The 107897-nt window shown below is 38.3% G+C and overlaps 1 protein-coding gene and 1 pseudogene across 3 annotated transcripts; one reads left to right on the top strand and one right to left on the bottom strand.

Annotated features, from left to right (window-relative positions):
- Positions 1–17181: 17181 nt before the first annotated feature.
- LOC114034944 lies at positions 17182–17279 on the top strand (annotated as a pseudogene).
- A 13099-nt stretch (positions 17280–30378) lies between these two features.
- On the bottom strand, positions 30379–85215 carry IL20RA (interleukin 20 receptor subunit alpha). 3 transcript variants are annotated; one of them, XM_027850714.1, is made up of 7 exons: positions 84810–85215; positions 47818–47953; positions 40881–41059; positions 37617–37792; positions 35898–36042; positions 32172–32311; positions 30379–31337 (listed from the first exon to the last, which is right to left on the bottom strand). In XM_027850714.1, the coding sequence occupies exons 1-7, from the start codon at positions 84919–84921 to the stop codon at positions 30507–30509; spliced, it is 1719 nt and encodes a 572-aa protein (XP_027706515.1). In that variant the 5' UTR covers positions 84922–85215; the 3' UTR covers positions 30379–30506. The 3 variants fall into 3 exon arrangements, with proteins under 3 accessions (XP_027706515.1, XP_027706517.1, XP_027706516.1); XM_027850716.1 differs by having other exon boundaries at positions 32172–32227; XM_027850715.1 differs by lacking the exon at positions 84810–85215 and adding an exon at positions 79722–79779.
- Positions 85216–107897: the final 22682 nt, after the last annotated feature.

The following is a 107897-nucleotide window of genomic DNA, read 5'->3' as shown; positions in this document are numbered from 1 at the left end:
GATAGATAGATAGATAGATAGATAGATAGATAGATAGATAGATAGATGGATGGATAGATAGGAATCCACTCCTACCCCAGACCTGTCTGAACAAACACAATGAACAGGAATTCACTAATGCTCTCAACGTGGTTGGATAAATTTTTGCCCAAGATTTCCTACACTAGTTGATTTCTGAATAAGGAAGTAGAAAGAGGGGAAAACTTTGGTCCTGATTTCAATAATTAGTTATTAAATATAAAAGGGAAATAATCATTCTTTTCAGTGACTTGCCCAGGGTCATGTAGTTAGTAAGTGTCAAGAGGGAGATTTGAACCTAGGCTTTCCTTGCCCTCTATACACTGAGCCACACTGCCTGTCATAGATAATATATAGAATGAGTGGGGTATATGGAATGTTCAGGGAAAACTAGCACTTCTGGTGTGAGGGTTTGCTGAGTCCTTTTCAGGGCTGCTCACCCACCTTTGGTGTCCACCTGTCACCCAACTTTCACCTGTGGTTCTAAGAAGCTGCAGCATGTGCAATAGCCCAGTGAAACCATCTCAGTAAGTGGGATAAACCAAATTGAGGGTTACCAACAGGCCTTAAACCCATTGGTGAGTTAGGGGTATGTTTACCCTGAGCATGTGAAGACTTCCCCTGGCAAAATCGGCAGTTGAGAACAATTTGTTCCAATGGCCATGAAAGAGGCTGAAGCAGACACTGTGGAGTGCTTAGAGCTTGGTCAGACATCTAAGACTCCAAGGTCATCCATCTACTGCATCCTAGACCATTGCCAGTCATCTTGACTTTTTTCTTGCCATTGGACTTTGATGACTTTTGAAGAGAGAGTGTGCAACTCTGCCTCACAAATCTAATTTGTGTGAGAATCAAGACATCACCCCATGATGTCATTGGTCCTCTTTGAAGACAAAGTATGAACAACAACATAGAATGAATACAAAATAATTTCAGTAAAAGTTGATGGGAGTCAGGGAGTAGAGTATTTACAACTGAGAAATGAGAAAAGGCTTCCTGGAGGTAAGATTTGAGCTATCATATGAAGGAAAGTTGGGATTTTATGAGATGGACATGAAGTGGTAGAACATTCCAGGCATTGGGGGCAGTATAAAAGCTTGTGGGTTTTTTTTTTTTGTTTGTTTGTTTTTTATTTTATGGGCAGGAATAGCAAGGGGGCCAATTTGGTTGGAACACAGAGTATATAAGAGAATTAATGAGGGATCAGTCTGGAAAGACAAGTTAGAGTCAACTTATGAAAGGCTTCAAATGCCAGAGAGGGGAGCTTGTATTTTTCTCTAGAGGTAATAAGGAATGGGCAGTGGTCATCTCCATTCCAATGAAGGAATTCCATAGGGACCTAGAAAGGAAACTTCTTGCAGATCCTGGTGAAGGGGCTTTCTCTAGATTAGGCCTTTGGATGAAGGCAGAGGATATTTGTGATCCTAAGTCCAAATACTTCTTCTCAAAATAGGAAGATCATTCCACAGGGGGAAGGAGGGTGATGTTCATGGTTTGAAAACCTGGTGTCTGTACTTAAACTGAGCAGACATAACTAGAATCCTGCTTTGAGTGAAGGGAAAAAGTATGAAAGGTACATTATAGCCTTGAGTGACCCCTATATATCTCTGAAAAGGAAGGGGCTTTTCTGAATACATATTAGTTATATTTTGTAGGCTCAGAGAGATTGATATAGATTCAGAAAAATGGGCTTATGTTTTATATTTGCTTCTCAGGTGGAAAAGCTTTTACTATTCATTGGGAAATCTGTGTATGGTGTTGAGCAAGGAATCTAGAGGAAGATCCAGGCGTTATTCTCCTGGTGTTTTTTTCTCTGCCTGCTTGTTTCATCCTCCCTCTTCTTCTCATTTTCTCTCTGTCTCTCTGTCTTTGTCCCCATCTCACCGTCTCCCTGTGTTTCTGGCATTGTGTGTCTGCCCCTCTCTGTCTCATTCACACAGATACACAGATGCAGAGTCAGAAGCTATGTGCTTTCAGATCTTTTTTATTTCTTTTTTTTCTATTTTTATATCTTTTAAAAAATGTTTTCTTTTCTTCTCTTGTTCTATTTTTTTCTTTTTCTTTTACTAAGCAACTGCTGGAAGACAGAGTACTTTACCCAAAGGCACACACATTTAAAGAGTAGGAGTGTGAGAGGTTAATTGCCCTTGGGCAAATTGCTAGTTCTTCCTCCAGCTATTGCTAAATGCAAAAGAACTAATAACTCACATAGCAGCTTCTGACTCCCTATGTGTTAATAAATACTGACAGTTTCAACAAAGATAAGTAAGTTTTCAGAAAACTTTAGGAAATTCTAGCAGGACTAAAGTGGAAAGGAATTAAACTCACTTCCCTATGCCTGGTCAGCACTTGGTCAGGACCTATACTTTTGTGGGTATAAGGAGCTTCCTTTACATAAGGAGATGCCCTTCACTAAGGTAGACCAATATTTGCTCCCCAACTTATGTGTTTAGAAAGTTGCATGGGACACAGAGAAGTTGAGTAATTTCCCCAGGGTCATCCATCCAGTATCAGGGGTGGTGAAAATGAGGCAGGACTTGAATTCAAGTCCTTGACTGAGGTTATTTCTCTACCCACAACACCAGGACACCAACTGCCGCTCAGTGTCATTGTTCAATTGTCTGGTCATGTCTGACTCTTTGTGACCCCATGTGGGGTTTACTGGAGTGGTTTGCCATTTCCTTCTTCAGTAGATTGAGGCAAACTGAGGTAACAGGTCCAGTAGATTAGGGCAAACTGAGGTAACAGGTTAAGTGACTTGCTCATAGATTATGTAGATAGTAAGTCATGAATTTCGGTGGAGATCAATGCCTCCTGCTTGAGTAAGGGGCAGAGTGGACTTGATGAGAGCAAGAAGAGAGAGATCCAGGGTTCTTCCACCTTCCATCTTCAAGAGAGAAGATATGTGATACCAACCTCTCTTCAGGTCACTGAAGGGAGAGAAAGATCTGAGAAGAAACTGACAAGAAAGGAGCTGTAAGTCTTTATTATGTCCAAATCCAGCTTGCTACATCAGAGACTTCAAGAAAGTTCTGTAGGATGAGATCTGAGACTCTCTCTCTCGGTTGAGCTGAGTTATCTCACTCCCAATGAGAGAACTCCTTCAATCTATATTATCAGATATAATTCTCACTTGTATATTTTCTCTCATTTTGTTTTGTTCTAGACTTAGATAAATGTGTTTCTTTGCTAAAAAATAAAATGAATGCTTATTGTTGATGGTGATAATTAGCAGGGCTGGGTTCACACTTGGTGGAATTTCCTGGATGATCTACATAAGCATTTGGAGGGGGAGTGGGTTAGGTTTCATAGCCCAGATACATCTCCTTTCTTAGGCCTGAGTATAAGAGCCCCTATGTGGTCATGTGTTAGTTAGGGGCAGGCCCTAGGGGTTGACAAAGGCCTTATGGGGAACTTGATTTACACATACACCGTAACTTAAAGGGGAACCTCTACCCTATGGGAAAGCCAGATGATTCACCTTTTTCCCCCTGCTTGCTATGCAGCTCAGGTACTAGGTCACACGATTGAAGACTTTTTTTGATAGTGCTGGACTTGGAATTAGGAACACTTGAGTTTTCATTCTTCCTCAGAGACTTACAAGCTGTGTGACCCTGGTCAAATCCCTTTAATTCTCTCATCCACAGGTTCCTTGTCTATAAAATGGGGATAATAATAGTGTACATCTCCCAGGATTATTGTGAGGATCAAGTGAAATATATGTAAAGTGTTATGTAAATGTTAGCTATTATTATTATATTGACCATGGTATGGCCTACCCATTTAAAAACTTTCTAAGAGAAAGAGGGCCACATCTTGGAATTCACTTTAGCCAAATTAGATAAATATGTAGATAATGCATTTATTAATGCATTTATTAAGATAATTCATTTATTTATTAAAAGAGGACATCTTTTGCCTCATTTTTTACCTAGACTTAATCATTGAATGGATGTTGCCTCAGTCAAACTGAGACCTGGGAAAGACTTTAACTTAAAAAGACCAAGGTCTACCTCCCACTGTATCCATGGTCATCTCCAGTCATCCTGATCTACATCTGGCCACTGGACCCAGATGGCTCTGGAGGAGAAAGTGAGAAGAAAGTGAGGCTGGTGACTTTGCAGAGCCCTCCCTTAAATCCAGTTCACCTTGTTAATCACGACATCATCTTCCTGCTGTTAAGGTCCTCTTCAAGAACAAAGGACAAACAACAACAATAAGCACTGGGAATACAAATAAAAGCAAAAAAGGAAGACAGTCCCCTCAAAGTGCTTCCATTCTAGTTGAGGAAGAAAAAATAAAAAAGGGAGCTGAAAAGTGGGGGAGGGCTGAGCAAAGCTACCAGCTGTGGCAAGGTGGGAGGTAGTCTGAGAAATTAGCTGGTCCTAGTTTGAAGAGAGCATGATGGATGGTATGTGTGCTTCTTCTGGAGGTTCAGACAGGAACTCATCAAATTGGAGAAAGAGTCTATAGGAGAAGAAACAAAGGTATCTTAGAGACAGCTGAAACCAAGCATTGGGAGCCAATTGTTAAATTTTCAGTGTGAACATTTACACCTGAGAAATAGCAATGCTATAAATCAGAGTTGGATTTATTATTTTGTTGATTGTCTACCAGTGGTGTCAAACAGATCCCTTCAGGCTGAATATTTACTTAGAAAACCACAAATTAACATTATCTATGTTGTATTACATTTTTCCTTATTTTGTTAAACATTTCTCAATTATATTTTAATCTGGTTTGGGCACACTTGAGAGTTTTGTAGGCAGCATTCAGGAGGGATACAAATTTGACACCTCTGGTCTAGACTTAAGAAAGTGATAATGAAAAATAATGTAGGTTAAAATGTGAAAAATGTGTCCTGCAAACATTTTTTTTTTGAGATCCAGTTGTTAAATATTTACTAGCATACCCCTGAATGGAATTGTTGCCAGCATGAGAAGAAAGCCACTGGGGCAGAGGTAGAGAAGTAATTTGGTGCATCAAAGACTGATCTGGGTTTGAAGAAAGTGGTTATAATTATAAAAGTAGGGGACGCTAGACTATGGACATCCTCTCGTCCTAAACATGAGAAGTAGGAGGTTCTCTGAGGATTCTCATTAACTAGCTTAGCTTTGTTATAAGAGAGAATTAGGCTGCTCATGGGCCTATGGACCCTTGACCTCTCTATCACTCTGTGATTCCAATCCTGGGAGGCCATATTCACTGGATTCCTGTTGTTTTTTCAGTTGTTAGGAAGGGTGGATTTATAGCAGTGATGGGGAAAAGAATGAGAGGTGGAACAATATGCATGGAGATCTTAGCATGACCTAATGACCAAGAATCATCAGAGGCCCTGGGCTGCTCACTGTATGTCTCATTTGTTCTGTTTGTTAAGCCTCATTTTTTATTTGTGTTAGCAAAAAGTAAAAAAGGATTGTTGGCAAAGGTTAACATCAAAGCAGGCTTTGAGGAATGTTTCACAAGAGTTTAATAAAAGATTGTGTTGTAGTCAAACAGGGAGAGGAGCTCAGCCCCGGATGGTTGCGCAACAAAGCACACCAGAACCCAATCATGGACAGAGGAAAAAGACATTCAGAAGAATGGGTGAAGTGATGTCTCCACATAGGGTAGAATTTGAAAATAATGGCCTGAAACCAAGGTATCGGCAGACTCAGGCCCAGTGGCATTTGACTGGGAATTCTTTATGGCCAGTCAAGTACTTAGGTATTGCCAGGTTTCATCAATATCATAGTACTTCGTGACTCTGGCAGCTATGACAGAAGGAAGGGTCTGGGAGCAAAAAACATTGCACTTATCTTTGGAATTAGAATTGTAAGATTATAAATAAATAATGAATTTAGATAACTGAAGTTGTTAACTGTGAGTATATGGCCATATGTGTTCCCGCTGCTGGATTTGGAAGACCTGGGTTCAAATGTGATCTCAGACACTTACTAGTTGTGTGACCCAGGGCAAGTCACTTAACCTGTCCCAGCCTCAGTTTTGTAATCTATAAAATGGGGATAATAATAGCATCTACCTCCCAGAGTTGTTATGATGATCAAATTAGGTAAAAATAATGATAATTATCATAATAGCTAACATTTATGTGCCCATAATAGCTTATGGGCAATTGGGTGGCACAGTGGATAGAGCACCAGGCTTGGAGTCAGGAAGCCCTAAGTTCAAATCCCACCTCAGACAGTTGCTAGCTATGTGACCCTGGGCAAATCCCTTAACCTTGTCTACCTCAGTTTCCTTATCTGTAAAATGAGTTGGAGAAGGAAATGGCAAACTACTCCAGGATCTGTGCCAAGAAAACCCCAAATGGGGTCACAACGAGTCAGACGTGACTGAAACGACTGAACAACAACTTACAGTCATAACTTCCTCCTTGCGACTTTCCCCATTAGGGTTTCAATATATCACAAGTCAGCATAAGAAGTTAAACGGGAATTTTTGGAGAGTTTTGTGGAAGCTGCAGATAACATGCAAAGGCCAGCAGAAAAAGTTTAGAAACTCAGAAACGCATAAAATATATGAATGGTATTGTCATCAATCCAAATTTTACAATATGGTGCTATAAACACTCCATAAAAGAACAAGAAAAATTTCAGACTTCTTCTCTGGTACAAAAGGAGAGCCAAAACATTGTAAGGGGATTTTTCAGATCATGGGGGCGCCACACCCTTAACCCCCACAATGTGGAAGGGATAACTGAATAGCACTTACTATGTGCCAGGTACTGTACCTTGTTTGAGCCTCACAATAACTATGAGGAGGTACTATTATTATCCCCATTATACAGATGAAGAAACTGAGGCAAAGAAAGGTTGAGTAAATTGCCCAGCTGGTAAGTGTCTGAGGCTGTATTTGAACTCAGGTCTCCCTGACTTCAGGCCAGGCACTCTATTTACTGTGCCACCTAGCTGCATATGTAAAGCACTTTGCAAATCTTAAAAAAAAAAACAAAAAAAACAAACAAACCCCAAACTATATAAATGCTAGCTATCATCATTATTAGTTAATAATGATGATTCATAATCTGTACATTTTTTTTGTGCTGTTGAAGGAATAATCCTTGATTAGAATGGCTGAAGGGAAGATCAGTTGTTGCTTTAAAAAAAAAAAAAGGAAATCAAATGAAAAGATCCCTACAGAAATGATTAATGCTATCACCTTAAATTTGTGTCCCAACCTCTCTGGGACCCATTCACATTCTTGTATTCATAGAATGCTTTATTATTTCAAAGCGCATCCATATCTATTTTTGTTTGATTTTGATAACAGCTTTGAGGGTAGGTATTGCTATCTCCACTTTGACAGGTGGAGAATAAGGCACAAAGAAAAATGATTCTGTGAGGTGGCATAGAATAATAGCGAGAGCGTTGGGGGCAGGATCCAGAAGGTTTGGGTTCAAATCCTGCCTTAGACACTTAATGGTTGAGAGACCCAGGGCAAGTCACTTAGCCTCTCTGTGCCTCAGTTTCCCCATCTGCAAAATGAGGGGGTTGGACTTGATGACTTCTAAGATTCCTTCCAACCCTAAATCTATGATCCTCTGACTCTGTGTATACCCCTGGTATACTTTGACTTCCAGTCCAGTCCTCTTTCTACTACATTGTGCTGCTTTTCTTATATTCTTTATGAAAATTTTTCTGGATAATGGCTTGAAAAAAGGAAATTAGTGAATCATTTAACATCTCTGGGGCTTAGTTTCCTGAGTCCCACAAGATAATGTAACTTTATAAAATCCAAAGTGTTCCAGAAATATCCTCTATTGTCATTCCCCTTTGGCCTAAGGTCATTTCAGATTCTCAAATTCTATGGTTCTGTTCAATTAATGGAGCTTTCATAGGGTCATCTCTGAGACCCAGAGTTAGTCACCAGTGTGTCAGAATCCAGAATTATGAAGGACTCCAGTGTGAGGCAATAATCACAAAAAGAAGCTATTTCTTAATCAAGTCCCCAAAAATATGACTATGGACTGTAAGAAGTAGTCCATTAGCAAAAATTATTTTTTTAGACACTTAGGAAGATTTTTCCTTAATAGTCCCTGATTGGAGAGACTGTACTCAAGGAGAGTTGGTGAAAAGAATACTGAATTAGTAATCAGAGGACTTTAGTTTGAATCCTGACACTAGCAGTGTGACTTTGGACAAGTCACTTAACTTGCTGGGTTTCAGCCTCCTCACTTGTAAAGTGAGTACGGAGAGCGGGAGAATGAGATAATCCTTATGGCTCCTTCCAGTTCTAAGCCTATGATTCTAAGTGCTTCTGTTGACTAGACTTATCTTTCTCTTCTGTCAGTCTACACAGTTCCTCACATACACCAAGGCAGGGCATCCTGAAATGGCAAGTAATCAAATCATGGCTAATAGAATTGGGCCATATGCCTCCTACTAATCTTACTTCTCAGAAATCAGATATTAGAGACAGCTCTGGCTTCTTATCTTTAGGTAACAAGTCATCCTCGTCAAATCTGGTGTCAATGAGATTGTTTACTTGGTTCTTCGGAAAAGATAGCCAAGAATGCTGATACCAAAGTGATGACAGACAGCTTCAAGATTGAGGATAAGTGCGTCATGAAAAAACAGGTCCATGCACAGCCCTGAAATGCAAATTTTTATTTTTAATAAAGAAAAGATTAGGGCATGGCAATTACCTTGGCCACCTTCACACAATGCTTAGCATATAATAAGTGCTTAATAAATGCTTGTTGGTTAGCAGGATTTTCTCGAGAGCCTAAGAGTGTCTCTTAAGAGACAGGATAGATGGCACTCCCAATGAAGAAGATGCTTCTAGAGATGGTCCACAATTGCCCATAGACCTTCAGCATAACACCCGGATTGTAGGAATTTTAAGCTTGAAGGGACCTTTGGGTTGTCTTATTCAATTTGAGCATTTGATTTGCATAAGATCCTTTGGAACCACATGATGATTTAGTGACAGTAGAACCTGAAAGAAGTTTTACTGATGCTTTTTGTTTTAATATCAGCCATTTGAGGATATACTCAGTTCGCAAAGAAAATCTGATAAAATAAAACCAACCAATGTGTCTGACTGGTTACAATGCGCTCTTCTCTGATGGTGTCTGTAAACCATTGTCTTTCTGTTTGAGAAGAAGAAGGCTGTTGTTGGCAGAGGTACTGAAATGGTTTGCCATTTCCTTCCCCAGTTCATTTTACAGATGAGGAACTGAGGCAAAGAAGTTAAGTGACTTGCCCAAGGTCACACAGCTAGTAAATATTTGAGGATGGATTTGAACTCATAAAGATGAGTCTTTCTGGGGCAGCTAGGTGGCGCAGTGGATTGAGCACTGGCCCTGAAGTCATGAGGACCTGAGTTCAAATCCAGACTCAGACCAAACACTTGATGCTTACTAGCTGTGTGACCCTGGGCAAGTCACTTAACCCCAATTGCCTAAAAAATAATGAGTCTTTCTGATTCCAAGCCCATGCTCTATCCACTGTGCCACCTAGCTGCCCCAGAAGAAGGCTCCTTAGGGTTTAAATCAGAGAGGATCTCCAGGGTCTTCTATATATCTCAGGGGCTTGACACATAATGCAGAGGAAAGAGCACTGAGCTTCCAGTTAGGAGAGACTTGGGTTCAATTCTCCTTCCCATATGATAATGAGATGAATAACTTCATTTCTCTGAGCCTTGGTTTCTTCAGCTGAAGAATGGGCATGATATTACCCAGAATATTGACTTCACAGTATTGTAAAGATCATGTGAGCTATAAATGTAAAGCATGTCACATATCTCAAAGCTGCATATAAAATGTTTGCTATCACCATCATCATTATTATCATCTTTAAAGTGACTGAAAAGGAGGAGATTTTTCATGTTTTCATTATATTAAATATATTGGAAAGGATTTTAAAAAATCTTAGTAATCATTTAATTACATTACTTATCACTAGGAAAATCTAAGAATTAATACACATTTTCCAGTCTGGACTCTCTTAATCATGTGCTTCATTCAAACACCAAGGAATTAACATATCCAGTGTTCATATTTAAGTCTCCATTAAAAGGTTAAAGCTGAAGCATTGATTTTAGTCTATACAATTATTTTGAATTTATCAGTTCATGACTTTTCCACCCAGAATTCTACTGCTTTAGGTTCAGCAGGAGGTAAGACTGGGAGAAAACTAAGGAGAAATATCAATAAATAGAATGATACAAAAATTTTGGCTGAGGTCACCCCAAATCTATTGAAACATGTTTTCATGGCATTTTTTCTTTCTCAATATTTTATAAAACACAGTATGATATGACATATTATGTAATAAAATTCAAAACAAATACAAAAATTCATATTTTTAACAATATTACTGAATTCAAATATATATTTTTGATAAACATTCGAGTTTATCATGGTAACAAATTGTCAGTCTATGACCACTAAAACTCTCTCACAAAAAGAAATTTTAAAGTAGAGAATCTTCTTGATGCAATAGTATGCTTTAAAATCACTGATGACTAAAACACAGCCTACTAAATGTGGATCATCATCTCCTGTAATAGTTTCATTTTTTACAGATGAGAAAAGTAAGCCCCACAGAAGTGGGTAGCTCGCCCAAGTTTACACAGGTTAGTGCCAAACCTGAACTAGAACCTAGTTCTCATGAATCCAGAATCATATCCTTTTTTTTTATTTTTTAAATGAAGCAATTGGGGTTAAGTGACTTGCCCAGAGTCACACAGCTAGGAAGTATTATGTGTCTGAGGCTGGATTTGAACTCAGGTCCTCCTGACTCTAGGGCTGATGCTCTATCCACTGCACCCCTAGCTGCCTCCCGGAATCATATTCTTATGAATACATTTCCATCATGAAAAAAAGTTAGTGTGGTTATACTTCACTTGTCCAGAGAGCAGATTTCTATTGAATTCATCCATCTGGAACTCAGGGCTAAATGGGAAAGTAACTAGGGAAAACATCTTTGAACTTTTGCAGTAGTAACCTCTGAAGCTGGCTACTTTTACCCCTCAGGAGATCACAGAATCATAGATGGGGAGCTGGAAAGGGCCTGACAGATGATCTAGACCAACTCTCAGACTCATGCTTAAAACACTAATTTCATTAATTTGGCACTTTAATTTCATATACGATTCAAACAGACTTGGGTATCTGGTTTCCCAGCCCACAGCAGATTAGAAGCAACAAATTGGATAGGGGAGAGGTCTCAACCAGAGCAGGGGAAAGTGGCAGCTGAAAATGGGGTAGGAGTCAGAAGAAAAATATCCACAAAATGGGTCATTAAGTCTCAAATGGTATCACTGTTCAGAAACTGTACATAATGATGGTTCTGAATCCTTCAGGAAAAGTTAATGATATATTTTAGAATGATTAACATCAACAATAACCTAAACAACCAAAAATGTATTGAAATGTTATTGTTGAGTTGTTTCAGTAATGTCTGATTCTCCATCACCCCTTTTGAGATTTTTCTTGGCAAAGATACTGGAATGGTTTGCCGTTTCCCTCTTCAGCTCATTTTACAGAGGAGGAAACTAAGGCAAACAAAGTTAAGTGATTTGCCCAGGGTCACCCAGCTAGTAAGTGTCTGAGACCAGATTTGAACTCAGGTCCTCCTGGCTCCAGTGCTGACACTCTATCCACCGTGCCTGCTAGCTGCCCTAATGTGTTAAAAAGGGAAAGTTCACTTAGGTAGATTCCATGGGGATACCAGATAAAGAAGGCAGTATGTGGTACAGTGGAAAGAGAATTGAGTATTTACCCTGATACCACCTGTGTGACCCTAGGTGAGTCTCTTAATCTCTTGTGGAGTCAGTTTCTTCATCGGTAAAGTGAAGGAGTTGAACTGGAGGAATCTTTTCTAGAAACGTGGTCCTAAGCTCTTGACAGTTGGGAATGTGTCCTACACTCTTGTATCCTCATATAGAACAGTATCTACTTTTATTTGGTTTATAGAAACTCTCTTGGCCTTTTTTATTTGGTTGACTCACATAGGATCTAGGGAATTCATATGTACCCTTTATCTTAAGATCTATGTTTATTAAATTGCCTCTTCTTATAGGAACTGGTGGACATATGTTCCCTTTCTGTGTTGTGTCCCTGGCAGGCAGCTCAGACTGGAGCTCCAGCACAAGGCTGCTAGCTGTTTTTTTGTAGTCATCAGATACAAATCAGCTTCCTCAGGGATAGAAGATAAGAGAAAAGAAGAACTTGACTGCCTGAGAGGACAAAATAGCCCTTTATTTGGCCTGTGGCTTGCTCTGTCCTCTGCCTTTTTGACTGTATTCCTAAAACTGCCCTCAGGGAGCCTAGCACACAGGAAAGCAAAATGTCATATGTAAATCTCCCTAAGAGAAGACCATGGGGGCTCCCACTTAAAAAGGGAACATGTCTTTGTGAAAGTAATGAAAATCTCACAAACATACCAAATAGATTTAAGAGACCTGCAATTTCACTTGTATGGGCACTGTTTCTGCCTTTAGACCATAACCTCTTGACATCTCAGAGTTGCTGGGACCCCAAGAAGATCCATCACCTGCTGGCTAGCCTTCTGATGGACTTCTCCACACTTCACTAGTTTGTATCTTCAGATAATAAATAAATACACGGTCTCTTTCCAGGCCTGTAAGATCATAGAGTTAGAGTTAGAAGGGACCATCTTGGAAAAGGAAAAGTGAACCACTCCAGTATCTTTGCCAAGAGAACCCCAAGGAGGGATCATGAAGAGTTGGACAGGACCGAAAAATGACTAAACAGTCTGTTCTAAGATCCCTTTTAAAGCTGACATTCTATTTTTCTGTGGTCCCTTCCACATAGAAATTTCTGTGGATTTTATGAAAATCTCAAGGAAGAGGTTTAGAGTGCTATGTTCTTATATACACACTCCTACTTGAACATGTAAGCTTGGGAGCAAACATTGATGGTTAAGGCCAAATGTTATTTATTCGTTATTAATATTTAAGAGGGAAAGATGATACTTTCTGTAACTGCTACATTCAAACAACTCGAAACGGAAAAATGACACACTAATCCTCATCCTCCATAATACTGTGCCTTCTCCTCTCCCCCCCCAATTCCTTCTACATTCATTTTGAGGCATTGGTATTTCCCATTCCATTTACCAAGGACAGAGCCATCCCAACTAACCTACAGCATGTTTCATTCTCGTGGTCAGTGTAATAAACTTTTATTAAGTAGGCACCCACTATTTACAAAATCAGTCAACCAAAAAGCACTTACTCTGAGCCAGGCATTGCGCTAAACCTAGAGATACAGAGAAAGAGAAAAACAGACCTTATCCTCAAGGAGCATCCATTCTCCTTGGGGAGAAAACATATAAACACTAGGTATACATCAGATATGTACAGAGTAGAAGGAAAGGAGTCTGAAAAGGTAAGGGACTTACTGCTGGGGGTACCAGGAAAGACCTCCAGCAGAAGGTAAGACTTTAGCTAGATCTTGAAGGAAGCCAGGGAAACCAAAAGGTAGATGTGAGGGGTCAGAAAATTCCAGGAATGGGGGACAGCCGGTGCAAAAGTTCCAAGATGGGACAAAGGTAAAACAATTTACTTTCTCCACATGAACCTAGCTGATGAAGACAGGGCATATAAATATGACTCTAATAGGGTAAGTGCTTCTGAAAGTTCAGAGAGATTTGAGGTGAGAGAGCAGACAATAATAATAATAATAAAAGAAGCGACAAATCTCATTACTTTAGTATTATAAAGCTTACAATGTGTTTTCCATAAAAGTATCTGTGAGGCAGGCAGATTGAGAATAGAAACTTAGAATATAAGCTCCTTGAGGGCAGAGTCTCTTTAGTTTTTATTTTTTTATTTTTTATTTTTTTGGCTAGGCAGTGGGGTTAAGTGACTTGCCCAGGGTCACACAGCTAGTAAGTGTCATGTGTCTGAGGCCAGATTTGAACTCAGGTCCTCCTGACTTCAGGGCCGGTGCTCCATCCATTGCACCACCTAGCTGCCCCTTCATTAAATTTTGTTTTCATATCCTCAGAGCCTAGTATAATGCCTGGCACATAGTAGGTATTTCAATGCTTGTTGATTTAAGAGTTATAGTTGGTCAGATTGCTTACTGTCTCAGGGAGGGCAGAGGGAAGGGAAGGAAGGATAGAATTTGGAACTCAGAACTTAAAAAAACCTGAATGTTAAAAATTGTTTTAACATGTAATTGGGGGAAAAATAAAATATTTTTTTAAAAAAAGAGTTACCATTGGTGTGGATCTTGATAGGCTTCAGAGAAAAAGTGATTGCCTCTCAACTGGACTTTCCTCAAAACCTTTCTATTTTGGTACAACCTGACTTGGTCAGAGGACCTTTGAGAACCAAAGCTCACTTCCTCCTGGTGATAAGGCTTCATATAAAAGCTGATATCTAAATTAAAGGCAATAAAGGATGTGCTAAAGAAAGGAGCTCAGCCTCTCTGTCAGCAATGAGGGAAAGAAGTAATGATCTCTTCACATTGTCAAACCACACTGGAAATGGAGCCCTGAATTACTTTCAATCACCTGCTAATTATCTCCACCTGGCACACTCTGACAGTTACTTGACTCTTGTGAGCTTTCATCTGAATGTTTAATTTTTTAAAAAGGAAGACGCAAAAACAGAGCATTTGATCTATTATGAAAAAGGTGGAAGTTAATGGTTGTTCTCTGCAAAAACTGAATTGCAAAGCCCCAGGCTGCTCTGAACAAGGTATCTGGGCTGGTTAAGATTCTCCCTACCTACTTCATCTCCCCAAAGGACCTGAACTATCTCCATATCCTTAAATAAAGGATATTTTAAAAATATTTAAAATATTAAACTAAAATATTTTAAATAGGTTTAATTGACAAGTATACTTTGTGTTTAAGCATCAAAACTATTCAGAGTTTGAGTAGGGATGTTGTGAGGCTCAAATGAGATAATGAATGTAAAACATTTTGCAAACTAAAGTGCTATATCAATGCCAGTTATCTTATTATTATTACTATTATTTTATAGTCACTAGGCCTCCAGTCTAGTGATGATTATTTCCTGAGCCTTCTACTGCACACTTCTGCTGAGTGTAAGTACTGTTTATAGAGCAATACAGTGGTGTATTGGTAAATGTTTAACTATTGGACTCTCCTTCCCACAAAATGTATACATGCACACTTTTAAGTCCAATATGCATTATTAACATTTTCTCAAGTCTACACAATCAACAAAAACAAACAAAACCTTGATTTGTAATAACTGCTGGTTTCTGAGGTATAAATACTCATATTGAAAATTTAGCAATTGGATCTTACAAGCTGGTTAGGACCCTGTGTTTGGGTATCATTTTTTTTTTGCTAGGCAATGGGGTTAAGTGACTTGCCCAGGGTCACACAGCTTGTGAGTGTCAAGTGTCTGAGGCTGGATTTGAGCTCAGGTCCTCCTGACTCCAGGGCTGGTGCTCTATCGGCCATGCCACCTAGCTGCCCCTGGGTAGTTGCTTCTTGCTAGGGCAAACCTAAAGCTCCCTAAGTTGGAGTTTTTCACTTAGAAAATAACTGGGCTAGGTTGATTACAGGGATCACAGTTTTAAATTCTTTGCTAGAGCTCTTGGAGCTGAATACAGTACCCTGTGTATGGACTTATCAGAGTACAGGATAGCAGAATCATAATCTCCTGTGTTTTGTACATCACTGGGTGTACATCTGGGTTCAAATCCTACCTCTGAAATATGTTTTCTATGTGACTTTGAACTACTGACTTTTTTTTTCTTTCTGGGCATCAGTTGAGAACAATATGGACTGTAAAGTTCCATTTCAAGATTCATGAACTACAATATTCAGTCTTATTTGGGCAAGTTTTTTTTTTTTTTTGGTGGGGGTTAGAGAAAAGGCAATCAGGGTTAAGTGACTTACCCAGGGTCACACAGCTAGTAAGTGTCTGAGGCTGGATTTGAACTCAGGTCTTCCTGCCTCCAGGACTGGGGCTCTACCTACTGAACCACCTAGCTGCCCCAAATATGGGCAAGGTTTTAATCAAGGTTTAACAAGTATTGCAATACTCACTCTGCATGTTTGGTGAATGTAAAGACATGAGTCACCCTGGTCATTATTTCCCTTTGTCCTTTTGCAGTCAGGTTACAGTGGAAGCTAGCATGGGCTGGGGATGCAGAGGTGGGGCTGGCATCAAGGATGAATGAATAGCCTGATCTATTTCTGAGTTTAGGGGCTGCCACTCGTTCAAGGCTTCTTTTAAAAGAAAACAATTGATGGTGGCCCTCTAGAAAGAGATGATACAGAAATAACAGCTGAGCCTTTTTCTCTAACTATAGGAAGGTTATAGGTTAGAAAGAATAATTTGGGGGAATACATGTTTTTGGTTTTGAGTGCCACAGTTCAAGGTAAGAATTAATTGCTGTCTGCTGCCTCCATTCTTTCCCTCAGTACTTAACCACCCACCTCCTTTGAAGTAGATCTATACACATCAAAAAGATGAAAGACTTCATAAAGCACAAAAGTTTTCCTTTCTATCCTTCTAGAAGATTTCTCTAACTTTGCCAATCCACTGAAATAAAGTACAGCATTAGACAGGGCAGAAGCCAAAAATTGCTATTTGTTAGAATAGAACACTCAGACATGGGAACAGAATTCAGTATTTTATCTGTTATTGTTCAGTTGTTTTCAGTCACGTCCAACTCTTTGGGACTCAATTTGAGGTTTTCTTGGCAAAGATATAGGAGTGGTTTGCCATTTCCTTCTCCAGCTCATTTGACAGATAAGGAACTGAGGCAAACAGGATTAAGTGACTTGCCTAGGGTCACACAGCTAGTAAGTATCTGAGACCAGATTTGAAATCATGAAGATGAGTCTTCTTGACTCCACACCTGGCATTCTATCTACTGTACCATCTAGCTGCCCCTATATTATATATATATATAGGTATATATAACACCCCATCAGCTCCAGTTCACTTATAAAGGCCTAGAATGGGGAAGAGCACCCTGATAAAGAAGAGGTTAGATGAGATAGAAAGCAGTTAAGAGCAGGACAGGACAAAGGATAGGTTTGTCTCATTTGGTACAGAGAGTTTTAGTTTGTGTGTTAAAAAAAAATACATTCTAGAATTGAAAAAGAATCTTTTTTGGGAACATGGAATGTTATCTAAATACCATCAAACCCAGTCATCTACACCTCTATAGGAAATACAGAGAAGCTAATGTTTGCTTTGACAAATGCATGCACTCAAATTGGAATGACACAGAGAATAGCATGGCCCTGTACCAGGATGACACAGCCTACAGAGAAGATACAAAGACTTGCATTGATTTGACTGCCCTCAGGCAGACAGAAAACATAGGGTCTTTATAAAGTGATAGGTCTGTATAGAGGTGAAAGAGATACTAGAAATCACCGAGCCCAGCTCCCTCATTTTATGCATGAGGCAACTGAAACTTAGAGAGGTGAATTGATTTTGTACATAGTGGACAGAGCACTGAAATCCAAGTAAGGATAGGCCTGAGATCAGATCCTGCTTCAGACACTTACTACTGTATGACCTTGGGTAACTTTAACCTTTCTCTGCCTCAATTTCCTTATTTGTAAAATGGGGCCAATAATAGCACCTATCACATGGGGTTGTTACAAGGATAAAATGAGATATTATATGTAAAGTATTTTGCAAATCTTAAATGTAAGCTATCAGCATCATCATTATCATCATCATCATCATCATCATCATCACTACTGCTGCTAGTACTAGTACTGCTATTACTAGTACAAATACCACCCAAGGTCATTGTTGTTTGTCCTTTATTTTTGAAGAGGACCAATGACATCACAGGGTGATGTCTTGACTTGAGGGTGAATTGGATTTAAGTGAGGCAGAGTTGTACAAAGCCATCAGTCTCATTCTCTTCTCCAGAATCATCAAAGTCCAGTGGCAGGACAAAAGTCAGGATCACTGGTGATGGCCTGGGATGCAGTGGATGACCTTGGCATCTTCGATATCCAATCAAGCTTTAAGCACTCTACTTTCATGGCTGTTGGAACAAATTGTTGTCATTGTGAAGTCTTCATGTGGTTAGGGCGGACACCCCTCCCCCCAATTCACCAACATATTTGAGGTCTGTCTATTATTCTTAACCTGGTTTAGCCCCTCTGCTGAGACAGTTTCACTGGGGTGTGGCTATCACTTCTTGGAGCCACAGGTGAGAGTTGAGTGGCTGGTGAACACCAAAGGTGGATGAGCTTCCCTGAAAGAGGCTTAGCAAACCCTCACACCAGAGGAGTTAGTCCTCCCTGAACACCTCAACCCAAGGTCACACAGGTGGTAAAAGGAAGAGCCAGTATTCAAACCAAAGCCCTCTTATTACACATTGAGTAGCCATCTCTTTTTTTTCCCTCTTTGCCTTCTTAATAGATGGTTTTTGAAAATTGCAGGGGTGGCCAAAATACCCCATTATTGCTTGGTGATCAACCATCATCTGGTGATAATGAGCTTCTTCACACATAGATAGGCTGGTATACGGACAACTAATTCAATCTATCCTTGGCTATGCTGAAGATTTTCCAGCTTGGTTGTACTTGTCAAAACTTGTGATCCACTGGTGCTCCACTAAGGAGACACTGGAATAAGATTTAACATTTCAGCGACCTGGGGTGTCCTTTAAATTTTATTAAAGTAAGTTATAGGTATAAAAATACTTATGGATATCACTGATATAAAGGGCACTTAAAACTAAATACGGATAGAGCCAAAAAGCTAGAGCAGGAAGAAGCAGTACAGCTGAGCTCCTTTCCACAAAGCTCCTCTAAACAGACCTAGAAAATGTACTAGACCAAAGCCTGATGGGTAAATCCAGAAAAGTCACAGTGAGTAATGATTCACTGTGTCTAGATCAACGTATCTAGCCCAGGTCACCATAGGAAGATAGCCAAAGAGCTCTGCAGACGCTAGTGCCAGAGTTGGGCTAGGAACATGCTGTGTACAGAGCACTCCAAACCTTTTTGAGATTTCCTAAGAATGGGAATCTTAGGGGATATCCTAAAATATCCTCATAGATTGGGGAATGGAAAAACAAATTATGGCATATAAATGTGAAAGATACTACAGTGCCTTAAGAAATGGTGAAGGAGATGGTTTCAGGGAAACCTGGGAAGATTTGTATGAACAGATGCTGAGTTAAGTGAACAGATTTTTTTTTGTTCGGCCATTTTTCAGTCTTGTCTGACTCTTCGTGACCCCAGTTGGGGTTTTCTTGGGAAAGATACTGAAGTGGTTTGCCATTTCCTTTTTCAGCTCATTTTACAGATGAGGTAACTGAGACAAACAGTGTTAAGAGACTTGCCCAGGGACACATAGCTAGTAAGTATCTGAGGCCAGAAATGAAATCACAAAGATGAGTCTTCCTGACTGCAGGCTCAGTGCTATATCCACTGTGCTACTTCACTGCCCCTGCAGTGAACAAAATCAGAACAATTAATAAATTATCACAATATGATAAAGACAAACAACTTTAAAAGAATTAGGAACCCTGATCAGCATCAAGAACAACCCTGATTCCAGAGAACTAATGATAAAGCATGCTACCCACCTCTCAATAGAAAGGTGAAGGACTCAGAGTGCAGAATGAGACAAATATTTTTTGGATACAGCCAATGTGGAATTTTTCTGGGGGCTGGAATATACATTTTTGTAACTGGTTCTGTTTTTCTTTCATTCTCAATTGGTGGGGGAAGGGTGCAACTTGGGGAGGTGGATTTTTGCTGCTAGAAAATAATAATACTAAATATATTAATATTCAGGACAATAACTGTATGTAAGCTATTATTATTACTGATCTCTAGATAATTGAATTGGTATTTATATAATGTAAATATTGATTAGAGTTTCAAAAAGTATATCAGTATTTGTTAAATAATTTGCTGTTCATTATTAGGAAGATTATAGTTAGTTTTTATTGTTTCAGTATGAGCTGTTGAAAATTTTAAAGTCAGAAACTTCACAAGGACTTTATAACTACCCTGCACTAATAAGATAATTTCTTCCAGCAGACTAGAAACAGAAATGCTATTTCTCTGATAAATTCACTACCTAATTTCAAATAGATTAGCACCTCAGCACTGAACCACATGCCTGGAACATTTAGCATGACACCTGATTAACACCAACGCCCTTTGATTTTCTTTCATCAAACCTATTTTCAATAATCAGAATTGAGAAATAGTATACAGTTGCTGTTCAAGCTTTTCACTTCATGCACTTCTTTTCTAACTGCATTGAAGTGCCATCAACTTTTATTTGAAATTTTATTTTATTTTTTTTTTCAATGAAAATACACTTATGTCCTTTATCCTCCACTACCCCCCCCCAACAGAACAGGAAAGAAAGAAAGAAAAAATAAAAAGAAAACTCATATAACAAATACACATAGTTAAATGAAGCAAATTCTCTCATTGGCCATGTCTAAAAACATATGTCTCATTCTGCATTTTCAGTCCATCACCTCTGTGTCAGGAGGTGGGTTGTATAATTCATCTTTTTGTTGTTCAGTTGTTTCCTATACTTTGTGATCTTATTTGGGGCTTTCTTGGCAATTAGAGTGGTTTTGCTATTTCTTTCTCTAGTTCATTTTACAAATGAGGAAACTGAGGCAAAGAAGGTTAAGTGATTTGCCCAGGTCATACAGCTAGTAAGTGTCTGGGGCTGGATTTGAACTCAGGGCCTCCTGACTCCAGGGCTGGCATTCTATCCACTGTACCACCTAGCTGCCCTACTCGCCAACTACCCTGTATCTATTTTATGATAATAGCCAATAGCTTTCTAAAATTACCTTTCATCTACGCTGTATCTATATTGTATGTACTTATTTATATGTCATCTCCCTCATTAAAATGTAGTTTCTTAAAGGCAGGGACACTGTTTTTGCCTTTCCTAACATCCCCAGTGCTTAACATAGTGCCTGGTATGCAGTTAGTGCTTAATAAATGCTTGTTGCCTGACTTTGGGGAGACTTCCAGCTGTGGCCCAATGATACAATGTTCCCACATACTCTAGAATAATTATGGTGGCAATTGTTTCTGATATTTCTCACTCATTTATCTTAGACCCTTGTTTCACAGGCCTTTTGGAATCTTGCCAGGGTTTCTAGGGGCCCTTTTATTTTCCTCGCACCTTTCCCTTTGCTGTCTACATCTGGGATCTGGGTGAGAAAGAAGAGAGATGATAAATAATCAAAACAACAACGTTAAGAGTAACAGTAATAAACTTTTAACTTGAAATTTATCTGAAAAAGACTATACAAAGGGTATGGCAATCATATGCAAACACATGCAAATTCATGCACCCTAATGAAGCCTACTGTCTTAGAACACACTACAAAAGAGTATTATGAATGGCAGTCAATCCCTAAGTGATAATTATGCAATAAAAACACTAAAATGGGATTTTCAGGTTCAAGCAAGCATGTCCTTGAGTTCAGATGAATCATCAGGTGTTGACTCAACTGTGTTTAATAAAATACTTAAAGGTAAAGAAGCATCCAACCTAACTTAACTGACATTAGGGTTGCTTGGATCATTTTGATGAGAATTATGGGTAATCAGTGGGTTCAAGGATGAGATAAGCAAGTCTTCGAGAATGCCATATATTCTTTGATATATTACTGTAGAAATTTTGTTTTTCACTGACTAATAATATGTTGTCTTGGATTGAGGATCTGTATGTATTTAAATAAAAAAGAACACGACAATTCATATACCAATCTTGACTTCTCTATTGAACTCTGGATTCTCCTTTTTAACTCCTATCTGGCTGTCCCACTAAGACTCCAGATCAGTATGACTAAAAATCAAGCTCATCTTGTACCCTATCAATGGCACTATCATCCTCCCAGTCACTCAGGCTTGAAATCTTAGAGCCTTCTCTGACTGTTCTCTTTCTCTCATTCTAGACTGAATGCTGTGAAGTATTCCTTAATATTAAATATTTCCTTAATATTTCTTGGATCCTTTATTCCATATCATTTCCACTGTCACTACCCTAGTTCAGATCTTTGTTACTTCTCCCCTAGACTATCACAGGAAACTCCAAATTTGTCTTTTTGCCTCTATTTATCTCCTTCCTCCAATTTATCTCTTATACCACTTCCAGATTCATCTTCCTACTGAGCAGGTCTAATCATGTCGTTTCAGGGTTTAAAAAACTTCGATGACTCTCAATTGCCTGTGAAATAAGTCTAAGCTTCTTAGCTTAGCATTAAAAGTTCTTTGTCACCAAACTCCAACCTTATTTTCCAGTGTTACCTTACTCAAGAGATAGTGTGAAATAGTGGATGTGTAAGATGGGATGTGCAAGAATTTTAATCTACCTCCTCTTGGACTGCCCCCAGGTAATCAATAAAGAGATTAAAGTGATACAAAATATTTGCAAGTTTCTTCATTGGTATTTCATTTATACACCTGGATTTTCCCCTTTCACTAAGACATTTTAGACTTCTTTAACTGATTCCTTACTACCTATCAGTAAGAGATAAGGTATTTAAGTATTAGAAGCAAAGTTGGATACCCATCAACTGGGGAATGGTTAACGAATATAAAGATATATTATTGCACTGTAAGAAATGATGAAAGGGACTGATTCAGAGAAGCCTGGGAAAACTTATATGAATGGATTCAGATTGAAGTAAAGAGAACTTTGTTGTTGCTGTTGTTCAGTCATATCTGACTCTTCATGACCCCATTTGGGGTTTTCTCGGCAAAGATATTGGAATGGTTTGCCATTTCCTTCTCTAACTCATTTTACAGATGAGGAACTGAGGCAAACAGGGTTAGTGACTTGCCCAGGGTCACACAACTGGCTAGTAAGTATCTGAGGCTAGATTTGAACTCAGGAAGATGTATTTCTGATTCCAAGGCCAGTGCTCTATCCACTGTGCCACCTAGCTGCCCCTGAAGAGAACTAGGAGAAAAATTATACAATGACTACCGTAATGGAAAGGAAAACAGCTGTGAGGACTCGAGAACTGTAATCATTGCAATGTGCAATCATGATTCCAAAAGATGGATGAGGACATTCACATGCCAGCTTTTGACACAGAAGTGATAGACCGTAGCTACAGAATGAAGCATACATTATTAGACATAAAAAAATTAAGGAGCTTGACCTTCATAAGTATGTAGCAACCTCCCATATCTTGGAAAGAACTCAGCCTCTCAATATTTTAACACAAGCACATCTCTCATTAAAGCATGGAACCTTAATTTAACAAGTTACTTGCCTTCATAATAATCCCTTCATTAAATAATCTACTAATAGCTATTTCCTGTTTACAGACAACTCGAACATCTTGTCTTGACTCAGACACACAAAGATGTAGCTTAGAGGAATCTTGGCTCCCTTTAAAGATCAGCTCAAATGTTTCCTCTTACAAGATGCCTTTCCTGATTCCTCCAGTTATTAGTACTGCTCCATGCCTGAAATTACTTTGTATTTACTCATTTGTATTCACATTGTTTTCTACCAGTAAAAAGTAGGGTCTTTAAGGGGCAGGAACTGTGTCTTTTTTGTTAGGTTGGTTTTTTATCTCCAGGATCCATCATAATGTCTGGCATGTAGCAGACAATAAATGCTTGTTGAATTGAATTGTAAATTAGCCCTAATTTATTAAGGGGAAAATATTAAAGAGTCATCTCAGTTTGAGATAAATTTGCCTTTTGGGTGACAAGATTATTTATTGATGATTTGAAATTAGTAGAAATTAGCCTAATTCAATTTTAATAGATAAACATCCTTATTTTATAAATACTATATTAGATGTCACTTCTGAGATCTATTTGAAGATTTGTTAAATACATTTTCTTGCTGCCAAATTCTTATTAAAAACAGAAGAAACACAGTAATTCTGAGAACTACTCAATAAGCTCTTGTTAATTCATCTAAAAATATCCTAAGAATGGTTCTCATGCCATCATTTCTGGGCTCTAGGGGAGACTCGTGTAGGGAAGATAAATAAGAGATGAAAGAAGGATATGTGTCAGACACTCACATATTTCAAACCTTCAAAAAGAGTTATAACCTACTCATTTCCTCCAAATCGGCTTGGTGCCAGGTATGGGCAAAGGGCTAGGTTGTATTTATCTCAACCAATGTTCAGCCATCCTCTTAAATAGCAAAACAACAACAACAAAAAGCATGAACCATATGCCCATCTTTTGGGCCCAAGGATGAGCTCCAAGAATCTCTATTCCAGGAAATGACAGATTGAGAAATAAAAATAAATCTGCAAGGGAGAGATAGGCAAGTTAGGCTGGCCAACATTACAGAGGGACCCAGCTTCAGGGACAACACATCAGCTGACTGCCTAATCTGGGGAAAGAAAGGGAGCCTTGAATACAGTAGAGAGATAGTGGGTTGGTAGAAAGCTAGTGGCATTGAAAGCTCATCTTCAATGGAATGCCATGAATAAAATTCAACTGCCAGAATAATCAGTCAATAAAACTATCAAAGGAGAGTGGAAGCATGCCAGCCTTCAGTGGGAAAGAAAGCAAGAGTCTTTTTGAGGGTGTGTTTGAAGGCTTAAACTAACATAGCGGCATCCCTGCATGACTTCATTATGATTGAACCACTCCTTAATATCACAAAATTCTGCTGATGCAAATCAAATAAACAACAACTTCTGATCCAAGATGGCTATAGGGAGCCCTAGTCTAGTTGACTCTCTGAGCATGTCTGCTTACTGCCTGCAGCTTACTTATTTCTTTTATGGAACTAACTGCCTCCCATAACACACTTTCTTTTTAAACATCCTGTTTTTGTTGAACCACTTCAAAATGTTAGATTGGGGCTATTTCAATAGTAGGAAAAGAGATGTCAAGGCCCTACATGGAAAGGCAAGAAGGATCTTACACATTTCTTAGAAAAACTGCCATCCAATACTGACTTTGAGATTTGAGACAGTTTCATATAAGCACATATGTATCTTTTCAAAAGTCTTCATGCAGTAGCAAAGTGGTTCAAGTATCACTTTTAATATGTTGCAGGTTCATTTTGTAACTGGGAAAAAAGGCCTGGTCTATAATGGAAAATTCTCCATGTAATTAGTACCCATGTCGTTCAAGCTAGATCTGGAATTCTGCATCATCAAATTGATCTAAGTAAAGTTGGACCAAATAGCACAGGAAGATTTATTGTGCCTTTAGGCACAAGCTCTAAGCTAGCCATGGTCTTTAAGAAGCTACTGGAGAGAAAAGATTTGGGACAGAAACCCCAAATGAAATGGTGAAATTTAGCTCTTTCAAAAGCATTGTGCAAAAAGTATCTGCATCTCAAGTGATACTGTGGGTGGAAAGGGTAAGTTTGATTTATGACACAGGCGTGCCCAATCACTGCAATCAAATATTCCATTTAATGCTCTCTTCAGAATTAAACATGTGGGCCTGGTTGCCATTGACTGCGGGCTGTGCAAATACATTTTCTTTCTGCATTTATTTTAATCCCATACGACTCTGCAGATCCCTCCATCCTATTCACTGCACCAGACTGAAGCTACAAATGTCCCCTCTCTAAATAATCACAATTTTACTTTGCTTGTGACTCTGGGCTATGTTGACAATAACCTTTTGCCTATACCATTGCCTTCTAAATGTTTCCTTCTTTGTTGTCACTTTTAAAAAAAATTAATTACGAGTTTGATGGCCATTTTCAGGTACTGAAAGCATTAATGAAAAAGGCCACAGCACTGTCAAAAAATTGCCATTAGAGTAGTGTGGTAGTTTACCCTGAAGGGTTTATGAGATATGGAAATCTTTAAGAGATTTACTTTTTAAAAATTAGAAATTTACCCATTGTCCACAGTAGCCATCAAATACACATATAAAACAAGGTTCAAACAAACAAAATCCTCAGCCTTTAAAAGAGCAGAAGCAAATGAATTAGCAAAACACAAGCAGGAAATGAAAATGTTTTTCTATGTCCCTTTCCAAGCCTGCCTGAAGTTCTGCCATCTTTGGCTATGTTTTCCTTCCATCTTTCTTTCCATCTATATACATACTCCAACAATCCAATTCATACACACACATGTGAATGTGTATTTAGTTCTGATTCCCTTTGCATCACCTCATGTAGGCATATCAATATTTCCTTGACAGTTTCACATGTATTATTTTTTATAGCATCATAGTGTTTCATTGAAAAGAAGTTTGGCATAGTGACTAGAGGACCATCTATTAAGTCAGAAAGACTTGAATTCAAAGTCCTATTTCTGACATATAATGGCTCTGGCCCTGGACAAATCACTTAATTTTTTAGTATTATTTGTATTGATGGAAGAAAATTTCACACTAGGAGTTTCCTACACCTACAAAATCACATTAATATATACTAGTTTGTTCTTCTATCCTCTACCTGTTGAACATATAGTTTATTTAGAGATTTTGAACTGAAAAAAAAGTTATCTGTCATGAAAGGAGATTTAGAAAAACCTATTGTTGTGGGCTAGTTGGTGGATGGGTGTATAATACTTTCCAAAGATACTATTTCCTTTTTTAGTATTTCAGTTTCTATTTGAGCAAAAGGCCTAGAGGTTGTTTCTGGAATCCCTATACTGTGAAAACAGAGTGGATGGGGCTTCTGGGAAAGGTTACAGAAGAAGGAGCAACATAGTACATAGTCCATAGATGACTCCCTGTGCTGTTGATATCGGAGTGCCCACTAATGAATAGTACATATGTCTTTTGAGAAATTATTTGCCTGTACCATGGTGTCCATGATATATTCATATTTTATTACTATTAATATGTTCACAATGTTGAGAAAGAGATACAACTGAAACATTCTGTTTTAGTGACATTAAAAAGTCACTAAATCTGCCATGCCACCAAATGATATTGGCTTGGGACTCTAACGTACAGATAGAAGGGAAGTCAATGAGTTATAGTGGAAAATGTGCTGCAGTTGGAATTAGAGGACCTGGGGTTTGGATGCTGGCTTCCTATACTTACCAGTTGGGTCAATCAGGGCAAGTCATTTAAACTCTATGAACCTCAACTTCCTCATCTGTAAAATGGGGATAATAATACTTGTGCCACCTACTCACAGGACCGTTATAGAGAAAGAATCATAGAAACATGTCTTATTGGAGTTTTGGGGGAAACACCCTAAATTAGGCACTATCCTTTTTTTCCAATTCAATTATATTTGTCTACATGGCTTCACCTTCAGTGAGTAGACTACAGTCTCTTCCCCCTCCTCCTATCTTTTCCTATAAATTACCTTTGGCTGCTAAACATTATATACTTAATGTATATTGAATTCTCATAGGTTATGGTACAAAATGTTTGAAAGGAAGGGAATATGTTTGATGAAATTATCTAAAATAATGTGTCTTGAAATTATCTTGGTCTGTGGTCCATATGCAAAGATCATAGGGGTCTATGGATCAGTTTTTGGCACTTCAGAAGTCACCGCTACCACTATTATGAATTCTTACAGCATGTGAGGCTACTTAGGATGAAAATCAAATTAAGTGGTAGATTTTTTAAAAATTGTAAATAAATGCAACAGGTAGCTAGGTGGCAGAGTGGATAAAGTACTAGGCCTGGAGTCAGAAAGATGAGTCTTCCTGAGTTCAGATCTGGCCTCAGACACTTACTAGCTGTGTGATCCTGGGCAAGTCATTTAACCCTGTTTGCCTCAATTTTTTGTGTGTCAAATGAGCTGGTAAACCACTCCAGTATCTTTGTCAAAAAATTCCAAAATAGCGTCACAAAGAGTTAGACACGACTGAAATGACCGAACAACAACAAAAATAAATGCTAGAAACCAATGTGTCGGCTGTGTAATATTTTAAGCTGAATAACATACTGGAACAGTTCATGAGACACTGGAACGTCCTTGGGGATCATCAATGCTTCCTAGACCACGCTTTGCTGGAGAACCACTGGCTTAATATGTGTGATTGTGAAGTAATAGAAGGAAAAAAACTCATGGATGTGGGAAAAATGGAGTCAAGATAATCTAAAAGATAGGAACCTTTGCTGTACTGGAGGGAATTAAGGGCAAAGTCTACCACTTTTAAAGGGTGATGGGAACTTTTGTTAAAACAGAAAGAATGCAGTACAAAAAAAGGTCAACAATTCTACCAAGTCCCCTCATGATTAGGTTGGTTTAGGAGAATGAATTCCTTTTAGTTCTCAAGATGTCCCTAGCAACTAGTGACAGAGTCGTGCAAAATACTGTAAAGGTGTTTTGTCATCTAGCATTTAGTAACTGCCTACTATGTGTCAGGCACTGTTCTAAAGGCTGGGGCACAGTGCAAGTGCTATACACTCAACAGTGCTATTCTGGTTAAGACAGAGCTAAGGATCTTTGTCCTATATTCCTTCCTTAAGGCACCATCCCTCATATACTATACTAATCTCATATATTTTTTTAAAGTCCTTTTTTTCTCATAAAAAGAACTGATGAGGAAACTGTCACAGAGGGAAGAAGTTGGTGGCAATCTTTTTCCTGCTTCCTTGTTGTGACCTAGTGCTTTAAGACCAAATGAAGTGGTAGGATACCCTAAATAGCTCAATGTAGGGCTGTATGGAGAAATTGTATAGTAATGGGGAAAGGAGATTTGTCTACTTCCCTCTTTCAGTTAATGTCATCACCTGTCTGAGCCATTAGTCAAACATCGAGCCAGCCATCAGTGGTTCAAATGATTCTTACGCCAGCTGGAGGACACTATATGTCTCTTCCTCCATCCATCCCCCCTCCATTGATTCAGCATGAGAATTCTGAGGCAGCAGTATGAGAAAACAATGTGGGTGCTGTTATTCTAGAAATGCTAGAGTAATATTTACAGAACCTTCAAATTGCTGCAGTTTTCCTCTTTACCATGTAAGTAGATAGTAACTAAGTGGTGAGGGGCCCTGGTATCAGGGTACAGAGCTTCCAAATGCCTCATTGTAGCAATGGCCCTGGCTTGATGAGAAAAACTTCATCAAGCTCAACATGTCATTTGAGGTTGAATTTGCTCTCATCTATACTCATCTGCCATTGAGTTTCCTTCAGCCTCTCCATTTCTAGAGATCACCAATAGTTTGCCATTTATTGGAAGTCTCTTGATGTTTGAAAGTTATTGTTTTATGTCATAGGAGATTCAATTACAAAGTAGAAAAAAAAATCACTATTACATTAGCTTTGCTCGATATGTGATTTATTTGCAAAAAGCAATGTATACTTCATTTCAACAAACATGTATTAAACATTTACTATGTGCAAGTCATTTACTATGTGCAACCACCTCAGCTAGATGCTGAAAATACCAAAATAAAAACCAAGACAGATTCTTTCTTCCCCCTTCAAGGAGCTGACGTTCTCCTGGAGTGATCCGAATACAAATCAAGCACTTAATATTATAACTGTAACATCATAGCTCAACTCCCAGAGCAGTTTAGCAGCAAATATTTCTCCTAAATATAACTTCAGAAATAAATATGACATTTTAGTGTAGGATTTGGTCTTTTTTTACATACCGGAGCTGATGAACAATACCAAAAGTATAGTATTTATTAATTATCTAAAAAGGATTCTGAATTGGAAAGGAATAATAATAAAATTCAATGGACTTTCGTATACTCCAGGAATGAACTCTTTAAGAATCAAATGAGATAAGGCATGTGAAATATTTTTTTGTAAACTGTGAGGGGCTATCTAAGTAAAAGGGACAATTCTTATTAGTAAATGCCCAATTCAGTGTGATGTTTGAAAGACTTAAAAGTCAGTGTAAGACTGTTAATGAAAATTTTGCAGTCCTATTTACAAATGTTGAATGGAGGTAACCTATTTACTTGGCCAGGAGGAAAACTGGGTCGTTAATGACAGAGCAGTGAGATGAGAATGCTTCCCACAATTCATTTGTCACTGATTAATTGGTGGATCTCCTTTAGAAGCATCTCCTAGGGCTCTTTCTCTAAATTCAATTTGAAAATGAGGACAATAATACTTGTACAACAATATCTACCTCAGAGCAAGGGCTCCTATAAAAAAGGAGCCTTTTCAATGCAACAGATTGCAATTTCAATGCAATAACTATTATTGATATTATTATTAAATACTTCATTAATGATACAAAGAACTTTGGGATGACCCTTAATGAAACACACACAGCCCCATGCATCTAATAGGTACTCAAAGGGTTGGTGTCAATGGGCTTATTAGAAAACACTACCCAATAACAACTGTATGAACTTATTTGTAAGACTGCACATATACAACCTCTATCAAATTGCTTGCCTTCTCAGTGAGGGAGGTGGGAGGGGATTTGGAACTCAAAATTGTTAAAAAAAAAAAAAGGTTAAAAATTGCTTTTACATATAATTTTAATTTAAATAAAATATCAAAATTTTAAAAATATTTTGAACTTATAGAGGAAAATCTGTTTATAAAAACTGATCTTTTTCTTCAGTGATTTATTTTAGTGCAGTTGAACTCATCTGCCTGTATGTGCATATGTGCATACCTTGAAACAATATTGACGTAACAAATAAACTAAATTTCTAAAGCTAGTCTTCCATTTGGATGTGTAGTCCCCATTCCTCCATGAATTGCATGAGATAGGTTTCATTTCCAGGGGGTGATTTGTTGGGGGTTTGTGCATCGTAAAGTTTTGACAAAAGTCCCTCATTCGGATACCCATCATATTCAGAGTGTGCGCCTCCTTCTTCATCTACCACATGTCCACAGTCAGACAGAGATGATATACATAGTCTCCCTGTTTGGGGATCCCAGTCCACTAGTGTCCTTGACCCCTCTTCTTCCTCTTGTTTCTTCTTTGTCTCTGTGTCTTCCTGTGTTCCCTGATGGAGATTTCTTAGCTGTGGATTGTATGAACAATTTCTTAGCTGTGGATTGTATGAACAGAATAATGCTTCCTGGTCAAAATTTGCTAACGTAGTCTCTGATTCAAGCGTTAGTTTGCCCTGAAAGGATATTCCTTCTTGCAAGTTAATCTGATCCTGATCATCTGTACCAGTGTCACTGGGCCTCACATCAAACTCATATTCTATGATTGGTTCATTCTTTGTTCTTGAACTACAGAGTAATTCTGGTTGAACTGGAGAAAGGCAGTGTAAAGTTTCCTTGTTGTCGCAAAAAATGCCCATTGCCTTTGAAGCATAACCCAAGTGCTTCACTTCCGGGTCCTCTTGATGGCTCTTGCCCTTCATATTTTCAGCAGTGCTCAGGTCAGAAATGTCATTAACCCTTTCCATTAAACTCATATCCTTTGAGGAAGTTTTGGCATCTTCTACAATACTGAAGGTAATAAAGTTAACTACTACTTTTTCAGCAGGTGCAAAAAGTCTTTGGTCATATCCAGTTCTATAAATCAATACCTGCAAAGGGGAACAGAATTTTTAAAAAAACAACAAAAAACCTTTTTTAAAAATTTAAAATGGACATTTATTTAAAAGAAACCTTGGTTTCATCAGATCCCTTTTTTTCAAGATCAACTCTTACCCAACTCTGGCAGTGGCAATTATGACCTGAGCAAATGATACCTCAAAGTCTCACTGCCATTTAGATCAAAAGTCCCAGGCTTTCTTAGAAATAGCATGGATGAACGTTTAGCACAGAATAGCACAGAATGTTTACCTCAGCTGATTCAATGCATCTGGACCCATTATCTCACCTCTGAACAATAATTATCATGACTTATTTATGTGAATGAACACACAAACAAGATTTAATAATGGAAGAATAGCACTGCTCTCTGTCCATTCCAAACCATGACCAGAGGCACTTGGAGCTTTTCTCTAATATTAACCCATTAATCTTCCTTAAAATCCCAAGAAAGGGTGCAATCTTTTAAAGAGGAGGAATCTGGCACACAAAAAAGGGTACTAACTCACCAGTTAGCCAGTGTGACCACATGCTCATTTTTAATTAATTACACATTCCTCCCTTGTTTCATAGTGACAATGAAAATAAAACAAAATATTATGAAATTTAGTCCACCTTCAATTATCCATGTCAATGCCTCTATGGGATACTTATAAAGGAAGCCTATTAATTGGGGGCCAATCTGTCATTATTGCTATCCCTCTGTTAGGGGTGGGGCTCAAAACTGAGGTCTTCCTCTGGGGTAAGCTCCCTGCCCACCACGCCAAGCTGCCTCTTGATAAAAAGATTGCCATTATATTCGGTGTTGTTGGATGATGGGAACTTACCAAGTTGGCTGGTTGTTTCTCCTTGCCAATATGTATGTATCGGTACATGGAGCAGCCTATTATTGAAAAAATAAAGGCTGTAATAGAAATGGGCAAAATATAACAAAAGATGATTTTTACTTTTAATTCTGAAGTTTGATCTGTCAAGAAAAAGAAAAAAAAAGTTGAGTTGGGGTAGAGTAGAAAGAAAATGGAATTGGAAATCTGGATACCTGGGTTCAGCCCTGATCTGCAGAAGAAAGCACTGGATTTGGAGTTGGAGGAACTGATGGACCTGAGCCTCAAGTCTCTTCACTTTGTGAGGCTTAAGTGACAAAATGTGTATAAAAGCATTTTTAATTGTAAGATTCAAGTTATTAGAATGACTGTATGCCTTTTTACATTCAGACCATCACCTCCACTTCCCTTTCCCCCTAACTATTAAACTTGATTTCTCTTCTAGGTTTCTCCGCTCTAATAGGTGAGCTTTAGCCTTATATTTTTTTGTGGTGCAACTCCATGCCATTTCCTGTGCTGTTCCCTGGCATGCCAACTCATGTGTACTCCCATCGCCATCCCTGTCTAGGTCCCCTTTATGTCTTGTTTTCTCCCATTAGACTATAAGCTCCTTGAGGGCAGGGACTGTCTTGCTTACTTGTGTTTATATTCTAAGCACTTAGCACAGAACCTGGAATATAGAAAGCACTTAAACACTCTATCTATCTGTCTGTCTGTCTATTAATCTATCTAGAAATTTTAGAGTTAGACAAGTGGTAAGAGATCATCTAAACTAATCATACTTAATCATGAAGGATTCAAGGCTCAGGGAGGTTATTACTGTTTCCAAGAAAGTAACACAGAAGAGGATTACAAATATTCAAGGACTCAAATTAAAGGCTTCTGAAAGACATAATAGGTAGCTTACCATCCCTAATATAATGGACAAAGGGTAGAGCTATAAATAATACCTAAGGTTACATAATTACCCTGCCTGTACTAGTCAGGAATATATTAGACAGCCTCGAATTCATGTCATATAAAGATTGAATGAAGGAATTAGGCTTGTTGGTGTAGTGGACAGAGTGCCAGGCCTGGAGTCAGGAGGATCTGAGTTCAAATCTGGCCTCAGACACGTACTAGTGTGACCCTGAGCAAGTCTCTTAACCCTGTTTGCCTCAGTTTCCTAATCTGTCAAATGAGCTAGAGAAGGAAATGGCGAACCACTCCAGTATCTTTGCCAAGAAAATCCCAAATGGGGTCATGAAGAGTTGAATATGACTGAAATAACTGAACAACAATAACAACAACAATGTGACAGATGATATATCATCCTTAACTTTACAGAAAGATGCCATCAAGGTTCTGGAACAGAATATCTACTAGGATATGTTCCTTCCCTTTCCCCTGTAATACATTTTACTTTGAAATTGGGATGGGGTGGGGAATTGTGTTCACATATAGGTTCTATGACCCTGGGAATATAGCAAGAAAGGATTTAAACACTTCCCTAAATCAGTGCATTTATGAGAGATTAGAGAGGTGGTGGGATGAATTTTAACATGATCAAAGCAATTTTTCCTTTCCTTTCAAGTTTCCATTTGGGAACTTAATAATCCCCAGATTAAGGTAGAAGGACAAGGTATATGTTGCACCACTTATAACATCTATTGTTGTAGTATCTCTCATAGATGAATATAAGATTTCATACAACCTGGTAATCACAATTTAAAGTCAACTATTTCCAGGGAGAGTCAAGAAGGAAAGAAAAAAAAAACAGAAGTGCTTTTAATTTAACCTTTTACCTTCTTGGTGAAATCCAAGAACATCTTGCTTTATGTGAAAGGTGTTCCCTATCACTTATTCTACCTACCACTTCTATACTGATTGATACTCAATGCCACTTCATCCAGAAAGCCCTTTCTGATCCCCTTGTTTTATAACTTTTTTTTTTTTTTGGTGAGGCAATTGGGGTTAAGTGACTTGCCCAGGTTCACACAGCTAGTAAGTGTTATGTGCCTGAGGCCGAATTTGAACTCAGATCCTCCTGACTCCAGGGCTGGTGCTCTATCCACTACACCACCTAACTGCCCCTTGTTTTGTAACTCTTGATTCAATTCCCACATAATGTGTATTAAGTTATTTGTGTTATTGTCTATCCCCTGATTGAATAAGAAGCTCCTTGAGGTCAGGAACCAAGTCAGATCTAAGTTTTGTGTGTCTCTCAGTTACAAGTAGAGTGTTCTGAACACAAGTACTTAATATGTATTTTCCATAGTATCTTATCTATTGTTAAATCCCAAAGAATCACTTATGACAATAGTACATATTGCTTAAAAGTGTGGGGGGGGGAAAGGCATAGGTATATTGAATGCTTTTATTTATTTTATTCCCAAAATAGGAGATAGGGTAGACTATATGAAGTGGGAAAATAGTTAAGGAAATATGGTGCATATTTAAAAAAAAAATTTGCCTCAATCCATAGGGAGATAATGTGGTACAGTGCTGGATTTAGAACCAGAGGACATGAGTTCAAAGTTGGCTCTGCTGCTTTTACCTCTGTGACCTTGGAAGTCATTGAACTCTTCAGTGTCTCAGTATCTTTATCTGTAAAATGAAGGGGTTAAACTAATCGGCTGCTGAAGTCTCTTCTGGCTTTAAATCTAGGATCCTCTAATCCTATGACCTGAGTTAGAATCCTGCCTTTTGCTACCTGTGTGTCTTTGAACAAGTCACTTAATTGCTTTCTGCCTCAGTTTCTTCATTTGAAAAATGAAAGTGTTTGACTAGCTGGCCTCAGAGGGTCAGTTCAGCTCTTACTGCTAACACTGAGCTTAAGAACTAGAAGAAACAATGGAAATAAGAGGGTGAAGGGAGAAAAAAATGGGGGCATGCTAGAGAGAAGTTACCAAACACTTTAAAACACTTTAGAGAGAAACCTGAAAATGTGACCAAGAATATGAAGCTTCAGGGAAAGAAACAGAGACAGACAAATCCACACAGTTCTGAGATGGCAGGGGAAATGTTGTACTGACAGTTGGAGATAATGCCTAAGAGAGTCAGCCCAAATAAAAGGCATCATGACTGTTCCTTTGGCTTAGAGGAACAGGTCAGGGCAGTGGTTTGTCGGGTGAGAGAGATTCAGGGAATAAGTACAAAGATTCTTGGGTAATGTGGGAAATGGATCACAAGATTTTATGGTTGCTCTAGGTAACTTGCTAAGACTTTTAAGTTGTAGAGGAGGTGCTGATGATCTGAACTTGTAGGGGGGAGTTTTTTCACCAGGGAGTTCCCTATATTAGTGAAATCAGAGATCCGTTTCCTATCACAATCCGTTTTCTGCTTGAAAGCACCCTTTTGGATTAGATAGTAACTAGAGCAAAGAATAATGGTTGCTATGTTCCAGGTAATTACCACTTTTGCCTCTCAGGGGATCATGTGATCTAGATACAGAACTGGAAGATATCTTAGAAGCCATGTAGTCCAACCCCTTCATTTTACAGATGAGGAAACTGAGGCATGGGTAGATGGAGTGATTTGCCCTAAGTCCCACAGGTAATAAGTGAAAGATGAAGAACTACTCAGTGTCAGAAGTGGGTGTGATCTCATGTGTCCTGACTCCAGAGCCTGTGTTCTTTCCACTACACCCTGCTGACCCTTGCCCTTGCTTAGATAAGGCAGCTCCATAATTCAACTACCCTTTGATTTTATCAAGTTTTCTTCTTCACACACTGAGATTTTTTTACATACCTTTCAAGGTAGTGATGCACTGGTTATCTGAAGGCTTAGCCTTTCGACGTGGTCCTGGGACATAGGCTTGCACCCTGATACAATAGAGGGTATCTGACTCCAGCTGGGGAAACTCCAAGGTATGGTTTGTTACAAATTTGTACCACTAGAAGAAGAAATTGCAAATGGAATTTTTAGAGCCCAGTTTCATAGAAAGCATGCTGTAGTACCTAGAAAGCTGGACTTGGATTTAGGAAGACCTGGGCTCAAATCACTCCTCAGACATTTATTTACTAGCTCTATGACCACAGGCAAGTCACATAACTTCTTTGAATCTCTATTTTCCTCATCAGTAAAATGGGGATAATAAGACCTGTGGTAAAAACCTCACAGGCTTGAGACATTTACTAGCTATGTGACCATGGACAGGTCTCAGTTTTGTCATTTGAAAAATGGGAATAATTCCTGTCATAATTACCTCATGGGGTTGTCATGAGGATTAAATGAAATAATAACTGTAAAACACTTTACACAGTTCCTGAAACGTTTGTTGTTCAGTTGTTTTTCAGTTGTGTCCAACTGTTTGTGACTCCAGTTGGGATTTTCTTGGCAAAGATACTAGAGTGGTTTGCCATTTTCTTCTCCGGCTCATTTTACAGATGAGGAAACTGAGGCAAACAGGGTTAAGTGGCTTGCCCAGAGTCACATAGCTAAGCTAGTAAGTGTCTGAGGCCAGATTCGAACTCAGGAAGAAGAGCTGTCCTAGTTCCTGGCTAGTTCTCTATTCAGCTGGGAACACGGTAAGTGCTGTATAAATGTTAGCTATTATTATTAGCTATTATTACCGAATGACATACTGTATATAAGATGGTTTGTGAGCTTTAAAGAATTATATAAATGTTAGCTATTACTATTTTTAAAAAATGTTCTTATTCTTTTCATCTTATATTTAATTGAGATAAAATAAAAATGGTCCAGGGATAGGTCGCTATCTTATCATTGTTCTTTTGTACTGAATGTTTAGAGGACCATTATGCAGTTGGATAAAAAGACTTTTTGTAATTGAATAAATGATAATGATGATGATTCATAGGCAAATATGACTCCAGAGAAGAAAAGCAATAAAAGAATAAGAAATAATAAAATTCCTCTTAAGGAAAAAAAATTATATCACCTTTCTACCATCCTTTTCCTTTAAATATAGTTTCCATGTATCATGGACAGAAATCAGGCAGAAGTAACTACAGATGATAACGCACTGGGTGATTCTTATCAAAATCTCTCTTCTTGGTTCTTGCCAGCATTTTTCAGCCTTCAGTGTGAGGAACTAGTAGGCATTACACAAAGAAGATAGGTCCACATATTTCATAACTATGATTGCTAAACGACTCCATTAGCAAGGTCTTGCTGTGTTATTGGGGAGTTTCTCTAGAGAAGAAGGAGTCATTTTGCAAGTTAACTTTGGAGTCACTTTCACTCATCATTTACATGCCCCTCCTTTTTAAATAACTGCTGCATAAAGCATAAAATGTTTTAAAAAAGAAACAATGCACAAAATTTTTAAAAATTACATTTGGAAATGCAAAGTGCCTATCTCCACACGCTCACAAGCGCGCACACACACACACACACACACACACATACACACACATATATACAGAGCAAAGTGATAAAGTTACCTACAAGAATTGAGTTACATGGAATGCAGATATCATTGCTTCATCCTTACTCTGAATTTACCTTTTTGTTTGTTTTGGTGTTGTAGATTGATACGTTATATTTCAGAGTGGGGTAGATTTGGTGCATGGATACAGAATTGTTTTCTGCATTTCTCTTCCACTTCTCAGGGGCTGTCAGAACAACTGAAATTGATTTCTCACCAGGAGTCAGAGCAACCACTGGGGGGCCAATTTGTGCTAGATGGACAGAAAAGTAGGTTAATCTAATTGCTAAAGGTAATACTACACTGAAAGCTTGAAAAAACTACATGGTACACAATCATATCATAGAGGCAATCATGAGACCCTTTGTGCCATTTTGGTTAAATAACCTGTCATGTACAGGATACAAACTGAACCCACATACTTCATGTTCTGTGCTCTCACAAAGCTGTAGCATTGGAAGGGAAAAAATCACTATTTCATAGACCCTCAACTTCGGATTAAGTTAAAAGAGTAAGTTTGTGTGTCTTGTATTTAGATAATGCTTTTCTAAAATAACTTCAGAAACCTCAGTAAACATTTAATTGATGATAATTCAAGATCAAGAAAAATCCTCACAAAAACTCTTTATGGAACACAAGTTACCTAAGTTTTGCAGCATTCTTGTGGTCAAAAGAGTAGGAAACAAGTAAAAGCAACCTGGTTTTACAGGTGCAGAAACTGAGACAAAGAGAAATAGAGTTTACTGAAGACCTCTTGGGATATGAGTGAAGGAACTAGGACCAGGGTTTGCGACATCACAGAGAAAAGTGGGTGGGTTGAAGTGTAAATTGAGAGGTCCTTGGGGCTATTGGAGTGGAAAATTTTATATCGCTAGAAATGAGAGATTGTAAGTTTAGGGTAGGGAAGAATCTAAACACCAAACACTAAGCACCTACCTTCTAGGGTTATGAGGATCAAATGGAATGATAATTGTAAAGCTCTTAGCACAGTGCCTGACACATAGTAAGCACTATATAATTGTTAGCTATTATTTTTTTAAAGCAGATTCTGCTTCAGATTTTGAATTTGACCTGGAAGGAGAATAATTTTTACTGGTCAGTAAAAGGGGACAAATGGGAGATGGGCTGATAACTATACTGCTTATGGGAAGGATCAACAAGTTTGATGACTATGATACTTTGGTCCAGACTTGAAGATAAATATGGAGATTTTACAAGTCTTTTATTTTAACTTTTCCGCCTTCAAGTCAAAAGTCACAAAGCCTGTGCTAAATAGAAAGGAGAAACAAAGGTAAAAATCAGCATTCTTTTCAATTGGTTCATAAGGGATTTTAAATTTTAATTCTTCAGAGACTAGTTTTCCATGACTTGTAGCCAAACAGCATCACTGGAAGAGTACTGATATTAAAAAGATGGCCCTTTGTTTCAAAGAGAAGCCTTGAGTCACTAAAAGCTCTGTGTGATTTCCCAAGGGCAATTTAGTCTGTCTTCATCTCCTGTTTAATTCTGGGCCCTCTCATTGTCTATCTTTAGTGTTTTTTTCAAGATGTGTGTACTGATGGACCAGCTTCATGAATTGTTCATACGTATAGCAAAGACTGGGCAAAAGGCATTCTTCATCTCGATTTTTTTTCATGTGGGTAGTTAGCCTGAAATTTGGGAGGGTGATTCTAAACCTAATTTAAGAAGTTTTGCAATGTTCCAGCACAATGTCATTTCCAAACAGAAAGAAGTATGTCAGGGACCACAACTTTTATTGGGAATCCCTCTTCAATTTGGAAGTTTTGCTAAGAATCACCTAAGGGACATAGAGAGGTGTGTGCTGGGCACAAGAGAGTCTGCAATACGGGATCAATAAGGAATTGCATAAAAGAAGTGGCAAAAAAGTAATGGTTTTAAAGTCGAATAGAAACCTGGATCCCTGTAGGTTGTATATTGACTTAGAAAAACCACAAAGTAACATTATCTATGTTGTATTGCATTTTTATTTGTTTTCTTAAACATTTCCCAATTACATTTCAATCTGGTTTGAGCCACACTCAGAGTGTGGCAGTCTGCAGAGGGGACAATCTGATACCTCTGTCATAAAGGATATTATCAGAGAGAGGTATGCCTGACTGATAAAGAGGTGGGCTACTAATGTGGGAAGTATGAGAGATAACTGATTAATGTTTGCATGCTCTTTCTATGCAATGTCAGGAGATTTAGGGATGGGCTAAGTGTGATACAGTGAAAGATTTAGAGTCAGAGGACCTGGGTTCAAAGCCTGTCACTCCCTGTGTGACCTCAGACAAATCACTTAACCTCTCTAATCCTTACTGATTTCCTTACTTGTAAAATGAAGGGATTGGATGTGATAGACTTCAAGGTCCCTTCCAGGGCAGTTAGGTGGCACAGTGGATAGAGTATTGGGCTTGGACTCAGGGAGACTCATCTTTATAAGTTCAAATCTGGCCTCAGACACTTAGAAACTATGTGACCTTGGACAGGTCACTTAACCCTGTTTGCCTCAATTTGCTCATATGTAAAATGAGCTGGAGAAGGAAATGGCAAACTAGTCCAATATCTTTGCCAAGAAAACCCCAAATGGGGTCACGAAGAGTCAGACACGACTAAATAAGGTTTGAATTGAAGGTCCCTTCCAGCTCTTAATCTATGATCCTATGATACTGGGCCACTCTCCCTGTGGAGTGTTTATGAGAGGAAATGGACAAAAGCCATAAAGAATGAGAAAGTCTAGATGAATTGTGATCTGCATTGCTGAAGGGAGTATCCATACTGATCACATCACAGATTCATCAAAGTATCCAAGATTAGAATTTTAGGAATAGCAAGCAGGGCCTTAAAACATTTCAAGTCCAATCCCTTCATTTTACAGATGAGAATCTGAGACCTAACAAAGTTAAAAAGTGATTTGTCTAAGGCAGGGGTGGGGAACATGTGGCCTCAAGGCCACATGTGGCCTTCTAGGTCCTTGGGTGCAGCCTTTTGACTGAGTCCAAGTTTTACTAAACAAATCCTTTTATTAAGGGGATTTGTTCTGTGAAGTCTGGAGTCAGCCAAAGGCCACACTTGAGGACCTAGAGGGCCACATGTGTCCTCAAGATCTGAGGTTCCCCACCCCTGGTAAGGTCACACAGCAAGTTTGTGGGAGGGGCATAACTAGAATCCAGATCTCCTGACACCTCGAATTCAACGACCTCATTTTCTCTATAAGGTTGATTTTTTTTAAGGCATCAGTAGATCAAAGTAGAGATATAAAAAGATGGTGGCAGGTGCCCTGAGAATAATTGCTTCCTCGTTCTGTTTATAACCCCTGATTGTTTAACTATGTTACTTACTTTCTAACCAAGGATTAAATCGCTCTGTCTCTGCCCATTTGGAGCAATGTTTTCCCCAGATGGCCTTAACTCTCCCATAGTATTGTTCTTCATGGTCATAAGTATCATAGGAGAGATCGCAGGAGGTCCTATTGATATTTCTGCATTCTGATTTATTCAGCCATCTCTTTTGGCCATATCTGCATAAGGAGAGAGCAGAGCACGATGAGCCCATTGTTCATTCCAATCAAAGCAGTCGTAACCTAAACCTGACTGGAAGTTAGGACATTCTCTCCAGTAAAAAAAAAAAAAACAAAGGGGTCTGTTAGGACAGGTAACAACAGAGGAGGCACTGGAGTTTTGGGACTTCAGCCTCTAACAGGTTCACTCTTGATCCAGGCAGACAGAAAGACAGCTTCGGAGAGGTTAAATAAGTTTACTTTATTCTAGTCTAGTCTTCTCAAGAGAATTGCTGATAATAGGAGCACTAACTCCTACAGCATTTCCTAATCACTCTTCTTGCAGGGGCAGGCAAGAATGGTAGGAGCTATAACTCCTACGGTCCCCTAACGCCTCAATGGGGGCCGCTTGAGGTAAGCACACAGATTCCCCCCAAGCCTTGATGGGAGCTGATCAAGGCAGGTACATGCATTCCTCTATGCATTACCCAAATCCCAAAATGGGTTCCCCACTCACTGACCAGTGCCCACTTGCTTTATAGGGCAACAGACAAAGAAGGCATATTGCCAGCAGTAGCCTCACAAGTTTTATATTACTTCATCCCTGTATCTCACTGCGCAAGCATGGTGGAGATGTTTACAAGTCATGAGCCTGGGAAATATTACCTAACACCTGGAAACCAGAGATTGTTATGGCCATGGAGCCTTGGAACTCAACTATAAGAAAGAATAACAAAAATCTGCATTACACACACTAAAATTACAGGGTCATGTGAAAAAATGCTCTAAATCATTATTGATTAGAGAAATGCAAATTAAACCAACTCTGAGGTACCACCTCACACCTATTAGATTGGCAATATGACAAAACAGGAAAATGATAAATGTTGGAAAAGATGTGGGAAAACTGGGACACTAATGCACTGTTGGTGGAGTTGTGAACTGATGTAACTGTTCTGGAGAGCAATTTGGAACTATGCTTAAAGACAAGCAAATTGTGCATACCCTTTGATCCAGCAATACCACTATTAAGTCTATATCCCAAAGAGATCCCAAAGGGAAAAGGACCTACATGTACAACAATGTTTATAGCAGCTCTTTTTGTGGTGGCAAAGAATAGGAAATTGAGGGGATGCCCATCAACTGGGGAATGGCTGAACAAGTTGTGGTATATGAATGTAATGGAATACTATTGTGCTATAAGAAATGATGAGCAGGTAGATTTCAGAAAAACCTGGAAAGACTTACATGAATTGATGCTGAGTGAAGTGAACAGAACAAGGAGAACATTGTACACAATAACATGATCAACTATGATTGACTTAGTTCTTCTCAGCAAAACAATGATCCAAGACAATTACAAAAGACGCATGATGGAAAATGCTATCCACATCCAGAGAAAAAACTATAGAGCCTAAATGCAGATGGAAGCATACTATTTTCACTTTTTTGTGTCTTTTCTCTTTTGTTTTGTTTCTTCTTTTACAGCATAACTAATGTGGAAATGTTTCCACAATAGCACACGTATAGCCTGTATCAGATTGCTTGCTGTCTTGGGAAGGGGAGAGGGTAGGGAGAGAGAAAAATTTGGAACTCAAAATCTTATAAAAATGAACATTGAAAACTATCTTTACATGTAATTGGAAAAAATGAAATACTATTTACAAAAACAAAACAAAACCCCAAAGGTGTCTGTCATGGAGACAAAGAAGAATCCACTTTTGCTGCCAGCATTTTCTTCGTTTGCTGTCAGGTGAATGAGTCAGTGTTTTTGTCATTCCTTTTCTCTTCTGGGAATTATCATTTGGATAGTAGAAATTTCTTAGTGTTCTTGGACTACAGTATGAGTCTTATGTATTGTATGATCTAATTAGGGGGTAATGACATGTGCCAGTTTTTAGTCATCATTTTACTATGGTCACTTGGATGGTATAAGGAAAGGTAGTCTCATCCTACTCCTGAACAATTACTGTTGCTGGCTTAATGATTCTATGCCTTGAACATTTTGTATAATTTTTAAGCTTTCTTGACATAAAAAAAAAATCCAATAGAAATTCATTGCCCAAGTCCACAGAAATTATTTCGAAACTAATAATAATAAGGTTTTTACACCTATTATCTTCCTAATTATGCTGTGTGAGGTAGGATGAATAGGGACTATTATTTCCATTTAATAGATTGAGAAACCAAAGGCTGTTTAAGGGAAGGCAGAGGTGGAAATAATACTAACTTTGAGGTTTCTTCACGCAACGTCCTACCCACTAAACCAAATCATTAATGACAGGGTAAGACTTGTGAAATTAGAACTTAGTTCAGACACCTCAGCTGCAGAGTCCAATGCACCTCAGAATTCCCAGGCTCAAGACCCGTGAGCTTCAACCGTCTTGGTAGCTGGGGTGATAGGCATGTGCTGCAATGTCTGGAAATACCTACTTTGTTGAACACTCCGTGCTATGTACTAGGGATACAAAAATGAAGCCAGATACAGTTTCTGTGCTCAAGGATCAGTGCCTTTGCAAGAGCTGTTTCCCATGCAGAAAGTACACTCTCTCTTTATTTCTGCCTCTTAGAATTCGTAATTCCCTTCAAGGCTCAGCTCAAGTACTACTTTCTAGATAAGGCCTTTCCTGATCCTCCCAGCCCAAAGTGCCCTATCTCCCCAAATTACCATGGATTCATTCTGTATATATTAGGTACTATATATACTTATATATGTACATTTTGTCTCTCCCCCCTTCAATGTGAATTCTTGTGGGCAGGAACCATTTCATTTTTATCCTCATAACTCTAGTACCCTGCATAGTGCCTGGCACATAGTAAACATTTAACAAATACTTGGTGATTGATTGGTTGACTGAAGGGAGTTTATAAGCTAGTGGTAAGAGTGGAAGTGGGGAAACAAGAACATAAGTAAGCATAATAGAAAGATACAATGTGAGTGCATTATATTCAGGAAGATTTCTCTTGCCTGTCATAGTTGACTCTCCTATGCACTTAAATTTGGCAATCTGCAAATGAGCAAAGTGCATAGGAAATTGTGGCAAAGTGGAAAGAGCCCTAAGTCTGAAGTCAGGGGACCTGCCAGAGTCATTTGACACTTGTTGACCTGGGCCTCAGTTTCCTCAAACATAAAATAAAGTGATTGGAGTAGATGGTCTCTGAATTCTCTTCTAGTCCTTGTTCTAAAATCCTATGAAATTCAATTAGCCACTCTATGATAGACAGAAGAGAACTTTCTTTATAGACACTTGGTGTAACATATAGCTCCTATCTATATTAAAGTAAGACAAATCATCCCATAAATCCCTTCTGTCAAATACCTCACACTATACAGAAGGAGAATTTTCATTATCATTTTGTCCATTCTAAAAGTATAGGCAACTGAGTTTATGCAATTGAGATTTGGCTTTTATAATAAATTATAAAGGGTGGCTTGGTGGCGCAATGTATAAAGCACCAGGCCCAGAGTCAGGCAGACTCATCCTCCTGAGTTCATCTCTGATCTCAGACCCTTACTAGCTGTCTGACCGTGGTCAAGTCACTTAACCCTGTTTGCCTCAGTTTCCTCATCTGTAAAATGAGCTGGAGAAGGAAATGGCAAAGCACCCTAGTATATCTGCCAAAATAACCCCAAATGGGGGCATGAAGAGTCAGACATGACTGAAAAATGACTGAACAGAAAAAAATTATAAAGGAAATAGTAATTACACAAAAACTCTGCAAGACAAGAACAATCATCCAAAAAACATCGGCTTAAGATTTGAGAGTAGAGTTAGCATCACTATGCTGAGGGAAACTAGGCTTTTCAGCAAAAGATTTATACTTTTGGTAGCAATAGATTTCAAGTATGGATTTTGCAAGTATACAGTCACTTGTGTTAAAGTTACCAAGCCAGCCAAGACATAACAGTGAAAAATCTGATCCTATTGACCAATGGGGCTCTTAACCTTTTTTTGGCGTTGGAATCTTTTGGCAATCTAGTGAAACCAAAATGAAAACTCAAAAGAAACTATCAAACTCAACCTCTTCTCAAAATAATGCTTTTAAATGCATAAGATAAAATACATTGGATTACAAAGAAACCCAATTATATTGAAATACAGTTATCAAAATATTTTTTAAAAGTTAATAGATCACAGGTTCATGCCCTCTGCTCTAACCAAAATGACATATCTCTATTATCGCTGCATCAACCCCAATGTGTCAAACATCAATGGCAAGAAAAGGTTTTTACAGGGATTAGAATAATGACAACATCTGACAAGGTGATAGTTATGTAGTATTTAAGCCAACATGTCAATAATAATGCTACATGTGGAGAAAAACTATTAGACTGTATCTGAGCCTGGGGTAGGAGGGGGGTGAGAATAGGGAGAAAGGAGGAAGAAGATTCTGATGGGGAGGGAACCTAGTATAGTGGAAAGAACACTGGATTTGGAGTCAGAGTGGATGACTTGGAATCCTATCTCTGCTAACTATTACCCAAGTGACCATAAAGCAAGTCACTTCATCTCTTGGAGCCTCAATGTCTAAATATGTAAAATGAGGGCCTTGGACTAGATCAAGGTCCTTATCTGGGGTCCATAGCTAGATTTCAGGGCATCTATAAATCTGAAACTTAAAAAATTTTGATAACTTTTTCAATATAATTGGTTTACTTTGTAATCTTATTTATTTTATTTTATGCATTTAAAAACATTATTCTGAGAAGGGATCCATAGGCTTCTCCAGACTGCCAATGGGGTCCATGTCATAATGTCATAATAACTCCTGGAATAAAAGATTTTTTGAAGGCCCTTCCAGCTCCAAATCCTCTGATCCTATGGTTTGTTATGTGAAGTCAAAATGGTATTAATAGTAGACATAGCGGAAATTTCAAGCTATGATTGCAAATACAACACAGTATAGCATATAATGCTAAGCTCCAGCTGTATTATTGAGAAGGGTATTTCTTCAACAGTAAAAAGCTAATTATCCTCTAACTCAATTTAATTTCATCTCTGGTTATGTGAAATTACAAAGGTACTTATAAGCAACAGGTTAAATTTAATCTCGTTTCTAATCACCGCATTAGCAAGTAATTAACTTTAAATGCAACTAGCAAACTAGCAAACTAGCAACTTAGCAGATAGGATGAGAAACAGAAATTCTCATAGTTCAAATAATGCAATCCCCGCCCCATCTTTGTGAACTGGCTTTATATTTTATATAATAATTCCACCAGTTAGTAATGACTACTCCTACCCTTCCCACTCAGGTTAGAGCTCTAGACACTCATCATAGGCACTTAGGAACTGTTACTTTGTATTGTAGTTCATCAGGTATATGTTGTGTCCCACAATAGGCTGGCAGCTCCATTAGGTAAGGAGTCATGTCTTAGCTCAGTTTAACCACACAATCTCCTCTAGGGACTTATGATTAACAAATGGTGGTTCAGTTGATTTGAATGGGAACGTAGCGTCACTGCTTGCCGGAGTCTGGTGACTTTGAGATGCCTTTTTGCCCAGCTCTATTGTTGCTTGCCTTAAAATGTTTTCACATGGACCTGCAACCTGCGCAGACACATAAGTGCTCCTTTACAGTAGATAGATCTGCAAGTTTTTTTTTAGTTGTGCAATCAAAACTGTATTTGCTCACATAAATCATGTTTGATTATCTTCTCCCCATTCCCAGCCCTCCAATCATATTAACATCTAAGGGATCAGAATTAGCTCTATACCTCCACCTAAAGGAGAATTTTGTAGAGAATAGATAACAAGGAATAAATTCAATATGAATCCAAGAACTCATTTTAGATTTCTAAATCACCAGTTAAGAAATTTCTGAATCAATAAGAGAAGGTCAACTAGGTAGAGGTTCCATTTTAATCATAGGAGTACTATAAGCCTATATTTCTCTTTAATGTGCTCATTTAAAAATGATGCTTTTCTTTATATCTCACAGTCATTTTTGGATATCCCCTAACCTCAAAAGCTCCCCCTGGTAACAAAGAAAAGAATTATGTGAAACTACTAACTCAATGATCTTGTCTGACCATGAGTATAACATTTTGTACCTGTATTCCTTCACCTCTACTACCTCACGGAGGAGACGAATTTCTTCATCACTTCATTGGAGCCGAGGGTAATCAATATCATTATTCAGCAAATCAGGAAGGGCAGGTTTTGCACCAAATTTAAGATGGTATAAGAATATTTGAAATTCCATTAAGCTACTTCTGCCCATGAATAAGTTTCATGATGGCTGGATTTTTCTGTTCACTTGTGAAGGAAGAAATTTTGTCCATCCTTTTCCACTTAAGTATTTGTCCCTTGACCAGGACAAATACTGCTTCTTTAATGGAAAAAAAAAAAACCCAAAACATTTTGTCACTTTAACTTAAAAATATTTTGCTTTTATTTAGTCATTTCCAACTCTTTGTGACTCCATTTGGGGTTTTCTTGGTAAAGATACTGGAGTGGTTTGCCATTTTCTTCTTCAATTCATTTTACAGTTGAGGAACTGAGGCAAATAGGGTTAAGTGACTTGTCCAGGGTCACACAGCTAGTAAATGTCTGAGAGGGGATTTGAACTCAGGAAGATTCCTGAATCCAGGTCCTTCTGTCTACCCACTGTGCCATCTAACTGCCCTAACATAAAAATAAATCAGAATTTAACGAACCATTGAACTTCACTTAAGAGTCATCATTTCATGCTATGAGAGATTTTTCTTATTTACATCACAAGAATCCTTGTTCAAAGATGGTAAAAAGGAAAAATCAAACAAATAGAAAACTTACATTAGATACTGCACAGTATAAACAACGTCAGTTCCTCTTAGACCCTCTGGTGAATTCCATTGTAGAACATTCTTCATGTTTACAGATGAGAAAGTGACATTGATTGGTTTAGGTAAACCACTACTGACACAAGGTGCTGAAAAAGGAATAAAAAGGAAGCATTGATACAGAGAAAGAAAAATATTTGTCACTTATTAAATTGGAGGGTGTATGCTTAAAATACTAACCAACAAAGTTCTATAACAACTTAAAAAAACTAATCACCTCATTCTTACTAAAAGGATATGATGACGGATATTATAATATACATATTACAATAGACAATCAGTGATAAGTAAGCTGATTTGTTCAAATGGTTTCATCTTGCCACAATCATACTAGAGGATTTAATGAGTCAATGGAATACACTACACAGCAATTAGCTACTATTTTAGTATAATAATGGAGGATTGGGGAAGTGTCTAAATACCACATACCTAGATTATGAAAGGAAGAAGGGCCATCTTGGAATGAAAAATGAGAAACATAAGTTTTAATTCTAATATCAAGCATGATACAATCTAATGAAAGGAAGAATTTAAATTTCATTTGTGATCAAAGCACTGAGTAATAGCATCACTGTGGGAAGAACATGTCCTGTCATGACTGCCCACATTTTGACAAGAGGCTAGGAAATATCACAGTGCAGGGAGTCAAAAAATCTTTCAATGTAGCCATTGAGGGTGGTCTAGAGCAGATAAACCTATTCTGTTCATGTATGCTAATAATGGTAGTGATAGTAACTGAAATTTATATAGCACTTTTAAGTTTGGAAAACCCTTTACATACATCATCTAATTATAACTGCACTGTAGTCCTATGAGGTAGGCATTATAGGTCTTGTCATTCTTATTTTTATAGATGAAGAAACTGAGGCTTAGAGTATTTTTATGACTTCTCCATAGGGTTTGACTTTCATGCCTCATCTGGTATGGAGGTGCTCTGGGCTCTTGAAGGTGAAGTCAGAAGATCATAAGGATAATAGACTTAGAGCTGGAAGAGAGCTGAAAGGTCATCCAGTCTAACTCCCTCATTTTACAGATGAAGAAACTGAGGCTCAGAAAAGTTAACAACAACAACTAGCACTTATGTAGTGCTTTAAGATTTGGAAAACACTTCACATGTTATTTCATTTGATCCTCACTACAACTCTGTGAGGTAGTTAGTAAGCTCTGACAGGTTCTATCATGCTAGAAAAATCTCTAGCATGGCCCCCAGCAACAGAATGAGACTGTTTTTCTTGGCTAATCCTAGCTGAAATCAGAATGCTTCATTACTTCTAAATACAGAGAGACCAATAGGCTGGCCACTTGATTATTTCTTTGGCCATAGCAATCTATGAAACAAACAAAAATACAAAATGACACCCATTCCTGTGGGGTCTTTTTCCAATTCTGCAGTGATGGTGGGAGAGTGACAGAAAAGATGGTAAAGAATGTTAAGGATCACAATGTTTAGATGATCTACAAACTTTAGATAAGTTGTTGGTCTTATAAACATGAAATCCTTGGCCAATAATCAATGAGCAGATGAGGAGCAGTCATATCAATTTTGACATTCCCACTATAAACAAAACCAAAGAAGGAAGAAAATTGCAGCTAAATAGAAGGATGGTTCACATTCTTGGAGAGACAAAGATGGAATTGGTAGAACTGTTATTGCATGCCTAATGGCAATAAGAAACATGATTCCAGGGCTTATTTGTACTCTTCATGATAGGCATTTGCAAAACAACCACCACAAGAGTGATTGTAGTTTATGTATCAATACGTTGGTTGAAGAGGTAGAGAAATTATCTGAAGAACTTGATGAGATCTTCCAAACAAAATCAATATAAACTGAAGCACCATGGCATCCAGAGGGAGAGACGTGAGGTGGTGGCATGTGCTGAGATAGTCAAATCACCTCCAACCTCTTGACCACCACCTTCCCTCCGACCCCAATGAAAATACCCCAGAACTATGAACGTAAGGAGCACTGCAAATAGTGGTATCCTCCAAACCACTAGCCCTGCTTCCAGTCCAGGTCCCTGAAACCATCCAGGGAATTATCTCTTGTGGAGATGTGAACTGGTAACTGTTTCTGTAGGAGCTATATAATCTTTGACTCCTCTTTAAACTCTGCTCCTGAAAAGAGGAAAGAAGAAAAGAAAGAAAACAAGAGAAAAGAATGTTCTGGCCACCAAAGTCCTTGGTACTGTCAAATAGTTCAATATCAGAAATGGATGTGGTTTTTATCAATGGAAATAACATTAAAGAAGATGCATTACCATTTGCTTTACCACTGCATTCTAAGGACCATAGGCCTTTCCAACTAACCTGCAGCTGAAACTTCCTATATGTTTTCTCCCCTTAATAGAAGTGATCCCTTGAGATCAGGGTCTGTCTTGTTTTGCTATTTGTATCCCCAGCACTTAGCTCAATGCTTTATACATACTAAGTCCATTCTAATCAATGTTTTTGCCATCATTTCCTTCCTCCCTCCAAGTGGTTAATTGAGGGAAGTGAAACAAAAGTGAAACAATCTCTGTCTTCAAGAAGTTTACATTCTATCAAGAGAAACGTGTAGATATAAAACTAATTTAAAATATATTTAAAATAATTACAAAGTAATTTGAGTGGGGAGGCACTGGTAGTTCCAGCAGATTAAAAAAAAATGGAACTTCATGAAGAAAGTGATGCTTGAACTGGGTTTGAAGGAATTTAGGGATTCCAAGAGGCAGAGGAGAATTGGAGTTTGATGGAGGACAATAAGCTAGTGAATAGCATGTGTGATCTGAGTTCATCATTTTATAATTGTGGCATGTAAAAGGTGCATGGACTAAGGAAACAAAGGTTTAAGCTTCTATTTATTAGGCAATGCATGCCAATAGCATAACAAATCAGGATCAGACCTCCTCAGCTTAAAGAGAGAGTGAACAGGTGCAATTCCTTGAAATCAGAAAGAAGAGGTGTCCCACTCCCTCCAAGTGTGTTTTTTAATCAAGGGAACATGGAAACAATAACTGATTGAGCAAGTATGGAACCAGTTTTCAGATAAGACATGAGTAGCTTGAGATGTATAATTGTGAGAAAATTCCTAGCATCCATCTTCAGATCTGGTCATCATAACCTAGGTCCTTAGTTGAGGATCTCTAAGCAGCAGGTAGAGCTGGTCTAACTTCCAATCATGCAGGGTTCGGTTCAAGCAATGCAACAAAGTCCTCTCATGATTTCCCGTTTGGGGCTTTCTCAGCAAAGATACTAGAGTAGTTTGCCTTTTTCTTCTCCAGCTCATTTTATAGATGAGGAAGTGAGGCCAACAGTGTTAAATGACTTGCCCAGGGTCACACAGCTAGTAAGTCTCTGAGGCCAGATTTGAACTCAAGAAGATGAATCTTTCTGTCTCCAGGCCTGGTGCTCTACCCACTGTGCCACCTAACTGCCCCAGAGTTTATCTACTCAATTGCATAACATAATCTCGGCAACAGATTCTTTGTTCACTTGGTCTTTCCAGTGTGGAAACTCAATTGAGTGGTTATGAATTACTTCCAGGGGGCTCTGCAGTGTTTTGGGGCTCCATGCCACTAGGAAAAATCATCTGCAAAGAGAAACCACTGGAGGAGCTCACCATCGATAGGGAATCCCTCTTCAACTTGGATTTTTACCTCATCTTCTCCATCACAGTGGCAAAATCACTTTGGAGATCATCTCTCTCTCCCTCTCTCTTTCATGCCTCACCTGATGTTTATGATTAGAGACTCATTAAACACTGTTATTTCTGTTGTCATAGCTTTCACAAAACTGAGATTACTTTACTGTATAGTTGAGGGACACCTTGTTGAAAAAGAGGTTATATAATGGCATTTTGCTGCACCACATTGAATGTCTTTTATAATTCACCAACAATAAGCACAGTGGGCTCTTAAGTTCTCTATATTTTTAATCAGTTGTGAAATAGTAAAAATGTGGTCCATTGTTGAATATCACTTGTAAAAGCCTGCTTGTTCCCTACTAATATCCTTATTATTAGGCATTTTGGTGGTACTATGGATGAAGCACTTTGCCTGGAGTCAGGAAGACCTGAGTTCAAATTGAGCCTCAGATGCTTACTAGATGTGTGACCTTAGGCAAATTACTTAACCCTGTTTGCCTCAGTTCCTCATCTGTGAAATGAGTTGGAGAAGGAAATGGTAAATTACTCCAGTATCTTTGCCAAGAAAATCCCAATGTGGGTCATGAAGTGTTGGATGCCATGACTGAAACAGCTGAACAAAAACAACAAATGAATTTCAAAATCATATAAATATATTTGTTGCAGATATGATTTTGCAATCATTTAATTTATTCACATTTCTGTATACATGATGTGAAATGTATCTTTTCCTCTGATCTAGGTAAATGCTGAATTGAAATTTCCAGGGATTTAAAACATCCTATTTAGATAGTAGAATGTAAGCTTCTTGGGGGCAGGAACTGTTAAATTTTAACCATTTTATCCCCAGAGTTTGTTAGATTGAATTTGGTTAGCTTTAAACAAACAAACAAAAAAGGATATTTTAAGACAGAAATTGAAGAGTGTCTAACGTAAGAAGGATTGTATTTTTTGAATTTGAAAAAATTAGAGATAACAAAGCTTGTGCTTCTGAACTGTTAAACCTATTGCTCTTCCAACAGAGGAGACACGGCAGCATAGCTTTATCTGCCGTCAAAAGCAGTGGGACAATGATGAAACAAAATTGGTTGATGTTATTCTGGAGCACCAACAATGTTTGTGGTTTAATTTGGACTTTGCTTTGTGCTTCCTTAAAGGCCTTCCAGCAAAGGTAATCCAGATGCAAAGCAGCTGATTTCTACCAGCCTTTAGTGCTTCTTGATCAGCCAAGAATATTCATTACCAACTACAAAAAGTAAAAGCCATAATTTTCTTGTTATTTCTTTTTTTTGGGATACCTTCTATTTAAGTAGGATCTTAATGTATATCATAATCCTCAATAAGACTAAAAATCACATATTATGACAGTTAGGAAACCTGAAATAAGAGAAATACAGTACTATCCCTGCCCCTCATGCCCTCTTCCTCCCCAAAAATTAAACAGGAAGAAGAAAAAATTCTATCTTCTCTTCCAAGTTATCTAAAAAAATTTATAGTTCTTACTTATAATACATTAACACTAAATAACCATCTTTTTACCAGCTAGGTAACTCAGGGGATAGAGTTCTGGGCCTGCAGTCAGGAAGACTCATCTTCCTGTATTTAAATCTGGCCTCAGACATTTATTAGCTGTGTGACCCTGAGCAAGTCACTTAATCCTGTTTGCCTCAGTTTCCTCATCTCTAAAATGAGCTAGAGAAGGAAATGGCAAACCACTCCAGTATCTCTGCCAAGAAATCCCCAAATGAGATCACAGAGAGTCAGACACTATTGAAAAACAACTTAACAAATAACTATCTTTTAAACATTTTAATTTTACGTCAGATTGGAAAACTAAAAACTCAAAAAGAAACATTTAAAATTGAATAAGCATTTAAATATACTGTTAGGGTGGTAAGAATTTTTTTGGGGTGGGGGTGAAGAGATTTTAAAAGCTACATTTTTGAGTATACTCCCTTGGTTTCAGAAAGGCAAAAGACAATCAGTAGAAACAATACTTTAAAAAACTCCAGGGGGCGTGGAGCCAAGATAGTGGAGTGAAAGCAGTGACTTGCTTGAGCTCTCTCCCAAACCTCTCCAAATACCTATTAAAAAATGACTCTAAACAAATTCTAAAGTAGCAGAACCCACAAAAAGACAGAGTGAAACCAATTTCCAGCCCAAGACAACCTGGATGGTTGTTCTAAAAAGTATATCGCACCGGGCGGGGAGAGGAGCGCAGTTTGGTGTGGGCGCGCAGGCCACAGTGACCCTGGAGCAGGCCTCAGAGGACTGAATCGCAGGCAGCTGTGGCAGTTTCCAGACTTCTCAACCCATGAACGCCAAAGACAACTTAGAAGGTCAGTGGGAAAAGTCTGTGACTGCAGTGAGAGGTAGAAGCTAGGTCTCAGCTGCCCCTGGGGCAGTGGCTGCCTCCTGAGCTTCCAGCCCCCAGACTGAGGGGGAATTGAGTGGCTGATCAGAGGGGACTGCAGAGATCTCTTTGCCAGTGCTGAGGCAGGAATCTCTTGCTTTGCCCATGCTTGAATCTGGGTCACAGTTCTGAGGGGCGGTCCTGGGGCGAGGAGGAATGCTGGTGAGGTGGAGCTTGTTGTGGTGGTGGAGAGGAAACACCTTGCCCCTTATCATACCACCTTGGAAGAACTGAAAATTTTCAGGTCCCTAGAATTATATCTAAAAACAGCTGTACAAACCTCCGAAGCTTGGGACAGTACATTCTCCACGTTGGAAGCAGACTCTTACCTTAACAAAGAGTTTAAAACTCAGGTAATTGCCGGGATCATGAGTAAGCAGCGCAAAAAGAATCAGACTATATTATCTTACTTTGGTGACAAAGAAGATAACAAAGTTGAAGCTCCTATAGCCAAAGCCTCTAAGAAAAATATGAATCAGTTCCCAGGCCTTGGAAGAGCTCAAAAGGGATTTTGAGAAACAAGTAAGAGAAGAAGAGGAAAAATTGGGAAGAGAAATAAGAGAGATGCAAGAAAATCATGAAAAACAAGTCAGTAGCTTGCTAAAGGAGACCCAGAAAAATACTGAAGAAAATAACACCTTAAAAAAATAGCCTAACCCAAAGGTTAAAGAGGTCCAAAAAGCTGATGAGGAGAAGAATGCCCTAAAAAGCAAAATTAGCCAAATGGAAAAGGAAGTCCAAAAGATTACTAAAAAAATACTTCCTTAAAAATTCGAATAGAGCAATTGGAAGCTAGTGACTTTGTGAGAAATCAAGACACTGTAAAACAAATCCAAAAGAATGAAAAATTAGAAAATAATGTGAAATATCTCATTGGAAAACAACTGACCTGGAAAATAGATCCAGGAGAGAGAATTTAAAAATTATTGGACTATCTGAATTCATGATCAAAAAAGAGAGCCTAGACATCATCTTTCAAGAAATTATCAAGGAAAACTGCCCTGATATTTTAGAACCAGAGGGCAAAATAGAAATTGAAAGAATCCACCGATCTTCTCCTGAAAGAGATCCCCAAAGGAAAACCCCTAGGAATATTGTAGCCAAATTCCAGAGTTCCCAGGTCAAGGAGAAAATATTACAAGCAGCCAGAAAGAAACAGTTTGAGTATTGTGGAAACACAATCAGGATAACACAAGATTTAGCAGCTTCTACATTAAGGGACCGCAGGGCATAGAACATACTATTCCAGAGGGCAGAGGAGATAGGATTACAACCAAGAATCACCTACCCAGCAAAACTGAGTATAATCCTTCAGGGCAAAAATGGTCATTCAGTGACATAGAGGACTTTCAAGCATTCTTGATGAAAAGACCAGAGCTGAATAGAAAAATTGATTTTCAAATACAAGACTCAAGTGGAACATGAAGAGGTAAACAAGAAAGAGAAATCGTAAGAGACTCTTTAAGGTTGAACTGTTTACATTCCTTCATGGAAAGATGGTATTTGGAACTCATGAGACCTTTGTCAGTATTAGGGTAGTTGGAGGGAAAAATTATATGTATGTATGTATGTATGTATGTATGTATGTATATAGATAGATAGATAGAGAGAGAGAGAGAGAGAGAGAGAGAGAGAGAGAGAGAGATGGCACAGGTGAGTTGAAGATGAAGGGATCATATCTGGAGAATAAAATTAAGGGGTGATAGAGGATTATACTAGGAGAAGGAGAAAGGGAGAGGTAGAACAGGGTAAACCATCTCACAAAAAAAAGCAGAAAATAAAAGGCTCTGACAGTGGAGGGGAAATGGGGAAGGTGAAAGGGAATGAGTGAATCTTATTCTCATGGGATTTGACTTAAGGAGGGAATAACATACACACTCAATTGGGTATGGAAATCTGTCTTACCCTACAGGAGAATAGGAGAAGGGGACAAGAGAGCAGGGAAATGATAGAGAGAGGGCAGATTGGGAAAGGGGGTAATCAGAAGCAAACACTTCTGAGGAGTGACAGGGTCAAAAGAAAGAATAGAATAAATGGGGGGGAGGGATAGGATTAAGGGAAATAGAGTTAGTTTTTCATAGCATGTCTACTATAGAAGTGTTTTGCATAACTGCACATGTATAACCTATATTGAGTTGCTTGCCTTTTCAGTGAGGGTGGGTGGGGAGGGAGGAAAGGAGAAAATTTGGAACCCAAAGTTTTAAAAACACATGTTTTAAAAAAAAAACTCCAATATTAGTTGTACTGTATTTTTAGGGGGGTGGGGAGTGGAGTGGTGGTGGAAGGAAGCAGAGGATATATGGCAGTTTGACTACAATTAAAAAAAAAGAAACTTCTTAAAGCTTGATTTAATTTTCCCATTTTCACTTTCTGAAATGAATTGCACATTTATATGATCTTGTGGCAAGTAGTAGTTATAGCTACCCTGGAACCTCATCTCATCAATGAATCGAACTGCAAACTTGGGGGAAGCCTTCTTAAGCTGAAAGTAGGTCAGACATTAGGCCCAGATATCTTACTTCTTCAGTCAAGACTAGGGAAATTGCCCAAAATGAAATTTATAATAGAGTCAGCTGATTCTTTACTTACCTTTGATGGAAGGAAATTGAACTATCAGATGTTGATCCTCCATTGTTTTCAGCCTATAGGCATCTCAATCTCAACATGTCCAAACACAGAACTCATTATCTTTTCCCCCAAAGTCTTCTCTCTTCTCAACTTCCCTATTGCTCCCTAGGGCACCACTATCCTCCTAGTCACCCAGGCTCTCCACTTTGTTATTCTCAACTCCTCATTCCCACTCACCCCACATATCCAATCTGTTGCTAAGTCTTGTCTTTTCTACCTTTACAACATCTTCAGTACACGTCCCCTTCTCTTCCCTCACATAGCCACAACTCTGATGTAAGCCTTCATCACCTCCTGCCCATACAATTGCAGTTGCCTTCTGGTTAGTTTCCCTGTCTTCTTCTCTCCCTACTCTCAATCCATCTTCCTCTAAGTTGCCTAAGTGATTTTCCTAAAGTACAAATCTGACCATGTCAACAACCCCCCTCCCTTCCAACTCAATAAACTCCAGTAATTCCCTAATACCTCCAGGATCAAATATATAAAATCCTCTGTTTGGCTCTTTAAAAGGCCTTTACAGTCTAATCTCTTCCAACCTTTCCAGTTTTTTTGCACTTTACTCCTGTCCACATAATCTACAATTCAGCGGCATTGGCCTTTTTTGCTATTCTTCACATACATCACTCCATCTCTTAATTGTTGCTTTTCAATGGCTGCCTCCCTTGCCTGGACTGTTCTCTTTCCTCACCTCTGCCACCTGGCTCCCTTCAAGTCCCAGCTCAAACCCTACTTTCTTCAAATGACAATTCCCAATCACTCTGCCCCATCCCATCGCGAATGCATCCCCTTGGGGATTGCCTCCCATTCACACTGAACAGGGTGTCCCAAAAATCTTAGTGCTGTTTTAAGCTATACCATTAGTGGTTAGGAAAGTATACAATGCAATGGCTTCATATTATTATAATCATGTTTTATCTTGTATGTTCATAGTTGTTTTCATCTTGTCTCCCCGCTAAAATATGAGCTCTTTGAGGGCAGGGACTGTGTTTTTTATCTTTATTTGTATACCTAATACTTATTACAGTGTATAGCACATAATAAGCCCTTAATAAATGCTAGTTGACTGACTGATTCCTGAGAATGAAAACTTCATGCATCAAAATTTTGCTTATTGGGGGCAGCTAGGTGGCACAGTGGATAGAGCACCAACCCTGAAATCAGGAGGACCTGAGTTCAAATCCTGCTTCAGACCAAATACTTGACACTAGCTGTGTGACCCTGGGCAAGTCACTTAACCCCAATTGCCTAAACAAACAAAAAACAAACAAACAAACAAACAAACAAACAAAAGCTTTGCTTATTTCAGTGGACAAACTCCTGATTTATTGAGCCCTATACCATCCTCATTCCCGTGGCTCATAGGGCAGAGCTGGATGAGAGCTTAGAGATCATTTAGTCCAACTTCTTTATTTTATAGATGAGGAAACAAAAGCCCAAAGGAGTTGGAACCAGATCTTTCTGGCATATCTATGATTTACAAGGAATCTGTTGGGTTTGATCTAAGGTAATTTCTGTTTTTTCAGTGAAGGATAGTTCCAAGTAAGAATTCCTTCACTTGAGGTACCCTTTCCTTCAGAATAAAACTGGTTTTACAGTGTAAATTTTACATTTAATTTTAAAATAAGAGCTTAGAGTTCTAATCCATGAGTTCTTAACCTGCTAGGCCATCCACCCCACCCCCAACAGAACCCCAAGAGGACCATGGATAGATTTCAGAAAAGCCATGACCTTGGATGGGAAAAATTACATCTTTATTTTAATATAATTAGTTTCCTTTTCTTTAGATAGAGTACTGGACCTGGAGGAGGGAAGGCCTGAGTTTAAATCTAGCCTCAGATGCTTACTAACAGCTATGTCACCCTGGACAAGTCACCTGACCACTATCTGTTTCAGTTTCCTCAACTGCAAAATGGGGATAATAGCACCTACCCCCCAGGGTTGTTGTGAAGATGAGATAATATTTGTAAAGCACTTTGCAAACCATAAAGCCCTAAACAAATGTTAGCTGCTGCTGCTGCTACTATTATTAATTACATTTATTTTAGTTTATACATTTAAAAACATTGGTCCCTAGGCTTCACCTAATTGCCAAAAGGGTTTATGACACAAAAAATGGCTAAGAACCTCTGAGATACATGAAGTCTGTCTCTCTAAGATTCTACTTCTATTTGAATATTTTCAGTGACAGAAAAATCACTCCCTTATATCTTCCTACTCAATTTTTGGATGGTTCTAATGGTTGAGAACTTCTTATATTGAGCCAAAAAACTTTTATGCACTTTTGCCCTTTGAATCTGGATAGGAAAAAATCAAATCTCATTTTCAGATGTTAGTCCTTCAAATATTTGAAATCAACGATCAAGTCCCTTCACATGATCTTATCTCCATGTAAAACAATCCCAATTCATTTTATCCATTCTTCATACGGCACGATTTCAAGTCCCTTCACCATCCTGATTACCCTCTTCTGAATGTACAGTAGTGTGTTGAAGATGTCCCCTAATGCGGACCCCCAAACTAACATATTATTTTAAGTGTGGTCTAAGCAGGGTAGAACTATTGCTTCTCTTGTTAAGAACATTCTATTTCTGTATATGTAGCCTAAAATCACATGACCTTTTTAGCTAGTCACATCATATTGTTAACTTACACTGAGCTAACATTCAATTAAAATGCTGAAATCTTTTCCGTATGAAATACTTTTAAACCAGGTCTCTCCTAATTTGTACCTGTGTGGCTAAATTTTTGAATCCAAGTGCAGAACTTCACATTTATCTCTATTAAATTTCAGCTTGTTAGCAACGAGCATCATTCCAGCCTGTCAAGATCTTTTGGATGATGACAATCCATTGTGAATTTGCTTCATCTACCCCAAATTAATATGTGATAGTATGTCAGCTGTGTCTTCATCTAAGTGAAATAGTATGTTGAAAAGAACAGAACCAAGGGCAGAAACCTGGGTTGCACCATTAGGGAATTGCCTTCATGATGACATCATTAATTGTACAATAAATTTCTATAAATTACCTATTATGCATGATAGGGATACAAAGTAAAATTAGAAACAGTCCTCATTGATTTGTTAGTAAAAATTCTTTGGAAATCTACCTGCAATCTGGCTCACATTTTCTGAATTTTCAGTTAAGGAAAACATGAAGACTTTGTCAAATACTTGGCAAAAATCTGAGCTACACTTAGATACACTATGCCTATAACCTTCACTTGAGGATAGTGCTACTGTACATACCCTCTGACCCAATTTTAATATTATTTGGCCTATAGACCAAGGAGGACAAAAACAGAGGAAAAGGTTCCATATATACAAATAGTAGCACTTTTTTTTAGTACAAAGAATTGGAGACAAGGTGGGCATTCATCAGTGGGAGAAAGACTGAACAAATTGAAACATTCGAACGCAATGAAATATTATCGTGCCTTAAGAAATAACAAATATGAAGAATTCAGGGAAAATTTGGAAGACTTGTATGAACTGATACAGAGCAAAGTAAGAAGAAGAAAAGAATTACATAATGATCATGGCAATGTAAAGAAAAATAGCAATTTACAACATCAGAGATTTTTGGCCAATATAGAAAAAAGCAGATGAGTTCCCATACCTCTTCCAGCAAAAAACTAAAAATTTCACCTGACCAAATAATAATAAGAATTTTAAATTTTATTTCTTATCTTATTAATTTTAAATTTTTAAAAATTTTTCTTATTACTTGTAGAAATAATCTTTAAAATTTATTTTAAAAAACTTAAAGTTTCAAATTTCTTCCTCTCCTCTATCCACCCCCCCCCACAAGAAGGCAAGCAATTTAATATAGGTTATATGTGTGCAGTTACGCAAAACACATTTCCATATTAGTCATGTTATGAAAGAAAACACAGACACCTTTCCCCATCCAGAAAAATAAAAGTTAAAAAAATATGCTTTGATCTGCTTTCAGACTCCATCAGCTCTTTCTCTGGAGGTGGATAGTATTTTCCATCATAGTCCTTTGAAATTATATTAGATCGCCGTATTGCTTAGAATAGCTAAGTCATTCACAACTGATCATATAGTATTGTTATTACTGTGTTCAATATTATTCTGGTTCTGCTCACTTCACCTTACATCAGTTCATGTAAATCCAGGTTTTTCTGAGAATATCCTGCTCATCATTTCTTATAGCACAATAGTATTCCACTACATTTATATACCATAATTTGTTCAGCCATTTCCCAGTTGATGGGCATCTCTTCCATTTCCAATTCTTTGCAACTACAAGAAGAGCTTCATTAAATATTTTATACATGTACATTTTGTACATTTTTTCCCTTTTGTATGATTTCTTTGGGATACAGACCTAATAGTGGTTTTGCTGGATCAAAGGGTATGCACAGTTTTATAGCTCTTTGAGCATAGTTTCAGATTGCTCTTCAGAATGGTTAGATCAGTTCACAACTCCACCAATAGTTCATTAGTGTCCCAATTTTCTCACAATGCCGCCAACATTTGTTATTTTCCTTTTCTGTCATATTAGCTAATCTGATAGGTGTAAGGTGGTACCTCAAGAGATTCAATTTGCATTTCTCTAATCAATAATGATTTAAAACATTTTTTCAAACAACTATAGATAGCTTTGATTTCTTTATCTTAAAACTTCCTATTCATATCCTTTGACCATTTATCAATTGGGGAATGAGTTATTTTCTTATAAATTTGACTCAGTTCTCTATGTATTTGAGAAATGAGGAATTTATCAGAGAAACTGGCTATAAAAATTTTATCCCAGTTTTGTGCTTCCCTTCCTTGGCTGCATTGGTTTGGTTTGTGCAAAAACTTTTGAATTTGTTGTTTAATTTAATGTAATCAAAATTATCCATCTTGTAATTCCCTCTATCTTATTCGGTCATAAATTTTCCCCTTATCCATAGATCTGACAGGTAAATTTTTCCATGCTCCCTTAATTTGCTTATGGTATCACCCATTTGTTTATTATATCACCTGATCAAAAATTTTAATGGGAAACTATAGTAAGTAATTTCTTCTACCCTAAAATAGTACAAAAAGTTAAGTGGAAATCCTTCTGGAAATAGGAAAGGGGGCTATCAGCAAAGCTGCTATTTGCTTAGAAAAATAATTAGACAGCTTCCCAATGTGACCAGAGACCAGAGACTCATAATCTGTGAGGTTCTGTAATCAGACTCAGAAAGAGCACAGAGCTTTTCTTTATATTTGTTTTCTTAAAATTTCCTTTTTTGCAACTTCTACTTATTGTTATAATTTCTGCCCTTGGGACCTAAGCAAGTAAAACCTTTCCCCTAGGGCAATCTTTCAAATATTTAGAGGCAACTATAATATTCCCCTTTAGTCTTCTCTTGACCAATTATTTCCAGTTCCCTTAATCATATTTTCATTTGACATGAGCTTGAGTACATTTACTATCTTATTCACTCTCTTTTGAATGCTCTCCACTTTCAATTCAATAATTCAATTCAACACATATTTGAATTGAATTTGTCTACTATATGCCTAGAACTGTGCTAGTCCTTGGAATATAAAGAATAAAAATGGGGGGCAGTTAGGTGGTGCACTGGATAGAACACCGGCCCTAAAGTCAGGAGCACCTGAGTTCAAATCCAGCCTCAGACCAAACACTTGACACTTACTAGCTGTGTGACCCTGGGCAAGTCACTTAACCCCAATTGCCCCCCCAAAAAAGAAAAAAAATTAAAAAAAAAAAGAATAAAAATGAAAACAGACCCTGTCCTCAAGGAGCTTACACTCTAGAGGGGCTGGGCTTATCCATGTCCTTGCTAAAAATGTGCCATTGAGAAAGTGTTTTGTGAAGTTTTGATTTTAATACCCTGTTAGCCAACATTGAACTGTCTTGCTTTCACAATGACAAGAGGGACCAGGAGAGGGACATTGCTAATGCAGGAAAGGGAAAGAGTTGTGAACTTAAATATGAAAAAAATATCAATTTAAAGAAAGAAATGAAGTTTTTCCATCCTTAATCACAGCATGTATAAGAAGTAAATAAATTACCCTGTTAACCAGCAAAACCATGGTAATGATACTTGACCTCCTATTGAGAGGAAAATGTTTTGTAAATTGGAAAGTATAAGGCTTTAAATAATATAAGCTATTAACTATGTAACATAAACTATTATTATGTATAAATGCAAGCTATTATTAACTATAAAAACCTATGAGAACTTCATAATTGTATTTTTATACCTGAATCATATAAAATACAGTTACACTATTTCTGTCACAGTGCACTGGATATAATAAGGAATTATTGTTTCACAGCTCATATGGGATATCACTCTTCATACTCCCACCTTTAGCTGTCCATCTAGCAGAAAAATAGTACTTTCACTTACCTGTAATACAGAAATACTATCCTAAATATAAATTAGTCCCTAATTATCATCAGTAAGTAGTGGTGAGCTGCTTATAAAAAAGTTAATCCAGACCTTCAGACTGTGATTCCCACCAAACCCTCACTTTGACCATTGAACTCAGACTTTCCAATTCACATTGTCAATGTCAATGTCATCAATAAACAAGGGAAAGAACCCGCCTGCACAAGATGTAACAGTCAAAAGTTGCCTGTTCTGGGGACTTCCCCTTTAGGGACAGTGGAGTTCTCGTGGTTTTGATGAGCTAGGGAAGTTGTGGGAAAGCTGATCAGAGACCGCACCAGACCTTCTAGGTCTACTTTTGGTTTTCTAAAATTGGATCTGCATGTAGAATCATGTGAATAACCAAAATCATGGGGCTCAGGGGCAGGCAGCAGGGCCTATCCATAGGGGATTTCACCATTTGAATTATGATGGGATCATGTGAACCTTTAAATCTTTTGAGGTAAATCTGTCATTCAGTAAACATTTATTGAATACCTCCATGCCAGGGAGGTACTTTCCATGCCTATATTACATGCGAGGGGGTGGGTGTGGTACAAAGACAAGAAAAAAGTCTCTGTCATCAAATAACTTAAATTTTATTGGGGAAAATATCTTGGACACATATAAGCATATACAAATAGACATACATGAACATGTGGGTATGTATACACACATATATGTGTGTATTATATATATATGAATATTGTATGTATATATACATATGTATGTGTATATATAAGTATGTATGTATATATACACATACACACATGCATGTGTGTATATATACACATTTTTCAAGGCAATTTGGTAAGTGGAGTCACAAACAGCTGGGGGGATTAATTCCAGAAAGGCTTCATGTAGAAAGTGCTACTTAAGCTGGGTTTTGAGAGCATATAGAGATTCTAAGAGTCAGAAGTCAGCTATATGACTCATTACTCATCAATATGTTTTTAGAATTCAAGGCCCAGATCAAATGTTCCCTGTGACTCCTTCCCTGAGCCTTCCAGATACACTTAGTCTCTCTGGTCATTTAGCATGTATACTCTTTCTATATACTTATCATATCCTAATTCTTGTTATATTTACCTGTGAACATACTTAATGATCATTAATAGATTGTAAGGTACTTGAGGTAGGAAAGAGGTCTTACTTATCTGTCCAAGTATCATTTCTTTACACAGAATTTTGCACACAATCGTTGATTAATAGATGTTTATTGGATGAAAGAACTGAGAGAAATGATTATTTCTCTCATATTAATAACCAGTTATTGAGATTAAGCTTTTCTCTTTCTATTTCATTATTCAGAAATAAACCCCTGTAGGTTATTCAGCCATTCTCTGAAGGACATTGCTGATAGATCAGATTACCCATATCCTTGAAGTACATGCTTTTTGGATCTTGTGCGGGACTCCACCCATCTAGGAGACCTTACGAACAGAATCCCATCTAAGACGGATCTTTCTCTTAGGAAAGAAGCCCCGTCTGTCCTTGGAACCTTCCATTAGAATGTAGGGTGACCCAGCTTATGAAGGGGGAAAACCACACAGGGAGGTCTGGGTAGAGATGGATTCTTTTGTCCAGTTTACTGGAGGCAGCTGAGTCTCATGAAAGATCACCCTCTCTCTAGGAGGAGCTAAAGACTTTTTGCTCACTTTCTCATTAATATGTCCACCATTAACTGTTAACCAATCAGAGATGATTTCCATCCTCAGGGACATGCCTTTTTCCAAAGGCTGTTTAAACATTCATTATTCTCCAGGAAGGGTCTTTGATTTATGAAAGACAGCCAATGACCATTTTATTAATTATCTGCTAGCCATAATGAATAAAATTATTAATTACCCAGAAACTATCAAACTTTTCATACACCATAGAATGAATGGAGATGGGTAAAGCAGCAGGCAATAAACATTTACTGTATGTAACCTATGTACTTTGAAATAGGAAAGTACCTCAGAGTGTTTAAAAAAATACAACTTTCCACTCCCCCAGTGTGGTTTCTATTGTGGTGAATGAGGTTAGCATGGATTGAGATACAAGCACTAACAGTTGATAAAACAATATCTGCAAACAAATCCAGAAACCTTCATCTTAAAAACTAACACAGTAAATATATGGAGAAAGAAAAGTGAAAGAAGATGGTTAATTTAATATGTCTAATCTTTAAAAACACTGTAAAACTTCTTGTCACTGACAACATAACATGAACTTCTCACAGAATCTGAATCAAGAAGGTTCCTCAGAAGCTAGTTAGTCCAAAGTGATGCAATAACTTTTTACAACTTTCCTGACAAGTGGCCATCTATCTCTGTTTGAAGACTTCTAATTTTGTCTTGAAAAACTTCAGTCCCTCAATTAGCTGATAGGTGTCTTTCAGTTTTGAAATTCTGGCCTTCTTAGCTGCAAGTAAGTTAAATTATGACAACAGTCAGATCTGGAATTTTGTCTCATGTAAGAGATATACAAGATTCTTTATTAACTAGGTTGCATGATTGAAGGTTGGTAAGAAAAATCCTTTTTTTAAACTTTTGTTGTTGTTGTTTTGGTTCTGCTAATCATTTGTACATATCTCTTAATGGTGACTCTCCAATCTCCATCAACGGCTGTATTTGGTTTTGACTCCATGGAACATCATGCCTCCACATTGGGTCCTCACTGTCATTATACTTTAAGCTTATGCCAAATCTCCCCCTCCCCCCCAACTCTGTACTTTGTGGAAGAATGTAACCCAAAACGTTTTTGGAGAATGTTTTATACTAACTTCTTGCTGTGCCATTTCAGTAAACGCCTTTGATTAGAACTATTTGAGTCTACTGGCTAATCGTTGATGGGAAGTACAGTGATGGGGCTCATGAATGACTGTAATAGCAGTAGGTATGCACAAGATCACCCTTAGAACCAGAAAGAAGTAGCTAATATGAGTAACTGGAGGAGTGGCCCTAGGGGGGATGTTACATTAAGTACCTACTATATGTGATATGTTAGATTCTGAGAGAGATATGAAAAGGGAGTTGAAAATACCTTTCCTCAAGAAGATTACAATCTATTAAGAATAACAAGATGTACCTAGAGAAATATAATGCTAATTAGAATATGATAAGTGCATAAGCAGATCATAAACTACCATGAGATCAGAAAAAAGGCAAAAACAACATAATTTTAGATGGATTCTTTCTTGTCTTGTATCTTCAAAACATAGCAGAATGCCTTAAAAAGCATTTGCCAAATTGAACTGGGAGATGATATGTTTATTCCAATAATGCTGCCATTATTCTACGTATTTGGGGGTTTCCTCTTTTGGATGACCTTCAAGACCAATTTATGATATCCACAAGAATCACATATTTAGAGCTGGAAGGGACCTTAATGGTCACCTAGTCCAATGTTCTTATCATCATCATCATCATCATCACCATTGCTAACATTTACATGGTATTTACTATGTGCTAGGCACTGAGCTAAGTTCTTTACGATTTTACAGATGAAAGAACTGGAGCCCAGAAAAGCTAAGACACAAGTAGTGACAGAGCTGAGATTCTAAGTCCTGAGACTCCAAGTCTAGTACTATGCTGCTTTTCTATATCAGTTTCATTCCCTTATAGACTCTGCTTTAAAACACAAACAAAAACTATAAGTGGCACTGCCCAGCTTGATCACCTATACTGCTCGCCAGGCTTGATTCTAAAATGATCCTTGGTTATCTCTGAAAATCAAATCCACTTTCAAAGAGGGATGATTTGCAACATTTAAGATATTCATGAGAATGTACTGTGGGCTATAAGGGTGAGTCCAAAAGAACAGTTCCATAAATTCCTTGAAAAGTGGCAAAATCACTGAAATAAGTACATCGGCTTCCAAGAAGGTTTCTTTGCGTAGGGAAATATTCATGTGGAGGCAGGGGTGTATGCTGGTTTTAACAAGTGATTCCAAAAAAAAAAAAAAAGTATCTCTGACGCTATGAATCAAGTTTAATCTGCTTTATTAACATTTTGTCCAAACTCCTTCTTAAATCTAGACAATCAGTGGAACAATGAATCAAGACCTTACAATTTGCTGATTTCTGAGGTGTAAATGCTCACATTAAACATTTAACAATCAGCAGCTGGCTCAAGCTGGTTCCGGCAGACCCCTGCTAGGAGTACAAGTTCTATTATATGTTTAAATTTTTTCTTAAATGGTCCAGAATCTATCAGTTTTTCAATGGCAACATAATATAGTCGATAGAATGCTAGACTTGGAGTCAGGAACACCTGAATTAAAATCCTACCTCTGACATTTATTAGTTGTTTGACCATGTATAAATCATTTAACTCCTCAGAGCCTCAGTTTTCTTATTGATACAAAGGACTAATGATATCTGTAGTACCTACCATACAAGGTTGTTGTGAAAATTAAATGAAATAATGTGTATAAACCACTTTGTAAATTTTATACATGAGATAGTTGTAAATTCACAGGATCCTAAGACAATAATAGCTAGCATTCACATAGTGCTTTGAGGTTGGCAAAGTTTACTACATACCAGGCACTATGCTAAGAGCTTCATAAATATTTCATTCAGTCCTCACAACAACCCTGGGAGGTAAGTGCTATTATCCCTATTTTAGAGATGAAGAAATTGAGACAGATAGGGGATAAGAGACTTGCCCAGAGTCGCACAAGTGTCTGAGGTCAGATTTGCACTCAGGTCTTTTTAATTCCGGGTCCAGCACGCTATCCACTGCACTTCCTACTTGCTTCTAAGATCATGAACTTAAGAGCTATAAGCAACCTTAGAGGCCATGTAGTTCAACAGGAGGAAACTGGTTCAGGGACATAAAAGGACTTGTCTAAAATCATACAGGTAAAAAATTATTTTAATGAGATATAAACCATACTCTTTTTTTCACTGAACCTCAGTTATTATTACATGCTAGTTAGGGGAAAGGAATAAACAATTTCTCCACTTTGTAATTCTCCAATGTTTTATAGTGTCATGTACAGTGTAAAACAATGAAATCAATCATCATGATGATGATTGAGGTATATTTGAATATCATCAATAGTGGAATTATGAGAATGAATGAGGTAACATGAAATCATTGAGAGAAAATGCTAAGGGAAGAGAGGCCTTGGGCCTTGCCCATAGAGGCTGGCTTTGTGCCCCCAGGAAAAATACCTTGGTTCTTGCCTTCTGCATTGGTTCTTTTCCATTTTAGGTGTAGAGATTATAGACCACAATCTTGTTATTCTAAAAGGTGAGAAGAACGAGCCTCCAAGAGTCCAGCAGCCTCCTGAGGTCTGAGTATCTTGGCATCCCATTAGACAGCTAGCTAATGGTAGAGCTGAGACTAGAGTCCAGGTCTCCTCATTCCCAATCTGGACGTCTGTCCTCTTTGCCTTGACACCTCTCCAAGTAGAATATAATTATCAGGAGAACGTAAGTTTAAAAGAAAAAGTTTTTCGGGTGGTAAAATTAGAAAAATCTGGCCTTGAAAATATCAAGACCTTGAATAAAAGTAAGATCTTAGAAGGTTATTGCAAAAATATCTTTAGGAGAAAAAAGTCATTCCATTCTCTCATGTTATAGATAAAGTAGATTTGGTTTGAAGTATCTTGTTAAGTTCATGGAATCTAATAAAGCCCTGAAAACTAATGTCTTCTTCAAAAAGTGGTAAAATATCACCCAAGATAATAACTCTATAGAAGAAAAGCCAGAGTTTAACATTCAAGTTGATTTTGTTAAAGAAGAATGGGAAAGTAACTTCTTGGGTCCACCATCATCCTTGAGGCTCTTAGAGTACATTATAGCCACTAAGTCAGTCATCTCCACACACTCCACAAAAACTCTCTAGTAAAACTTGAAACTACTTAGCAGTTTTAAGAAGAAAGCCTCCAAGGAAGAGGTTAAGGTTTAAGAGGAAGGAGACAGGAGAGCTATTGTAAATGTGCAACTCTCTTTCCTGCTCCAGAAAAATCTCATTCACATTAAATATGGGGCAGTTGATGCAGAAGCTGGTATTTCTGAAGACCCAGAGCTACTCTCTGGGTTAAGATTCATTATTCATGTGAGCTTCTTGAGGGCAGGGACTGCCTTTTTGCCTTTTTGTATCCTCAGTGCTCAGCACAGAGCCTGGCACGTAGTAGGCACTTAATAAATATTTATTCATTGATTGATGGTTCTGGATGGGGCTGAGGAGGATTTCCTCTCAACAACACTTATATGTGTGCTGATTAACATTGTATATTCCTGAAAATTGGGAGAAGAGGAAAGTCCACAAGCAGAAAACGATGTGGCAGACAATAACCAGGAAGACAATTTTGCCAGAATGTCTTATAATTAATGCATTATCATACCAAACACAAATGTAGTTGCTTTTCTGGGTGGCTGGGATTATCCATGCCATGGTTCTCTTTCAGTGGCTTAAGACAATAATTAGTTTGGTGGAGAGCTGATCAAAAGGGTAAGCATAAGAGAGCATATAACCACTTGATCAAAATTATTACAAACATGATTGAAGTGATTGGACTGTCTGTGCTACTGTTTGATTTTGTGGCCCACAGGATTGTTAAGCCACATAATTTTCCCAAAAACAAAAGATCTAGAATTCATGGATGGCGTATGCTGACAACTCCTAAAAACCAGAACTACAGGAAATTGTAGTGATTTGCATAAAAACACACGTCACAAAAAACCACAAGTAAGTTTTAGAAAAAGGAGAACCATTCACATATTTACTCTTAACTTCATGGAGGAAATGTGTAGCAGAATAAAACACACAAAAGTTAAAGGTAGCCAATGGGCCACAAGGAAACAGTCCTAATGGAAAACACAAAGGAAATTTTCAATATCACTTGTCAAGTATTTCACTGTTCTTTTTTCTAACAATCTGATATTCTGCCTAGACAGAACTGCCATGTTTTAGAGACTATGCTTATACGTTATTCATACTATAAGTATGTTTCTGTAATTGACCTGAAATAGATGCATAAAGAAAAGGATGATGTCACAGATATAGAAACAGCAAGAAGACTGTTCAGTTGTGCCTTTTCATATGGAGGGTGATTTTGTTTTCCATTCAATTCCTTTTGTTTGTATCAGTTTAATGCTAAAGTCTGTTTATCTGGACCCCAAAAAAGTAATCAAACTTGAAAAATAGGTTAGTTATATATGCACAACACTAAATTAAGATTGCTCAAGCTATTTCACATCAGGAAATATAAGCTACTAAACATAACTTTAAGTAATACATAGGTTAAGTAGTAATGTTTAGGCTTACCATTACAACAAAAATAATCTTTTTAGGAATATCTGGTGAAATTATTGCTTTTAAGAAAGACAGGCATGTGGAAATTGATTCTTTTTTTTTAATTTAATTGTCTCATGGACATAGAGTTTAGACCTGAAATTCAGTTATTGATAAGTAAACTCCCTCTTACAAATATAGGTTGACCCCTTCTCTGATACCTATAGTCTTTAGTTGCCTAGAGCAGAGGTGTCAAAGAAGTAGCCTGTAGAATACAAAATACTCCTTCTTTCAGACCAAATCAGATTAAAATGTAATTGGGAAATATTTAACAAAATAAATAAAAATACAATAAAAGATAGATAACATTATATCAGACACAACTAGCTGTGTGACCCTGGACAAATCATTTAACCCTGCTTGCCTCAGTTTCCTTATCTGTAAAATGAAGTGGAGAAGGAAATGGCAAACCACTCTAGTATTTTTGCCAAGAAAACCCCAAATGAGTTCACAGAGTTGGATATAACTAATTGACTAAACAATAATAACAACAAAAATCAGGAGTCCTTATGTACAGATTGATGGCCCCCATTTCTATTTGGGTCTGACACCACTGGCCTAGAGAACTGTGAGGTTGAGTCATTGTCCAGGGTCCAGGTTAGTATGTGTTAGTTTCAGAACTTGAACTCAGGTCTGCTTGACTTCAAGGATAGCTCTATGCATTCACACGCAGCAATTCAAATGACAGATGAAACCTTTCTTCCTTCTACTCAAGGTTTACACCTAAGGGAAAGAAGTGGCTTGCCACCTCAAAACCACACTCTAGGCAACCAGTAGTAAGTAGGATTTTCCCCTTTACATATGCTGTGGGTAGCGCTACAAACAGGCACTGCCAGCAAGAGACACACCCTGGAGAACGGTGTATTTCTGATGACCCTCACTCTTATTTCCCTTATTCTCTTTCTGGGGTAAGAATAAAAGCTCCACAGCAAAAAACTGCTGCCATTTTTTCCTCCCTAATATTTAAACATTTGTGCTAATCATGCAAGTACACATTTTCATAAACTTACTTCTGATCATGGGGAGAGAGAGAGAGAGACAGACAGAGACAGAGACAGAGACAGAGACAGAGACAGAGACAGAAAGAGGGGAGGGAAAGGAAAGGGAAGGGAGGGGAGGAGAGGGGAGGGGAAGGGAAGAGAGGAGAAGAGAGGAGAGGAGAGGAGAGAAGAAAAGAGACAGATTCAGAGAGAGACAGACAGAGAGAGGAAGAGAGAGAGAGAAATGAGTCTCATTTAATGAAAATAACACATTGGTATTAAGTGTATTATAGAGCAAAGATTTAGACTTCTATCTATTGTGTCCATAAAAGTTTAGAACAAAGTGCTCTTTTTTAATGCTTGATAACTTGATAACTTTGATGACTTGATAACTTTGCTTGATAATTTTACTTTTAAGTCACTAACTGGACATGTAGGTTTTCTCCCATTGAAGGAGAAAACTTTTTGGCACCTAACAATTTATTAACTAGATAACTTCTAAATAGGCTAATGTAGCAAGCTAGAAAAGCTTAGAATTTAAGACTTCAGTATTTGGAAGGGATTTTGGAGACCAACTAGTCCAACCTTCTTCATTTTGAAAATGAGGAAACAGAAGGCAAGACAGGAGAAGTATAAGGACACATACTCAGTTAGTGGCTGAGTTAGGGTTGGAACCCAGGTCTCATGACTCCTATACCAGAGCTCTTTCCACTATACCATTTTGTTCACAAAGGAGCAAGTAAACACTGACATAACTTCCCATTGAAATATGAGTGCAGCTCACACCTAGTTATTTTTATTGAATATATTTTCCCCTATTCAATTGCATATTGAATATTAATGTCAGTTTAATGCTAACATGAAAACAAATATATTTCGTTTATGAATAAAAATAACAAGCTATTTTTAAAAAACTGTAAAGGCCTATTTGTGATATTTCTACCTCTCCCTTCTCTCTCAACCTTGTGAATTTGTTTCTGGCTCTTTGTAATCACCCTCCATATTAAAACGCACAACTGTTTCTTGCTGTTTCTATATCTGTGACATCATTCTTTACTTTATGCATCTATTTCAGATCAATTACAGAAAAATTTTCATGCTTACACTTGAATTCCAAAGATAAAATGTTAATTTAAAGCTAGCTTTATGCCTTCTTAAGAAGTATTTCTATTGGAAAGCAGTAGTTGTGCTTGATTTCCTGAAAGTGAAAGATTTACAGAATGTAAATATACTTTCGAAATGCAAGTATAATTTTGTCAATAAATCATCACTAATATCCTATTTGCATAAGGCATAACCTATTTGCATATACTTAATAGTTTATTTGAAATGTTAATAGCTAACAGTTCCTTAATTTGTTAATTATGTTGTCTTCAATATATATTAGACCAACATTCTTGAATTTTAACAAGAAATAGAGCTGGCAAGAATTTTGAAGATCATCTGGTCCAATCTCCTAATTTTGTAAAAGCTCAGAGAGTTAAAATGAAAAGTCAGCTAGGTGGGGCAGTAGAGTCCTGGACCTGGAGTCAGGAAGACCTGAGTTCAAATTCTGCTTTAGACACTTAGTAACTGTATGACCCTGGGCAAATCACTTAAGCTCTGTCTGCTTCAGTTTCCTCAACCATAAAATGGAGATAATAATAGTGCCTACTTTGCAGAGTTGTTGTGAGGATAAAATGAAGAAATATTTATTAAGTGCTTTTCAAATCTTAAAGCCCTTATATGTACTGTACCAGCTATCATTATTATTATTACCTAAAGTTACACAATGAATTAGTGAGAGCTAAAATAAAAACCCAGGACTCTATCTAGTCCAGGGCAGCTTCCAATATATCCCATGCCTCCTCCCTGAAACTTTTTTTCTTCTTTTGACCTTCTATTATGCCTTTCCAAATTAATAAACATGACCATCTTACAACTTAATTTTAATAGTTCTCAATAATTTCCATCATCTAATGTTTTACTCCATGTACATTACATTTCTTACATCAGTAATCTGATATTTCTTTCTCTACACTTTCTATTCAATGAAAACACATACATCTCTTATTCTTCTTTGATTCCTCCCCCTCCTCCCATTCATATTTCAACGTTATCAGGATAAACAGTCTTAAACCTAAGCCCAGTCCTCTCTTTTAGTCTCTTAAAAATCCTATCTGAACACTCATGCTTTCTGGTTAGCCTTTCCTGTTTTTTCACAGGAGCCATGAGGAAGGATGGGGAATGAGTAGAGCACGGCATTTTATCTACTATCTCCTTTCTTTGAGCTTCTTTACCCACTTTTCCCTGCATGTTTGAGTCTTAACTATTGAACAAAAAAATGGCTGCCTCTAACCCCGTAAAAATAGTATGGTATAGTGGAAATAGCAATGGACTTGAATTGAGTTTTGGTTCAATTTCAAGTCAAATTCAATAGCTATTTAACTTGATAAAATGTTTTCTGAGCCTCAGTTTCATCTACAAAATGGGACTGAAGTACTTTCATTCTACCTTATAAGGATGATATAAGGAACAAATCCGAAAGTTTTTTTTAGATCACCAGACAACTTTGAGTCATTATTATTATTTACTGAATAGACTACATATAGAGAAAGTTAAATTTCTAATTCAGTCACAGATTTAAGCTAGAAGAGACATTAGATGTCATCTGATTCAACCCTCTCATTTTACAACTGAGGAAATCTAGAATAAGGAAATTTCCTTGTGGAGAGGAATAGATTAAGTAACATCCATTTCATGATGCTCTGTTATCTAAATCTGACACATTCTAAAATACATTCATTTGGCAAAAATGGATGGCCACAAGGGCACTGTAATTGAAAAACCAACACTGCACTCCAATACCACTCTCATGAAATAGTATTTATCAATGAATCACATTTTTTAAACTTTGGTTTTATTGACTTTCATAGTAAACATTTCATAGAATTTCAGACTTAAAAAGTTGTTAGTGGGCATCTAGTCTAGCCCATACTTAAATAAGAATCTCTCTAACATACCTGATAAGTAGTCATCCAGTCTTTTGCTTCAAGACCTCCAATGCTGAGGAAGCACATGACACAACCCATTCCACATTGGATTGCTCTCATTTTTAGAAAGTTTTTTTCTTATATTAAACCTCAATTGCCTCATTGCAATTTCCACCCATTGTTCCTAATTCTGTCCTCTGGGACCAAACAGAACAAGTATAACCTGCCTTCCCAAATACTTGAAGGCAGCCATCATAGTTTCCTTAAGACTTCCCTCCCCCGAAGCTGAATATCTCCAGTTCCTTTAAGCCCGAGTTCCTTAATCTTGTTTTGTGTCATGGATCCCTTTGGCAATCTGGTAAAGCCTATGAGTTTCTTCTTAGAATAATGTTTTTGAATGCATAAAATAAAATACAGAGAATTACAAAAGAAACCAAGTATATTGAAACATAGTTATCAAAATATATACTTTTTAAAAGTTCTCACACCCTAATTTAAGAATTACTGCTTTCAGTAATTCTGATTACCTTTTTCTGGATGCTGTTCAGCTTATCAATATCTTCCTAAAATATGGCATCTAGCACAATATGGCACTCAGCACAATATTCACATGTGGCTTAACTAGGGCAGAATACAATGGGACCATCACTTCATTCTTCTCGAAAGCCATACTTGGCTTAATGCAAGCTTAGGTCAGATTGGCTTTTTAGGTTGCTATGCCACGTTATTAACATATATTGATCTTGCACCATACCAAAAGCCTTAGATTTTTCAGGCATACTGAAGTCTAGCCATGTTTTCTCTATCTTTTACTTGTGATTTTTTTTAACCCACATGTAATACTTTACATTTACTCCTATTAAATTTCATCCTAACCAGTTTAACCCAATGTTCTAGCTTATCAAAATCTTTCGGAATCCTGCCTGTCATCCAATGTGCTGACTATCCCTCTCAATTTGTTGTCATCTGTAAATTTGATAAGTAGGTCATCTGTGCCTTTATAGAAGTCAATGATAAAAATGTTAAGTAACATAAGGACAAGTGCAGAACCCTGGGGCACTAGAGATCTCATTCCAAGCTGAGAATGGACTATTAAAGACTAATCTTCAAGTCTGGATGTTCAATGAGTCCAGTCCATTCTGCATGCATGTAATGTAATGATGTCTAGCTCATGTGTCTCCATCTTTTCCAAAATGATAGGAGGAGACACTTAACCTAGATTTTAGAAAACAGTTGGTAAACTCTATCTGTAGCACTTCCCTGATCTACCAGTTTAGTAACGTTGACTAAAGAAGCTGGGGGAGGGTGGGAAATTAGTCTAGTCTGGCATGATTTATTCTTGAAGAAGTCATTTTGACTTTAGGTGATCACTGCTTCCTTTTCTAGACATTCAGTAATTATTAATTTGGACTCTTCGAGGAATTATAACCAAACCATGTTTTGTGGACTAACTTCTTTCTTTTCCTTCTTTCTTTCTCTTTTTTCTTTCTTTCTCTTCCTTCCTTTTTTCTTTCTTCCTTCCTTCCTCTTTCTTTTTTCTTTCTCTTCCTTCCTTTCTCTTTCTTTTTTCTCTTCTTTTCTTCTTTTCTCTTTCTTTCTTCCTTTCATCAAGAGATTTGCTCTTCTCTACTCCTGTGGTATCCCCTCCATTTTTTAGTATCTTTCCAAATCATGAGAGTGGCTCAGCAATCACATCTAGCAGTTCTTGCTGTTCTCTAGGCTGTGATTTAGTTGAGTCAATTCCCTTGAACTCAGTATGGGGTTCTATGTGCCATACACACTTCAGAAAAGTCAAAGTCATAGTTCTGTTATTGCAAAATCCATACTTTGCTGACTTTGTTTTATGACTTATAGGATCACTGAATCATGGATTTAGAGCTGGAAGAGGCCTCAGAAGCCACCTAGTCCAATACCCTTATTTTACAGGTAAAGAAACTGAGGTCCAAGTAGGTTAGATCATTTGCCTGAGGTCCTACAGGTGGAAAGTCTCAAAGACAGGATTGAAATACAGATCTGGAGAGTCTTAGAGCACTTAACATGGTGGGTATTAACTCCGTGGGTTTATTTTCCTCCTAAATCTGGATGAAAACACCTGCCTTTGTATTTATTTTCCCCTAAATGTGGGTGTATGTTTGTTTTAAATTCTTAATTGGCATTACATTTTTAGATTGGCTTTTATACTACAACCCCAACATAAAACTACCAAATAGATACTATTAAGTGATAAGTTATGGGAGCTCATGGGAGCTCATGGGAGCTCAAGACAAAAAAATCCAAACAACTTTTCAGCCAACTTTAGCCAAGGGGAAGGCAACAGTAGTCCCAACAGGAGTTAATAACAACCTAGCAATAAATCACTCAATAGTAATCAGAGATCTAATTTCAGACTCTGCAAGCCAAAAAGATGTGGAGACTTGGAAAGGATTCAGAGAATTATAAAATATCTTAAGAAGATGACAAATGTGTCTTAAAGAAGTTTAGATTATTTAGAAAATAGAAGATTTGAGAATGGCTCCCCTTGTCCTATTGAAAGGGCATCATAAGAATGCACATATATCTACATTCAAATATAGGGTGAGTCAAAGGGCTCTAAGCCATCTTCACCATAGCTCCCTGAAACCTTTCAGTTCATCCCAAATATACAGAAGTATTATGAGAAGAATAATGCAGAGAAGTTGGGTTTTTTCTTGTTTTGTTTATGTTTTTTACTTTCCCCAAAGATGTCTGGTATAGAGAACAAATGTTGGGCCCAAAGTAAGTACTTCTGCCTCTGAAGTAAGGAGGTCCAAACCTTGCCTCTAGAACTTACCAGCTGTTTGGTTATAACCTGTGATTTCATCATTGTAGAGAATCTCACTAAGAAAACTCCCTAAACTTAGAGTCTTGGAGAATTACCTGGGGCACTGAGTGATGAAGTGTCTTTGCCCAGGGTTAGCCAGTGTGTTGGTCAGAGGTGAGTCTTGGAGAGAATATTTAAGGGGGCAGCTAGGGGCCAGCTAGGTGGTGCAGTCGATAGAGCACTGGCCTTGGAGTCAGGAGGACTTGAGTTCAAATTTGGTCTCAGACACTTACTAGCTGTGTGGGCAAGTCATTTAACCCCCAACTGCCTTCAAAAAAAAAAGAAAAGGTTGTGTAAAAAGGCTATGTAAAAAAAGCATATAGCTATTTCTTCCTAATTCCCAAGCTGGTTCTCTACCCTCTTTTCCATGCTGTCTCTGTGACTATAAGTAAATCATTTAAACTATCTGTCTCTTAAGCTATAAAATGGTATTTCTCTGTCTGCCTCATAGAGCTGTTGGGAAGAAAACACTCTGTAAACTTTATGTGCTAGTTGTTATTGCTCTGTAAAGACTAAACAAGAGGAAAGAAGCTAAAAATGTGTCCAAGGGAGAGTTATATTAATCTCAAAGATAAGCATTTTAGGTTTTTGAGGGATTTAACCTTAGAATAGGCTGCTAAAGATGATAGGAGATTATTCATATATTTGTGGATAGAGAAGATAATAATAAATTAAATAATAAAAATAAATTAAATAATAAAATAAATAAAATAAAATAATTAATAAAATAAAGCAATTAAATAATTAAAATAAATTAAATTAGTAAAATAAATTAAAATAGAATAAATTTAAAAATAGAGAAGATAGATGCATGTGTTTAGATGGTTTATGAAATGGATCATGTGGATCACTGGATCACTCATTTGTTGCTGTTGTTGCATCATTTCAGTTGTGTCTAACTCTTTGTGACAACATTTTGGGGTTTTCTTGGCAAAGATACTAAAGTGGTTTGCCATTTCCTTCTTCAGCTCATTTTTAAAATGAGGAAACTGAGGCAAACAGAGTTAAGTGACTTGCCCAGGATCACACAACTAAGAAGTGTCTGAGGCCAGATTTGAACTCAGGTCCCCCTGATTATATGAGCTTTGGAAACTCTTCCCTGTATGTGTGTGACCAAAAAATGGAAAAGATACATCCAGTATTAGAGAGGATGCTCAGAGATGCAGTGTATTCTTGGTGTAAGGGTAGAGAGTCAGGTTTTACGTGTGTGTGTGTGTGTGTGTGTGTGTCTCTTTGGTTTTAAAAAGAATATTTCAGATAAAAAGATAGCTTTATACTCATTTGTATAGAACCATAAAGACCCATATGTGCAAAACCTGATTCTTTACCCTTATACTAGGCAGACATCGCATCCCTGAGCATCCTCTCCAATACTGGATGTAACTTCTTTCATCTTTCCAAACCTACCCCAACTGCCAGTCCAACCAAGCACTTAGGGCAAGAGGAGAGGTAGACACACTCCTGATCTCTCACTGTCACTTCCAGACCTGACCTTGGTCACTATCACTTTGCAACCTTTGTTTGGATCCTCTTTGAGGTTCATTCATTTAGATCCTGGTTGCTGTCTGTCAACCATCAGATTCCCTCTCCTTTCTCAAGTTCTACACCTGGCTCACAGCTTACTCTGAACTGCCCTCGTACTTGATGTCAATTTTTGGTTCTGATTACCTCTCAAACACTGGCGCCTTCTAATTCATCAATTTCCTCAACCCTACTTTAGCCAGAGACAGGGAGTCACATCCTTTATTTAATCATCATGCAGAAAAATTTGACTCTTATCTTCTAGAATTCTGAAATTCTAATCTCAGACCACAGCCTCATACCCATCCATTTCTCTCTCTGGTTTTCTCCTCCTAAACTTATTCTATTTTAAATATTTTTCTTTTTCATTGTGAACTTAACAATCATCAACAAACATCAACATTTCTCTTTTCCAAGAATTAGAAAAGGAATTGTATAAGAAATTGAATTTATATTATATAGTCTTTTTTAAAGAAATATATATATATGTGTGTGTGTATGTGTATATGTGTGTGTGTATGTGTATATGTGTGTGTATGTGTGTGTGTGTATTCCAGTCTCAGATACTAGCTTTGTAACTCTGGGCAAGTCACTTAAACCTGTGTTTGCCTCAGTTTCCTCATCTATAAAATTGATATATATATAATATATATATATAATTGATATAATAATAGCACCTATCTCTCATGGTTGTCAGGATCAGATGAATTAATATTTTTGAAACTCTCAGCATAATGCTTGGCACATAGTAGTAGCTATATAAATATGAGCCATGGTATATATACATATATATACATAAATATACACACATATGGGGGATATATTGTATTTGGATATAGATATAGATATAGATATATACACACATATATAAGATTTAACAAGGTAGTAATAAAACTGCTTTATTTGAATTATCTATATTTTAAAATTTTTTCTTCTCTGCATATAGGAAAACCCTTTATTTATGCTTTTTGGAGGCATATCTATCACTACTCAGTAACCTATTCCCCACTCCCTTGTACATACCCACCTTTGTAACAGATATATACAGTCATCCAAAATAAATCAATGGAGTCAGGTGTGGGGGTAGGGCGGGGGTGGGTGCAGAAGGAGAAGCTAAGATAGCAGAGAGGCAGGAAGAAGATACAGGCTCAACCCCACAATCCCACCACACAAATTTTTAAAATGTACCTGACTGAGTTCTGATCTGGGAAATCCAAGGGGGAACCCCCCAAAAACTCTTAGTCATTTTTCCAGCACAGGTCAGCAAAATGTGACAGAAAGCAAGGTTTGTGCACGTGGAGGAATGGCCCCATGCAGCATTCTGGCCCTGGAAGAAGTCCCTGCCAGGGTAAGAAAATGTCTCAGATCCAGCAAAGAGGGGCCTACCCCTGCGCAGGCTGCTAGAATTGATGCTAACCAGCAGTTGTTGCTCACTACTCAGTTCTGGGTCATAGATCCAGGGCTACCTAAGGAGGGGAGCTGAGCCTTGGGGGGGTGGTCCAGGGTGAGGAGGGGCAGTTGGCTTTGGATAGTGTACCTAGAGAGAAACAAGCTCAGAGGGAAGCAGCAGCTGCATGGCCCTGACCCTAGGAGGGGAGCAGCGTCTCAGTTCCAGTCTAGTCTGAAGCCTTCAGGGAAATAACCCAAAAGGGCATCCCAGACCAAAAAGAAGCCTGCAGTTCTGGTACTTTGAACCAACAGAGCTTTCCAGCTGACTGATGGTGGCTGCATCCAGCAACAGTTTACTGGAACTCCAACTGGGATAAGTCCATACATGTATTACTCAGACCCAAACACAAGTCAGGAACTTGCACGGCTCAGACCAGGGCAACAATCAGACTTTGACCCGGATCAGATCAGTCTTCTTTGAGAACATGGAAAGCTTGTGGGTCTCCAGATTCAGATGTCTCTGAATTCCTGGATTAATGCAACACTCAGTACCCCAGAGCATCCCTTCTCTAATTTTTGACCTCTCCCTACCTCCAGCTTCTTTCTTGTGGCCCACAAAATACCTAAATTTACCATATCTCCTCCAACTTTAAAGCGTCTTCCCTTGGCCCTGCCATCCTCTCAAGTTACAGTCTTTTCTATCTCCTTCACTTCACAACCAAACTTCTAGAAAAAGCTGCCTACCCTTACTGCCTCCATATCCTCACATTGCAGTTACTTAACATTTTGTATTCTGGTTTTCAGTCACACTATTCCACTGAAACAGATATTTCCGAAGTTACCAAAAATTTCTTGGTTTTATCAGTCAATTACCATTCTTAAGTGCTTACTATATGCCTGTCACTCTGCTAAGTGCTGAGGATACAAAGAGAAGCAAAAATTGTCCCTACTTCACACATCTCACACACTAATAGGGAATTCAAAGTGCGAATAACTACATGTAAGAGCAGATGGAAGGCAATCTCAGAAAGAAGGCACTAATGGGGGATAAGGAGAGAGGGGCCAGGAAGTGACCTTTTCTCAGTCTTCATCCTTTTTTCCTTTCTGCAGCATTTGACACTGTTCATTGCCTTCTCTGGATTTTTCTGACAGTGCTCTTTCCCTGGCTTTTCTCCTACTTGTCTGACCATTCCTTCCAAGTACCGTTTGTTGGCTCATAATCCACGATCTACCCCCTTTGTGGGTATACTTCAAGAATCTGTCCTGTGTCCTTGTCTCTTTCTGTACTCTGTGGTTCAATTTCTCAAGATTCAATGATCGTTTCCAAGCAGATGATTGCCAAATCTACCTAGTCATCCCATCTGTCCTCATCTTCAATCTTGCATGCAAACTGCCTTCTGGACATCTCCACTTGAATGACCATAGGCATCTCAAACTCAATATGTCCAAAATGGAACTGATTGTCTTTTCTCTTAAATTTATACATATCCCAAACTTTGTTATTTCTGCTGAGGGTACTGGTATGCATCTATTCAGCCTTGGAATCATCTCTGACTCTTAATTCTCCCTCACCTTCCACTTACACTGCATCTAATCAGGTTTCAAGTCTTGCTGATTCTACCTCCAAAACATTTTTCTTGTCCCTTCCCTTGTCTTTACATCTCCACCATCCTAGTTCAGACTCTCATCACTTAGATCACTGTAGCATCCTCCAATCTTATCTCCTTGACTCCATTCTTTCTCCTCTCCAGTCTATCCTCCACACGGTGGCCAAATTAATATTCTTAATGCACGAGTCTGACCATATAATTCTCCCGCAAAGAGTTTTCAGTGGTTCCCTATTACATTACAGATAAAATATAAAATGTTTGGCATTTGAGGAAAGGAAGCAAATAAGCATTTTTAAACACCGCGTATGTACTTGGCACAGTGCTAAAAGTGCTTTACCAACATTATCTCATTTGATCCTCAAAACAACCCTGGGAGGTAGACGCTATTGTTATTGCCATTTCATCGTTGAGGAAACAGAGGCAGAGAGAAGTTAAATGTGTTGCCCAAGGTCACACAGTTACTAAGTGTCCGGGGTCAGATTTGAGCTCAAGTCTTCCAAAATCCAGGCTGAGCTCTCTATCCACTGTGCCACCTAGATGTATCTTTTAGGTCCTTCATCATCACTTTCCACCCTATATTTCTATACTATTTTCACATTAATCTATCTCATGCACTTTATGTGCCAATCAAATTATTTACTTGCAATGTACAAACTGTACACAATATTCTATCTCCTACAATCATGTTTTTGTATAAGCTGACCCCTTCTTACTTCCACCTCTTGGAATAGAAGAATCATAAAATGAGAGATAGAATGGACCTCAGATGCTCTCTAATGCAAATCCCTTTTTTTTTTATAGATAGGAAAACTGAGACAAGGTGAGGTGACTAACCCCAAAGTCACACAGGTCATAACCATCTGAGGCAGGATCTGAACTTAGGTCCTTTCTCTAAAGGACTAATGCTATTTCCACTGTTCCATGGTGTCTCCCAATCCCTAACTTCTGATAAGGCTCAGTCCAAACACAATCTCTTCTACAAGACTTGTCCTGACCACTCCAATTTGTATGCCTCCCCCCCTCAATTACTTGGCATATATTTTATATTTAAATTAGGATCATAAGATCATTAATTTTGAACTAAAAGGAACTTTAGAGGTCATCTAATGTAACCCCATCATTTTGCAAATGAGGAACTGAGGACCAGAGAAATTAAGTGATTTGCCTAGGGTTACAGGTAGTAAGTGATTGAGGCAGAATTTAAACCCAGCTGTTTCTGAGTCCAAGTCAATAATAACTCTGGCTACTATACCACTGAGGATAGCTAGGTGGTACAGTGGATAGAGCACTGGAATCAGGACCACTCATCTTCATGAGTTCAAATCCAGCCTCAAACATTTACTAGCTGTGTGACCCTGAGCAAGTCACTTAACCCTGTTTGCCTCAGTTTCCTCATCTGTAAAAATGAGCTAGAGAAGGAAATGGCAAAACACTCCAGTGTTTTTTGCCAAGAAAACCCCAAATGGGGATAATGAAGAGTCTGCCGCAGCTGAAAACAATAGCCATATCATTATCTCTGTACATGGTTTTTCCCCCAGTTGAATAAAAATGCCTAGAAATTGTAACTACTTCACTTTTCCCTTTCTATACCCAGTGTCTAGCACATAGTAGACACTTAATAAATTTCTAACTGAATTGAATCAAGCAACATGGGTTTTAGTTTCTACTGTGCCCTCAGCTAGCAGTCTTGCCTTCAGCAAGTTACTTAACTTTTGAGTCTCAATTTGATCATTTGCAAAAGGGAAATAATACCCTCACTGTTTACTTCTTAGGATTATTCTGGATATCGAATCAGATAATGTATGTACTTTGGAAACTGTGAGGTATAATACAAATGTAAGGCATTAATCAATTTGTTTTCTCATCAGTTGTCTCTTTCTCCTAAAACGGGAGTGCAAAAAAAAAGTAATTCTTAAAGTGTTGACTAATTTCGTTCCAGTTAATGGAAACTTTATTGTATTTTTAGACTTACTTGTTATTACAATAATTTTTTTAAAAAATCATACCTTTAGGAAACATAATCTGGAGTGTATCTGCCCTGCCTGGAAATTGATGTTTTTGATTGAGTCATAATTTACTGTCATTCAACTAATGCTTAGAATAATTTGAAAGTTTTACTTCTCAAACCCATCTGAAAATAATCTTCTTGAAAGTAACTACAAAGGAAAAAATGATGCACCCATGAAAGGACAATCTTGTTTTAGGTATCTCTTTGCTTTCTTCTTTGTAGAAACTTTTACTAACTAAGAGAGACAGTCAATATGTCAATATTTAACAGTGACATACTAATTATTCTAATTGTAACTTAACCTATATAAAAGTTTCAACTAGTTGGCAGTACTTCAAAAGAGGTCACATCCATGTTATGACTACAAGAAACTGGAGTGGAAAGAACACTAGAGGCAGCCTGCAGTGGATTAAGCTCTCTGGACCTGAATTCAGGATCAACTGGGTTGGAAACCTGCCTACCTCATCTAGCACCACCCTGAGCAACCTTTCAAGTCTCACTTTCCTCATCTGTAAAATGAGGGTGATGATAATCCTTATGTGGAACAATCAAATTTGGATAAAGTCTGTTAAAAAAAAAAAAAAAGCTTTCCAACTTGCTATATAAAAGTCAGTTTTTCTTATATGGGACTGGAAGACCGAGATTGAAATTGTGGTTGTGTCACAGAGTATCACCTTATGAAAATTATTTCCCTTCTCCCAGCATCAGTAAATTGTTTGGGGGCTAGCTAAATAATTTCACCCACTTTTCTAGCTCTATATCCTCTCATCCTACCATCAGATTATCCAATTCTTGTGGTGAAAAAAAAAGTGAGAATAAACAAACTTAGCTAGGCTGTCTTGCGATCGGGAGAGGAAAGGTAAGTAGCAATTTCTCTCCCCACTTCCTAAGTGTTCTGCCCTTACCCCGATCTGCAGTAAGGGAAGAAGGGAGGAAGCGGGCAGCATCCCTGGAAGACTCTAAAGTGGTCGCTCCACACCCCTGCCTGCCCACTTCTGGGCCAGAGCCAGTGTCCCAGTCTGAAAGCGAAAAACCTATCGAAGAGGAGGAAGAGGAGGAGGAGGCGGCAGCGGAGAATCCGGCACATGGGGTTCCGAGCCCTGGAGTGCCCTCTTTGCAGTCCCGGGACTTCAGCTTCAGCTGAACGCCAGCTTTAGCCCCCCAGAATAGAGGATGGGGCAAGGGGGCTGGGGATGGGGCACGAGCCAAGGCTGCGTCGCAGACAGACTGGAGGACACCCTTAGACAGAATACCTACACACCTACTTACCTGAGAACCCCGGCTGCAGTAAGTGAAGCAGGAGCCGAACTACCAGGAGCAGGTACCAGGGCGCCCAGAGCTCTCTAGCTGCTGACCTCCTGCGGGGCCGAAGGGTCCGCATTGGGCAGGGGCGGAGGGTCACATCTCAGAATAGCCAGGTCACATCCCAGAATGGCTAGGTCCCAGGTCTCCAAGCGGCCGCCACGCCACTGTCGTGCGCTCCCGGTGGCGGCCCAGCTCCGCTGGGTTCGGCTCTGCTCTGCTCCGCGCAGCTCTCCCACCTCCCGTTCGGGCACTACTACGGGACCCCCACGGAGCTTGGACAGGTAAGGGGGAGAAGGACCTTTCCCTCCCTCGGCTGGACTCCGTTGGGCCGGCTCGGGGCGGGTGAGAGAAGGGGCTAAGCCTAGGTAGTAAGATAAGGTCCGGAGGGGAGGACGCGTTTGCTGGCCCCACCCACTCCCTGCGCCCAGGCCCAGAAAGAGAGAGGGAAGTTAAACCCAGAGGAGCCTAGGAGGGGGACATCTCTGCAGGACAGGAGAGCTCAGGGAGGAAGAAAGCAGCCCCTGAAACCAGTATTATGGCAAATGTCTGGGCTGGATGACCCAGAGACAACAACTTAACACCACCCATCAAACACCTTTCTGGTGTAAGCTCCTTGAGAACTGGTTTCATTTATTTATTTAGTTAGTTATTTGTTTAGTTTTAGTGGTTGTTTTGTGGTCTTTAAATCACCTTGGTCTATCACAGTGCCTAGCACAAAGTAGGCACTCAAGAAATCTCTTGAATGTTGACATTTTAAAGTAGGGACTCAAGAAATATCGTTGTTGATCTCTTAACCAGGGTGAGAGAAAAAGTAGTCTCAGACTGAATTTCATAGACTTTTTTCCCTTCCTGTACCAAGTATTTCACATCTGACAACTTGAGTTTTTCCTATTTCTTTTATTTAAATCCTATTTGTAGGTCTGGAGAATGGATGATATATCATGTTGTTGTTCAGCAGTGTCCAACGTTGGTGACCTCATGGACACACTCCAATATTGTCCATGGGGTTTTCTTGGCAAAAATATTGGAATGGTTTGCCATTTCCTTCTCCAGTGGAATAAGGTAAACAGAGGTTAAATGACTTGCCCAGGGTCACACAACTAGTGAGTGTGTGAAGCCAAATTTGAACTCAAATCTTCCTGACTCCAGACCCAACACTCTAACCACTGACCCACCTTTGCTGCCTTCCTAGCTGCCTTATAGATTATAGGGTCACAGATTTAAAGCTGGAAGAGACTTTAGAGGTCATCAAGTCTACACTTCTTATTTTATAGATGAGGAAACTGAGGCTTAGAGAGATCAAGGCACTTGCCCAGGGTTACACTTGCTAGGTTAAGTACATGAAGCAGATTTGGTGTCTTAGATGCTGCATGGTCGCTAATCATAGGTATCGCAAGGCTGACTATAAACCTGCGTTTTCACTGTTTAGCACACAGACCCGTGGAAGAGAAGACATAATCCTCATAACATTCATCTCAGATATGAGTAATATTTTCTGATTAAAATACCTACTGCTTAAGTATTTTCTGCTAGCTCCTTTCTGGGCTAAAATGCATAGATTCCCATTGAGGAATATGCACATTAGTATGACAAGATCTTCCCAGTCTTTGTCACAGCTGCGTTTTCCGAGAAACACTTGGTGACCACTTTGGGGGAAACTTGCAGATCAGATTCTCAGGTACAGGTTTTGTTCTTTTCAGTTCTGAAATTTTGTGATTTTGTGACTCTATGTTCCTATAGATTCCATTTTTAGACAAGCTGAGCAACAAAGGAATCATTAGGACAGTCATTCCATAATGTTAATAATAATAAATTAATTTACATATCACTTTACAGTTTGCAACTTGCTTTCCTTATAAGTTGCCAGATTTGGTAAGTCATACAGATATTGTTATCCTAATTTTTGCAAATGAGAAAACTAAAACTCTGAGAGTTTCAGTTGTGACCCATGGTCACCTAGTGTTACTAAGTGTCCGGGCTGGCACTGGACCTCACATCTCTTGATTCCGAGTCTAGTAACCTTCCCACTGTGCTGCTAGCATCCAGGATGTCTTTCCCCCTGATAAAAGGAAGAAAGCTTTGCATGAGGCAGACAAGCTTTGATTGATGCACCATATCATTTTTCAGTCTAGTATATATTCCTTTTCCCCTACTTTCTTTTATTTCTCAGCTTCCTCTTTTAACTCCAAGAGTACAAGATAAAGTTTGTGGGGAGATAGCACCGTCATGATTTATATATGCAGGATAATTACTATGTCTGTATGGAATAAATGTGTTCTATGAACTAATCCTGGCATATGATCTATGTTTAACACATGTTCAATTACCATAAAGAACTTCCTGACAAGTTGCCTTTGTTTTTTACCTGTGACCCAGACCTGCCTAGAGGAGTCTCTTCAAATGTCTTTCCTCTCCAGCTTGTTCCCCACCCCTTCTGGGGAAAGGACACTCCCTTATCTTCCCTCCCCAGTTCTAATCCTCCCCAAGTAATTTAAACCTTAGGTTCTCTTTCTCAAAGAGATTTTTCAAAAATGACTCACCCCTTTCCAAATTGATATTTTGCTTCTTCTCAGTGAAAACTCTGACCCTTCTTCCCACAATTTAGCACTTTAAATTTAGTTACTGTGGCTCCTGGTGTGAAGATTTGTGGGTTTGCTGGCAAAAATAATAAATGAAACTGAAAGTATTTGATTTTTGTTTGCTAGATTAGCCCAGGTTCCAAAGAGTATGAGTATAATCATCACCTAAAGAAGACCTTTATAACCGCTTTCCTATTTCTTAATTAAACAATAAGTATATGTTTATTTCTATATGGCAGTTTGCAGAAATGTAGAATTGGGGTAACTGCTAAACAATAACTTAAAAATGAATTTATTTTGAATACCTTGATGGATCTGTAAGGACAGATGTGGGTATAGATTGCAATCCATCCATACTGGCCCATCTGGTCCAACACACAGGAAGCTTGCTGCCTCACAAGGCAGCCCATTCCATTTTTAACAGGTCTAATTTTTAGGAAAATGTTCCTTATATTGAGCTAAAATATTCCATCCTATAGTGTTTACTCATTGGACTCAATTCTGGCCATTAAAGCTACATAGAATACATTTAATTCCTCTTCTAGGTGACAAAATTAAAATATTTGATGATGAGTAATAGTAACAGCTAATGCTTTAAAGTTTGCAAAGCATTTACTAATAATTTATGTAAGTCTTCTCTTCTTTAGTCTAACTTGACTTAGGCTGGGGCTTAAATATAGTCTTCTGAGGACTCTACCATTTGAGCTGGTTCTCCCAGGGGCTGCCTTTCATTTCCCCTTTGGACCCTCCCAAGCAGACAGATGAATGAGCAGCAGTGCCTGTCACTATCTCTGTTTCTTTTTCAACTAAGATTTGGGAAGTCTGAGTGGCCTTGTATCAAGGTAGGCCTGTTTAGGCCCAGTAAAGGTAATCTAATTCTGGATTTTATTAAAAAAGCAATGGGAAGCCAGTGAAGTTTTTTGGGCAGGACCAGGTAGCAAATTCAGACTTGTACCATGAGTCAGATATTTTGTTATTTCTTTCAAGGATGGATTAGAGAAGGGGGATCCTGGAAGCAACTAGAAGACCCAAGAGATCAGTTAGAAGGCTATCATAACCAGGCCCAGTCCCTGAAAAAGAGTTGAGAAAATGAAAGTCTCTTTCTTGTTTGCAGGCATGGGGCAGGGTGCAGTTATAGGGGTAGAATATTGCATATACTGTCATATTATGTTTAGTTGATATACTGGTTTTGTTAAACAACTTTTTGCACCTCTCCCTCTTATATTCATTGTACAAGGGATGATTTTCTGGGTAGAGGATGAGGAAGGGATATATTCAGAAATGAAAGTGATGTTAAAAAACAATAGATAGTACTTTTTTAAAAAGACAGTTATTTTTCTTTAAAAAAATTTTTCAATTAAAAATCTGTTTTCTCTCCCTCTCCCCCCTGGCCCACTGGGAAAAACAAAAGAAAGAAACAAGCCCTTTGTGACAAATATGCCAAGCCTCAGTCTGCAATTATTCCCACTGTCTACTTCCTTCTGTGCTGCTGAAGGAAGATGGAGAAAAACACCAGGATGTTGGGGTCCTCTGCAAATATTTGTTACATAGTCATCTTCACTGTGGCAAGGCAATCCTTTTATACCTCTCTAATTAACTCACTATCCTACTCACCAAAGTAGCTTTTCCAAACCTTTTTTACCCCTCCTCAAACCTCCCAGCTGGGGAGAACATTGTTTAATAGGTCACTGAAAAAACTGAGACCACAGAGAGCTCCTGCTTCTCCCTTGTTCCCTTGACTCTGTCCTGTTTCTCCTCCTCCCTGTCTGCTTTTTCTCAGTCTCCTTTGCTGGATCTTCATCCATGACATGCCTGCTAACAGTGGGTATGCTATAAGATTCTGTCCTGGGTCCCCTTCTATTCTACATCTATATTTTTTTCACATGGTCATCTCATCAGAACTCATGAATTCAAATGATTATCTCTATGCTGTCCTATCATCTCTCTTTACCTCCAGATTCTCATTTCCAATTGCTTATTAGACATCTCTAACTAGATGTCCCATGGACATCTTAAATTCAACATGTCTAAAGCTGAGCTTATTATTTCCACCCAAAACCTCCTTCTGAACTTCACCATTACTGTTGAGGACACCACCATCCTCTCAGTTACCTAGGCTTGAAACCTAGATAGCGTAGTTGGCTCCTTACTCTCATCACCTCATGTTCAATATGTTGCCAGAGTCTGTTTATTTCACCTTCATAACAACTCTTGGATATGCCTCCTTCTTTCCTCCAACATTCCCACCACTCTGATGTAGTCTCTCATCACCTGGACTGTTGCAAGAGTCTTTTAGTTGGTCTTCCCGCCTCAAGTCTCTCTCTATCCCAATTCATCCTCCACTCAGCTGTCAAATTAATCATCTTTGTATAGTGGTTCTCTATCACCTCCAAGATAAAATGTAAAATCTTCTGTTTGGCATTCAAAACCCCTTACAACCTGACCCCCTCCTACCTTTCCTTTCTTCTCACACTTTACTCTCTGACACATTGTTCTCTGATACATACTCTGTGATCCAGTGATCCTGGCCACCTTGTCAATCTTTGCATGAGGTATTGTATCTCCTGACTTTGGATATTTTTGCTGGCTGCCTCCCATGTCAGAATTCTCTCCCTCTTTAACTCTCTCCTAGCTGTCCTGTCCTGCTTTAAGACCTGACTAAAATTCTACCTTCTCTAAGAACCCTTTCCTGACCTCTCTTAATGCTACTGCCTTCCCTTTGTTGGTTATCTCCAATTTATCCTTTATATATCTTGTTTGCACATAGTTGTTTTCATGTTGTCTCCCCCATTAGACTGTTGGCTCCTTCAGAGCATGGACTGTCTTTTGCCTTTTTTTTTTTAATCTCCAGTGCTTAGCAAAGTGCCAGGTATATAGTAGGTGCTTAATAACTGCTTATTGAGTGACTTGGTAGTCAGGCAAAAGAAATTCCAGCATTGACCATATAAAAAGAATATGTCTCAATCTGATGAATTCATCACCTTTATGCTAAGCAGTAGGTAGCATCCTTCATCCTTTGGAATTGTGGTTAGTCATTGGGTTGATCAGAGATCTAAAGCATTTCAAAACTGCTCATCTTTACAATGTTATCATTATTGTATAAATTGTTCTCTGTGTTCTCATTTTACTTTGCATCATTTTATATAATCTTCCCAGGATTCTCTGAAATTGTTTCTTTTGTCATTTCTTTTTTTAAAGTAATTTATTTATTTTTAGTTTTCAACATTGACTTCCACAAGATTTTGAGTTCCAAATTTTCTCCCCATCTCACCCCTCCCCCACCCCAAGACCTGTGGATTCTGAATACCTCTTCTCTCAATATGCCCTCTTTTCTATTATCCCCCCTTCTCTTATCCCCTTCCCCTTCTATTTGCCTGTAGGGTAGGATAGATTTCTATACCCCATTGCCTGTATATCTTATTTCCCAGTTGCATATAAAAACAATTTTAACATTTATTTTTAAAACTTTGAGTTACAAATTCTCTCCCTTCCTCCCTCCTCACCCACCCTCATTGAGAAGGCAAGCAATTTGATATAGGTTATACATGTGTAGTCATGCAAAACTATTATGGAAGCATAATAGTCATGTTGTGAAATGCTAACTATAATTCCCTCCATCTCATCCTGCTCTCCCATTTATTCTGTTGTCTCCTTTGACCCTGTCCCTTCTCAAAAGTGTTTGCTTCTGATTACCCCCTCCCCCAATCTGCCCTCCCTTTTGTCATCCCCTCTCTTATCCCCTTTCCCCCTAATTTCCTGTAGGATAAGATAGATTTCCATACCCAATTAGTGTGTATGTTATTCCCTCCTTTAACCAAATTCAATTAGAGTAAGATTCATTCACTCCCTCTCACCCCCACCTCTTCCCTCCACTGTAAAAGCTTTTTCTTGCCCATTTTATGTGAGATAATTTACCCCATTTTATCTTTTCCTTTCTTCTCCTCCAAGCGCAAGCACAATTCTCTCACTCCTTAATTTTACTTTTTACATATCATCCCTTCAACTCACCCTGTGCCCCACCTCTATGTATATATGTATGTATGTATATATGTATACATATACATATCTATATCTATATATATACATATCTATCTATCTATCTATATATATACACATATTTATTTATATGTTCCCTCCAACTACCCTAATACTGAGAAAGGTCTCATGAGTTACAAATATCATCTTTCCATGTAGGAATATAAACAGTTCAACTTTAATAAGTCTCTTATGATTTCTTCTTCCTGTTTAGCTTTTCATGCTTCTCTTGAGTTGTGTATTTGAGAGTCAAATTTTCTATTCAACTCTGATCTTTTCATTAAGAATGCTTGGAAGTCCTCTATTTCATTGAATATCCATTTTTTCCCCTGAAAGATTATATTCAGTTTTGCTGGTGATTCTTGGTTGTAATCCTATCTCCTTTGACCTTTGGAATATCATATTCCAAGCCCTCCCATCTCTTAATGTAGAAGCTGCTAAATCTTGTGTTATCCTGATTGTGTTTCCACAATACTTGAATTGTTTCTTTCTGGCTGCTTGTAATATTTTCTCCTTGACCTGGGAACTCTGTAATTTGGCTGTAATATTCCTAGGGGTTTTCCTTTGGGGATCTCTTTTAGGAGGTGATTGGTGGATCCTTTCCATTTCTATTTGACTCTCTGATTCTAGAATATCAGGGCAGTTTTCCTTGTTAACTTCTTGAAAAATAATGTCTAGGCTCTTTTTTTGATCATGGCTTTTAGGTAGTCCAATACATTTTAAATTATCTCTCCTGGATCTATATTCCAGGTCAGTTGTTTTCCAATGAGATATTTCACATTGTCTTCTATTTTTTCATTCTTTTGATTTTGTTTTGTAATTTCTTGATTTCTCAAAGAGTCATTAGTTTCCATTTGCTCCATTCTAATTTTTAAGGAATTATTTTCTTCAGTGAGCTTTTGGACCTCTTTTTCCATTTGGCCAATTCTGCTTTTTACTTTATGTATTAATCTACTTTTTAAGGTGTTATTTTCTTCAGTATTTTTTTGGGTCTGCTTTAGCAAGTAGTTGATTCGTTTTTCATGATTTTCTTGCATCACTCTCATTTCTCTTCCCAATTTTTCCTCTATTTCTCTTATTTGCTTTTCAAAATCCATTTTGAGGCCTTTCATGGCCTGAGACCAGTTCCTATTTTTCTTGGAGGCTTTGGATGTAGGAGTTTTGACTTTGTTGTCTTCTTCTGGGTGTATGTTTTGATCTTCTTTGTCACCAAAGTAAGATTCTATAGTCTGAGTTTTTTATGCTGTTTGCTCATGATCCCGGCCAATTATTTGACTTTTAAAGTCTTTGTTAAGGTAGGGCTTTGCTTCCAGTGTGGATGGTGTACTGTCCCTAGCTTTAGGGGTTTTGTGTAGCTATTTTCAGAGGTACTTCTAGGGACCTGTAGATTTTTAGTTCTTCCAAGGTGGTTTACTCCTTTCCTGACCTGTGCTCTGGTCTATGAGTGACCACAAGCACTCTTTTCTGCCTTGGAACTGTGAGGAGGGTTCCCTCTCCACTGCTGCCACAAACTCTGCCATGCCGGCATTCCTCCTTGCCCAGGACTGCCGCCCAGGACTGCAACCCAGATCCAAGCACAGACAAAGCAAGAAAATCCTGCCTCAGTGCCAGCAAAGAGATCCCTGCAATCCCCCTCTGATCAGCTGCTTGCTCCTCCCACTGTTCATGGGCTGAGAGCTCCGGAAGCAACCATTGCTCTTGCCTTGTGGCCACTGCCCCGGGGCTGCACTAGGGCCAGGGCTGGACCGCTCCTCTCTCCCAGGTCCAACAGACCTTTCCCACTGACCTTCTAAGTTGTCTTTGGTGTTTGTGGGTTGAGAAGTCTGGAAACCACCACAGCTCCCCTTGATTCAGTCCACTGAAGCCTGCTCTGAGTTTGCTGGGCCCAATGGGCTCCTCTCCCCCCAATGCAATAGACCTTTCCTGTTGACTATCCAGGTTGTCTTGGGCTGGAAATTTGTTTCACCCTGTCTTTTTGTGGGTTCTGCTGCTCTAGAATTTATTTAGAGTCATTTTTTACAGGTATTTGGAGGGGTTTGGGGGAGAGCTCAAACAAGTCACTGCTTTTACTCTGCCATCTTGGTTCTGCCTCTCTTTTGTCATTTCTTATAGCACAATAATATTTCATTACATTCATATGCCATATTTTGTTAGCCATTCCCTAATTGATGGGCATTTTCTTAGTTTCCAGTTTTTTGCCTCCACAAAGAACTAATTATGAATATTTATATAGAGAACATATGTGTATAAACATACATATATAACACACATGTACACTCTTTCAAAAATGTCTTTGGGGTATAAACCTTGTAGTAGTATTGCTTAGTTAAAAGGTATACACAGCTTTAAGACAATTCCAAAAGACTCATGATGGAAAATGCTGTCCACATCTAGAGAAAGAACTATGGAGTCTGATTGCAGATAGAAGCATACTGTTTTATCGCTCTCTTTTTTTTCTTTCTTGTGGTTTTTCCCTTTTGTTCTGATTCTTCCTTCACAACACAACTTATGTGAAAATATGTTTAATGTGATTGTATATGTACAGCCTATACCAGATTTCTCACCGTCTTGGGGAGGAGGAAGGAGGGGAAGGGAGGGAGAGAGAAAAAAATTTGGAACTCAAAATCTTATAAAAGTGAATGTTGGAGCAGCTAGGTGATACAAAGTGCTGGCCTTGGAGTCAGGAGGACCTGAGTTCAAAATCCGGCCTCAGACACTCAGACACTTATTAGCTGTGTGACTCTGGGCAAGTCACTTAACCCCATTGCCTAGCAAAAAACAAAAACAAAAAAAAAAGTGAATGCTGCAAACTATCTTTACATGTAATTGGAAAAAACAAAATACTATTAAGTTGGGGAAAAAGGTATGCACAGTTTAGAAATTTTGGGGACATAGTTCCAAATTGCTTCTTAGTATGGAGGTACCAATTTATAGCTCCACCAACAGTCCATCATCATGCCTGTTCCCCCGGCTCCCACCCCAAACATTTGTCATTTTCCTTTTTTTTAAACCAAATTTGACAATCACTTGTGTGTAAGATGTAAGCTTGAAGTTATTTAATTTATCTTTCTCTAATTATAAGTGATTTGGAGCATTTTTTCCATCTCTCTAGAAATAGCTTAGATTACTTCCCTTGAGAACAGCCTGTTCATATCTTTTTAAAAAAAAATTTTTTTTGTTCATATCTTTTGACCATTAATCATTGAAGAACAGTTCTATCCTTATAATTTAAATCAGTTATTTATATATCTTGAGATACAGAAATGACGCAAAGATTTTTTCCCCTGTATTATTTGCTTCTCCAAAGATTATTATTATGGAATTGAAGGCAGAAGGTGATAAGGACCTGAATATAGGTCAGTAGCAGTGTAAGTCCAGAGAACAGATAGGATATAAAATTAGATATTGGTAAGTAGTAGGGAGGAATAAAAAATAACCCAGAGGCTATCATTCTGAGACTGTGGAGATGTAACTAGTGACTTGGAACCAAAGTTCTGTGTTTTAACATGTCCCAGGTTCAGTCTAGGGGAGGTGGCAGAGGATGGGGAGGAGGGTGTCCTTATTGTCTGGCTTGTGCTCTTATTCAGTACCCTAACTCATTCCTTTTCCCTGGGAACTTCAGAACTTAATTGGTTTCTAAGTGTCTATAGAAAAAGTAAAGGGCCCTCAGTTATCACGTAAGTACCCAGCCTAATAATATGTCATGTATAGGACAGGCTTTTAAAATCAGACAGTAAATGAAATACACAAAGGATTTTCATTCAAGTCTATAAATATTCAGGACACCTCTTTTTACCTTGCAAGTGGACCTCCTTTCATCCAGGGACTGCCCTAGGGTAGAGTCTCTCCTTCCCCTAACCAGGGGAAATTTCTTAAGACCTTAAAGAATCCATTCCTCACCCTCTTGTGAGGCCTGCCTTCCCGGAAATTTATAGAGTGACCTCCAGCCTTAGAGAACAAATTTAAAAATCAAGCAAACCCAAAATTAGTCGGTCCCTTCATTTATGAGGGAGGTTGAAACAACTACTAGGGTGGACCTTGACCCTCCCAAGGACTCTGGATGAAAAGCAGAGGAAAGGTGAGGTGTTGGGGGTAGAGGTGGGAGAAGCAATAATGCAATATTTTAATCAAACTGACTTAAGTCATAAAATATTAGAGATGGATGGGACCTTAGAAATTATTTAGTTCATGCAACAGACATGTATTGGGGGGGAAAAGATAGTCTCAGAGAGGTGACTAAAGCCATGAATTGCAGGCACTACAAGTTTTGTCTTTTCACACTTGTGTATCTTGACCACCGGGAGAAAATATTTACAGATCAGGATTCAAGTGGCATAGCATCCCACCCAGTGCTCATGGGAACAGCACTATGTCTATGTTCTGTTGTACTGAATTTACCAAAGGCATCAGTAGAGGATCGAACAACCTCATCCCTGGGGAACAGAACACTAAAAAGGGAAAGATCCTTAGAAAAGAAGACAACATAGCAGAACTAGGAAGGTAGGAAAGGAGCAGGTATGAATTTGCCCTGGGAGAATGCCCTGGAATTTCAGTCCATACTGGGGCTGCTATCAGACAATGATGGGGTTGGAATCTGAGCCCCAGAAAGGAAAAACCTTGGACTTTCCCACCTGGCCGAATCTCTGGCGTTCCCCTGAGGCTATGGTCCCATCAACTGGTCTTTCATTGTGATTACACCCAATCTCCCCTCCATTGTCTTGCTTCCCTATGGCCCCAGGCCACTTCCCACCCTTGGTCCCACCTATGCTCCATTTCCTACCCTTGGGAATTCTATTACTCATGGACTACTTGGCCACTCTCCCATGGTCTTTCTGTATATGAAGTCCATCTTGTCTCCATTAAGATGCTCAGATTTTTACAATCTAGCCAATAGCCCATAGATGCTCAGACTCCTTAAGAGTCTAGCTAATATGGCGAATCTTCAATAAACTTTGTTTTTGGCTGCAAGAAGGCTTGGGTCGAGTTCTTTCAGGCAGGACCCAGGTATCGTGATTTTAGGGTTCCAGGACCCCTAACCTCTAGACCGCATCAACAGTAGATTTAAGTAGATGAAGCAAAGTAACCGTTGTTAGTGTAGGCAGTGTCTGCTGTACTGTCTCATCTCAGGATCTGAGGGCATCTCAGAAATTCCAACAGGGAAAAAGCAGATTGTGAAACAAGTGGAGAGATCTGCCCAAGATGTATAGATCTGAAGTTCTCTATTTTCTCTTCGTTTGTCGTTAAGAAAGACTTCTTCTCACCCATTTAGGGTGCAAGGAGGAAAGAAAATTAATGCATTCAGATGGAAAATCCCTATCTGCAATGCCAACAAGCAGTGGTGGTTGCCAGAAGTTGCAACCCATGCATGCCTCTATCTAACTAACATGGGAGAGCTGAGGCCAGACTGTTGAGGGGACTGATGGAGGAGAACACAGCCTCAGCATGTGGCATTTGGGTCCAGCACTGCAATTCATGCTGTGGTAGTGACCAGAATGGAATAGAAATCAAACCTAGAGCAAGAATAGGCCCCTGTTTGTAGGACACTGTCTGCAATTGTGAAGCCTGATGTAATGGTGACACGGTGGGAGAAACTGTTCTTGACTTTCTGGTTTAAAATTCTCGGTTTCAGGGCTAGGGGCTTGGCCAGAAATTTCTTCCTACCTCTTTGCCTACTGAATGCACTCCTTCCTTACCTCCAGAGCCTAAAATCTTTACTTCGTTTTAAGATTCAGCTTCAGAACCACCTTCTTAAACAAAAATTTTCTTGATCTACTTAATGGCTAATGCCCTTCTTCTCAGTCTTGTCCTTCCCTGACTACCTTGTATTTATTGTGTATCGATTCTTTGTATACTTATGTATGTGGAGTGAGCCCCCCATTTGTGGTAGGGGGCTACATGTAGCAAAATGCCAAGGGACTGGGTATATAGATGAGATGACCCTTGGGGCCAGTCTCTGGTGTGATTTCTGATGCTGCCAGCAGTCCAGTTTCCAAAAGTAAATACGGACTCAGGCTACATTCTCTGGAGATTTGTCAGAAAATCTGCACCCAGCTGTGGACCGTTTGAATGAAGAATAAAACCTTCTGCTCTAAAGTAAGAAGAAAACACCATTCTACTTGCTCAGATTTTTCAGGCCCTAAATCTAAGAAAGACAGAGAGGCAGCCCGAGACGAAATGTTCCTGCAAAACTTAAGTGTGTCTGAGCAACCACCAAATACATCCAAAAATGTTACAGAAAAACTTGAGGACTGAACAGTGTAATTTCCTAAGGGGAAAAATATCTGAAGAATTATGGCTATCTTATTACTTATGATGAGGTTAAAGGGGTAGATGGAGAACAAGGCAGAAGTTCACAAAGAGTTATAAGCACACCTCAAACAACCCAAATAGATGATCTGGCATGGTTACTGCAGTGTGCCCACCTGTATGTTTCAGACAGTAGCTGACTTTATAAATTAAAGAGGCTCATACTAATCAATCATTCTTTTTTGGCCTAGAATTCTAAGCAAGCAGAATGCTGTCTTCCACACCCTGTGTTCCCCACTTGCCAATAATAAAATCCGGGTTCCACCCAGCCCCTGAAGTTTGTTTACAACAAATCAAATGCTTCTGATTAACAGGATACAACAAGATAAAGATATGGTTGAGACCTGTATGCATTTGGGGGAAATGAATTGTAAATGTTAATTTAAAAATTAGGAAGAAATTAAGCTTTGCTAATACTTAATGTATGGATCAACACTTTGGAAGTCCAACAAAGCAGTGGCAGCCTCACTAAACCAAGATTTTAAAGAATAATGAAGTATATTCAACCACATTACTCTTTAATATTTTAGTAAGAGTAAAAGGGCATTTGTGTCATTAATAAATAAAATAAAATTGACTTAAATTTTTTGATTTCATCCTTTTTATTTCTATTTGTATATGTTTTATAATGTATATAATATGCTAGTACAGTGACGTGTATATAATTTATAAATAAGTATATATATATTGGAGGTCAATGCTTAAAACTTTTTTTTACTGGTACAGATATATTAAAAAAAAAATTTGGAGACCATTGTCCTAGACCATTGCAATCATTGTTTAATTGGTCTCCTGCCTTTAATGTTTTTCTTCTTCAAGGTAGCTTTCTCCAGAGCTGACAAATAGGTATTTCTAAAGTAGAGATCTCCTTATGGCAACCTCTCTTTCCACCTCAAAAATCTCTATTGATCTCTTATTGCCTCTAGGCAATGTGAGGAACTTATGGCCTTCTAAGTCCTTGGGTGCAGCCTTTTGACTGAGTCCAAGTTTTACGGAACAAATCTTTTTATTAAGGGGATTTGTTCTGTGAAGTTCGGATTCAGACAAAGGGCCGCACTTGAGGACCTAGAGGGCTACGTGTGGCCTTGAGGCTTCAGGTTACCCACTTCCGCTATGGATAAAACACAAAATCCATAGCCTGGCATTTAAAGTCCTCTACAGCCTGCCTCTTACCTACCTTTTGAGTCTTTTTTTTTTTTTTATTAATTCCCTTCATGCATTCTCCATTCTAGTCAAATGAGTCTACTATTCCCTGTACATAAAATTACATCTCCTGCTTTGTACAAATTTTCCTCCAGATTCAGAAGGCACTCCCAATCCCCTCACTGACACCTCTTTGGCTTCCTTCACATCAGCTTTTGTTCCACATGAAACTTTTCCCGATCAACTATTAGCATTCTTTCCCTTTTGAAATTACTTTTTCTGTACTTGTCTTGTGTTCCAGTAGAATGTAAGATTCTTGAGGGTAAGGGATGTTTCATTTTGTCTTTCACAATATGAGCTTTAATGCATTTACCCTTAACTCTCACTTGCAGTTCCCCAAATTTCAGCTATTTGTGTCCTCTCAGAATTGGAGTCCCAGCATGAGGTGTCAGACAGTTGTATTACTGTAGTTCATAAGGTCTCAGCAGTATGTTTTATTTTAACAATAATCATTTGGGAAGGAGAATCGTTTAGATCAATTAGATCTCAGAAACATCCATTTACTAAGGTGGTACAGTAGGAAAAGTCGGTATAAAATATTCCCTCTCTAAAGTCTGTGACACAGTTTTCTAGTACATACAGAGTCCAGGGGAAAATGGGCTAAAATTTTTGAGAGCAAATATGGCAAAGAGGTAACTCAGCTCTGAAATGCCAGAAGTCTTTATCTCCCCCTTTGAGGTTACTCAAGAAGTTTCCTACACTGCCACCAGCCACTGCTGTCCCTGAAGATGATATTAGGATGCTGATGAAAATACGGGAAGTCCAAAATTCTCTGGACTGGCAAGGTCCTCCTCCAGCTGCTGGGTTAGGGTGGAGGATGGAGAGGAGAACAAGACCAAAGCTCCACTCCTCCCTGACAAGTGCCTTATTCTCAGAGGTTTTAGTGGGAATTCTTTCTCCTCATTTGCCACTTGCTTGGATCTGAATCTCTGTCCAATGCTCAAAGAACTACGATTCTGAATTGGAATGAATCTTCTATTTTATAGATGAACCACAGACCATAATTAAGTTTCCTCAACCAATACAAACACTCTCCCTGTCAATGTCACTCCAGGTCATCTAAGAACTTGTTCAGTTGTTTCAGTCATGTCTGACTCTTTGTGACCCCATTTGGAGTTTTCTTGGCAAAAATACTAGAGTGGTTTGCCATTTCCTTCTCCAGCTCATTTTACAGATGGACAACTGAGGCAAACAGGGTTAAGTGATTTGCCCAGGGTCACACAGCTAGTAAGCATCTGAGGCCAGATTTGAACTCATGAAGATGAATCTTCCTGATTTCAGGCTTAGCATTCTATCCACTGCCCCTCCTAGCTGCCCCTCATCTAAGGACACTTTCTAGTTAATCAAAAGTGTTTATTTGACCCCGAATGGAGTCACAAAGAGTTGGACACAATTGAACAACAATAACCCAGGCCTGAGTTGCAAACTCACCCTGTATCTTTCCTTATTTAGAAGGCTTCCAGACCCTACTTACTCTGGTAGTGCTTCTGGACTTTTCCCAGAAGCCTATGTTAAAAAGCCCCCAGCAAGGGCGCTTTGAACTGTCTCCTTGCTTTTATCAGAGGGATGGCATCATTCTGCCTTCTTGGCTCGGCTGATTAGCTCTGGGGCACAACAGTGGTTCTCTGTTTGCTTCCTTTCTTGCTCAACTCTCAAAATCCTCACCCTGCTCCCATCTCTCATGACCAAAGAACCAGCGAATATCCAAATTCGTGCAGTACCTATGCCTTCCCTGGAGCTGGGACTTAAGAGAAGAATTGCTCTTGGCAACTCTGCCTGTCACTAGGTCCTTAAATGTTTTCCCCCAATACTTTCTTTACATTGAATTCTGTCTCCCCTCCACCCTGACCCCAAGGAGTCATGCAGTTTCTCTGTTTCTCTTTATAACTTGGTTTATACTCAAAACTTCTTTTAATCCTTAAAAGGGGTGGGTTCTTTTTCCCTGTTGATATTTTTAAAAAGAGGGAAGCAGCTTAGAACTCAAATGTAACAAAAATATTTAGAGAACACATTTGAACCAAATAGAAGAGTTTTACCTAAATTAACTACAAAGGACATGTGAAGTAAGACACTACCTGCATCTAGAGAAAAAATCGACAAATAGAAGTATATATAGAATGGTTTTACATATATATAGATATTTGTGTCTAATGGTAGCCATCTCAAGGTGGAGGGGGGAGAAAAAAAGAAAGTTACATATTAACTTTATTATATATTTAAAGGGAATAGCAAGTTATACATAATAGATTTGCAGTTTTGTGTATAATCTTTTTTTATTTCTTAAGTTCAGAATTAAAAAAAAAACATGTTATCCCACTATTTACTCATAGCTGCTATACAAAAGTCCCTTCTATGGATAGGGACAGGACCTGTGATTTCACTGGTATAGGGAGCTCCCTTGGTGAGAAAATTTCCCTCTACTAATGTAAGTTGGCACTTTCTCTGCAACTTACAAACTCTAAGAGTTGTCTAGAGCACTGAAAAGTTAAGTGACTTTCCTCTATTGTTGCATATACCAGAGGCAGGACTTGAACCCAGCCCTTTTTGGTTCACTGGCACTCTCTGCACCACACTGCCTATGTCCTTTTATACATATTTATTTTACTTTTCCATTTGGTGAACTTCAGAAGAAGCCTCAGCTTCCCCAAGAGGAGAAGGTCCTACTTGGATTGATTTAGAGAGAGTATGTACATTTATCACAAAGCTCAGTGGGATTCTTATTTCACTGGATCATAGGTGTCACTCAAGGCTTAAGATTCTATACAGAGGAGATGATTCTGGGAAGATGGCAGAGTAGGTCAGAAAATTCCAAGCTCTCCATATTTCCCCCACAAACAAGATGAAATAGCGCTTCAGGGGGAACATAGAGTGCTAAAAATAAGCAAGAGTTGGTGCAGAACTGTGGTCCTCCTGGCATAATCCTGTAAAATCTGAAGAGAAATCCCAGGACTGAGGTTTGGTCCCTGGGAAGAGTAAACACTGTCAGGGTAGGTCCACTTAAAAAGCAAGCAGCAAGCCCTGGGGCTTGCTAGGTTGGGAGGTAACCTCCACCCCAGCCCCAGGAACTTTCACCTCCCAGACAGTGTGGGGAGCAGGAGTCTGAGCCAGGGAAGATTGAGGGAACCTCTGCTGATAAGGGATGCCAGCCCCAGCTGTGCTGCCAAAACTCAGCTCTGGGCGAGAAGGAACCAGCACAGACCTGATGAGTGCAAAAGCAGTGGGGCGGGGACACCACTGGCTGTGGGTACTTATGGGAGGGCACAATTCTCAGTTTCAGTTCCAAGGTAGAAGGGAGAACTGAAGGAGGATTTGAGGCCAGAGACACTATCCTGCATACCCCAGGACTAGAGGTGATTACGAAAAATAAGCTGCTACAAATTAAGAGAGAGAGAGAAAGACAGAGGAGAAAGAATCCAACCATAGAACATTATTATGGGAATAGAGAAAACCAGGGTTCTCAGAGCAAAAAAAAGCCTCTCCTACCCCAAAAAGTAACTTCAAATGGTCACCTCCCCAAAAAGAATTCATAGAAGAATTTTTAAAAAGACTTTAAAAATCAAATGAGAGAGATTGAGGAACAACTAAAAAAAAAAAAGAACAATTCAAGCAAAACAAGAAGATTATGAAAAGAAAGTCAACCAATTAGAAAAGGAGATCCAGAATCTTAAGAAAATGACTTCTTGAAAATTAGAATTAGGCAAGAGGAAGCAAGTGAAGTTATAAGAGATCGAGAAATAATAAAACAAAATATAAAGAATGAAAAAATAGAAGAAAATGTGAAACATCTCAACAGAACAAGAACATCAAGAACAGACCAAAAAGAGAAACCATAAGAATAATTGGACTACCTGAGAGCTATGATCAAAAAAATAATCTTGATACAATAATATAAGAAACAATTAAAGAAAATGGTCCTGAAGCATTTGAACAAGAGAGGAAAGTAGAAATAGAAAAAATCCACCAAACTAAAAAAGATTCTATGAGAAAAACCTATAGAAATATAATAGTCAAATTCCAAAACCTCCAGCTCAAGGATAAAATATTATGAGCAACAAGAAAAAAAATTTAATGGTGGTCCCATAATTAGAATCACGCAAGACCTAGCAGCAGCTACACTAAAAGACCATAGGTCTTGGAACACCATATATTGAAGAACAAAAGAACTGGGCTTCTGGTGGAAAATATCATACCCAGCAAAGTTAAGCATAATCCTAAATGCAAAAAAAAAAAAGTGGACATCTAATGAATTATCAGACTTTCAAGATTTTGTCTAAAAAAAACAAAAAACAAAACCCTGAACTTAATAGAAGATTTGACATATAAGATCCAAGAGAAATTATAAGGTACACATCAAAGACTAATTACAGGTGATTCAATAAGGACAGACTGCTGACCTTTTATACAAGGAAATGTAAAATGTATGTCTAAATTTCTTATTAGTAATTAAGTAGTTTGTAAGGTAGATTAGGGTAAACCTGAGTATGATACGATTTTTAAAAGTAAATCCGTTTAGAAACAGGTAAAAAGAGTAATTATTTTATGCAAATGAAGTGTAAGAGGAAGAAGTGACACAGGAATTAGATGAGAAAGAGGGCTGGTAGTTCTGGAAACCTACTTTCATCGGGAATGGATTTAAGGGGATAGAAGGGTATAAAAGTCTTCTAAATTCAGAAAGAAAAGGATAAGGGGATAGGGCGAGGAGAGAGGATAAGAGAGGGATTTCTAGAGGGGAGAGTGAGGAATTAGGATAAGGGGGGTAATAGAAGGGTGTTAAGATTAAGGAGAATGGAAGGATAAGGGAGGAATCCTGGGGGGGGGTAGGTTAAGTAATAGGAGAGCAAGGTAGCAGTATAAAATAAAGATTAGGAGTGGAATTTATTATGGAAAAAAAGCAGGGATAGTAATCATGATCTCAGGAAAAGTTAAAGCTAACAGATTTAATCATAAGAGAAAAATAGGGAAATTACACTATATGTCAGCCCTATTAATCAATATTGTTTCAGACTATTTAAAATAACTAGAGGGTATAAGGATGGAATATTGTTGTGATGTAGGAAATGACCAGTTGGTGGAATTAGAAAAATATGGAAAGACTCAGACTTATGAAGGAAGAGATTACTCACCCTTAGAGAAACAGGACAAATAAGTATAGCATAGTCTTGCATAGATGCATATGAACATATATGTCTATATATGATTATAGATATCTAAGTATATGTATGTGTATGTATGTATGTATACATATGCATGTGTATATACGTATATATATTTTGTGTAGATGTGTGTGTATATATACGTATGTGTAAATATATATGTATAAATATGTGTAAATATATATATATATAAGGAAGGGGAAAAAGAACAAAGTAAAAAGTGCACAGCAGACAACAAAAGAAAACTTACAAGGAAGCAAAGAAAAGATGGACAGCTCTGAATATGAGTATTATTTATTATATAGACTTTCTTGAAATGGAAATTGCTGTATATTTTGAATCCTCCCTTAAGTTCTGCTGTGCACACGGCAATGCTTTTTCCCCCCTTTTCTTATTTTGTATTTAAGTTTATAACATATTTCTTTATCTTTTCTTATTGTGTATTTAAGTTTTTATATTTAAATTTAAAATAAGTTAATTTTTTAAAAAAGATTCTATATAGGACATCTAGCTAAGATTAGGAAACACAGAGACAGGTCTATTCTTAGGAATGTCCTGCCTTTTTTCATCCTCCTCCTCCCTTTCTCACCTTTCACTTTCTTTTCTTCCCGGGAATACTCTCTGTCTCTCTCCTCATCCCCAAAGTCTATAAAAACTGGATTTAACTGCTTTTTTTGTCCCCACTTTCTTTCACATTGTCCTAGGAATGGACATTTATTATTTTCAGTAGCTTTTCTGGTACAGACGGAGCCTTGATAAAGGACCTGGTGTCATTTCTGAAGGGAGAAGAGAATGAAAACAAAGGAAATTGGAGTGGAATTGTGTTCACATGTGGCAAATTTGATGAAAATCTCAGAATGTTGAGACCTTCTGTGGACATCAAGCCTCAAAAGCTTTTTTTGCTTTGAGATCACCACTCATACGCCTCAGCGATAACAGATCCTGTTTTTCATAACAACGTAAGTGTATCAGTGTTCGAATTACTGTAGACTGTTCAGGAATGGTTGGTTTTATGGGTTAGGGAATACACCGGCATGTAGGAGATTATGAAAGATATTAATTGGTTTACAGGACGAACACAAGAATGTAAAGGAAAACCACTCTAAAAGGCTTAGGAAGGTAATAGTAATAACAACTAGCATTTATATAACACTTTAAGGTTTGCAAGATGCTTTACTTATGTATCTTAAAGGACATCTAGCTTAAGCCCCTCATTTGTATGTAGGGAAACCGAGGCCCAGAGAATTTAAGGACCCTGCCCAAAGTTACACAGGTAGTACATTCTCCAGCCAGGATCCAGAGTTAGTATTCTTCCCATGGCCTCTAGAATTCTAGAGAACTCTAGACAGAACTCTAGAATTTTGATCAATTCAGGAAACTGAGGGTAAAGCCTGCTTCCCTTATCTTGGTAGAGAGAAAGTGGACTATGGGTGAGGAATAAGGCGTATGTTTTCAAAGAAGGCCAATGTGTTGATTTATTTAACTTGACAAGCAAAGGTTTTATTAGGAATGAGGGGAGTCATTGGGAAGTGCCTATACATATGCATATGTGTGTATGTATATATGTATACACACCCTCACCTACACATACCTATACACACATTTATATATTTTTATAATATTTAAATGTGTTTTGTTTATTTTATTATATATTTCTATATAAGCATCAATAAAATATTTCAGAAGAAAACTAAAGTCACCATAGGAACAAATCCTTGCATGGAACACCCTTCCCACTGCGTTTTACCATGGTGATCCAGGGACTAATAGATAACAGGATTCCCTTGCAGTTCAAGCCCGGTCCCTCTGATGTTCTCCTCTCCTGGTTTGCCTTGTGCTCTCTCATGCCTTCTGCATTCCTTTGCACCATAGGAAACCTTAAACTCAAATATCCACAACTATTCCCAGCCTTCCCTATTTCCTTCCTCCCGTCTGAGACACAATGAGCATAGGAAAGATTGATTTATGAAGAAAGAAATCAGAATATAATGGCAGCATGGTGTGCTGGAAAGGCGTTTGGAATAAACGGGTCTTAGCTCAAATCCCAGCTCTGACATTTATTTGACTACCTATATGTCACTTAGGCTGAGAAAGATTGTGACTTGCTTGAGGTAGTAAGTAATAGAGCTGGGATTTGAACCCAGGTTTTGTGAGTGCAGATTCATTCCCTTTTCCTCTGCACCACAGTTGACTAGAATAATGGCTCTCCAGCTGTAGGCCATGTCCCCCTGTAGACTCCAGAGTTATTGCAGGGGTTCTGAAACTACATATACACCCTAGAGTCATTTTGATCTTTAATACAATTTATGCCGAATTGCTTGTAACTGAGAGATAAGAGAAGTTTGGTAAGGAGACACTTCCTCCCAAAGCTCCCTCTCCCCTGACTCAGTGACCTCAGGCAACTCTTTTCCAGGCCGGTTCTGGGAAAGCCCAGTCTGGGCCTCCCCGACTACCCACACTTCTGAGGGAGTTAACTAGAGGAAAAAGTCATACCTGAAGGAAGGACCTGGGAAAGGGTAGTTGTGGGGACCAAGTAGAGGAAGTAGCTAGTTCTTATTTTTAGCCAAACACCCCGAACTCTCAGACTCTGTTAAACCTATTTATGTGACTGTTGTTTCACTTGATAGAACGTAAGATTCTTGAGGCCTGGGGCTGTTTCACTTTAGACTTCATAACCCTATGCTAAGCACAGTGTCTCAGACATAATACGTGCTTAATAAATGTTTGCTTGCTTAATTTTGGTTCCTAAATGAAAGAACAGATGTTGAAAAAGGCATTATTTTAAAACAAACTTGTAGGGGTTGCTGTCTCTTTACTTACATTAGTAAGTGAAAATAGTAGATTTAACTTCAGATTCCTTAGCAAGGCAAAGTGAATACAATAAAAGGAGATGGGATTGCTAAAGACACTTGAGGTGATGAACATTTTGGAGAATGGTAACATTTCTACAGGCTCAGGTTTTTTCTCTCTTCCCACTCCCCCCCCAAAAATCTGCATAATGATAAAAAAAATATCAGAACTAAATTTTGAAGTTAGGAAATGAGTAATTAACAGAAATGTCTTTAAAGCATAAAAGTTACCATGACATTTAAAAATTCTTTGATATATTTTTCTTCAAATGTACCTCAAATTTACATTTCATATGAAGAAGATAATATGTAGGCTTCAGATGTGATATTCTACTTTTGATATTTGAGATCTTTTGGGTGGAGGGAGGGTCAAAGAAGATGTGGAGAATTTCCCTTCATGAATTTTACTCTGAGAGGAAGCCTTTGCATAATGGATGGAGAATGGGCTTGGAGGCACAAAACCTGTTATCAAACATTGTCCATCTTAGATGCATGGTCAAGCTGCTTACCCCCTCAGTGTGTCTAAGAAATAGTAAGCTTTGGGGCAGCTAGATGGTGTAGTGGATAAAGCTCTGCACTTGGAGTCAGAGGTACCCGAGTTCAAATCCAGCCTCAGACACTTGACACTTACTAGCTGTGTGACCCAGGGAAAGTCACTTAACCCCGATTGTCTCACCAAAAATAAAAACAAACAAAAAAAGAAATATTAAACTTCCACATTGTAAAGTAGGTCCTCTCTTGCATTCATAGAGGGGGTTTCCTCATGGGGAGTTCCACATACAGATTAAATCACAGCTATGTTCCAATTTTTTTTTTTAATCTTACGTCATTGCTATTAATATTCATAAGGAAAGGGTTTGGCTTTGGTTTCTCATTTAGGGTGTGAATATGTGTGTGTGTTGTGGGGGAGGGGAGGCTTTCAGTAGT

Source organism: Vombatus ursinus, unplaced genomic scaffold (assembly GCF_900497805.2).
Source record: "Vombatus ursinus unplaced genomic scaffold, bare-nosed wombat genome assembly UNPS02009132.1, whole genome shotgun sequence".
In the NCBI taxonomy this organism is placed as follows: Eukaryota; Metazoa; Chordata; class Mammalia; order Diprotodontia; family Vombatidae; genus Vombatus; species Vombatus ursinus.
Note: the sequence above shows the minus strand (reverse complement) of the source record. Positions and strands in the feature narration are given on the sequence as shown.

What these genes read in the sequence shown, in the direction of transcription:
- IL20RA (XM_027850714.1), bottom strand. Translation starts at nt 84,921, where the DNA reads ATGCGGACCCTTCGGCCCCGCAGGAGGTCAGCAGCTAGAGAGCTCTGG. An exon ending in ACTGCAGCCGGGGTTCTCAG is followed by an intron (nt 47,954 to 84,809) that starts GTAAGTAGGTGT and finishes TTCCTTTTTCAG; the next exon opens with CACCTTGTGTCAGTAGTGGT. An exon ending in TATACTGTGCAGTATCTAAT is followed by an intron (nt 41,060 to 47,817) that starts GTAAGTTTTCTA and finishes CTCCTTATGCAG; the next exon opens with ATATGGCCAAAAGAGATGGC.